At 44.1% G+C, this 121,244-nt stretch overlaps 2 protein-coding genes across 2 annotated transcripts; one reads left to right on the top strand and one right to left on the bottom strand.

Moving 5' to 3' along the window:
• Positions 1-3,953: 3,953 nt before the first annotated feature.
• Positions 3,954-44,759, bottom strand: Fam47e (family with sequence similarity 47 member E). The gene is made up of 8 exons (XM_042678007.1): positions 44,731-44,759; positions 42,428-42,779; positions 39,695-39,834; positions 31,466-31,613; positions 23,638-23,823; positions 17,936-18,091; positions 8,801-8,878; positions 3,954-4,076 (listed from the first exon to the last, which is right to left on the bottom strand). Exons 1-8 carry the CDS (start codon positions 44,757-44,759, stop codon positions 3,954-3,956), a joined length of 1,212 nt encoding a protein of 403 aa, XP_042533941.1.
• Positions 44,760-61,743: 16,984 nt separating this feature from the next.
• On the top strand, positions 61,744-120,035 carry Scarb2 (scavenger receptor class B member 2). Its single transcript, XM_042678249.1, has 12 exons — positions 61,744-61,921; positions 86,722-86,879; positions 100,098-100,245; positions 101,713-101,901; positions 104,641-104,732; positions 105,811-105,930; positions 106,961-107,130; positions 110,139-110,257; positions 112,429-112,502; positions 113,313-113,364; positions 116,164-116,322; positions 118,271-120,035. The coding sequence occupies exons 1-12, from the start codon at positions 61,805-61,807 to the stop codon at positions 118,307-118,309; spliced, it is 1,437 nt and encodes a 478-aa protein (XP_042534183.1). The 5' UTR covers positions 61,744-61,804; the 3' UTR covers positions 118,310-120,035.
• Positions 120,036-121,244: the final 1,209 nt, after the last annotated feature.

The raw sequence follows: 121,244 nt of genomic DNA, 5'->3' as shown, positions 1-121,244 counted from the left end.
GAGACACTGAGTTTAAGCTTTACACCTGACAAAAACAAACCATTGACAAAATCTCAAGAATTTAAAGAGCTGGTTTCTTAAACAACCATGACTAAAATTTAAATTATGGACACTTCCAGCTACATGAGTGATATTTAGGACAAAAGCAGTCATTCAGACATCAGCACTTGCTAGTTAACAATTTGTTCAATACAGTCATTCTCCCTGCCTGTGTTTTTTTATGTCCATCATGTCTGGGTGTCAGAAACACCACACAGCAGAGAGCTCCAGATTCTAGAAGGCAGCTTTACACTTGACATTAGCCAAAAGGCTGCAAAGTGATAAGGTGGCCAGATTTAGACATGCTGGTTCAGCTCCTTAGTCCTCTGAGAGGCTGCCAGGGTTAGAGCGACATGTGGGAGAAGGCTTTCCGCCTAGCCAGGAAGCTCTGTCCTCTGCCTAGTGCAGCCAATGTGCCTGAAGCACCAGTGCCAGATAGGGCTGCTGGATGAGTCTTTAAAAGAAAAGAGAGACACACAGAAAGAATTCTAATGTGGGCCCTCAGAGGTTTGCAGCTGAACTATAAACCCTTGTGACTCCTTTTGGAAAACAGATCTTGGCTTTTGCTAGGAAGTAGCAAGTACAGCAGCCTGATTGTGAGACAGTGGACAGCCATGTGACCGGTCTCCAGTATTAAAAGGGGTTATCTGATCCTCCAAGCTCTAAAGCCAGCTAACATTTAGTGTGCGTGCACTGTGCCAGGTTCTGCTGTCCATACTTGTAACATTTCCTCTAATCCTTACCACATTGCTAGGAGATTGAGATCATCCTGATTTTAAACGAGGAGACTTAAGCCAATGGCTCACGTCTGTAATCTTACTTAGGAGGCTGAGATCAGAAGATCATGGTTTTGAAGCTAGCCTGGGCAGGAAAGACCCTAAGACTCTTATACTCAATTAGCCACCGAAAAGCTGTTCTAACTGTGGCTCAAGTGGTAGAGTGCCAGACTTGAGCAAAAAAGCTAAGGGATAGCATTCAGATCCTGACTTCAAGCCCCAGCACTGGCAATAAATAAATTATGTGTGTGTGTGTGTGTGTGTGTGTGTGTGCGCGTGTGCGTGCGCGCGCACGCAAAGAAACCAATGTTGCAGCCAAACTAATGAAATAGTGGGTTGACAGACACTATGGGTTCAGCACTCCAGCTCCCCTAATTGTCTGACCTCATTTTTTTTTAAATTTTTTTTTGGGTCCGGTCATGGGGCCTGAATTCTGGGCCTGGGCGCTGTCCCTCAGCTCTTCAGCTCAAGGCTAGCGCTCTACCACTTGAGCCACAGCGCCACTTCCGGCTTTTTTCTTTTTGCTTACGTGGTGCTGAGGAATCGAACCCAGGGCCTCATGCATACCACTGAGCCTGACCTCATTTACAGCTCCAACTGGGAAAGAGTATTTGGGTCTGCAATCAACTCGACTGAAATGTATACGCTGGTTTTTTTTTCTTCTCCTGTTAAAAAAAATGCATAGCATTTGCATTGTAAATAATATAGACGTGACTCACATAGTACAGGAGCATTTGTGTGGGCTTATGTTCTAATACTATCCCATTTTACATAAAGGCTTTGAGCTCTACCACTTGAGTCACAGCTCTCCTGCTGGCTTTTTAGTGGTTAATTAGAGAGAAGAGTCTTGTGGACTTTCTTGCTTGGGCTGGCTTCAAACTGTGATCCTCAGGTCTCAGCCTCCTGAGTAGCTAGGATTACAGGCATGAACCACCAGTGCCTCGCTGTGAGCTCTGGTCGTCAGTAAAAAACTCAGGGACAGCTCAATCCCAGTACAGGAAGGGGAAGAGGAGAAAATGAAGGAGAGGGAGTGGGGGTGGAGAGAAAAGAAAAGAAAAGAAAAGGCAAAAAACAACAAGAACATGGAGTGGAAAGTGGATGAGGAAATTAAATACAGCCACAACAGCCTTTTGACCAGATATGGAAATGAATATATATTTGTATGCTTTCTTTTTCTTTTTCTTTGTGTGGGGGATGTGACTATACTGGGGCTTGAACTTTTTGTTGGTTTATTGGATAAGCATTTTATGGACTTTCCTGTTTGGGCTGCCTTAGAACCATGAAGAGGCATGAGCCACCAGCTCCCAGCAGTGTGCATGCTTTCCTGCTGTTTCATATCTAGCATATTTCTCCAAAAGTTTCTTCTTTTCCTATCACTTTTCCAGTCACCAGTGTGTTCCTGATAAGCAGATTTATAATGTACTTAGTTCATGGTAAAATTGTTCAGATGGGATCATAACAGGCCTGGAGGATGAAAGGCCACATCACCCAGTAATTTTGTATTTGGAGGTTGATGTAGTAATGAAAAAGATCCTCTATTTGTTTGTCTTGTTTTTTCCCTCCTGGGGATGAAAGCTAGGGCTTTACCCCTGCTAGGCACAAGTTCACTCACTTAGCTTCCAGACTATGCTTTTGTAATGGGGAAAAAAGGGGTGGAGGTAGAATAGTACTGCATATAGGTAGAGAGACAGAGACAGAATTTGTTGTTGTTAGTTGTGGGTCTTGAACTCAGAGCCTGGGTGCTGTCCCTGAGCTCTTTTGCTCAAGATTAGTGCTCTACCACTTTGAGCCACAGTGCCACTCTGGTTTTCTGATGGATAATTGGAGATAAGAGTCTTACAGACTTTCCTGCCTAGGCTGACTTTGAACCCCGATCCTCAGATCTGAGTAGCTGGGATTCCAGGCACGAGCCACCAACACCCTGCTAGCACTGCATATTTAAGGGCTAATCATCGAGACTCCATCTTGAGTGGGCTATTTGGACTCCCTAAGCTGTTATTAGGTAGCGTCCTTCCCATCAGCATGAGGAAAGCCCAGGCCGCTCTCGCCTCACAGACACTAGACCCAGGTGACACCAAACTCTTCAGCTGAGATTGTGAGGCACTTTGGGCAGAATTCATACGGGGACGGGTGGCAATGATGCTGATGGTGATCTCATACAGAGTCCAGTGCTGATGGTGACCTCTGTGTTGATGTCCAGGGTACCAGCTCAGTTCTGTTCTAGGTAAGGCCAACGCAAAATCTGGCTTTCTGGAACAGCAATATCCTCTCAATATATTCCTCTTTTGCCTAAAGTATCCAGAGCATATTTCTTAGAAAAGGATCTAGAAGAATTTATTCCAACTAGTAGAGTTATGGCTGCTTGCTGATTCTAGTGGAATTACTGGTATTTTCCATATCCTTTTTGTTTGTCTATATTTTCTAGTTTTCCTAACATCATCATTAATATTTTTAATAAAAATAAGTGTTTTGTGTGTGTGCCAGTCCTGGGGCTTGAACTCTGGGCCTGGGTGCTATCCTTGAGCTTTGTTTGCTCAAAGTTAGCACTCTATCACTTGAGCCATAACTCCACTTTCAGCTTTTTGGTGGTTAATTGAAGATAAGAGTTTCACAGATTTTCCTGTCCAGGCTGGCTTTGAACCACAATCCTTAGATCTCAGCCTTTTGAGTAGCTAGGCTTACAAGCATGAGCCATCAGTTCCTAGCATAAAAAAGTGATTTTTTAAGAAATATCCATTTTCATTGAATTTTCTGAGTTTATAACCTTATATTTTAGGTACTAGTGTATTATCAAGACTATCATGCTTAACTCAACATGAAATAAATATTTTAAAGAAAGGGAAAGAGGTACTCACTCAAAACCAGGGAAAATTAATACCCTGCTAGAATTCAAGTGAGTAATTCTGTTTTATTTTTATTTTATTTACTTTTACAACCAACTAATATACTTCCATAATAGTCACCACAATATAACAATGTAGAAAGACTATATCCAAATACTGACTTCCTAGTTGGTAGAAAGCCACTGAGGAACGTTTATAGGTAATAGGTCTAACATTTATGGAGGTGTCGCAGTCAGCTTTACATCCTTAGTAGGACACGCACGGTAAGTTCTATGTAATGTTTGAAACGTGAGAGTCAATAATCAATAACACATGCCTCATCATCTGCCCAACATTCTTCTATGCGCAAAGTGAGTTTAGGAGGAGTCTTATCGAGTTCAGATTTGCCTTGCTTTCCAACGTATATCTTCTCAAGGAACTAAAAAAAAAAAAAAGACCCTTCATTAGACTGCCACACAAAAATTGTATAAAAGCCATCTCGTAACCACTACCCAAATTGAAAATCTCACACTCTGATATATAATTGTACACTAGAGAAATTGAATCCTAGTGTAAGCTTAAAAAAGATTAATTAGGCCAGGCGCTGGTGGCTCACGCCTGTAATCCTAGCTACTCAGGAGGCTGAGATCTGAGGATCGCGGTTCAAAGCCAGCCGGGGCAAGAGAGACCGTGAGACTCCTATCTCCAATAAACCACCAGAAAACCGGAAGTGGCGCTGTAGCTCAAGTGGTAGAGCGCTCGCCTTGAGCTGAAGAGCTGAGGGACAGCGCCCAGGCCCAGAGTTCAAGCCCTACGGCCAACCAAAAAAAAAAGATTTATTAGACTTTGCCAGAGAACCATGCAGATATTCAGGTTCAGAGAACAAAGAAAGGTTTATTGCTGGGAAAGGGGGCTGGCAAGACTCCTTCTCACAAGGGAGAAGTGAGAAGAAGAGCCAGCTATTGTCTGGGGTGACCTATATAACCTAGAAGGTCTAAGAGGGGCTAGAGGGGCTAGGAGGCAGAAACTCTGGTGTGGATGTGCAGGCCAGGGGCTTCATCATGGTGGACTAGGATTTATGGCTTCGGTCCAAACAGTAGATAAGGGTCCTGCAGCTGCCCCGACCTGAAGGTCACTCTAAGGGGCTCTTGTTGCCTTATATGGTGGTAGCTGCCCCAGAGAAATGCCATCCCAAGGTAAAGGGGGGTTTGAGGCTGATTATTTACTGCCTTTACTACATGGCCTAGTGCTGCCTAGGAAGGGAGCATGCTTAGCTGTGGCGAAGGAATGGACTAAGCTATGGGAAGGGAGCTCATTTGCTAACACCTGGTAAATTTGCTTATGAGAGATATTGGTCCTTAGACAACATCTGTATTGTACATCTCTACTGTCGCAAACCACCATGGATCTGAAATCTGCTGCGGACCCACAGCCTGCCTCAACGGAGGGAAAAAGTAGTGACCCAGACTGGACTGTAGAGTTGAGGCTTAGGAGCCAGGAGACCTGGAACCTTTCTTTTGTAGCTTTTTTTTTTTTTCCAGGGCTGAGGACCGAACCCAGTGCCTTGCGCTTGCCGGGTGGGCGCCCTTCCTCTGGGCTAAACCCCCAGCCGGACCTGTAACCAACCTTTCAATGGCTTCAGATCCCAAGGTTCTGTTCACCAAGGTTTCTCTCGGTTTCCTATAGGGAACCACATGCTGAATGTAAGGTTTAAACTTCTACTGGAGACAATATTTTGTATACGAGTGCTGGAAGATCTCCTTATCTTGGGAATGAGAGCTAAACAGTAAACAGCTAACAAGTTGCTTAAGCCTTAGTCTCCCCCCAGGCTCCCAGGCAGTTTAGGATAGAATTAGCCCACACCCAGGATAAAACTGAATTTTTTTTTTTTTTTTTGGTCCAGTCGTGGGGCCTGAACTCTGGCCCTGGGCACTGTCCCTCAGCTCTTCAGCTCAAGACTAGTGCTCTACCACTTCAGTCACAGCGCCACTTCTGGCTTTTTTTTTCTTTTTGCTTATGTGGTGCTGAGGAATCGAACCCAGGGCCTCATGCATGTAAGGCAAGTGCTCTACCACTGAGCCACCTTCCCAGCCCTAAAACTGAATTCTTGTTAAGCCAGGATGGATTGACTTTTCCAGGGAACTCTCAGCATTCTGAGAGTCTGTTGGGAAAAGGCCTTCCAAACTCCCACTCCTTTCCAGTCTCACAGCTTGGCTTATCAGGCTCTCACACTCTACTGTAAAACATGGGGTGTTCTGCAGCATCAGAAATCTTCTGATTGGATCCATACTGGTCCTGTGCCCACGTCCAGCCCAGCCCAGCCCAGCCCAGCCTAGCCCCAACTTTAGGCTGCTGATCTCTTCTGTTATTAAAGGCCTGGAATCCATCTGGATAGCAAAAGGAATGAAGTTGTGAGGAAAGTATACATTTTGGGTAAGAGAAAATGAATGATCACATAAATTTAAATAATGCCAGTGTATATAGTTTGCGATGTGTACATATATACATGTATCTCACTGACTGTAACACTTTTTCTGTGTGTGTGTGTGTGTGTGTGTGTGTGTCCCAATACCAGAGCTTGAACTCAGAGCCTCATGCTCTCTCTCAGCTTTCTTGCTCATGACTGGTATTCTATCACTTCAGCCCTGAGACCATTTTAAGTTCTGCTGCCCTGGGCTATGCAGGCCTTGTGCAGATGCCTCTCTACCTCTTGGCTAAGTTTCACTGGGTACCTGCATTACCTAGGTAACTGGCACACCTGGAAACAGTCACCTCCCCTCCTCCAAGGTCACATCCTGGGCCATCCCAGGTCACACCTCCCATCAGACCAGAGGAGGGTCCCAGGCCCTGAAGTCACATCTGGATCCATTGTGGCTACACATTTCCTCTACCTGGCCACACCTCTTCCTGTCCCTGGCCTAAATAAGTCCTGGCCCAGGGATGGGTCGCCCCTTCTACCACATCCTTCTCCACATGTGAGGTGAGGCAGCAGTTCAGTAATACTCCTCTTCCTTCCTAAATGTGAGTGGTGTTCTCTTCATCAGCTACCTAATTAAACCTATTTAATTTATCCTTCAACCATCACTTTGCTAGTTAGTTGGAGATAGGATCTTATCAATAAAATAGAGGTGATAGGAAGTATGAATTAAGGGATAAAATATTGTAGGATTGAGTGACTTGTGTTCATGGAGGGCTCAGCTGTAGGCAGGGGCATCATCTGTGTGTGTTAATACAGCTGAAGAGGACACTTAGTGTTCACCAAGCTGCTTCTGCCCCAAATCAATCTACGTGCTCATCAACAGAATGAGTTAAACCAAGGGGTGGGGTGGGGAGAAATGCACTGGAAATGTTAAGGTAGAAATATGAAACATAATAAGAACAAATAAGTCTGGCCAGCACCATATTGGCCATATGGTATATGGTTAGGGTCTGGCATCTTGTCTTCATGGTGAGGGAAGGGGAAGTCCTACTTCCCAGGTGACAGGCATATCTAAATCCCTGGGAGCAGGGGCAAGCATCTGGCTGATAGGTTAGTAAATCTGTCAGTGCCTGGGACTGGGAGTTTCCTGTGACCCTGCCCCCTGACCTGACCCTGTTTAGGCACAGAACAGCTCAGATGCCAAGGCACAATGCCCCGTGTCTCCATATTCCTGTCCTTTCCCCTGGTTGTGCTGTGGTCACCATGGACCTCTCCATTGGAGCTGATTGATTTGTTGGTATTGTTTGTGTTCCTTCTTCTCTGGCCTGTTTCCTAACTATAAGTATATTTGTGGGATGAAGACCTTTGTAATAATTGGCTACCGACAGACTGCTAGCACGCCAATAAAGACTCCTCTCAAAATGTGGCTTCTTCATTTTGTCACTTTACAACAATACCACATAATTATATATTTATATAGTGTGTCTCAAACTATCTGGACAATTATGTAATAACAAAATTGTATTTGCTGGGCACCAGTGGTTCACGCCTCCGATTCTAGCTACGTGGGTGGCTGAGAACACGAGGATTATGGTTTGAGACTAGCCTGGACAAAAATGTTTACAGGACCTTTTTCTTCAGGATGGGGGCTCGCCTGCTGATGGATCCACTCTGCCAACTCCCACTCTGATCTTCCCAGTGAGAAGCAGGGCATTATGGGATTGAGGAAGGCCGAGGCCTTCCCTTTAGAAGTGAAAGAAGTAGAAAACAGAAGACAGAATGGAAGACAGGCTGAAAGGCAGAAGATACTGGCAAATCCCAGCAGTGAAACTTTTCCCTAGTTTGTTCCCACTTGAGCTCATGCTTATAGTCATAAAATTGCATTTCCCACATATTTTCTCCTGACCCAAGCTACAGCAATGTGCCCCGAGAGTGAAGGCAACATGAAGACTTTGGGAGAGTTCAAAATGGTTAAGTAGAGGTCGGGATTCGCAAGGTAAATGCCTCCAATGTGGATTTCTTTCACTTTGGTCCCACGGACACCCAATCCAAGGAAAGTGAGTCAAATAGCGACTGGAAGACAACACCTCTGACAACAGTGGAAACCAACAGGCAGAATAAAAAGGATAGCCATCCTGAATGAGAAACCACATTTGTAGAATATTTGCAATCCTTATCTGGGAAAAGCATGATCTTTCCTCCATGGTAGCGAGTCTGGGTGGATGCCAATGAGCTAGGCGCTCTGATATTGCCAGGTACTAACCCCTTATCAGCACCTGAGAGTTGGGAAGCTTCCCTCCCCCCCAGCAGCGCTTCACAAAAGGTTTTATTTACTATAAGGTCTGCACGGGGACACCTCCCTACCTCTTGGCTAAGTTTCCACCCAGTATCTGTTACCTAGGTAACTGGCAGACCTAGAAGCAGTCACCTTTGCCTCCTGCTAGGTCACATCCTGGGCCAACTCTGGACATATCTGACCATAGGAGCATCTCAGACCCTGAGGTCACATCCAGATCCAGTGTGGCCATACCTTTCCCCCACCTGGCCACACCTCTTCCGGTCCCTGGCCTAGATTAGTCCTGGCCCAGGAGTGGGTCGCCCCTTTCCTTTTCAGCCATGCTTCTCCACCGTGCATGGCGAGGGCAGCAGTTCGATAAATAAATTTCTCCTGCCTGAATAGCATGTGGTATTCTCTTCATTGGCTACCTAATGAAACCTACTTATTTAATATACCTTACACTTACCCTGGGCATCCTGTAGCCTCTGCTTAGGATGAAATTCTTAAAGGCAATGCTTGCATGAAGTTGTGCCAGTAACTCTTCCTAAAAGAGGTTAAAGAACATTTATAAAGTATTTCATTTTAAATCACTTCCTTGGTCAGGCACACTGATACATACCCATAATTCCAGCACTTGGGAGGGTAAAACAGGAGGATCATCTGTTCTGGGTCTGACTGAGCAACAGTAAAACCCTGTATCACTAAGAAGGGTGTGGAATGAAAGGGAGGGGAAGAGAGTGGGGGAAGGGGGTGCTAAGGGGGAAGGAAGCAGAAATACAGGGAGGAGAAAAGGAAGGAAGGAGGGAGAGAAAGAAAGGGAGGGAGGAAGATGAAAGGAAACAAAAGGAGAGAGAAAGAGAAAATGTGCTGTGACTGCAGTAAACATGTCTCCTTTAGACTGGACCCATGGATGCTCTTCTTCTCCCCTCCTATTTGAGGCTGAAGCAAACTTAATTATTGTAAGAGGGAAGGGTCTCCTAGACTGTTAAAGTCCTGGACTATGTGAGAAAACGAAGCCAGGAAATTGACCCTTTACTAAAAACAAAGAGAGGCCATAAAGGGAGACCTTAAAATGTATTTCATTCACACGTACTTCGGCCCTATCTCATATCCTGCCTAATTAGAATGGCGCCTGCCATGAGACACGTGCACCCCACCCCACGCACCCCACCCCGGGATTGCCTCCTGCTTCAAGGGCGTAGACGCCTCGGTGTGCACATTGTGTATCTACCTGTAGCTATCTTTGTAATAAGTCTCCCGTAGCTATCTTTGTAACAAACCCCAGCTTCAAGGATGCAGGGCACATGTCATGTTTCTGGAATGTACAACTCCCACTTGCTTAGCAGTTTGTGTCTTTATAAATTAAATCCCATTGCTGGTTCAGGGTCACAGTTACAGCTCCAGAGTCTGTGCTATGTCCCTGGCTGGTCAGTTTGCTGCACCCTAATAAAGCTCTCTGCTCTCAACTTTGCTCTCTCTGGTGGATTCTTTCTGCCCCCCCCCCACCCCTGTTACAATTATTTTGTCTCTCTTCATGCTTCAGCCTCTCTGCTCTTAGCCATATTCTCCTACTTTCTCTTACTCAGATCTCTAGTCTGTTTTCTCCCCTGTCCAGTGCTATTTGGGTTGGGTTGGCTTTTGTTTCAGCAGGGTTGGGTGTTTTGGTTCCTTATGAAAAACATTGTAATGTTCCCAGAAGGTAAATTTCCAGGCTTTCCTTTCCTTTTATGGAACTCTTCCACCTCCCAAGATTATCTGCTCCTACTGTTTTAATCTAAGTATGGTCTTCTCTCATTAGGACATTTCCCTGCCAGCCGCTGGGACACTGATGGCTCACATCTGTAATCCTAGCTACTCAGGAGGCTGAGATCTGAGCAGAGTGGTTTAAAGCCAACCTGGGCAGAAAAGTCTATGAGACTCTAATCTCCACTTAAGCACCATAAAAGCTAAAAGTGAAGCTGTGGTTCAAGTGGTAGAGCACTAGCCTTGAACAAAAATACAGGGACAGCACCTAGGCCCTGAGTTCAAGCCCTAGAACTGGAACAACAACAAAAAAAAAGTTGTGCCACATGCCTCTTAATGGGCTGGGCCGAGACTGGGAGCAAGCCAGTAACAAAGACCAGACCATGAGGGGCTGGGAGAGCGCTTGCCTTGCATGCCTGAGGCCCTGGGTTTGATTCCCAGCACCACATAAGCAAAAAGAAAAAAGCTGGAAGTGGCGCTGTGGCTCAAGTGGTAGAGCGCTAGCCTTGAGCTGAAGAGCTGAGGGACAGCGCCCAGGCCCAGAGTTCAGGCCCCACGACCGGATCCCCCCCCAAAAAAAGACCAGACCATGAAATTGGGGTTTAGGGTAGCAGAGGACCTGTAGCCTTCCAACAATTTCAGATCCCAAGGTTCCATTTTCCAAAGTTTTTATTGGTTTTCCACAGGGAATCATGTGCAGAATGTAAGGTAAAAACTTCTACTGGAGCTGGGCGCCGGTGGCTCACACCTGTAATCCTACCTACTCAGGAGGCTGAGATCTGAGGATCGCGGTGCAAAGCCAGCCTGGGCACGAAAGTCCATGAAACTCTTATCTCCAACAAAACATTCAAAATAAACCAGAAGTGGCGCTGTGGCTCAAGTGGTAGAGCGCTAGCCTTGAGCTGAAGAGCTGAGGGACAGCGCCCAGGCCCAGAGTCCAAGCTCCAGGACCAACAAAAACAAAACAAACAAGCAAACAAAAAAACTTCTACTGGAGACAATATTTTGTTTGCAAGTGCTAGAAGATCTCCTTATCTTGAGAATGAGAGGTAAACAGTAAACAGCTTACCAAGTACAGAAACTTTAGTCTCCTCCCAGGCTCCCAGGCAGTTTAGGATAGAATTAGCCCACACCCAGGATAAAACTGAATTCTTGTTAAGCCAGGATGGATTGACTTTTCCAGGGAACTCTCAGCATTCTGAGAGTCTGTTGGGAAAAGGCCTTCCAAACTCCCACTCCTTTCCAGTCTCACAGCTTGGCTTATCAGGCTCTCACACTCTACTGTACAACATGGGGTGTTCTGCAGCATCAGAAATCTTCTGATTGGGGGGCTGGGAAGGTGGCTCAGTGGTAGAGCGCTTGCCTTGAATGCCTGAGGCCCTGGGTTCAATTCCTCAGCACCACATAAGCAAAAAGAAAAAAGCTGGAAGTGGCGCTGTGGCTCAAGTGGTAGAGCGCTAGCCTTGAGCTGAAGAGCTGAGGGACAGCGCCCAGACCCAGAGTTCAGGCCCCACGACCGGACCCCAAAAAAAAAAAAAAAAAATCTTCTGATTGGATCCATACTGGTCCTGTGCCCAAGTCCAGCCCAGCCCAGCCCAGCCTAGCCCCAACTTTAGGCTGCTGATCTCTTCTGTTATTAAAGGCCTGGAATCCATCTGGATAGCAAAAGGAATGAAGCTGTGAGCAAAGTATACATTTTGGGTAAGAGAAAATGAATGATCACATAAATTTAAGTAATGCCAGTGTATATAGTTTGTGATGTGTACATATATGCATGTATCTCACTGACTGTAACAATTTGTGTATGTGTGTGTGTGTGTGTGTGTGTGTGTGTTTGTTTGTCCCAGTACCACTCAGGGCCTCATGCTCTTTCCTCTCTCTCAGCTTTCTTGCTCATGACTGGTATTCTATCACTTCAACCCTGAGACCATTTTAAGTTCTGCTGCCCTGGGCTATGCAGGCCCTGTGCAGATGCCTCTCTACCTCTTGGCTAAGTTTCCACCTGGTCCCTGCATTACCTAGGTAACTGGCACACCTGGAAGCAGTCACCTCCCCTCCTCCAAGGTCACATCCTGGGCCGTCCCTGGTCACGCCTCCCAAGAGAGTATAGGAGAAGACCGTCCAAACTGCCAATCCTGTCCGGTCTCACAGCTTGGCTTTTGGGGCTCTCACAGAGTACAGCTGAGAGTTTGAGAGGAAAGGGTTCACAGCATGATTACCTGAGGATGCCCAGGCCTATCTCCCTTCCCACTGCACAGAAACTGGCATGCGTATCTTTCTACCATCCACTATTTCTATAGCTCCCAGCAACACCCAGAAGCTCCATCTCCTTACTGGCCCTAACCTCGTTTGAGTTTCAGCCAAGTTTGTTTCCTCTGTCTCCAGGCTATAAATCTGCGAGAGACACTGCTCACAAGGGCTGCTCTACTGAACTATAAGGTCTAGATGATGAGACAGGAACATTTCAAAACAGGATAGCCCTAGATAGCCTGACTGTAAGGAAACTAGGTCCTGAGGGTATTAGAATAAAGAAAGGGTAGCCGGAAGTCGGCGGTTCACGCCTGTAATCCTAGCTACTCAGGAGGCTGAGATCTGTGAATCTTGGTTCAAAGCCAGCCTGGGCAGGAAAGTCTGTGAGACTCTCCAATAAACCACCAAAAAACTGGAAGTGGCGCTGTGGTTGAAGTGGAAAGAGTGCTAGCCTTGAGCTGAAGAGCTGAGGGACAGCGTTCAACCCCCGTGACCACCAAAAAAAAAAAAAAAAAAGGACAGAACCTACTCTATAGACCAATGGACATTTTCTTTTTTGGGATAGATCAAGGAGCCTGCACGCTGTCCCTGAGTTCTTTTGCTCAAGGCTAGGGTTCTAGCACTTTGAGCCACAGTTCCACTTGCAGTTTTTTGGTGGTTTATTGGTGATAAGAGTCTCATGAACTTTCCTGCCCAGGCTGACACCAACAGACTTTCATGTCAGCTAAAAGCCCCAGGGATGCCAGACAATGATGGCTCTCTTACAGCTGAGGTCTCTTCTTCTCAGGCAGAGTCTAGCCAGGCTAGGCAGGTATCTGGAGTAGTTTATCACAGGAAGGGGAAGGGGGCAGGATGGAAACAGGGGAAGGGGACCTTTGTGCAGAGACTGAATCTTCAGTCATAGGGAAGCGTCTGTTTTTAGCAAACCTGCCAACAAATGGTAGCTGTAAGGTCTGCTGGGGCCATGCAGGCCCTGGCCTTCCCACCTCCTGCATAAGTCTCTGCCCAGTACCTGCATCACCTAGGTAACTGGCACACCTGGAAGTAGTTACCTCCCCCTCCTCCCTTTCCTCCCCCCCCCCCCCCATATTCCCCATCAGACTGAGGGAGGGTCTCAGGCCCTGAGGTCACCCAACCACACCTTCCTCCCTCCACCTTCTCCCTGCCCCTTCCCTACTTAAACCCAGGACAGACATCCGCTTCCTGTTTTGGGTCTGTGCCCCTCCACCAAGCAGTTTGGTAATAATAAAACTTCTTTTCCTGCTTGAATACTGCAAGGTCTGAGGCAAGGGCAGCTTCATGGCTATCAGAGGGAAAGGTGAATGTTTTCAGTTTCAGTCATTTCCCAGCATTTACTATGGCACAAGTGCCCCAAGCAAGACTCACTGGAGAGTTCATATTCCAGACAATCCTGCCAGTGTAGCTAAGACAGCATCACTTTGATGATGATGAACTTGGGAGTCACCTGTCCTCACTGTTGTCTAGAGTTACATGGTGAAAGAAAACAGCAGTGTTCTCCTATTGTGCCTGGTTGTGATCGTCCATAGGGATCCTTCTCTGCTGCTGTATTGATTGCTGTGTTTTCCTGGTCTCCATCTGTCACTATCTCTGTTTCTGTAGCATGGCTCCTCCATAGAAACAACTAGAGCCAGTTATGATCTCCAAAGGATGTCGCCTCTTCTATGAGCCTCCCCTGGATCATCCAGAACCCTGGATCCCAACTGTTCCCATAGACTGAGAGCAAGCCTCAAACCTAGGTCTAGGAGACAAACCAACAGGAAGTAGTCATTCCCTGAAAGATTTTAGTCTTGGGCCCTTAAAGGGGGCAAGTTAGGTAACAATTAGCCAAGAATGATGGAAAAATACAAAGGAAAGCTAAAATGGAGGATGGGATCACAAGGCCTCTGAGAGAAAACATTATAATTAAACTTTCCTTTGTGTGTGGCTCACTAAGATCATGGAATGTGTAAGATGAAGCTTTAGTGTTCCATTCACCTAAAGATTAATGATTTGCCTCATTTTAGGCTAAAATCAGTGAGAAAATAGTTATGAAACAACAGATCTTTCTTTTTCTTTTCTTTTTTCTTTTCCTTTCTTCTTTTGCCAGTCCTGGGGCTTGAACTCAGGGCCTGGGCACTGTCCCTGAGTTTCTTTTGCTCAAGGCTAGCACTCTCCCACTTGAGCCACAGCGCCATTTCTGGCTTTCTCTGTTTATGTGGTAGTGAGGAATGGAACCCAGGGTTTCATGCATGCTAGACAAGCACTCTACCACTAAGCCACCTTCCCAGCCACAACAGATCTTTAACTTACCTGACCAAGCCAGGAAACCATGGCCTAAGGGTCTAAGGTAAGTCAGTAAGTACCCCATCCCCCTTCTTGGAACAGTGATTCTGCCCCCTGGACTGGTCCTTAATGTTCCAAACCCTTTACACTTCAATGAAAACTGGTGTAAAGTAAAAATCATCCTCATACTCACCCTAGAGATGACTCACTTTCTGCTCATTGAAACTTTGTTTCCTAATAAACTTCCCTATCACTTTCCAAAGCAAACCTTTCCTTCCCATTTTTGAATGTACATTCAAGTAATGTTCACAATTTGATAGATATAGAGGCCTTCAAAAATGACCCAAAAGGACAGACTTTTTTGTTGTTGTTATTGGTCGTGGAGCTTGAACTCTGGGCCTGAACACTGTCCCTCAGCTCTTCAGCTCAAGGCGAGCACTCTACTACTTGAGCCATAGCACCACTTCTGGCTTTCTAGTGGTTTACTGGAGGTAAGAGTCTCATGGACTTTCCTGCCCAGGCTGGCTTTGAACCGTGATCTTCAGGTCTCAGTCTCCTGAGTAGCTAGGATTACAGGCATGAGCCACCAGTGGCCAGCTAGGATAGACTTTTTAAAAAGAGAATGTCTACACAGCTTAAAGCAAAAGTTGGTAATGATCTTTTTTTCTTAAAACATTTCATTCAGGAAGCAGAGGCAAGGCCCAAGTGGTAGAGCATCAGCTTTGAGCAAAAAAGCTGAGGGATAACTTCTAGGCCCTGAATTCAAGTTCCAGTCCTGATACAAAAATTAATTCATCTCTCAGTACTGACACACAAAAAATTAATTCATCTTGAAAAATTTGTTACTCTGTGTGTGTGTGTGTGTGTGTGTGTGTGTGTGTGTGCGCGCGTGCGCGCGCGCTGGTCATGGGGCTTGAACTTAGGGCCTGGACACTTTCCCTGAGCTTCTTTTGCTCAAGGTTAGCACTCTGCCACTTGAGCCACAACTCCACTTTTGTGAGGTTCTTTTCGGATAGTTTATTGGAGATAAGGGTCTTAAGAACTTTTCTGCTCGGACTGGCTTCGAACCACTATCCTCAGATCTTAACATCTTGAGTAGCTAAAGTTTGTTACTTTTAAAAGCAAAACTAGAAGCTGATATCTCACAACTGTAATACTAGTTGTTTGGGAGGCAAAGATCTGAGGATTGCAGTTCAAAGCAAGCCTGGGGAAGAAAGTTTGTAATGGGCTGGGAAGGTGGCTCAGTGGTAGAGTGCTTGCCTTGCATGCATGAGGCCCTGGGTTCGATTCCCCAGCACTACATAAGCAAAAAAAGAAAAAAGCCAGAAGTGGCGCTGTGGCTCAAGTGGTAGAGCACTAGCCTTCAGCTGAAGACCTGAGGGACAGTGCCCAGGCCCAGAGTTCAGGCCCCACAACTGGACCCCAAAAAAAAAAAAAGAAAGAAAGAAAAAGAAAGTTTGTAAGACCCTTGTCTCCAGTTAGGCACCAAAAAAGCTGGAAATAGAGCTGTGGCTCAAAATGGTAGAGCACTAGCCTTGAACAAAGAAAGCTCAGGAATATCACCCTGAGTTTGAGCCCCAGGATTGTCACCACAAAAAAACCACACACACACACACACACACACACACACACACACACATAGTGCAACTAGTATAATTTTATGTGATTTTATGTTACATATTAAATTTCCATAAACTTAGGCAGTTCTAAGAACCATACATTGAACAATTATGCTAAACATGATTTTATATTATTTTGAAATTTACAGAAGTATGTGGAGCCGGGCGCTGGTGGCTCACGCCTGTAATCCTAGCTACTCAGGAGGCTGAGATCTGAGGATCACGGTTCAAAGCCAGCCCGGGCAGGAGAGACCGTGAGACTCCTATCTCCAATAAACCACCAGAAAACCGGAAGTGGCGCTGTAGCTCAAGTGGTAGAGTGCTCGCCTTGAGCTGAAGAGCTGAGGGACAGCGCCCAGGCCCAGAGTTCAAGCCCCACAACCGACAAAAAAAAAAAAAAAAAAGAAGTATGTGGAACTCACAGATTTGTGTCACATAGAAAATAAGAATTTATGTCTTGCATTGGAAAAGCTAAAAATGACCCCCATCACTGTCTTGGCTTCCCAATATAAAGAAGAAAATGGGGACTGATTACAGATTACTTGCATACCTTTTCAAGGTGTTTTAGTATCTGTCATCTGAGAGACGTTTTTCTGTCTATTGAATCAAAGTAGAGGCTCCCCAATGATCTGAGTGCTAAGAATGTGTTGCATGACATTTCCACGTTTCCAGAGCTAGGTGACTATCATGTTTTCATAAAGTATGGGGACACAGAGATGAGCATGTAGAGAGCCTATCTAAAGGAGAATCAAAGCAGATCTTTGTGTGTGTTGCTGCAACCTCAGTGTCTAACCTTTGTCCTTTTCCTCTCAGACAGATCCTGTGATTTTGCTGAATGGTATAGAAGAAATTTCCCAAATTGGGCGCCAGTGGCTCACGCCTATAATCCTAGCTACTCAGGAGGCTGAGATCTGAGGATCATAGTTCGAAACCAGCTGGGGCAAAAGCCTATGAGACTCTTATCTCCCATTAACCACAAATACCCAGAAGTGGTGCTGTGGTGCTATGCTAGCCTTTGAGCAAAAAAAGCTGAGAGGTAGCACCCAAGCCCTGAGTTCAAGCCTGTGGCACAGTTCAAGTACTGGCACAGTACTCCCACAGGAGAGGGAGAGAGGAGGAAGGAGAAAGGAGAGGGAGACAGAGGGAGGGAAAAGGAGCGAGAGGAAGGGAGAGAAAGGGGAAAGAAAAGAGAGGAAGGGAGAGAAAAGGGGAAGGAGGGGGAGAAGAAGGGAAAAGAAGAGGAAGAGGAAAAGGGGAGGGAGAAGAGGAGAAAGGGAGGAGGAGGGAAGGAGACAGAGAAGGAAGAAAGGAGAAAAAAAAACCCAGTTGAAACTCTGAATTCTTTGATATTTGTCTCTTGCTGATAGAAAATAGGATTCCCATTAATTACCCCCACAATAAGCGGGTAATTATGACATCCTATCTAAGCACTGAGCTGATCCTACCAGCTCACCTGCCCTTGGAGCAAGTATCTATGGGATGGTAAAGTACCATGAGTGGCAATCTCATCTTTAGAGACACGGAGTTCACCAGAAAGCCAGATTTCAAGTCCTGCTAATTACTCCTCCCCCACAATGTCACTGGCCTATCATGTTTCTGAGTTCGAGGTGCAGTCTGTAAGACTTGGGGAGCCCCTATTACCTCAGAGGTAATGTATAGGATACAGAGGTCAGTCTAGATGATCAGATCCCAGCATACATACACACCTGCTGCTCAAGGTCCCTTCTCAGCCGCTCATCTTGTGCCTTACAGTAGACCTTGGGGTCCAGCAAGGGTTCATCAGCTCTTAGCTTTTTCCACAAGTTGGTGTGCAGGTACCAGGCTCCATAGCGCATCTTCACCCACTTTGCTTTAGGAGATTTCTGCAGAAAGCAACAAAATCCCAGGGTCCGTAGTTATGTTGTTGTTGATGGTATTGTTTTAATGTTTATGATGTTTTGTTGTTGATGTTGATGTTTTTCTTGATTGGTTATTTCAGTAAAAATCTAAGGTCCAGCTTATAAAAATGGTTATTATGATTTTTAGTCCCTGCTAAAGAATGTCATAAAGTTTCCACAGGCTTTGGTTTTGCAAAAAGACACATAAAAATATACATAATTATGAAAATAATACAATGGTCAAGAATATGGTTTTTGGCTTTAAACAGACCTAGGTTCAAATCCAGGCTTCCTCCCCATAGCAGGGGCCAGTCCGTGGGTGAGATGCTGAAACGCTTCATGAGAGAGTACCTCCCACACAGCATCAAAGATTACAGGGGAGGGGCTGGGAAGGTGGCTCAGTGGTAGAGTGCTTACTTCACATGCATGAGGCCTCAGCACCACACAAGCTGAAAAAGCTGGAAGTGGCGCTGTGGCTCAAGTGGTAGAGTGCTAGCCTTGAGCTGAAGAGCTGAGGGATAGCGCCCAGGCCCAGAGTTCAGGCCCCACGACCGGACCAAAAAAAAAAAAATTACAGGGGAGGTTATAGTAAAACAGCCATAAATCAGCTACATATCTCAGCCAATCAAAATATTGACTTATTCTAGGCCCAGTACTATGCTCTGCCTTACAAGTACACTATTTCCTTTTTTTTTTTTTTTTTTGTCAGTCATGGGGCTTGAACTCAGAGCTTGGGCACTGTCCCTGAGCTCCTTTGCTCAAGGCTGGTGCTTTGTCACTTTGAGCCATAGCTCCACTTCCAGTTCCTAGTGGTTAATTGGAGATGAGTCTCATGGACTTTCCAGGGCTGACTTCAACCTACAATCCTCAGATCTCAGCCTCCTGAGTAGCTAGGATTACAGGCGTGAGCCACTAGCACCTGCTAATACACAAATTTCAATGCATCCATTTGTGTCTATAATGAGAAGAGAGACGAGGAGGAGGAACTCTTAGACACCCTCAATAGCACACCCAGACTGTAAAGGGAGCCTCTTGTTGGTCCTTAGCCTGATGCTGTGGCTCCAGCACCCACAGGTTGTCTCTTCACAAAGGGGACTTAACTCTTGGGGGAAGCCACAGTTCTCCTGGTCTCCTCTCTCTCACATTTAAACTATGGAGTCATGATTGTAGGGGATGTTCAGGAGTTCCATCAGATATGTCTATTCAAAACACAGAGAAGGCCATGGAGCACAGAGCTGTGCTGCACACAGTGTTGCAAGCGCACAACGCCTTGCTGTGCCTGCGCACACGCCACACTCCCTAGTGCTTTGCAGTGGCTGCTGCTTCCGCTGAGAAGTGCTTCCTCAAGAGACACACATTCACCTATTTCATGTCCTTTGCACTTTCCTTTTCCTTCTGTCCTGTGTGTGTGTGTGTGTGTGTGTGTGTGTGTGTGTGAGTGTGCCAGTACTATGGCTTGAACTTAAGGACTGGGGGCCTCCCTCTTAGCTTTCTCACTCATGGCTGGCTCTCTGTGACACATCCACTCCCAGCATTTTGGTGGTTAATTGGAGAGAAGAGTCTCATACTTTTCTGCCTGGGCAGGCTTCGCAATCCTCAGATGTCAGCCTCCAGGTAGCTAGGATTAAAGGCATGAGTCCCAGTGCCCAGTTTCTGGTCTCAATTTTTTCTTTTTTCCTTTCTTTTCTTTTCTTTCCTTCCTTCCCTCCTCTCTCTCTCCCCCACCCCCCAACCCTCCTGCCTAGATTCTGTCCCTGGACTTCTTTTGCTCAAGGCTAGTGTTCTACCACTTGAGCCACAGCTCCATTTCTGACTGATAGTTTACTGAAGATAACAGTCTCACAGTTCTGCCTGGACTGCCTTCAAACTGTTGTCCTCAGTTCTCAGCCTCCTAAGTAGCTAGGATGATAGGCATGAGCCACCCGTGACCTGCGTGCCTCACTCTTCTTTCTCTTTCTTTCCTTTCTTTCTTTCTTTTTTCTTTCTTGCTTTCTCTCTTTCTTTCTTTCTCTCTGTCTCTCTTTCCTTTCTTTCTTTCTCTCTTTCCTTTCTTTCTCTCTTTCTTTCTTTCTTTCTCTCTTTTTCTCTTTCTTTCTTTTTGTCGGTCATGAGCCTGAACTCTGGGCCTGGGCGCTGTCCCTCAGCTCTTCAGCACAAGGCTAGCGCTCTACCACTTGAGCCACAGCGCCACTTCCAGCTTTTTCTGCTTATGTGGTGCTGAGGAATCGAACCCAGGGCCTCATGCTTACAAGGCAAGCGCTCTACCACTGAGCCACCTTCCCAGCCTTTGCCTCACTTTTCTTTCTTCTTTCTTTCCTTTCTTTTTCTTTCTCTTTCTTCTTTCTTTCTTTCTTTCTCCCTTCCTTCCTTCCTCCCTTCCATGCTTTCCTTCCTTCTTTTTCTTTCTCTTTTCCTTTTTCTTTCTGTCTTTGCTTCCTTTCTTCCTTCTTTCCTTCCTTCCTTCTTTCTTTCTTTCCTTTCTTTCTTTCTTGCCAGTCCTGGGGCTTGAACTCAGGTTCTGGGCACTATCCCTGAACTTAATTTGCTCAAGGCTAGCACTCTACCACTTGAGCCACAGTCAGCTTTTTTTTCCTGTTTATGTGGTATTGAGGAATTGAACCCAGGCCTTCATGCATGCTAGGCAAGGGCTCTACCACTAAGCCACATCCCAGCCTTTGCCTCACTTTTCTTTTTATTTACTTATGTACTTACGTACGTATGTGCGCATGTATGTATGTATGTATGTATGCATGCATGCATGCATGCATGCATGTATATTTATGCATTGTTGGTCCTGAGGCTTGAACTCTGGGCCTGAGTCCTGTCCATCAGCTCTTCAGCTCAAGGAAAGAGCTCTACTACTTGAGCCACACAGTACCACTTCCAGTTTTCTGGTTGTTTATTAGAGATAGGAGTCTCACAGACTTTCCTGCCCAGCCTGGCTTTGAACCCTGATCCTCAAATCTCAGCCTCTTCAGGAGCTAAGATTGATTACAGGCATGAGCCACCTGTGCCTGGCAGCCTCACTTTTCCTGAATGATGTTTATCACCAATAATCTACTATATATCTTCTGAATCTTTGCCTGCATCTCCTCTCATCCTGTAAAATACAAGCTTTGAAGGTTGTCCTCTGTTATATCTCTCAGGATCTAGATAAAATAGTTTTTCAATAAATATTTGTTAAATTAAAATCAGGCTTTTTAACTTTGGCACTATTGATATTCAGGATTAGGGGGAAATGGCTCACCTATGCCTGGTAAGACATTTAGTAGGATTCCTGGCATCTATCCAAAACACATCAGCAGTACCCCAAGTTGTGACCATCAAAAATGCCACTACCACATATTGTCAGATGTCTTAAGAGGAGGGAAAAGGGCAAAATATCCCTTGTCTGAGAACCACTGAATTAAAGGAAGGAGAGAAGAAAAGAAAAGAGAGAAGGAGTGAAAGGAGGGGAGAAAACCAGTATTGGTATTAGTGCTACACTGAAGAACTGGGTTCTGGAACATGTACTGTTGCTGGCTAACTGCTGAGCTATCAAGATTCAGCATAAAAGATTTCTTCTCCAAAGTCTTTATTGGACCTGCTCATGTCTGATACCCTAGCTACACAGGAAGCTGAGATCTTAGGATCCCAGGCAGAAAAGTCCATAAGACTCTTATCTCCAATTAATCACCAAAGAGCTGGAAGTGGAGCTGTGGTTCAAGTGAGAGAGTGTCAGCCTTGATCAAAAAGGCTAAGGGACAGTGCCTAGGTCCTGGGTTCAAGCTTCAGTACTCTCTCTCACACACACACACACACCACACACACACACACACAGATTTTTTTTTCTAAGGAAGATAAAGTCTTTATTAGAATGGCCCCATCTCATGCCTGGTGGAATTGCCACCATTAGTCATTTTCCTATTGACCCCAGAAGCTGTCTCCTAGCTTTGTGTGTGCTAGTATAATCCCCACCTTTAGTCCTCAGCTCCACCTAGACCTGAGCTCCTCCCTGCCCTAGAGTTCCTGCAATACAGCTGGCCCCTCCCTCTCTCCACCCAGACCCACCTGCGCATGCACCCACCTCACTACCTGACCCAGAACCACCTGCCACTTGAATAGGGACACGTGCTCCCTCTCCCAGCAGACATGGCCCCTCTAATAAACCTTAGAATGATCTTTCTCCTGTGCCTGCCTGCCTCCATGTGGTCTCCTGGGATGGTCGTGAAGGATCATTACTGTGTGGTTTGCGCCCAGCACTTTGGACACATGGATGCTCACCAATGTTTGGTGGGGGAATGGATATACAGAGCAAAGAGAAATATGCTAAGCTAGAGCAAAGAGTGCATTAGAATTTAGAACAAATTAATGTCAATAAGGGAACCTGGGGAAAAAAATCTCTGTGTGGAGAGATTAGCATATGCTCTATGTCTGAAAGCATACTGGACATCACTTGGGAAGATGGCAACTTCAGACAGGACTCACTCAACACAGCTAAGATAGCAGGAAAGCTGGCCTTTAAAGAATAAGCAAAGGGGCTGGGAAGGTGGCTCAGTGGTAGAGCGCTTGCCTTGCATGCATGAGGCCCTGGGTTCGATTCCTCAGCACCACATAAGCAAAAAGAAAAAAGCCAGAAGTGGAGCTGTGGCTCAAGTGGTAGAGCGCTAGCCTTGAGCTGAAGAGCTGAGGGATAGCGCCCAGGCCCAGAGTTCAGGCCCTACAACTGGACCCCACTCTCAAAAAAAAAAGAATAAGCAAAAAGCAGAGGACCACAGTTCTGAGAATTCTACATAAAGGAGAAAAATTAAGATGGGAATTTCTATTTCTACATGAGGGACTGAATTGACCCTCTCACCTAAAACATCTGAAAAAGGAAAGAAGAAAACCAATAAGGAAAAAAAAAAAACCAATGTTTTTCAAGATCCTGGATGTCAGGGAACAAAAGCTGATGATCCCTCAGGGACCAGCAACAAACAAGGTAAGTGCCATAATTGCAGCCAGCTCACTGCCTGGCAAGAGATTCCAGATCACACACAGCAAGGAAGACTGGCAAGAGCCCAGGGGATTCTCTGAACTGAGGATTCCAGGGAGACCAAGCCACCTAAAGTTTACAGCACATACTAATAGAAAAAAGAGAGTTACCTGCACAGAGAGCACACGCTTGTAGTACCTCTAAGACAGTGACATCTGGGCTGTGAACAGAATTGCCTCCATTTTCAGTCACTTAGAAAACATATCACAATCACATCCTCCTTTGCTCAGAGGGCTGCTGAGTGTGTGCCCCTGTGTGTGTGTGTGTGTGTGGGTGGGTGTGGGTGTGTGTCTGCGTGCATGCGCGCGCGCACACACACACACACACACACAGAGCTTAGAGAAGATGGCAGAAGAAGCTAGAAACACCTGGAGGGCTCTGTGGATGGTGAGTTGCTGGCATTCAATGCTGCTGGGGTTGGCACAGGAGCAGGAGCAGAATTCAGGGATATTTAGGGCTTTAAAGCATCTGAATTAATTAGCTTAGATTTTCTCAATAGGCTCCCTTCTGCAGTCACCTGGGGTTTCTGGAATTTCCTCTTCTGATCTGGTTTCTGGAAGAATCCTGTGTCCTGCAGGTTCTTGTACTTCTTTGGCTCCAGAGGAACCTGGTTTAGCCTGGTCGTGTGGAGCACATCGCAGCTCTGTTTGCTCTTAAGTTCAAATTGTTGCAGGATGAACTCTTCATGGATGTCCGGAATTCCCTGGAAGAGCCACAGTACCTGCACTGAGTACAAATGGATTCCTCTGTCATGGCGTGGGGGGGGGGGGGGCAGCGCGAGGTGGGGGCAGCATGTACTGCAGGTAAGTACTTGGAGCCCAGGTGCAGGTGACTCATGCCTGTGATCCTAGCTACTCAGGAAGCTGAGATTTAAGACTCATGGTTCAAGGCCAGCCCAGGCAAGAAAGTCCATAATGCTCTTCTCTCCAATTAAGCACCAAAAAAAGCTGGAAATGGAGCTGTGGTTCAAGTAGTAGAGTGCTAGCCTTGAGCTAAGAGACATCACTGAGGCCCTCAGTTCAAGCCTCCAGGACTGGCACAAAACTAACCAAACATAAAGGAAGTACTTGGAGAGTGGAGGGCATTGTCAGTACCTCAACAGACAGTTCAGAGCAGGAAAGTAAAGCCTACTTAATCAGAAGCAAACACTTTCTCCTCTCTTTTTATTAATCATGAAGTTTCATTATGACATTCCTACACATGCATATAATGTACTTTGCTCACAGTCACACCTTCTAATATCCTTTCCTTTATTTCCTTCCTTCTTTTCCTTCCTTCCCTTCTTCCTTCCCCTCCTTCCTTCTCTTCTTTTTCTTTCCTTTCTTTCTTTCTTTCCTTTCTTTCTTTCTTTTTTCAGTACTAGAGCTTGAACTCACAGTCTCACACATGCTAAGCAGGTGTTCTACCACTTGAGCCATGTCTCCCCTTCTGACTTTTTTGGATCAGTTGTAGGACTTGAACTCAAGGCCTGGGCATTGTCCCTGAGCTACCACTTTGAGCCAAAGTGCCACTTCTGGTTTTCTGGTGGTTAATTGGATATAAGAATCTTACTGGGCTGGCTTCAAATTGCAATCTCAGATTTCAGCTTCCTGATTAGCTAGGATTATGGGTCTTTTTATATCTGTGACTAAGGGCACCACTGGTGCCCAGCATGGTTTTCTCATTGTAATGAGGAAAAACTTTGTGGTCTTGTGCTGGTAATCTGAATTACTAAAATGATGCATGCAATGGAAATAACTAGGTTGTTTAACTAATTACTATCTGTTAAGAAATATTTACCAGCCGGGCGCCGGTGGCTCACGTGGTGGCTCACGCCTGTAATCCTGGCTACTCAGGAGGCTGAGATCTGAGGATCACGGTTCAAAGCCATCCCGGGAAGGAAAGACCATGAGACTCTTATCTCCAATAAACCACTAGAACCTCCCCCACAGTATAACCCCTGCTTTCACTATATTTGATGTCGGGGAGGGGACATTTGATGATGGAGGGGAAGGGGAAAAACAAATCGTTTAAATAGGGATACAGGTGGACTCATTGCAACAATGAGATGTACAAGTCGTTGTCGTTATGTCGAAAATGAACTTTACAACTTTGGTGCGGGGGTGGGGGGGGGTGTTAGCCAGGAGGATTGGGGGGGGGCGGGGGGAGGATGGGAAGGGATGGGAAGGGGAAACAAAGGAGGAGGCTACAATGCTTGATAAGAAATGTACTCATGGCTGGGAAGGTGGCTCAGTGGTACAGTGCTTGCTTTGCATGCATGAGGCCCTGGGTTCGATTCCTCAGCACCACATAAACAGAAAAAGCTGGAAGTGGCGCTTGTGGCTCCAGTGGGAGAGCACTAGCCTTGAGCTGAAGAGCTGAGGGGCAGCACCCAGACTGAGTTCAGGCCCCATGACTGGCAAAAAAAAAAAAGAAAGAAATGTACTCATTATCTTGCCCATGTAATTGTAACCCCTCTGTACAGTATTTTCACAATAAAAAAATAAAATTAAAAAAAAAAAAAACACTAGAAAACCGGAAGTGGCACTGTGGCTCAAGGGGTAGAGTGCTAGCCTTGAGCTGAAAAGCTGAAGGACAGCGCCCAGGCCCAGAGTTCAGGACCCACGACCGACAGGAAAAAAAAAAATTACCATGACTCTCTAATTCTGTTATCGTAGCAGAGTGGGTCCCTCATTGGAGCATTTGTGGTCAGGCCCCAAGATGCTGGCTCTTACAAGTACTTCTTTGTCAAACCTGGTTAGCTTTACAAACTTTTTCAAAATATAATTTTATTGTTATTATGGTGGTATTGTACAGAGGGCTGCCATTTTGTAAGTTAGGTAGTGAGGACATTTCTTTTTTGGGGAGAGGGGACAATGTCACCCCTTCCTTTACTTTCCCCCAGCTTTCTAAACTGTATGGACTTTAGGTGAGCCCTGCTTTTAGGAGCTATTTCTGTTCATCTCTCTGTTGGCTAAATTTGCACAAAAAGAGTCTTACTGGCACCCACTGCCACCTGCCACCCTCCTCCAACGTGAGATCAGACCAGTTGGGACATCACATCTCCGCAGTCTGGAGAGACCTACTGGGACAAAGCTTATCCTAGTAACAAGGGACCACACAAGTAGCTGGGAAAAAAACTCTTTCATACAGGAGGGGATGTTGCCAAATTCCAAGGAGTCACTAATGATTGCCCTTCTTTCACTCTTTCTCTCTTTCTTTCTTTCTTTTCTTTTTGTTCTTTCTTTTTTTCTTTTCTTTCTTTCTTTCTACAGCTATTTGATTTTAATAAAAATGTGAAAAAATAAAAAATGGACAAATACATGAAAATAAACATTTCTCTACAAAGATAGACTAAAGGCATTAACAATGGCTAACATTGTCGATCTTCAGTGAAAAGTAAATCAAACCCACAGATGGATGAGAGCTTCCCAGATCTCTATGATCCACATTTGAAAAGCATTTCAGAGTACCTCATGAATAAAGGCTATTTTGTTGTTGCTTGTGGCAGGCAGAGTTCACACAACCTTTCCGGCTCAGCAGCTAGCAGCGACCACTAGGGTTGCATCCCTGTAGCAGGCAACGCCTGTTTAGCACTGTAGCTCAGTATCAGACAATGCCTGCCAGGGATGCAACATCACTGCCAGGGCTGCTGAGCTTCCAGGGCTGAGTCTGCTCAGGTTCTTGTCTGAGGAATTTCAACAAATGAAGTTTGGGACAATGAAGGATAGGTGTGAAGAACTTTATTCAGCAGAGCAGTGTTTAGCTCAACGTCTGCTGCCGCCACTGTTGCTCTGCCTGTCCATCACGGTGTTTGTTCATCAAGTCTTCATCCTTTTTTCTTCATGTGCTCTCTCTGTACCTGTGTCTTTTGTCTTTCAGCCTCTGTCTGACCCAGCAGCTCTAAGTTTAAGAATTCTTAAACTCTGGGTTGTGATCTGATTGGTTAATCAGGTCCCACCTGCAATTCCTCTCTAGGATCATGGGAAGGCTATGGACACTAGGAGGAGCAAGAGAGAGCAGAGGCAAGATGTTCTGAACCCCCCCCCCCCACCTCTGTCATTATCATGGTCTATAATGTTTGTGAATTCTATGAGCTTTGACAATACAACTATTTCTATATCATGGGGTGATATGTACATTTCTTTCCTTTTACCTAGTGTAAGCTCTTCCCTCTTTCCTTCTCATTCCCTCCCTTGAGTTGCTTAGTTCGTTTCCATCAATGTCCAGTGCAGCTGATGGGCCCCTCAGTTGTATATTTCCTCGTTTCCCTTTCTAAAATCGCTAAAGTCTAGATGCTGAGAGGAGATAAACCCAAAGTGTGGTGATGCCTGATGCCAAGGTCTGTTTACCCTCCATCTGGATAGAAACATACACTCACATTCCTTCCTTCCTTCCTTTCTTCCTTCCTTGCTTCCTTCTTTCCCTCCCTCCCTCCCTCCCTCTTTCCTTCCTCCCTTCTTCTTTCCTTCTTTTCTTTTTCTTTTCTATATATTTTTTCCAGTCCTGGGGCTTGAACTCAGGGCCTGGGCACTGTCCCTGAGCTGCTTGTGCTCAAGGCTAGCACTCTACCACTTAAGCCACAGTGCCACTTTTGGCTTTTTCTGTGTATGTGGTACTGAGGAATGGAATCCAGGGCTTCATGCATGCTAGCAAGCATTCTACTGCTAAGCCACATTTCTAGCCCACCCTGTCTTTCTTTTGTTTTCTTTCTTCTTTCTTTCTCTTTCTTTCTTTCTTTCTTTCTTCCTTCCTTCCTTCCTTCCTTCCTTTCTCTTTTATTTTTCTTTCTTTCCTTTCTTTCATGTTTGTGTCAGTCCTGGGGCTTGAAGTCAGGGCCTGGGCACTATACCTGATTTTTTTTTATTTCTTTCTTTTAAAAAAAATTATTTTATTGTTAAGATGCTGTACAGAGGGGTTACAGTTACAGGAGTAAGGGAATGAGTACATTTCTTGTTGAGCATTGTTACCCCTCTCCCTTATTGTTTTCTCCCTATCCCTTCCCTCCCCTATACCTGATATTTTTGTTAAAAGATAACACTCTACCACTTGAGCCACACCTCAATTTCCAACTTTTTTAAAAAAGTAGTTTATTGGAGATAAGAGTCTCATAGACTTTCCTGCCTAAGCTCACTTCTAGCTACAATCTTCAGATCTCAGGCTCCTGAGTACTTACGATTACAGGCATGCGCCACTGGTACCTAGCCTGTTTCCTATAGATTCTATAGATTTCTATAAATGCAGAGAAGCACAAATTCCCCACCTCCTTATTGGTACTTACATTGCTAATGTTTTCACCAAGTTTGTTTCCTTAGCCTAAAATAAATGAATCTGTATATGGTAATGAAAATGACTTTCTCCAACAAAAGTCCCAGGACCCCTAGATAAATGCTCTGGAGAATATCCTGACTAATTGTCACATTTGAAGCCCCAAGCTATCAAGAAGTAGCCAGAACTACTTTGCCAGGGAAAACTGGTTAGGCAAGATTAGGAGGAGGTCACAGGGAGGTTGGAGGCTCCATGATATTATAAAAATCCTAAAAGTGGAACTGTGACTCAAAGTGGTAGAGCACTACCTTTGAGTGAGAGAGCTCAGGGACAGCACCCAGCCTCTTGAGTTCAAGCCCCATGACAAAAAAAATGTAGGGACAAAGGGTAAGCCAGTGCAGCAGTGATACTTACTAGACACTATATTTTTTCTTTTTTTTCTTTTTTTTGAGGGGGGGTCTGGTCATGGTGCCTGAACTCTGGGCCTGGGCGCTGTCCCTCAGCTCTTCAGCTCAAGGCTAGCGCTCTACCACTTGAGCCACAGCGCCACTTCTGGCTTTTTTCTTTTTGCTTATGTGGTGCTGAGGAATGGAACCCAGGGTCTCAGGCATGCAAGGCAAGTGCTCTACCACTGAGCCACCTTCCCAGCCCCTAGACACTATGTTGAAAATGAACTATTCAACTTGTGGGTGGGGACAGGAGGGGAAAACTGGGAGAGAGCAAGGGAAGGGTGATATTGTTCAAAAAAAATTCTGTCTTATGGAACTGTAATTCCTCTGTATATCATCTTCATAGTAACAATATACATAAATAAATAATAAAAAGAAGGCTGGGCACTGGTGGCACCTATAATCTCAGGAGGCTGAGATCTGAGGATCGAGGTTCAAAGCCAGCTGGGGCAAGAAAGTCTGTGACACTCTTATCTCCAATTAACCACTACAAAACCGGAAGTGGTGCTGTGGCTCAAGTGGTAGAGTGCTTGTGTTGAGCTGAAGAGCTGAAGGACAGGACCCAGCCCCAGAGTTCAAGCCCCACGACCAACAATAAATAAATAAATTAATTAATAATCAAAAGGAAATAAACAAGAATGTCAAGACTTATATTTCAGATAAATCAATCTTAAAGAACAGGTTTAAAGGTATCATGACTAGCCTGGTGGCCCTTAGCAAAGAGTTAGTCCACCAGCAAGGGGAGGACAGATCATCTAATATGTCAAAGCTTTCACAAAATCCCTAGACCAAGGAGCTCAGCTGGGCTGTCTTTGTGAGAATTCTGCGTTTATTCCTCTGTCAATAAAACTCAGCTCTTTTGGCTCAGTTAAAACAACAATAATAACAACAACATTGCATGACATCACAGTCAAATGGCCATGTCCAGGACTGCTCTCCGTGATACCTCTAAAGGTATTTTCCAGACTCCCGTAGACATGGCAATGTCCATGAGCCCCATTGAAGGAGGCTATCTTTGTCAGCCATGTGTTGTACGTGAGTGACACATAACCCTCCCCACTTCCTTTGCCAGCCGAAGTTGGTGGGGGTAGAGACGGACACACTAAGAGCATCCAATCTATAGTCTAACTGTCCCCTGTGATATGGCTGAATACTGACAGAATCTCACTCTTTCCACTTAGGGTGAGGAGGAGGGGAGGAAAAGGAGGAGAAGATAGGGGAAGGGAAGGAAAGAAGGAAGGAGAGGGCTGGGGGAAAGAATTGGAAGGCAGGAAGATTTTACTGACTAGGTTTTATGACATTTCTCAGGAAAAGACCTTGAGAGATTGGTCAACAAGAGCTAGGGACAGTCCTTAAAAATATTTCAACACCTGTATCCACCCCTGTGCCTGAGTCTCCTAATACTTCTGGGTAACTCCATTTTGTCCTTTAAACCAGTGTGAACTCTATTGGTGTCTAAAGTGCAGTCTATTGACTAAAACTGATACACCAATGTGAGGTATACATAAATGTCAGAAGTTCTTTTTTGGGGGGGGTGGGGAGGTCTGATCGTGGGCCTGAACTCTGGGCCTGGGCGCTGTCCCTCAGCTCGTCAGCTCAAAGCTAGTACTCTACCACTTGAGCCACAGTGCCACTTCTGGCTTTTTTTTTCCTGCTTATGTGGTGCTAAGGAATCGAACCCAGGGCCTCATGCATGCAAGGCTAGCTCTCTACCACTGAGCCTCCTTCCCAGCCCCTGTCAGAAGTTCTTAAATCAAGAAACAGCATGAGGAACCTAAACATCTAGGAGATTCAGAAACAGGAAAAAGTAACCAAATGGTTTCTTAGAAGTGAGCCGAAGGTGCGGCTAAAGTGGCAGAGCACTGGCAGCTGAGCAAGCTGAGCAAGCTTGAGGCCCTGAGTTCAAACTCTGGTACCAGCAAAAATAGATAGATAATAGATATCTAGGTAGGTAGACAGATAGACAGACAGACAGATAGACAGATAGACAGACAGACAGACAGATAGATAGATAGACAGATAGATAGATAGACAGATAGATAGATAGATAGATAGATAATCCGTTTGAAAAAAGGGCAAGGAAAAGATTGGACAACTAAACCAAAAGCATAGCTGCCTAGGTATTTATAGCTAAGTAAACTGATAAACATGAATTGGAGTAGGAAAAAGTAACATAGTAGTAACATAGAAAATTATACTATAAAGGGATGGAGGTGTGGCTCAAGTGGTAAATCACCATTTTTGGCAAGTACAAGGTCCTGAGTTCAAACCCCACTACAGGAAGAAAGAAAGAAAGAAAGAGAGAGAGAGAGGGAGGGAGGAAGGGAGGAAGGAAGGGAGCGAGGGAGGGAGGGAGGGAAAGAAGGAAGGAGGAAAGGAAGGAAGGAGGAAAGAAAGAAAGAAAGAAAGAAAATTAAAATATGAAGCAACCATGTTATAAGATACAATCAAATATTCAAACTAGCTTCAAGCTTGCAAACTTTCCAGAAATTTCATCCACTAGAAACATTTCTATTATAAGTGATGGAAGCAACTAATTCTTTCATGACTCTGATGATTCAACTGATTTTATTCATGCACTGTTGTTTTTTTTTAACCACTTTTGAGCTTGACTTTCAATAGCAGGTAGATGTACTGCTAGTAACTTACCAAAGTTGTAGTCCAGTTGCAGAAGTCTCTGACGCCTCTGAGGACGTTTTTGTGAACACGAGGACCGTCTTCATGGACCAAATCCATTTCATGTGGCTTTTCTTTATAAAGCCACTGTCCTGGAAGCAACACGGGAGCCTTGTTGGAACTAAAAGTGATGACAGTACAAAGTTACAATATGAAACACAATGAACTGAGGTAGATTCCAATCCATACCCTGGAAAAAGGAGATCTTAAAGCAAATATTTCTAGCAGTCTCTTACAAACCTTTACAAACTGTATTTTAATTTTTCAAAGATTATATTCTGGTTTGGGTACATTGACACTTATCTCTAAATCCAGTACTTTGGAGGCAGAAAATAGGAGGCTTGAAGGTTAAAGCCAGTCCAGGCCAAAGGTTAGCAAAACCCTATCTTAACAAACAAGTCAGGCATGGCAGTCCTCTAATCTCAGCTTCCTCTGCAGCTAGGATTATAAGTGTGAGCCACTTGCACTTGCTGGTTTTAGAATTTTTTTCCCTCTGGACTATAGCAAAAGGTTCCTCATTACTCTTTCTTTATATTTCCTCTGTCTCCACTTCCCAGTCTATTTTCTCCAGTGAGCACAAATTCATTACACGTCACTATATTTAGCTTCCTCAAATAATGGCTTTTTAAAAAACTTAGAGCCAGGCATCAAAGTCTCATGTCTGTATTTTTAGCTACTCAGGAGGCTGAGATCTGAGGATCACAGTTCAAAGCCAGTCTAGGCAGGACAGTGTATTAGACTCTTACCTCCTCTAAACTACCAAATAGCCAGAAGTGGAGCTGTGGCTCAAGTGGTAGAGCACTACCTTTGAGTACAAGAATCTCAAGGACAGTACCCAGGCCCTGAGTTCAAGACCTATAACTGGCACACACAGACACACACAGACACATAGACACACACACACACACACACACACACACACACCTTAGATCAATTTGTCTGCCAGTATACTCATAAAATTTACCATTTCTTTTTTTTATTTGATAAATGCTATTTTATAGATTTAGAGGAAAATATACCATTTCTAAATTCTGAAGCCAGCACAATGGCTCACAACTGTAGTCCAGTATACTTGGAGAGAGGATACTGGGGTTTTTAGTCAGAATAAGGAAGCAATGGGAAAAATTTGAGCACAAGAATGGCACTATTTAAGTATTTTAGCAAATGACAAGTAGACTTAAAAGAGGAGAGCCAGGGTGGAGGCCATAATCAGTTAGTAAGCTACTAGAATAATCCAGGCAGAAGATGCTGGTATCTTGGAATGGACTACTAGTAGTAGAGAGGTTAGACCTTAGGCTACAAACACAAAATCATTACAATCTGTGGTCAGATTGTTCTAAGACCAACTGAAAGAATGGAGTTGCTATTTACTGAGCAAGGAAAGACAGAACGAGAAATAGATTTCAGGAAGAAATCAAAGTTCCATTTAGGGTTAGGCATGATGGCTAGTGTCTGTAATCCCAGCTAAACTCAGAGGTGGCAATCAAGAGGATCACAGTTCAAGACATCCTAAATAAAGTTTTGCAAAACTTCAATTCAACCAAGTAAAAGTTGAACATCAGCCGGGCGCTGGTGGCTCACACCTGTAATCCTAGCTACTCAGGAGGCTGAGATCTGAGGATCGCGGTTCAAAGCCAGCCCGGGCAGGAGAGACCGTGAGACTCCTATCTCCAATAAAACCACCAGAAAACCGGAAGTGGCGCTGTAGCTCAAGTGGTAGAGCGCCTCGCTTTGAGCTGAAGAGCTGAGGGACAGCGCCCAGGCCCAGAGTTCAGGCCCTACGACCGGGCCCCCCCCCCAAAAAAAAAAAAAAGAAAGAAAGAGTGAGGTTGGAAGGACTGACACTTTTAAAAGGGATTTTATCCTAAGGTAAGGAGAGACTATGTGATGGAGAAGAGAGGTATTACCTCATGCTGTAGTAGGCCCATAATGGCTGCCAGAGAGATCAAGCGCTAATCCTTGGAACTCTAAGTGTTCCTTTATTTGGAAAGAGTCTTTGCAGGTATGATTTAGTTAAAGCTTTTGAGATGGGGAGATTACCTTGGATTATTTAAGTGGGCCTTCAATGAGGTTCTAAGTGTCCTCATAGGAAAGAGGCAGAGGAAGACCACAAAGATGGGGAAAGCAATATGAAGACAGAGCAGACAGTGACATAAAGTTGCTGGGCCTGATGACTGGAGTGCTGTGGCTACAAGCCAAGGAATGTGAGCAGCCATCAGGAGCTGGAGGAGGTGAGTAATTAATTCTCCCCTAGATATTCTGAAGGAAAGATGGCTCTGCCAACTCTGATTTCAGCTCAGTGATACTGAGTTCAGCCTTCTGACTTCCAGAGCTGAGACATAATAAAATTTTAAGCCAGCACGTTTGTGTTGTTTGTACAGCAATCAAAGGAGACTAATACAGAAAAAACTTACCATTACAAAGCATCACCACAGAAACAACCAAGATTCAGAACATAATAAGGGTATATTTCTCAAACCTTTATGCTCATAAGTTTGAGAATCTGGAAGAAATGGAAGAATTTCTAGCAAATTTTTTTTTTTTTTGGGTCCGGTCGTGGGGCCTGAACTCTGGGCCTGGGCGCTGTCCCTCAGCTCTTCAGCTCAAGGCTAGCGCTCTACCACTTGAGCCAGAGTGCCACTTCCGGCTTTTTTCTTTTTTTTTGCTTATGTGGTACTGAGGAATCGAACCCAGGGCCTCGAGCATGCAAGGCAAGCGCTCTACCACTGAGCCACCTTCCCAGCCCCAAGCAAATATTGACATTCCCAAACTAAACCAAGATGCTTTAAATCAACTTAACAGACCCATATCAAGCATCGAAATAGAAGCAGCAATAAGAGCCCTCCCATCCAGGACTGGATGGATTTACAGCTTAATTCTTCAAGACCTTCAAAGCAGAACTCACACCAATACTCCTCCAACTTTTCAATGAAATTGAAAGTGAAAGTTACTACCAAACTCTTTCTATGAAGCCATCATAACCCTCATCCCAAAACCAGGCAGGGACTCATCAAAGAAAGAGAACTATAGACCCATTTCTTTGATGAACATCAATTCAAAACTTCTGAATAAAATTCTGGCCTATTGACTTCAACAATTCAACAAAAAAAATCATACACTATGATCAAACAGGATTCATTTGAGGGATGCAAAGCTGGTTCAATATATGCAAATCAATTAATATTATTCATCACATCAACAGGAGCAAGGATAAGAACCACATGGTTATCTCAATAGATGCATAAAAAGCATCTGACAAGATCTAACACCACTTTATGATGAAAACTCTGGAAAAATTAGGAATCCATGGAACATTCCTCAATATAATAAAGGCTGTATATGACAAACCTACAGCCAGCATTATACTTAGTGGCAAAAAGCTAAAGCCATTTCTTCTCAATTCAGAAACAAGACAAGGTTGTCCACTCTCTCCACTTCTCTTCAATCTAGTATTAGAATGCCTAGCTACAGCAATAAGTCAAGATGCAGACATAATGGGGATCCAAATAGGGAAAGATGAAGTAAAACTCCCCGTCTTTGCAGATGACATGATCTTGTATTTAAAGAACCACATGGACTCCACTCCCAAGTTACTCGAGCTGATTTGAAACTTTGGCAAAGTAGCAGGGTATAAAATTATCCCTCAAAAACCAATGGCTCTTCTGTGCCAACAAGGAGAAGAGTGCTGCTGAAATCAGGAAAGCAACTCCTTTTGTAATAGCCCCAGACACAAAAAAAGATATAGGAGATAACTAAAGAAGTGAAAGACCTCTATGACCAAAAAAAAAAAAAAAAAAAAATTATTTTATTTTTATTTTTTGGCCAGTCGTGAGGCCTGAACTCTGGGCCTGGGCGCTGTCCCTCAGCTCTTCAGCTCAAGGCTAATGCTCTACCACTTGAACCACAGCACCATTTCCAACTTTTCCTATGTGGTACTGAGGAATCAAATCCAGGGTCTCATGCATGCAAGGCAAGCGCTCTACTTAGCCACTTAGCCACCTTCCCAGCCCCTATGACGAAAAGTTTAGAAGCCTGAAAAAGGAAACTAAAGCAAAACTAAGGAAGTAGAAAAACCTCCCAGACTCCTGGATTGGGAGGAGCAACATTGTGAAAATGGCAATACTGCCAAAGGCTACCTGAAAATTCAATGTGATACCTATCAATATCCCAACCTCATTCGTCAATGAAATAGAAGAAGCAATCTAAAAAATTCATATGGAACAATAAAAGACCCTGAGTAGCAAAAACAATCTTTAACAGAAAGAACAGTGCTGGAGGAATATCAATACCAAATTTCAAACTCTACTACAAAGCCATAGTAATCAAAACAGCTTAGTATTGGCACAAGAACAGACCTGAAGACCAATGGAATAGGACTGAAGACCCAGAAATGAACCTACAGATCTATAGCCACCTAATCTTCAACTAGGAAGCTGAAAAATAGAATAGAAGAAAGACAGCCTCTTCAATAAATGGTGCTGGCAAAATTGGTTAAACACTGTAGAAAAGTAAAGCTAGATCCTTGGAAAAAAATTATACTGAGTGAAGTAAGCCAGACCCAAAGAAACATGGGTCCCATGGTTTCCCTTATTTGCAATAACTAGTATATGTCTAAGGAGAATCTTACCGGACAGGTAGAAAAGGTCAAAAGCTATGCACATAGGGCTGGGAAGGTGGCTCAGTGGTAGAGTGCTTGCCTTGCATGTATGAGGCCCTGGGTTCAATTCCTCAGTACCACATAAGCAGAAGGAAAAAAAAAGCCGGAAGTGGTGCTGTGGCTCAAGTGTTAGAGCACTAGCCTTGAGCTGAAGAGCTGAAGGACAGTAGCCAGGCCCAGAGTTCAAAAAAAAAGGTCTTACAGAGGGCTGGGAAGGTGGCTCAGTGGTAGAGTGCTTGCCTTGCATGCCTGAGGCCCTGGGTTCGATTCCTCAGCACCACATAAGCAAAAAAAGAAAAAAAAAGCTGGAAGTGGCAGCATGGCTCAAGTGGTAGAGCGCTAGCCTTGAGCTGAAGAGCTGAGGGACAGCGCCCAGGCCCAAAGTTCAGGCCCCCATGACCAGACCCAAAAAAAAAAAGCTATGCACATATGGCCATACAAGATGGTGCGAAGGGAAATGAACCCGAAGATAGAAACACAAGAGATTTTTATCTTTGTTGCTGTTTTTAATGGACTTATAATGTACTGTGTGATTTTTTTTTTCATTTGTTCTTCCCCCATGGTATAACCACCACTGTTTTCACTGATTTGATTCCGGTGTCCTGCATCTTGTATATACATTTTCCTAATTTGGGGAAGGGAAATAAGAAAATGTTCAAACAAGGATACAGGCTGACTCATTGTAACAATGAGATGTACAAGACACTATGTTCAAAACGAACTCTACAACTTCAGGGGTTGGAGGGTGGGGAAAAGAAAGGAGGAGTTGGGGAGGGGAGGAAAGGGATGGCTGGGGAAAAACAAAGGAGGAGGTAACAATGTTCAAGAGGAAATGTACTCATTACCTTACCCATGTAACTATAACCCCTCTGTACAGTATCTTTACAATAAAAATATAATAAAAAAACCTTACCATTACATAAGTACACATTTATGTTGTGACATAATTCATTAATATATGAATACTCTCCTCTTTTAACAGATAACCCATTCATTTGTAACTTCTTGCCTTGGAGATTTTTGTAGGCTTAACCAAAGAAACTGCCAAAGGTTAAAGGAGGATCACATATACATACACATATATAAATGTATTAATATATTACATATTATATATGTATATGTAGGTATTTATTAACCACAGATCTCTACATTAAACATTCCTCTCTCTTCCTCACCTAGGTTGGAGGCAACTTGAAAAAAAAGAATGAACACAAAGCCAAAGTGTCCCTTTTTTTTTCCTGGTCCTGGAACTTGAGCTCAGGGTCTGGGCTCTGTCCCTGAGCCTCTCTGTGCTCAAGGCTAGCACTCTACCACAGCAACATTTCCAGATTTTTCTGAGTAGTTTATTGGAGATAAGAGTCTCATGGACTCTCCTGCCCGGGCTGGCTTTGAACTGTAATCCTCAGATCTCAACCTCCTGAGAAGCTAAGATTACAGGTCTGAGCCACCGACACCCAGCCAAAATGTCACTTTTGTCACTAGCAACAGCTATGTTGTAGAGTTGGCTGTAGGTTCAAGACAATTGTTACCTAAAACCCCAACACTATGAACTCTCCTATCCCTCCCCTACAGACTGGACTGCGGCAGATACCCCCTAAAGCGGAGGAATAGAGGAACTCATGCTTTACCTAGCCTCTTGCCTTCAATGCAAAACTAAAACTGAAATGAGCAGCTGTTCTCCCCAAGTTTACCAGGAAGCACACTGAAAGGGCAGGAATGTCACTACAAAAGAGTTCTGTCTCCTTAGTTCTCACCAAGCACATATAATTTAATCGTGTGTGTGTGTGTGTGTGTGTGTGTGTGTGCTGATACTGAGGCTTGAACTCAGGTCCTCTCGCTCTCACTTGGCCTTTTTGCTCAAGGGTAGCATTCTACCACTTGAACCACAACTCCACTTCTGGCTTCTTGGTGGTTAATTGTATATAAATTGTCCTGCCTGGACTGGTTTCAAACAACAGTCCTCAGATCTCCAACCTCCTAAATAGCTACAGTTAGAGGTATGAGCACTGGTGCCTGGTAAGCATGTGTAATTTATTTATTTACTTAATTTTTTTGGGGGGGGTCCAGTCGTGGGGCCTGAACTCTGGGCCTGGGTACTGTCCCTCAGCTCTTCAGTTCAAGGCTAGCGCTCTACCACTTGAGCCACAGCACCACTTCCAGCTTTTTTTCTTTTTGCTTGTGTGGTGCTGAGGAATCGAACCCAGGGCCTCAGGTATGCAAGGCAAGCACTCTACCACTGAGCCACCTTCCCAGACCCAGCATGTGTAATTTAATAGAGTGGATTTTCTTTTAGTTCACCTCCATGTAGACAGATCATGTGACTCATAAAGCTCTGCAGAGCCCTTCCCAAAAAGCTGACCTGAGTCCTGCTCCTATCAACTTTCATTCAGGGTACTACAGTTAAGCTACTTTCTAGCTCTCCCCATTCTGCAACACCCCAAAAGTTAACTCTATTTATACCCGGCATTTATACTATTTAAATAATATGTGAATTTGAAAACAAGACTGTGCTATAAAACAGAGATGCTTCTACTAAGCACAGGGCTTTGGAAATATCCAGAGAAGGGGACTTTATTGGTGTGCTTTATGCAAGAAAGGTGAACAGAAGCTCCAAGCAGTAGACCCTCAAGGCTTCCAATTAAAAACTAGCAAGTGAGCCAGGTACTGGTGACTCACTCCTATAATCCTAGCTACTCAGAAGGCTGAGACCTGGCCATGTAGAGATTCAAAGCCAGGGCTGGCAGAGAAGTCCAACAGACTCCATCTCCAAAATAACCAGAAAAAAAAAAAAAAAAAACTGGAGATGTAGTTCAAGTGGTGGAGTACCAGCCAGGAAAGCAGAAGATCCTGACTTCAAACCCTAGTTCCAGAAAAAGGAAAAAACTTCCAAGTACGTATGCTTTAGGATAAATAAAATTAAATATTTCAATTATATATGTGTCATTTTCTGTATTTCCTTGTATTTTAATTTTTTTGTGATTATCCAACCAACTACTGCCAACCAACCACTATTGAATAAATGGGTTTCTCCCATAAATTATTCAAGACATATTCTATACCAATTTAAGAGATCTTCTGCAGTTCCTTTCCTGCCTAACCAGATTCAAATGAGCACCTATATTGCTCTGTTCCGAGATAAATAGAATCCATTTAACAAATAAGTAACATTCAGAACAAACCCCTACTTTTCTTTTTTTTTTTCTTTAATATTATTCTGAAGATGAGGAGAAGGAAATTCTATAATGCTCCTACATAATAGCCAGGAGCAAGGCATTAAGAACACTCACAGGCTGGGCACTGGTGGCTCACGCCTGTAATCCTAGCTACTCAGGAGGCTGAGATCTGAGGATCCCGGTTCAAAGCCAGCCCGGGCAGGAAAGTCCGTGATACTCTTATCTCCAATAAACCACTAGAAAACCGGAAGTGGCACTGTGGCTCAAGCAGTAGAGTGCTCGCCTTGAGCTGAAGAGCTGAGGCACGGCACCCAAGCCCAGAGTTCAAGCCCCACGACCGACCAAAAAAAAAAAAAAAAAAAGAACACTCACAGTGCTGGGTCCATTTGGGTAGAAGGTTTTAAAAAGAGTTTTGTGGGTTCCTCCATCCTTTCCCTGGCATCCTGACAATAAGCCCAGGTTTCCTGCAGCTTCCTCTCAGGATCAAGCACTTCCAGCACCTTTAATAAGAGCTGCAAACAGAAAACAGCTTTACCAAGAGGAAAAAACTTGGGCTGGAAAAAGACACCGGGCTAAAGCAACACAGACCCACTTGCTGCTTTGTTTCCCTCGCCGTTCGTCAATGTCATTCACCAACTTCCATGCCTCACCTGTGCTGGGTTTTGGGAGAAGCTCTGCCCCACTGAACATGAGGTGTCCTGGCTTTGTGCAGAGTTCCTCTAGACAAGTATATATGTAGACAGGCCTACCTGGTCCCCACCCCACTGGGTGAAATGTATCTCTTAGACATCTATGGATTCTGACAGTCCACCATCTACCCCTCCTCCTGGGAAGAACATTTCTCCCTCTACCCTCTGGTCTCATTTGACCAAACCTCATCCAGAGGCAGGCCAGACCTCACACCCACTGCATGGCTTAGGAATATCTGGGATCATATCAGATCCATGGAAATTAGGCTATGGACTTTCCAGCAAGAGAAGAAAAAAAAAAAAAAAAAAAGAGGTGCTCCTTTTCTGCTAGGGTTGCTAAGTGAATAGCACTTACTATATGTCAATACCATAAAAAAAAAAAAGGCCCAGGGCTGGGAAGGTGGCTCAGTGGTAGAGTGCTTGCCATGCATGCATGAGGCCCTGGGTTCAATTCCTCAGCACCACCTAGCAGAAAAAGCCAGAAGTGGTGCTGTGGCTCAAGTGGTAGAGCGCTAGCCTTGATCTGAAGAGCTGAGGGACAGCGCCCAGACTTCAGGCCACAACTGGGGAAAAAAAAAAAAAAAAAAAAGCCCTAAACCAGGTGCTGGTGGATCATACCTGTGGACTGAGAGCTGAGAATTATATTCAGAGTTAGCCTGGGCAAACAAATCTGAGATATTCTTATCTCTAATTAAACAGCAAAAAGGGAAGGTGTGGCTCAAGGGTTAGAGTACCAGCCTTGAGTGACAAAGCTCTGTGAGAACAAAAGGCCCTGGGTTCAAACTCTAGCAGTAGCGCGGGCACGCGCGCGCGCACACACACATACACACACCACACCACACCACACACACACACCATACACACCACACACACACCACACACACACACACCACACATACATACCACACACACACCACACACCACACACACACATACACACATCACACACGCACCACACACACACACCACACACCATACACGCACATCACACACCACATACACACACACACCACACACACCACATGCACACACCACATGCACACACCACGCACACACCACGCACACACCACACACATCACACACACACCGCACACACACATACACACACCACACACACACACCATACACACACACACACACACACCATACACACACACCACACCACACACACACAGAGGTCCTGCTTCAAAAGAAAATCAGCAGCACTCCTGCTTTGAGAAGTCAGGCATGGAAATGAAAGCCATAGCTCCATGCATGTCCCTGCTCTCTGCCATATCATGGCCATGGCCTATAGGAGATGTGAAGGAAAGAAAGCCCCAGATTTCTGGCAACTGGTCAGCAATCCAGCCATCTTTTCTATAAGCTTGTCTGCCACCGATCACGTCATTCATTCATTCAAAACCATTTATAGCTGAATTCAATTACCTGAATTCAAGAAGCATACTTGTCTGTCCCATCATGTACCAAATGCTTTCTCAGGCCTCAAACAGTCCTGGGGTTAGGTGCTCATAGAGCCCCCCTCCTTCCTAGAGTTTTTGCCCCAGTGGGGAGGGGGCAGAGGTGACAAGGGCCCTGATGTGAAGTGGAAGATGGTAAAGGCAGAGGAGCAGGTAGAAGGCCAGTGGTACTGCACACAGGCTTCTGCAAGGAGGACACATTTGAGCAAAGCTGACGCAAGAGAAGACAGCACCAAGCACAAATGGGCTGCTGAAGTGGAGCTGGGCTGCTAATTCCCTGCTCTATCCCTCCTGCCCTTTTCCTGAACTCTAATGCAACCTGAGCTTTGTTCAAAGCGTCAGTGCTCAACTACAAAATGCAATTTCAGACTTGTTGGCTGCCGGTGGAGGTCAAATGTATGAGCTGTTGTCAGAGAAAGCCAAAATGTGTTCATTGAAAGAGAGTGCTGGCACCTACCCTGTCACTTTTGTCCCTATCCCCGCAGAATGCCATAAGGACAAGAGACATACACTAAGGACTACGGAGCTGAGCATCAGAAGCCCAGGACATTGTGACATGCCAGAACTAGCCTTGACAATTGGGTAGATTTTTCCACGTGACTTCCAGGTTCCCCTCGGCTCTGTCTCTCAGCTAGTGAGTGTTCAAAGACACCTCCTCACCCGCGGCTGATGTCAGTTTCCTGCTCTGAAAGGAGCACTGTGAAGCACACTGAGGAGCTCCTGAACTTTTGCCAATTCAATGGCTTCACTGGAAGCAAATGGAGCAACTGAATGTAGCTGCCTGTGTTTCCTGGGGCCAGAGAAAGCAAGGCAGCCCTACATCCCTGTGACAGCCCCCTCCCTAGGGCCATCCCTCCACCTCATAAACACGCCTTTCTCCCAAGTGTTTCCTGGACATCCAGAGAAAATGATGTTCAGAGCCCAGTGCAGCGCCCCCTTCAGGCCAAAGGGAGGATTACCTCTGCAGGCAGAGCTTCCTCCAGGTGTGGGTAGAGAGCCAGGGGATGTGTGGCTTGGTGGCTTTCCCTGTTCTCTATGAGTGTCTTCTGCGACTGAGGGGCCAGTGCCACCTTGGAGTACAGGGCTGCTTTGGTGGGCCACTCATATTGCCTTTTCTTGGGGGTTGGTTTGGGGGTTCGGTGATGAATCCAGGGCAGAAAGCCTTCCCTGGGGCCCTGAGTGGTGGTCAGACCTCGGTGTGGTGGACAAACTTTCTTGAAGTCCTCCAGCCCCTCGCTCAGAAACACCCAGCGCTGGCTGTTCAGCCTGTTGTGCCATGTGAAACACTTGGAAGGCAGGTGCTCTTTCTTCCTAGAAGACAACATAGCAGTCACATTGGGGGGGTGGGTACATGGATCACAGGAGGTGAAAGGTAGCAAAATAGTAGTCTAGGGGACTATCAGGGTAAATTTGTCACTTGGTCCTCATGGTGTTTTATTAAAAATTATAATAGCTCACATAAATGAAGAACTTCCTTTATAACTGCTCTAAGTGTTTGACATGAAGGACATATCTACATAAGCAGGTCAGACCAGGCAAGAAAGTTAGAAGCTTCTTATCTCCAGTCAACCAGAAAAAAAAGCCAGAAGTGGAGCCGTGGCTCCAGTGGTAGATCATTAGCCTTGAAGGAAAAAAAGCTAAGGAACAGCTGTCAGGCCCCAAGTTCAAATCCCAGTACCAGAACCAAGAAGGGATGGAGTTTTGACAAGTATTAAATATTCTATTTAAGTTTTACCTATGAAGAAGGTACTAGTAGTATTGTTTCTGTTTATAGCTTAAAAAATTGAAGCACAAAAAAGTTCAAAAATAAAATAAACAGGGGCTGGGAAGGTGGCTCAGTGGTAGAGCGCTTGCCTTGCATGCCTGAGGCCCTGGGTTCGATTCCTTAGCACCACATAAGCAGAAAAAGCTGGAAGTGGTGCTGTGGCTCAAGTGGTAGGGCACTGGCCTTGAGCTGAAGAGCTGAGGGACAGCGCCCAGGCCCAGAGTTCAGGTCCCACGACCAGCAAATAAATAAATAAATAAAACATCATCAAAGATTTCCTAATAAGAAGCAGTAGAGCTGAGATTGTAAACCAGGGAGTAATGAACTAGAGAAGGGAGCTTACTGCTAGGCCCAGCTAGCCTCAGACACAATCTTTAAGATCTTAGTTTCCCAAGTAGCTAGGATTACAGTCTTGAGCTACAGCATCCAGCACTAAACATAAAGGTTTTAAATAAGGGGCAAAAGAACTCCTAAAGATTTACTTTTCCACTTGAACCACAGCTCTACTTCTAGCTTTTTGTTGGTTTATTGGCGTTGGGTCTCACAGACTTTCTTTCTAGGCTGGCTTCTGAGATCATCACATCTCAGCCTCAAGAGTAGCTAGGATCATAGATATGAGCCAACAGCTCCCCACTCCTAAAGAGTTCTTAATTGCTAACATAAATATAGTGCATACTGTGTATTGTTGACAGGCTTACAAGGCTGTGTCTTTCAGGCCTCAAAATGACTATAAATCTGATTCATTCTATCCGCCCCATTTCACAGTTAAGGAGATCAGAAGGGACAACTAAATTGTCTCAGGTCAGCAAGCAAGCCAAGAAACCTGGCCTTTGCCGCAGGCCTTCCTGAATCTAGACTTCAGCAGCTCCGGATTCTTCAGCATCTCAGCCACTCCTTTGAACTGTCTCCAAGTAAGCCATCATGCCATCAGCAAAACGAGATAGCGCCTTGTTCCTGCCTGGTGTCTGTGACACCAACCCTTCAAAGTGGCAGCCAGCATTCCCAGGACCTCAGGCCCCCACCCCACCCCCCCCACCCCCACACACCACCATCACCACCACCATCACCACCACCATCACCAAGGGCTCTGCTTGGCCAGAGCCACCAGCTGAAAGGCCAAAACTTCCCGGTGCTCACAGATGCCTTACACTGGACAGAGAATTCACGAAGCCCATTGGTGTCTGAGGCCAACCCGGAGAAAGGTAGGCTGGAGGCAGGAGAGCTGAGGCCTAGGCTGGGGCAACCTCCACATCAGACTGGACTCAGTTTCTCTTCTGGACTGGGGGAGTACTCTTTGGTGAGTTGGGGATAACTCTGCCAGGAGGACGGTGAAGCATTGGCTATCACACTTCATTATCTCCGCACAGGCGCAGAGGGCGGGGAAGAAAGAGTCCTAGGCAGCCAACAAGCCCCATCCCAGCCCTGCAAGCCCGGGATCCCGGCGCCCCCGCGCGGCACCTGCGGGATGCGCCCGGGTCGCGCGCGTGCCGCGCTCACCTGGGCCTGTAGTTGATGTCCTCAGGCATCGCGGGCCTCTTCCCGGGCTGGATCAGCCGCCACCCGAGACTCGCCGCCTTGGTGCCCTCGGCTGCACCACCGCTGCCAGGCCGAGGCTGGCGGTTTCTGCGCCGCCTCTCATGTCGCTAGGAGACCGCTCAAGCGGGTGCTGCCCTGACCTGCCCAGTCCGCCCTGCAGCAAGCCGGGCGCCGCCTGCCTTCTGTGACCTAAGGGAATGGGGGGGAGCACTTGGCAGGGCCGGGAGAAAGCCCCGGTCCACCTGGATTTTACTCTGCATCTTCTACACGATCATATTGACCATAAGCTGCACCAGGTCTTCTTGATTCAATTTTAAAAAAAAATTACTGAAAGGGGGGTGCTGGTGGCTCACGCCTGTAATCCTAGGGTCTCAGGAGGCTGAGATCTGAGAATCGTGTTTGGAGGTCAGCCCCAGCAGACAAATCTGAAAATTGACTAGCAAGAACCGGAAGCGGAGGTGTGGCTCAAGTGTTAGACGGCCAGCCTTGAGCTAATCAAGAGCAGGGCACCCTGAGTTCAAGCCCCAGTTCTATCACAAGTTACTTACATAAAATTAGTGAATAAAAAGAAAGGAAAATGGGCAACTGGAGTCCCAGAAAAAGGGATGAGAGAAGAAAGGGAAGGAAAGGATTGGATTATTTCTAGCACAAAGATGTTTTCTGGGAGGCCAAGGGACTCCCTTAGTCTCTGCTGCATGTCTGGTCTCTAGTCACCAGCCTATTTCCCTGTCCCCTAGGGTTATTTATCTCTTTTTGTCTCAACCCTCTTCCAGCAGTGACATCACTGAACACTAGGCAGCTGCTGGCAATACCAATGGCATGAAGATGTGTTTGATTTGGTTATGTCCTTGGGAATCTGTACCACAACAGATGCTATAGGTTCATTTTACTTGTCCCTTGGGAATCTGCTCCTTGCTTATCCCATCAGTACTTTTACCTGCCTAATACTTGATGAGCCTCCTACCAAGCTCAGACCCCTGCCTACCACTGGCAGCTATGCTAAAGATAAAAGTGGAAGCCGGGCGCTGGTGACTCATGCCTGTAATCCTAGCTACTCAGGAGGCCGAGATCTGAGGATCACAGTTCAAAGCCAGCCCAGGCAGGAAAGTCCGTGAGATTCTTTTTTTTTTTTTGTCGGTCGTGGGGCTTGAACTCTGGGCCTGGGCGCTGTCCCTCAGCTCTTCAGCTCAAGGCGAGCGCTCTACCACTTGAGCTACAGCGCCACTTCCAGTTTTCTGGTGGTTTATTGGAGATAGGAGTCTCATGGTCTCTCCTGCCCCGGCTGGCTTTGAACCGCGATCCTCAGATCTCAGCCTCCTGAGTAGCTAGGATTACAGGCGTGAGCCACCAGCGCCTGGCCCGAGAGATTCTTATCTCCAATTAACCACCAGAAAATCAGAAGTGGCGCTGTGGCTCCAGAGGTAGAGTATTCCCTTAAGCTAAAGAGCACAGGGACAGCGCCCAAGCCCAGAGTACACACACACACACACACACACACACACACAATCCAACACTCCATGACTCTAGTCGATAACGGCATTAATTCCGACTCTCAGGCTCTTCCTTTTGGATTCCTTATTAAAATACTAAAGGCTGAATATTTTATAAAGAAGTTTCTTTGGCTCACAATGTTGGGGGACTGAAGAGTCCAAGGTCCTAATGGTAGACAGCACCTGGAGAGCATACGTGAGAGGGAGAGCAGCCACAGCAAGCCAGCAAGACTGAGCGCTCTGGCTCAGGTTTGCTCTTTATGACAACACTCTCAGGAGAACTAATCAGGAGAGCCTCTGAGCTCCAGGTGGGTTGGTACAAGCCCTCAACGTGGACTCCAGGTTGGCCAGGCCTGCTCTAGGCCATAAGAGGTTGTCCACCTGTTTCCAGGGCAAGGAGGAAGAAGAGAAAGGAAAATACAGACTTCTCAAATCACAAGAAGAAGAGGTGGGGCCTGGAAATCAATATCTCACTGTGGGCTGGATGCACAAGATGAGAACACGGTGGATTCTTGTTCTCCAGTAGTATCAAAATAATACCATTAGTCCTGGTATTTTTAGAGTATTTTTTGTCTTTTTAAATTTTTATTTTTATTCCTGTTCTTAAAGAGTTTATTTAGCAAAGACAAAGTAAGAGCTACTCCGAAGAATGACCTGAAAACCAGCTGTCTTCCTTGGGGTCCTGGGCTGTTGCTTTATGTTGCCCCTCTTTCTCCTCTCTGCTTTCTTTCTTCCCTTCAGGCAATCTGTCAGATTATGATTGAGAGGTTTGAAGCAGGCTGGACCTTCTCCAGTGCAGTGGCCACATGATGATAGGCTAGCCTGGGCTCAGGATTGGTTTGTGTGAAACAGGCCAGTCCCTCTCCTGAGTGGTGGTCCAAGAAAGAGACACAGCAGGACCTAAGGCCCTTCCCCTTGTGGTAGCTTGGAGCAGGGCTATCCTGGATTGGGGCAAGACCCAAGACACTCCCCTGGGCGGTGGCCACTGGTGGGGGAGGGGCAAGCTGCCTAACTGGTTTGCTGATGTCCTTTAGGCTCCTGGGTTGGGGGGGGGGGGGGGGGGGAGGGAAGGAAGGGAAGGTGTGCTCATTTTTTATAGCTTGGCCAAATTTCAGCTGTTCTTTTTTTTTTATTATTTATGAGTACAATGCATCATAATCTTTATTATTATTTCATTTAGTCGATGTACAAATGGATTTTAATTCCACAGCTTAGGTTATGGGTATAATGTAACATTGTTAAATGTCACCCCTTTCATCATTCTTCTCAGCTCTTTCCCAACCCACCCCCCCACATTGCCTCAACTTATCTAGTTCCATTTCACACACACATTCACATTGACTACCATGACTGCATCCGCCCATCCTTCCTCTCTTCCTTGTTCCAACCCCCTTCCCTTGACATCACCCTTCCACCCTTGTCATGCTACTCAGTTGTTCAAAGGAGTTACACATTGGAACCCTCTCTTGAATATACTACACCTTAGTTCACACTTTTGTACAGAGTTCTGTTTTCCTTGGAAACAGCTATTGTCCCCAAACCCATGAAAGTGTGTGGGCAGGGCCAACGCTTCACTAGTATGTTTTCCTAGGTGGTCAGATTGCTACCCAAGATGGAAGTCCTGTGGTTTTGTTGTTGTTGTTGTTTTGCCAGATCTTTCCATTTTCTTTTCTTTCATTTATTTAGTATGTGTGTGTGTGTGTAAGTGCCAATCCTGAGGCTTGAATTCAGGGCCCATGTTGTCTCTGAGCTTCGTTTTTGCATTATCATTGGAGCCACAGCTCCACTTCTGGATTTGGGGGGGGCGGTGGGGAGGGGTGGGATTACCAGAGTTAAGAGTCACAGCTTTCTTGCCCAAGCTGGCCTTGAACCTTAATCTTCACATCTTATAGATACTGTGCAGGGGGGTTACAGCTACATGAGTAAGGTAATGCGTGCATTTCTTATACAGTATTGTTACCTCCTTGTTTTTCCCCTACCATCCCTTCCCTTCCCACCTCCCCAACTCCCCCCACCCAAGTTGTAAAGTTCATTTTCAACGTAGTGTCTTGTACATCTCATTGTTACCATGGGTCAACCTCTATCGTTATTTCAGCGTTTTGTTATTTACCTTCCCCTCCCCAAATTCTCGCATCTTGTTCAGTCATTGTCTACTGCACTCCAAGGGGAATGGCATCTGTCACCTGCCCAGGTGTGCTCCAGGGTCATCAGGAGCATTGTCTTTTTTAGAACTTTCCTCAACTTCACAGACCCTTCAGGAAGAGAAGCCATGTTTTTGTTGTTGTTGTTGTTTTTTGGTTTTTGGTCGGTCGTGGGGCTTGAACTCTGGGCCTGGGCGCTGTCCCTGCGCTCTTCAGCTCAAGGCTAGTGCTCCACCACTTGAGCCACAGTGTCACTTCCGGTTTTCTAGTGGTTTATTGGAGATAAAAGTCTCACGGACTTTCCTGCCCGGGCTGGCTTTGAACCCCGATCCTCAGATCTCAGCGTCCTGAGTAGCTAGGATGAGAAGCCATGTTTTATCCACAGGCTCTGTTTCTTTCCATCTCCCTAGTTTTTCCCTTTATGCCTCCCCCCGCCAGGCTCATTAGGTTTAGTCTGGAGCAAGCCTCTAACCATGATTCTCCTTTCTACTAGCTTTAGCATTGCTGGGGTCACCGGCATGCCACCAATCCCAGCTTTGTTCCTGGGACTGGCCTTGAGCCTCTGTCTTCCAGAGTATCTGGGATTGCAAGTGTGAGCCTTGGTACCCAGTCTGTGTCTCCTTGATTGCACTTTTTTTTTACCTTAAGTTAGCTGGAGCAGAAAGATAAGGTGAGAATAGGAATAAGGAAATGCCGTGAGGGACAAGATTCCATTCCCCAAAACCATAATTGGTCACACCCTAGGCCAATGGTCAAATAGTAGCTTTTAAGTCTTCAAGGACTTTCAAGGATCTCATTCCCTAGATCAGGGTCAGGCTTAGGCCTTGAGGATGATGACATCATCTCTATGTTTGCCTCTGAAAGTCCAAGAGGATCCAATGTGCAGGTACTTTCTCAAAAACACAGGCAAAAGACTCCTCATACTCAGCCTGCCACTGTGCAGTTATCAAGCCATTAAGAGAGAAGCCACCAAGGGGCAGAAGATTCTGATTCTCAATACCAGTAGTATGACCCTATTGGATAATATAACCCCAATCCCCAGCTGCTTGAGGTTTTGGCCTTACCCAAACTGCCCACCACATATCTCAAGGTATAATTCCACTTTGTAATAAGTCATCCTTGCTGTCTTCCTACTCTTTGTAGGGTTTTTGCTATACCTGGAGCAGCATCCTGTTCTTAGATGTACCCAAAGAATAAGGAACATCTAGGACTACGCACCCATCAGTAACAATAATCGCATCATGCTTTAAAGTCTTGGCAATGAATGATGTACAACCAAGCATCCTGAGATGCAATTATCAATATAAAGAAGTTAGGAAGGTATGACAAGTTTATGGGTTCTAAAGCTTCTCATGGTCCGCATGAACCTGTTGTTGGCAATATTTTTGATGTTCTCCCAAGTCCACCTGCTGGCCTTTCCCTGGAATTCCACTCCCACCTCTGAAGCACTGTCAAATTCGCCCTGATGGAGTGGCATAGAACATTCAGCATCATGCTGTGTTAGATGCTATGGAGCAAGCTGAAGACAGGGGCCAGAGAAACAAGGTGTTCACTTGAAGAGTAAATAGAAATCAAGAAACAAAAATAGTTTTGGGGGCTGGGAAGGTGGCTCAGTGGTAGAGCACTTGCCTTGCACGCCTGAGGCCCTGGGTTCGATTCCTCAGCACCACATAAGCAAAAAAGAAAAAAGCCAGAAGTAGCGCTGTGGCTCAAGTGGTAGAGTGCTAGCCTTGAGCTGAATAGCTGAGGGACAGCACCCAGGCCCAGAGTTCAGGCCCCACCACCAGACCCCCCCCCCCAAAAAAAATAATTTTCCCTGATACAATAAAGGAAAGAGACCTAGCTCAGTGCCAATACTGGGGCTTGTACTCTCCATCTGGGCAATGTTCTCTAGCTCTTGTGATCAAAACTAGTGCTCTACCACTTGAACCACACCTCCAATTTTTGCTTTTTTGGTGGTTAATTGGATTTAAGACTCTCACAGACATTCTTGCTTGGGTTTGGTTTCAAACCTTGATCCTCAGATCCCAGCCTTCTGAGTGTTTAGGGTTACAGGTGTGAGCACCAGAACTCGGCTAGAGATGTGGGTTTTCTTTTAACCTTTTCTATAATCTAATACTATCTATCTATAATCTGTCTATAATCCATATTATCTATAACTAATATTATATGGATAGAAAGTGTCACTTCAGAGGCTCATGTGTTTTCGAGGCTTGTCCCCTGTGGTGGTGTTATGGAGAAGTGAGGAGATCCTGGGCTTTCTGATCTGTTGATGAGTTGGGAACCTGGTTGGAAGAAGGCCCTCACTTGGGGGCAGAGGGGTCTTTGAAGCAGATCATCCTGTCCTCAGCCCCTTCCTGTCTCACTCTGCTTCCTGACCACCAGGAGGTAAGCAACTTTGCTCATCTTACACCATGACACTCTGCCTCCCCACTGCCCAGAAACAATGGAGCCAGCCAACCATGATTGAAACCATGAACCAAAACAAGCCTTTCTTTAGTTTTTGTTGTTGTTGTTTTGGTTTTTTGGGTCGTGGGGCCTGAACTCTGGTCCTGGGCACTGTCCCTCAGCTCTTCAGCTTAAGGTTAGTGCTCTACCACTTGAGCCACAGTGCCACTTACGGCTTTTTCTGTTTATGTGGTGCTGAGGAATGGAACCCAGGGTCTCATGCATGCAAGGCAAGCGCCCTACCACTGAGCCACCTTCCCAGCCCTAAGTTGCTTTTTTATTTTCTAAAATATGATTGTATTGTTATGATTAAGATGTACAGAGGGGTTACCATTCATAAGTCAGGTAATGAGAACCACTCTTTTTGACAATGTCATCCCTTCCTTCGCTTTCCTCATTTCCCTCTTCCCTCCCTGCAAAGTTGATTTTTCCATATAGTGTATCCTGAATTGCACGACTGCATTTATTCACCCTTCTTCCCTCCATTTCCCTTTGGCCCTCTTTCCCTCCCCCCACAAAAAATCAAAAGCAACAACAACAAAAATAATGTTTCCATTTCTTGGGTTTTGTTTTGATAATTTTTTTTGGTCGGTTGTGGGGGCTGGACTATGGGCCTGGGTGCTGTCCCTGAGCTCTTCAGCTCAAGGCTAGTACTCTACCACTTGAGCCACAGCACCACTTCTGCCTTTTTCTGCTTATGTGGTGCTGAGGAATCGAACCCAGAGCCTCATGCATGCAAGGCAAGCACTCTACCACTGAGCCACCTTCCCAGCCCTTGGGTTTTGTTTTGTTTCATAGGCCCCATCCTACCATCTGCCCAAATACTCCTTTCCCACTCCTTGGGGCTGACAAGGCCGTCTTGACTGGCAAGCCTTCCCTTTTTACACACCAGCTCTCCTGCCCCCCCTATAGGGAGATACTGAGTCCACTTGGCTTCTATTTCTCAATAACTTCTACTGATACAATGACTCATTTGGGAATAACAGAACTCCTGTGCTGGTTTTTCATCTGATTTCACAATACATAGGAGATCAGAAAGCTCTGACATTTGGTAATAGGCTGGCTTTCCCTTTCTGAGTTGAATGGCAACTTACACACAACCCAAATTCCATTTGCTGCTAAAAGTATCATCAAAAAACTATTTCCACTGAGAACTGGTTTCATGTTAGACCATGGAAATTATGCTTTAAGCCACTGCCCTGACAGCTCATTCCTGGCTCACCATTCTAGTCCTGCATCAAGTCTGGGCAGGCAGAAGTGTTTGCTCTCACAACCCATCACAGTCTGGCCCTCCTGTGTGCCATGTCACCTAGAATGAGCCATTGCCACAACTTGCCCTGAAATGTGGAAACAGATGGTTAACACAGAATATTTTCTTTTTTTAAGTAAATGCTTTAGTTGGGTGCTGGTGGCTCAACACCTGCAATCCTAGCTTCTCCAGGAGGCTGAGATCTGAGGATTGAGATTCAAAACAAATGTAGGCAGGGAAGTCTGTGAGATTATTTCCAATGAATCACCAAGAAAAAGCAAGAAGTGGAGCTGTGGCTCAAGTGGTAAAGCACTAGCCTTAAGCAAAGAAGCTCAGGGAAAGTGATGAGGCCATGAGTTCAAACGCCAGGACCAGCACACACATAAATGCTACAAACAGTAACAACAAAAACCCAAACTATTACAAGTTGAGAATAACCAGTTAGCATGCAGATGCTTCAGACTGGAGAAAATGGTTGTTCTTGATGACTTTACATGTAATAAATTCTCATGACATTTTGATTCCAAGATGAATGTATAAATTTAAATAAAATTTGACTTTTACAAAGTGAAAACATACACATAAGGGGAATTTGAGTAGGCATTAATTTATAGGAGTCAATTCAAGATTGGTGACTCTAGAACTATATTTCTATAAAACCTGAGGTCAACAAAATCTTTAAGAAACAAGCCTGTGCCTACTGTACGTTTGAAGATCAAAGGGGGACATTCCACTCTTGATGATTCCCTGAGGAAAGGGCGCGTAACATTCACCACCCGGTTCAAACTGAGCACGTATGCCAAATAACAGGTTCCTTTGCAAATAAACAAGGCAATACCAACAACAGAAACCACCAGATTGAGTTTCAAAATACGCTGCTTTCCTGGACATCCCTATTTCAAGGCAGCCCTTTTAATCTGAGAACTTTAAGAACGTTTTCTTTGTTTTAATTGGTTTTATCCTTCCATTTGCATTTTTGTAATTGTCACAATGCTACTTCTTGGCAAACTCCCCCCCCCCCCCCAGTTATCCCTCCACCCATCAGGCAAGTGCCCTAATACTGAGTGTACCCCCAACCCTTGTTTTCTTTTTGAGATAGAGTTCACTATTTACCCCAAGCTGGACACAAACTCATGATCCTGTGGTCACAGCCTCCTAGATGCTGGGATTACAAATATTTGCCACCATATATGGCTTTTGCTCTCACTTTGCTCCTCTGCCTCCATCTCCTGTCTCCACCCCACTCCCCAAATAGTCTACCACATTTAATTTATTGGAAGATACCACATGGGCTGGGTTCATAGCTTAGTGGGCAGATACTTGCCTGACATGCATAAGGGCCTGGATTTGATCCTTGGTGCTTAGGGAAGGGGTGGGAAAGACTCTTTGCTTATGATTTCAAGGGGAGAAAATAAAGCAATGGGTTTCTTTCTTCCTGGTTTTTGTGTTTTATAAAAGTCTATATACACCTAGTCATAACGGCACATGTCTGTAATCTCAGGAGGCTCAGGCTGGAGGACTATAATTTAAGCCCAGCCCAGGCTACAGTGTGAAACCAATAACCAAATAACCAAATAGTCTACAACATTACAGGAAGAATAAAAAGAAAAGGAAAGAAAAGAGGATTTGAAGAGGATTCTCATTTTCTCATAACCTCTAACAAAATAAAAAGAAAAACAAACTAAAAAAGACTACTTTTGCTTAGAGTACAAAAGTTCTCATGGGAAGCCATGAGAATTTGTTAATTGGATAAGGCAAAAGGGTATTTTGTGGACAATCTCATAAGATTGTCTCTGCTCTGGCATGGGGTGCGTGTAGTAGAATATAAATGGCAAATAAACTACTCTGGGGAATTCTAATCTGTCTGCATAAAAACTGCTATTTAAACTGGGTTTAGTGACTCATGCCTATAATCCTTACTGCTAGGGAGGATGAAATCAGGATTGCTTCTGAGGATAGCCTGAGGAAAATGTTGAAAGACATCTCAATAGAAAATTCTGGGTGTGGTGGTTCTTGCCTGTTATCTCAGCTATATTGGGAAATGTGCATAGGAGGATTGTAGTCCAGGCTGGCTTGGGGAAAAAAAAGTAAAACTCTATCAACGAGCTACACGGTGGTTCAAGTGGTAGAATGTCTGCTAAGCAAGTGCCAGGCCCTGAGTTCAAACTCTAGTATTGTAAGTATATGGTACCAGGAGGCCAGGCGCCAGTGGCTCACACTGGTAATCCTCGCTACTCAGGGGGCTGAGATCTGAGGATCTTGGTTCAAAGTCAGCCCAAGCAGGAAAGTCTGTGAGACTCCTATTTCCAATAAACCACTCAGAAAACCAGAAGTGGTGCTGTGGCTCAAGTGGTAGAGCTCTAGCCTTGAGCTGAAGAGCTTAGGGACAGCGACCAGGCCCAGAGTTCAAGCTCCATGACCCACTATATATATATATATATATATATATATATGAATTCAAACTATATATATATATATATATATATATATATATATATATATGGTACTAGGGTTTGAATTCAGGGCCTGGCACTTGCTAGGCAGTAACTTACCACTTGAGTTATGCCCCCACTCCAGTCTATTTTTTTTAGTGGATTTCTGCATTGCTCAAGGATGTTTCCTCCATAAACATTTACAAATAACATGTGTCATTCACTAAGGCATGATGATACATTTTATAGATCATCTTCAAATAGTAAGAAGAAAATCCATGATTTTTGAGACATCTTGGAATCAGATTTACAAAAGCCTAAGCAAGAGCTAGGTAATGATGGCTCATACCTATCATTCTAGCCTCTTAGGAGGCTGAGATCTGAGTGAGGATCAGGATTCAGAGCCAGCTCTGGCAGACAGAACTGTGAACTACTTATATCCAATTAACCAGCAAAAAGGCAGAACTGGAGCTGTGCTTCATAAAGCACCAGCTAAGATCTTGAATTCAATCTCAGTACCACAATTACTAAGCAAGGCCAAGTGCCACTTGCATTGGTTATTTAGATATCAAAGGAATAAATTTTAAAATGAGTTGTTTTTTTTTTGTCGGTCGTGGGGCTTGAACTCTGGGCCTGGGGGGCTGTTCCTCAGCTCTTCAGCTCAAGGCGAGCGCTCTACCACTTGAGCTACAGCGCCACTTATAAATTTTAAAATGTATCTCTTGTTATCTGTCTAGTTATCTGCAACAAACCATCCCAAAGTTAGTAGCTTAATCTATAGCATTCTATCACTCATCCTGTAATGTGGACAGAGCTCAGCCAGGATGGCTGTCACCTCTGTCCCCTGGGAATTTGGCTGAGGCTATCATATCTATGAGGGTCTCTCATTCTCCAGGGTCTCCACTATGCAGTCTGTCAAATACACTGGTCTAATCTGTGCTCCTAATGTGGCAGCTGGAGCTCAACAAGGCAAAGGAAAAAGACTGCTAGCCCATCAAGGTCCAACCTTGGAACTGGTGCAGTACCAGAAGCATATCAGCCTCCTTACATTCCACTGGCCAGCGTGGGTCATGAGCACGGCCAAGCTTGAAGGGGAGGAGAGAGATTCTACTTTTCTTTTGCTTTCTTTCTTTCTTTCTTTCTTTCTTTCTTTCTTTCTTTCTTTCTTTCTTTCTTTCTTTCTTTCTTTCTTTCTTTCTTTCTTTCTTTCTTTCTTCCTTCCTTCCTTCCTTTCTTTTTTTATTTTTTGAAGTACTGGAGTCTATCTACATTTAGGAACACATGCTTGCTCAATTTGTTTGCTAGGTTGGCACTCTTATTACTTGAGTCAAGCCTCCAGTATGGCTTTTTGCTGATTATTTGGGAAGTAGGGGAGGTGGTATCATGTATTTTTCTGCCCAGGCTGGCCTCAAACTTCAATTCTCCAGATCTCAGCCTCCAGGTGTCTAGAATTACACACATGAGCCACCAATGCCTGGCTCTTTTTGATGGGACAGGCAGTCTAAGTCTATAAAAGAGTAAGAATCTATAGCAGTAGCAGTTGGAGCCACACAGGGTTATAAAAACTGTGGATGAACTCCAGGAAATGGAAACAAGTGTTTTTTCTTTGTTGTTGTTTTTTTCTTTTCCTTTGTGTCTTGTTTGTTCATTTATCTGTCTTTGGGAAGGTCAGAGGGGGACACAGAATGGAGGGACAAAGAGTGAATAAGGCGACAATGGAACTCACTAGACATAGAACTCGTGGGTGGGGACAGGTGACAGAGCGAGGGAAGGGTGACATTATCCAAAAAGAAATAAACGCTTTGCCTGGCTAAGGTCACTGTAACCCCTCTGTATATTGCCTATATAATAATAATTTAACAATTAAAAACAAAAAATCCCCAAAGAGTCCTTTTTGCTTTCCCTGTCTTAGAATACATGAAGAAAGTTTTTTGAGTCTTGCATGGAATTTCAACAATCATTCCTTCCAAATGGTAGTTGATCTTCTTTTCTGATTGTCTGTATAGAGAGTTCATTGGGAAAATTCTTCATTGTCTCCCTGCCCAGGAATCTTCCTATCCATAAAATATAGGAGTGGTGACCCTTTACCATAATGCTTGACCCTCTGGGGTGTGTCAGGGGGTATTAGTCTATGCACTTGCCAGGCATGGCCACACCTGAAGTAGGAGGAGTCTCACCTGCAGAGTAAGATGACTGTCTGGTAATTAAAGTAAGAGTGCCAATTAGTGGTAGAGACCACATGACTTATAAATCAGAAGTGAGGCAGCAGTCACAAGGGGCATGAGAAGCTGAGATCAGAACTGGTGGTCATTGAGTCCCTCAAAGTAGCTGTCAAGGGGTAGAAACCAATACAGAACTAGACAGAAACACAACTGGTCAAATGCTCAAAAGTTGTATCAGCCTTTATAACATAGAAATTAGTGTGTGCCCTCACACTATGATTTGGGGGATAGGCATTCTCTTTGTAAATCTGTTTTTCTGTTTTCTGTAATTAGGACATGTTTGTTGTTGCTGTTCGGTTGTGGTTTTGGGACATTTTAAAATGCTGGTCTGATCCACTGTGCTAAGAGGAAGAAAGAGGTTTTTGTTCATCCAGGGCTAGAGATTTAAAGGGGAAGCAGTTTTCCAATTGCCTGACCTAGTAGAAACAGTGAAAAGCTTCAATAGGGAGATAAACTGAGGACAAACAAACCCCAAAACCTTGTTCATATACTCTGAGATTCGTTATTGATTTTGTCTCTGTCTCTTCATTCCCACAATCCATTTCTACCCTGATGGCCCCACAAGAGGCAAAAAGAGACCTCCAAAAACAATGGAAGCCAGGTGCCAGACATGAGGGAGAGACCTCTAAAAACAATGGCCAGCTCCCGGCTTCCATATAGCCATTGTTTTTAGAGCTCTCTTTCCATGCTTATAATCCTAGCTACTCAGAAGGCTAAGATCTGAGGAGCAAGGTTCAAAGCCAGCCTGGGCAGAAAGGTCCATGATATTCTTCATATTATTTTTGTTGTTGTTGTTGTTGTTGGGGCCTGGGTGCTGTCCCTCAGCTCTTCAGCTCAAGACTTGTGCTCTACCACTTGACAGTGCCACTTCCAGTTTTCTGAGTGGTTTATTGGAGATCAGAGTCTCATAGACTTTCCTGTCTGGGCTGGCTTTAAACCACGATCCTCAGATATCAGCCTCCGGAGTAGCTAGGATTACAGGCATGAGCCACTAGTGCCCAGCAATGAGATTCTTATATCCAATTAATCACCCCAAAGCCAGAAGTGGAGGTGTGGCTCAAGTGGTAGAGTGAAAAAGGCAAGGGACAGTACTCAGGCCCTACTACTAGCACTGAAAGAGAGAGACAGTGAGACAGAGATGGAGAACAATGGTAGGCAATTGGAGATAAGATAGGATGCACTGAGATCAGTGGTCTGGGCTGCAAAGGCTATGGAGCTATGGTCTTTGTACTCCAGATTGGAGCCAGTAAACAGAGAATCTGCACTTAGTCCTCACCAGGGTATGGGTAGGTGTTCAATGTGAGCATAATTCTGTGGGTGCTATGTATTAAGTCAAGTTGCCATGTCTTTTTTTCTAGTCCATGAAGTATCCCAACTTCCGGGGGACTATTCCAACTTCCTGGGGCCAGTGGGACTGGAACTGATGATTGACTAAGGGAGTCACCAACACTCAGTCAATGGGGCTAGGAATCTTTATTAGCCACAGCAACTGCTCTCCACCGTATGGAGGCCATGAAGAGCAGCAGCCAAGCTCTCTTATGGCAGGGTTTTAAAGGAGCAAGCAGGTCACACACATCCAGCAGGTTTACAGAAGCAAAACTAGCCATTACTGATCACAAATAACAATTACAATTTCAATAAACAAAGCAATGAGTCATCAAGGCAAAAGTTATATTTCCAGACTACACCTTTGTGGAGCCAATAAGGTTTTAGTTCACATTTAACAAAACACATTCCAAACTTCTTACTTATCACATCCAAAATTAAACTACCTTCCACATTTCCTGGCTCTTTCTGAGTTTCATTGCCATTTGCCACACTTAACACCCTAATTTACTGAGTCTCTGCCTCTGAGAATTTCCTTTCATCATTAACCTAGAGTTCCTTTCTACAAAGAGGTTCTGCCTTAAATGTTTCGCCCTATTTCTGCTAGCCACAATGAGTTTCCCCTTTTCTTATTTTTCTTGGTTCTAACAGTCCAGGATATATGCCCAGTTGCAGCAAACCCCAATCAATGCCTGGAAAGGAAGCAAGTGAGCTTGGGAGATAGGGCTAACCAAACTAAGGCACAAGGCAGAGCAAATGGGAGCTAATGCCGAAGACTGTGAGTGTGGAAGGAAAAGCTGCTGACTAGGGACTGGGGCCTCCACCTTGGCACAGCTGGATCCCCCCAGCCCTCACCAGGTTCTAACTGCATGCCAGGCTGGTTCCCTGGGGTCACCCCCAAAGTCCCAGCCTTATCCCTTCCTGTTCTCTAGAATCCAGTAACATACACCAGGACTTGCTGGCTCAAAACAACAGTCCTCTATTTTGCAATTTGGAGCAGAGCTAGGCTGGGACCCTCTCGTGATTGGGATGGGACAGCTGGGAGCTGGAGGAGGTCTTTTCTCTCCCAGCAGGCTGAGAGCATGCCACTGGGGTTTCTCTTATGCTCTCTCTAGCATGGAAGTCTCAGGGCAGCTCAACTTACTGGGGGGTGGGGATACCAAGAGTAAGAATTTTCAGAGGCCCAGGCAGCAGTTGTAAGGCCCTTATGACCTGGCTTCGGAGTTCCTGGATGTGGTCATTTCTGCCATTTCTCTGTTTAATAAGCCTAATCCAAATTCAAGAGAAGGTATGCATACTCCCCCCAAACAGGGCTCCTAAAGAATCCCTAGCATTTTCAACCCATCACGCTCTTTAACCAGGTCCTCAGCAAACCCTTCTCTTTTTTTTTTTCTTACTGTTTGTTCGTCATGGGGCTTGAACTCTGGGCCTGGGCACTGTCCTTCAGCTCTTCAGCTCAAGGCCAACACTCTACCACTTGAGCCACAGCGCCACTTCCAGCTTTTTCTACTTACGTGGTGCTGAGGAATCAAACCTAGGGCCTCATGCCTGCAAGGCAAGAATTCTACCACTGAGCCATCTTCCTAGCCCCATGCAAACCCTCCTGATCCTTCCAGATTCTCAATCTGAGAACGTGGGCCCTACATCCACATCCAGATCAGATCTGCCACTCAACAACTGGTTTACTCATAGTAGGTTACTTAACCCTTTAGAGTCCAGTTGCTTTGCATGTAAGATGATGATAATGGTGTTCCACAATCCTCAAGTGATTCATTCTAGAACTCTCTCCTGCCTCTGGACACTCATCAAACTCCAGATGCTCAAATCCTTGAGGGAAAAACTGTCTGATGTTTATATAGAAATTACACACACCTTCTCATAGTCTTTAAACCCTCTCTAATGAATTAAAATACTATAATGTAAACAGCAGTCGCTTATATTGTATTCTTTAGGGAATAGAGACAAGAAAAGGATCTGTACAGGTTCAGCACAAGAAACAACCAGACTAAATCTAACTACATGACTATATGGTAGACATCAGCAACAATGTAGCTTTTCTGCTCTTGTTTTCTGTCCCTGGCTGATTGAATCTGTAAGGGTAAGGACTGAGGTCCTAAAAAACCAAAAGCCTGGAGCCAGTGGCTCACCCCTATACTCCTAGCTGCTCAGGAAGCTGAGATCTGAGGATAGGGCTCTGAAGCCACCCTGGGCAGAAGAGTCTCCATAGGACTCTTATCTCCAATTAACCATTCAAATACCGGAAGTGGTGCTGTGGGTCAAGTGGCAGAGAGCTAGCCTTGAGCACAAAGAGGCTCAGGGACAGCGCCGAGGCCCTGAATTCAAGCATGAAGGCCCCAAAGCCCTGGCCTCAGCTGCTGAGCTCTGCTGAAACCTACCCTTTGGTATTTCTCCCCAGATGGGTGCAGAGGCTAGCTTCCAAAGGCTGCTCCATCAGCTCATGACCACGCACAGCTGTAATCAAGGCAGGTCTGTTTCTGGCCTGTTCGGGCCTAGCTGAACTGGTTAGACCTGCACTGCTTCCTTCCAGCAGACCTCTCTTCTTTATCTCTTTCCTTCAAAAGAAGCCTTCACACCTCTATCCCTCTTCCTTGCCGGCTTCCCTGGTAAATCTCCTACAATCTTTAATCCTAGAGCTGCTGTGGATGTTAAATGTGTGTGTGTGTGTGTGTGTGTGTGTGTGTGTGATGAACCAGCAAAAGCCTGGCCTAGAACTAACCCTCCTTCACTCAACTAACATTTAAGTCACCTGCTGGTACCTGGCAGGACTTAAGTGAGCAAGGCGGATGATACCCAGCATGTCAAGCCACTTTAAGCCTCTTTCTGATTCCCTTCGACAGGACAGGAAGAGCCTCTCACATCCCACCTGAGGCCCCGTCCACCCACACCTGCACACCTGAGCCCGCGCCAGTGCCACCTACACCACTGCGCTTGCGCTCCCAAGTGTCCCTTGCTTTCTCCTACTTTGGGTGAAATGCCACCCGCTGTCCCTCTCACACACCTCCATTCCTTCACGAGCTCCTACATATCCCGCAATACCCAGTTCAATCCTGGGGCCCAAGCAGACAGCGCATTCCTTGCAAGGGCACTTGTCATTCTAATTGTGTGACCGTGTCTGGGAGCGCTCCAGGGGCTTCTCCAGAGCCAGGGAACCGTCACCCCCATCCGAAATCTCCAAAGCTCGTCTCCAAGTAGGCCCTCGACCCTAGGATGTCAGGAGCCTCCATCCGGCCCGGCCGGAGTCACCGGGCGGGGGCCTGCGGGGACCGTCGCGCGGGCCGAATGGCGACCGCGCTGCGGGACACATGACTGCGGCCTCCGCCCTGCCCCGCCCGCCTCCCCGCGCAGTCGCCAGCCGTCCCTTCCCGGGCGAGGCAGGCCCCGAGCGTCACCGCTCCGCGCGTCCTCCGCCCTCCCGAGCGCCCCGGCCGGCCGAGCAAACCGAAAGCGCGCGCCGGTCCCTCGCCCTCCGCCCCGATCGCCGCCGCGGGGAGAGCCGCGCGCTCCGCCGGCCGCCGCCCCGGCCCCGCGCCGGCCCCGCCCCGGGAGGCCGCGCACCCAGCCGGCCGCGGGCACCCCCGGGTCCCGGGTCCTCCGACCGCTGCGGCGGCGGCGGCGGCGGCCTGGGCGGTGGCTCCTCCCCTCCTGGCAGCTGGAACGCGCAGGGCGGCGCGGCGAGGCTCGGCCTGGCCGGTGAGCCGCGCGCAGGATGGGCAGATGTTGCTTCTACACGGTGGGGACGCTGTCCCTGCTTCTGCTGGTGACCAGCGTCACGCTGCTCGTGGCTCGGGTCTTCCAGAAGGCCGTGGATCAGACGATCGGGAAGGTGAGTCGGGTCAGGCTGTGTGTGCACGCGCGCGCGTGTGTTTCCAGGTCCTTCCCCCCCTCTCCCCCCCAGGATCTGATGCCTGGAAGACCCGTACCCGGGCTAGCCCTGCAGCCTGGACCCCCCCTGTGTGAGGTCTCTGTGCTGGTCTTCCTGAGCTGGGAGCTGAGGGTTGAGGGATGGGGAGGTACGGAGGCAAATGTGTTCACTTAAAAAGAGGTGGACTTTAAAAAAAAAAAAAAAAGAGGGGGAGGCTTTCTCGTATGTTCTGTCCTTTGCATTTCTCTCCACCGGCTCTGCACACCCCAATCTCTTGAGTACCTACTGTTTGTGTCCCACTTGAAGGGGTGATAAGGCCAAATGAAAAGCATCGCAGGAGGGGCGGGGTACGTGGCCTGCCCCCATGACCTTTGAAGTGCTGTGGTGCTGGGGTTGAGCAGGGACTGTGCACCTACCCTGTGCCTGCGTTCGTGGGCTGGGCAGGACACTTGGCAGGCAGGCCAAGGCCTGCAGACTGGCAGTCTGTGCTTCGTCTTTGTATCTTGTAAGGCCAGCCCCTGTTGCCATGTCTGGCCATTATTCTTGTTCTCTCTTAGACAACCATCCCTTTGAAGGCACAGGGGCATTTAGATGCTTCTGGACTGCATAGCTAGCCGTGTCAGAAGTTCCCTGTTCTCACACTTTCTAGTCATTTCTGCTCTCCTTTCACCCGCATCCACGGAGCTTGGTAAAAACAGGAACAGGAGAGAGTTACTGGAATCACCCTTTCCTTTAATTAAAAAAAAAAAAAAATAAGGCTGGAGATTAGCCAGTCATTTATTTATTTTTCTTTTGTAATACTGGGGGTTTGAAGTCAGGACCTGTACTATACTATAAATACCTAGGCTGACACAGCGATCATGACCAGCTTATTGATTGAGATGGGGGCGTCTCCTTCATTTTTCACCTAGGTTGGCTTCAAACTAATCCTCCTAATCACTACCTCCTGCGTAGCCAGGATCATAGATGTGACCAGCTGCTCTCAGCTTGAAGCAACCTTTCTTGTTAGTGCCCACAACCTGATGCACAATGTCTCTTAATGATTGCTGCACCTGCCGTCAGCCAGATACAAAGCCTGGGCCTGGTCCCATTAGACTTACTGCTCCCTTTTTTGTAAAGTTGCCTTCTTCCAGGAGGCAATATCTATCTATCTCTCTATCTATCTGTCTATCTATATCCATATAGATAGATATACAGACATATATATGTATATATATATATATATATATATATATATATATATACAGATATGTAGATAGATATACACAGAGAGATTCTCTCAACAGAGGTTTCCAGAAGTAATCAGTTACTTGTGATCTGTCAATTGGAGGAGGAGAAAAAAACCTTTAGTATCACAACAAAGCATCATTTAATTTTTACTAACTTTTCATTGCCAAGGGAATACAAGGCCTACATGCTCAGCAAAGACCTTGTTCCTCTGAGCATCCATATTCATTCTCACAGCTAAATCTCCATGGGAGATTTATTTGAGGACATAAACTCTTGCTGTGGGTGCTGGAGTTATGCTGTGTCACATCAGTATGTGAATTGTTTTGTGTAGCTTTGTTTCAGGGGAGACCTATGGAATGGGGACCCTCATGTAGCCATAGTGGCACCCTTTCTCCAAGTTTCTCTGGGGAAAAGGTGTCTGTAAGGCATCTGAGTTGGTGTTGGCCTTTCTAAGTGGCTTTTTTCCAGGAGGAGTAGTGTCTATCTCACTGATACGTTACAGTACAGAAGTACTGTGCAATGGGGTTTCTGATATGAAGGCTGTGACAGAGCTAAGTTTGAGTGGACAGATTTGAGAATGTTATAGGTCCCACATTACCATTCTGCTCTTTGCTGCCCTGCCATGTCAGCTGGGTGATCATGGCTGGTCATTTAACTTCCTTGATTCATGTTTCCCTATCTGTAGACTGAAATAATAATAAGTAATGTAAAGAGAAAGGTTGTAAGAATTAGTCAAGCAAGTGGGTGAGTATAATTAAGGCTTAAGAAATGATAGCAATTTTATTAGAAGGCACACAACAAAAACATACATGAGATTATAATTCAGACACTATGGATAGGTTTTTATCTTTGTTTTTGTCTGGGGTTTTGCCTAGACTAGAGCAAACTCATGACCCTGCTGTCTGTGAGCCTTGCATGGACTACAGGTGCACTACACCATGCATGGCTTTCTTATGTTTAGATCTTTAAGCTGCCATTTTCTTGTGTGTATGGGGGAGTAGGAGAACTAGGGCTTGAACTCGGGGCATTGTTGTGCTCTTGCTTAGCATTTACTCTTGCTTAGCATCAAGACTGGCACTCTGCCACTTGAGCCATAGATCTACTTCTGGCCTTGGGGTGGTTAATTGGAGATATTAGTCTCTTGAGTTTGTATGCTCAAGGTGTCTTAAAACCATGGTTCTCAGATTTCAGCCTCCTGAGTAGCTTGGGTTATAGGTATGAGTCACTGGAACCTAAATGATCTTACCATTTTCAAGTGTTGATTTAGGACAAGTTACTGAACATCTCATAGCCTCAATTTCATAATTCAAAAATGAGAAGGAGTGAGCTGGGAAGGTGGCTCAGTGGTAGAGTGCTTGCCTTGCACGCAGGAGGCCCTGGGTTTGATTCCTCAGCACCACATAAGCAGAAAAAACCAGAAGTGGCACTGTGACTCAAGTGGTAGAGCACTAGCCTTGAGCTGAAGAGCTGAGGGACAGCGCCCAGGCCCAGAGTTCAGGCCCCACAACCGGACCCCCCCCCCAAAAAAAAGACTAGCCATGTCAACGAGTTCTCTGGCCAGTCGTGGGGCCTGAACTCTGGGCCTAGGCACTGTCCCTCAGCTCTTCAGCTCAAGGATAGGACTCTACCACTTGAGCCATCTTCCCAGCCCTGTCAAAGAGTTCTTAAGACCCTCATCTCAGTCACTGAAAAGTTGGGCACAGTAGCACTTGTCCCAGCTATAAAGAAAGTATAAATAGGAGGATTGGCTTCCAGTGCTGGTGGCCCATATCTGTAATCCTAGCTACTCAAGACGCTGAGATCTGAGGATCACCATAAGAACAGCCCAGGCAGGAAAGTCCATGAAACTCTAATCTCCAGTTAACCACCCCCAACTGGAAGTGGCACTGTGACTCAAAGTGGTAGAGTGCTAGCTTTGAATAAAAAAGCTCAGGGATAGTGCTCAGGCCCTGAGTTTAAGCCCCACAAACTGTCAATGAAGGTGGAGGAGGAAAAGGAGGAGGAGGAGGAGGAAGAGGAAGAGGAGGAAGTAGGAGAAGAGAAAGTTATTCAGGATAGCCCAGGGATAAGATCCTATTTGGAAAATAACTACTAAAGCAAAAGGAGGCAAGGGTGAGCTCAATTGGTAGAATGCCTGCCCAGAACGCTCAAGACCTGGGCTCAAATTCCAGAAAGACCAAAAAATAAAAGAGGAGCAGGAAAGGGATGAAATTCAAATGTGTAGGGTTAGCTACTTGTTCGAAGTTTAGTAAAATAATTGTATGAAGAATTTATTTCAAGTGATTATTGTCCTTAAGTCCCTCTTCCGTGACTAAGGTGATGGAAGGAAGACTTTTGTTTTGGCTAGTGAAAATGGTAGAAAGGAAGAGCTATTATTAGAATCTAATGTCCAAGGTGCTCAGTGCTTAAAGGAACCAAAATTTAGATGACCAAAAACTAATAGAAAGGAATCAGAGCTAGTCCTGAAGAAGATGGAGAGGCTAGCTTCTCAAAGCTCTGTCTTAGAGTGATGCAGCTGGACAAGGCCTTTTATGAGCGGGAAAGGAGACAGAGAGAGGCAGCAGACTGGTTAAAGTCTTTTTTAGTGAGGACATGTCTTCTGCAGAACTTCAAGTGGAACTTGACCTTGACCTTGTGTGGCTGGTTAATAAGGAAGAATGTTACAAATGTCATATAAGTTCTACCAATCTAAGAATGGTCTAGCTGTTATCTTAACCATCTAAGTGGGGCTTTTCAGCCAACGGGTTGCAGGATGGGTAGAAGGGAAGGAAGGATCAGAGGACAATCTCGAAGGAGCCTCTGTTCTAGAAACCAGATATTCTTTTTTTTTTTAGTCAGTTGTGGAGTTTGAACTCTGGGCCTGGGAGCTGTCCCTCAGCTCTTCAGCCTAAGGCTTAGTGATCTACCACTTGAGCCACAGCACCACTTCTGGCTTTTAGTGCTTATGTGGTGCTAAGGAATCGAACCCAGGGCCTCATGCATGCAAGGCAAGCACTCTACCACTGAGCCACCTTCCCAGCCTGAAACCAGATATTCTGTTCTCATGGGAACTGTCTTGAATTGGGCAAGCCCTGAAATTATTGCTGCTTCCATGTTCTCCTTTGCAAAAGCAGTATAGACAGTCCTTCCTCTTTAGCCCATATCTACTTCCTGGGGGATATGAGTGCATTAGCAAGGCCTTCTTTGTCAGGCACTTGCACCTTTCTGAGGACAGAGCTTTGCAGAAGCCTAAAAGACTATTCTGCTGGAAAGCAAATGGCTTTAGCATCTCTCTCAGTCCTATGACTAAGCTGTTGTCTCTCTTTTTAATTTTATTCTCTGTGAAACTGGGATCCAACCCTGAGTTTTACATATATAGGCAAGCTGTCTACTGCTGAGCTAGAGCTTCAGTTAACTCCTCAGCTAAGGAGTTCTCAAGGATTCCTCATACAGTGATCTCATCTCCTGAGTTGCCTCCCATGACACAAGATTTTCTGAATTGGAAAAAGCCTTTGGAGAGTAAGCTATTATTTAACCTTTTTTTGTGTGCCTATCCTGGGGCTTGAACTCAAGGCCTAGCTCAGTCTCTGAGCTTTTAGGCTCAAGGTTAGCATCCTACCATTTGAACTACAGCTCCATTTCTGGCTTTTTGGTGCTCAACTGGAGATGAGAGTCTCATGGATCTTTAATACTTAGCCTGGCTTTTAACCTCGATCCTCAGATCTCAGCTTCCTGAGTAGTTAGGATTATAGGAGTGAGCCACTGGTACCTGCCTGGCTGTCCTTATTTTACTTTCAGGGAGGCTTATCTAAAGCCCAAGAAGACGGGTAGAGTTGGGAAACTTGAGGCCCTAACACGGAACACTTTTCACACACAAGGATACTATGTGCCCCATCTGCCTGGGATTATCCTGCTGGCCTTATGTATACTTGTTCTGGCACAAATATTAGCTATCATACCCTTTGGTTTGGACAGAATTTTTTCACTGCTATTGGGGCTTGAACTCAGAGCTTGGGCACTGTTCCTTAGCTTATTTGCTCAAGGCTGGTGCTCTATCACTTAAGTCACAGCTCCACTTCTGGCTTTTGGTGGTTACTTGGAGATAAGAGTCTTCCAGACTTTCCTACCATGACTGGCTTCAAACCAGCATCCTCATATCCCAGTCTCCTGAATAGGTAAGATTTTGGGGCTATGCCACTGGTCTGTTGGACAATAAATTTTATGGCTACCTTCCACCCCCATCCACAAACTACAAGCTGGTTGAAGTAATATAGGATTCCCCTTATTTATTTTTCTTTCCTTCTTTCTTCTTCCTCCTCTTCCACTTCCTCCTCTCCCTCCTCCCCCTCCTCCTCTACTTCCTCCTCTTCCTCCTCCACTTTGAGTGTCAGTTCCACTTTTGGTTTATTCTGGTGGTTAATTGGAGATACGAATTTCATAGGCTCTCCTACCCAGGCTGTCTTTGACCACAGTCCTCAAATCTCAGCCTCCTGGCTAGGTAGGATTACAGGTATGAGCTACCAGTGCCTGGCATTCCTTGTTTCTTTTTGTGAAGCTGAAAGGGGAAACTTAGACATGGAATAGAAAAGCCCGGCGTAGTTAGGCCTCCCTGAGAGTACAACAGAAACTTCAGAGTCAGCAAAGAGTAGGCTGATCTCTGTCTGCCACTCTTTCCTTTTGCTGTCTCAGCAGTCAGCTTCCTTTAGTTATTCATCCTGTCCTGGCTGTTTACTCACCCTGGCTTCCCAAGCCCACTTCTGCATGGCCTTCTGGCTCCTGAGCCTCATCTCTTAGCTTCTATCTTCTGAGTTCCTTCTCTCTCTCTCTCTCTCTCTCTCTCTCTCTCTCTCTTGCCAGTATTGGGGCTTGAACTCAGGGCCTGAGCACTGCTCCTTACCTTTTTCACTAAAGGCTGGTGTTCTACCACTTGAGCTATAGGTCCACTTCTAACTTTTTGCTGGTTAAATGGAGATAAAAGTCTCATAGACTTTCCTGTCCCCGCTGGCTTGGAACCGCAATCCTCATATCTCAGCCTCCTGAGTAGCTAGGATTATAGGCATGAACTACCAGCACGCAGCTTTCCAAGTTCTTTTTTTGGGGGGTGGGGGGCTCGGTCATGGGCCTGAACTCAGGGCCTGGGCGCTGTCCCTCAGCTCTTCAGCTCAAGGCTAGCGCTCTACCACTTGAGCCACAGCTCCACTTCTGGCTTTTTTTTCTGCCTATGTGGTGCTGAGGAATCGAACCCAGGGCCTCGTGCATGCAAGGCAAGCGCTCTACCACTGAGCCACCTTCCCAGCCCCCTTTCCAAGTTCTTAACAGAGTAACACAATGGATTGGCTGAGCACAGGTAAAAATCAGGGAGCAGCATGCTTTCTTTCCTTTCGAGATTCTTTGACTTTTATACAGAATTATCCAGCTCCACCCTGGCTCTCAGAAACTTGATCTTATGATAGCAGAATTGTATTCTTTTTCCTTCAGCTTCTTACTAATCCATGTTGATCATGATTGCGCTCATTATGCACATTGTTACAACAGTGGAATAGACATGTAGTTCACACAGTTGTCACTAGATGCTAGGAGAAGCCATTAAGGGGATGTAGAAAATTCCAGACCATGCCAAGACCTGCTAAGTCAGAATCATTTGGATGGGGATCAGATTAAGGAGCTAACCATAAAATCCATTGCTGAGTTGGACAATGCTTATTTTAGCTCATGTCTTCAGGTTCATTGAGGTGGGATTCCAGTTGAGGACAGAAAAGGAATAATTCATATTAATCTTCAATTTACATTGAGGGAAAATTAGTTTTAGAAGGGGGAGAGGAAAGTTCCTACATGCCAAAATCATTTTGCTTTCTGGTCTAGTAAAGTCCAGGATTTCATTCTGCCAGGCCCCTGCAAGGGCCCATCTGTTCTGCCAGACATTTGCTTGTTTCACAGAGAAGAACCAGAATGGAGAAATCTGCTCATTAATGAAAACATAGGATGTTGGCCAAGGAGGTGGACATTCATGACCTACGTCTTCAAGATAGGTACTATGTCATATATAACATACTAAAGGTGGGACTTATAATCAAAACGAGCAAATAGTCAACAGCCAAGGAAAAAGAAAAGCTCTTTTAGGTATTTGCTTTCTATTTCTAGAAGCACTTTTTGATCTATGTGTTGGAAGTCATTGGTTTATTTAGGCAGTATTTACAGAGTATGGACCTTCTGTGAAGCAGAGGGCTAGGGGCTTTGTATCTATGAAGACACAAAAATCACAATTCTTGCCCTTGTAGATTTTATAATCTAATTTAAACCCTTGGCCTCTGGCTGCTTCACACTCTTGGAAACTATTGAAGACTCCAAAGAATTTATAATTTGGTGGATTATATCTCTTAATATTTATAATATCAACATTAAAACTATAAGCATTTTGGGAAATTATTTTGGTGATACTTAGGATTAAACCCATACTAGGCAAGTGTGTTATTACTGGAGCCATGCCCCCAGCCCAGGAGAAAATTTTAGAACACAAGAATATACCAGCACATTCTCTATCAACCAGCAGAGCAAGGAATGTGTTACATGCCAGGCCTCTGGAAAGATCTACACTATACTCACCTAGGGAAGGAGAATTTAAAAAGGCAAATGATGTGTTAGCATCTGGGTTGATTCTCTCTATCTTGGCAATGGTAAACAATGCTGCAATTAACATGTTTGTGCTGGTAGCTGTAGTATAGCCTTGTTTGTGTTCTTTAGGATAAATCCCAGAAGTAGAATTTCTGGATCGTAGAGACACTCTATGTTTATTTTTTTGAGGAACCTCCATACTGCTTTCCAGAGTGACTGAACAAATTTACATTCCCACCAACAGTTTAATAGTGTTCCCTTTTGGCCACATCCCCACCAGCATCTGTTATTGTTGGTTTTCTTGATAATAGACATTCTAATTAGGGTGAGATGGAATCTTAATGATGTTTAGGTTTGCACTCCTTTTTTTTGGGGGGGGGGTCCAGTCGTGAGGCCTGAACTCTGGGCTTGGGTGCTGTCCCTCAGCTCTTCAGCTCAAGACTAGCGCTCTACCACTTGAGCCACAGCACCACTTCCGGCTTTTTTCTTTTTGCTTATGTGGTGCTGAGGAATCAAACCCAGGGCCTCAGGGATGCAAGGCAAGCGCTCTACCACTGAGCCAACTTCCCAGCCCAAGATTTGCACTTCTTTATGGCCACAAATGTTGAACATTTCTTCTTGTGTCTATTGGCCATTCTTCTTTTGAGAAGTCTCTTTAAGTCCATTTATTGGTTGGGTTGTTGTTTCTTTGAGGGTTTGTTCATATAAAATGATGTTTCTCAAAATGAACTCTGGGCAATGGAAACGAGAAGATTTTTTGTTATTTTGCTTTTGTTTTATTTTCTCCTTTGTCTCTGTTTTTTTATTCCTGTATCTTTTGTCTTCTATGTAAGTTTATCTGTTTGGGGGTGGGTAAGGAGGAGCACAGAAATGGTGGGCAAAGGATGAACAAATGCAGCATCGATACTCACTAGACACTTTGTTGAGAATGAACTACACAACTTGTGGGGGAGAGGAGTTGGGAGGGAAAAGCTGGGAGAAAATGAGGAAAGAAGTGATACTGTTTAAAAAGAAATATACTCATTAACTGACTTCTGTAACTGTAACACCTCTGTACATTACCTTTGCAATAAAAATGAAATAAATTAATTCATCCTTGAATGCTCTGAGAAGGTTTTTGGAATCCTAGCAGTTGCACAGATCACATTCTTCCAGTTTTAATTTAATATGCTGCTTTTTTTTTAGAACATTAAAATTACGTGATAACCCTACTTAATATTTCTAGAAGACCAATTTGGAAACTATATTATCGATTTGGAACCCACCAGGATTCTGTTTAGTGTATCATTTATTTATTGTGTCCTTTTAGTGTGCTCATGAATCCACTGTTAGAGATGAGAGTTTGGGCCATCTATGACTGAGGTCCTGAAAATTGCTCATCTCTCTCTCTCTCTCTCTCTCTCTCTCTCTCTCTCTCTCTCTTCTCTGTACAGCATCATCAGTACAACTGACTTACTCCCTGATTCCATGGTAGCTGCAGCTCTGCAGTGATTTAATCCATATGCCATCATTTGGTATTTATGTCCTTTTGGAATGAAGAGGTTCTGTCATATTTAGTTTGTATCATCTTCTTATTCTGCCAGATGCAAAGCCTTATAGAAGATAGTCAGGTTCTGGAAGTATAGCTCAGTGATAGGGTACTTGTCTACTGTGCACAAGGTCCTGGGTTTGATTCCTGGCATTACACACACAAGCACACACACACACACACAAGCACACACACATACTACTACTTTTTTTTTTTTTTTAAGATGGTCAATAAACATCCTTGGATGAATGGAAGGATGGATGGATGAAAACGGTCTTTGGGAATGCTTCTGCTTGTTGTTAACTGTATTGCTCATACTCCATTTTGCAGTGCTGTCCTCTAAATTTCCCTGTGGCATGAGTCCACGCAGAGTAGGGGCTGACCTCACTGTCAAAGTTCATTTGAATTACTGTCACAAAATACTATTGACTGAGTAGCTTGGAAAGAACAAATTGTGTTACTCATAGTTCTGGAGTCTGAGAGGTTAGGGCACTGACAGATTTGGAACCTAGGGAAGACCTACTTCTGCATGGACAATAGTTTTCTCTACCTAACTTTTATGTGGTGAAATTGGTGAACAAGCTCTCTGAATCTTTTACAGGGTGCCAATGCCATCCACAAGGGCTCTTCTCTTCCAAACTGATCACTTCTCAAAGGCCCTACTCTGAATAACATCATCCCGGGCTTGAGAATTTCAACATTGAATTTGGAGGGGACATGATTCAAACAATTATGCCCTCATCTTTCATTCCCCTTTGACTCCTAAGGCCCTGCGAAGATGCCTTGCTCGTGCTTGCTCTGTTGTCCTTCTTAGAGTAGAGAAATATCTCTCTGTATACAGACTTCTTTATGAAAATCAGAAAGATGAAGCACAGCTTGAGAGGTCATGGCAGAAGTAAGCGCATCCATATTCTGCATAGCAGTGAATACAGCTGTGAGGGTTTGACATACAAGGAGCCCAACAGCTCCTTCACCTTTGCCATCTAGCTCTTCCAGCACCGAGGTTACACCTTGTCCAGAGAAAGTGAGAACAGAGTGTAGTGTCACAGTAATGTCCTCACTCATCACAATCCTATTTAAGAATTTTATTTTTCTACTTGACAAGTAAAAATCACATATACTTATGGAGTATAGCGTGACATGTTTATATATGAACACATTATATTGTCGTTAAATCAAGATATTTAACATCAGGATTACCTCATATGTTTATTTTTGTGTGTGTGATGAGAACACTCAAAATCTACTTTGCTATGGCAAGTAATGCATTCATATAAATGTTGTGGTGTATGATGAATCTCTTGAACTTACTCCTCCTGTGTAACTGAATTCCATGGATTTTAGCAACACCTCCTCAAACCTATATCCTGATAAATCTCTTCTTTTCCTTCTTCCTTGCTTCCTTTCCTCCCTCCCTCCCTCTTCCTTCCTTCCTTCATTCCTTTCTTTCTTTTTTTTGGTCGGTTGTGGGGCCTGAACTCTGGGCCTGGGTCCTGCCCCTCAGCTTTTCAGCTCAAGGCTAGCGCTCTACCACTTGAGCCACAGCACCACTTCCAGTTTTCTGGTGGTTAATTGGAGATAAGAGTCTCACAGACTTTCCTGTCCTCAGATCTCAGCCTCCTAAGTAGCTAGGATTACAGACATGAGCCACCGGTCCCCGGCTTTTCTTTTTTTTTTTTTTTTTTGGTCGGTCGTGGGCCTGAACTCTGGGACTGGGTGCTGTCCCTCAGCTCTTCAGCTCAAGGCTAGCGCTCTACCACTTGAGCCACAGTGCCACTTTTTCTGCTTATGTGGTGCTTCATGCATGCAAGGTAAGCACTCTACCACTGATTCACCTTCCCAGCCTGATACTCTGGTTATTTTGTAATTATAACTTGTTACTTGGTTGTAACATCTTATCTCTGAGAACATTAATATGCTTGAAGCTCTCATTACCCTACCCTATGCTTTTCTTCATTTTTGTTTTTCATATAGTCTTATTACAGACTGTTGTTTGTTTATATTTAAGAGTAAGAGCCAGGCACTGGTGGCTCATGCCTATAACCCTAGCTACTCAGGAGGCTGAGATCTCAGGATTGCAATTCAAAGCCATCTCCTGGCAGGAAAGTCCATGAGACTCTGGAAAAAACTTTCAATATTGTTTCAGGATGATTTGTTTGAGCCAAGAATTAAGTGTGGGAAGAGAGCTGGGGAATTTTAGCACTCTTTTATATTCTAATATATATACACTAATATATATAAGAATATGGATCCCTCATGGATCTCTGGGAAGATCGTCTGGCCAAGAAACCTAGAGAATAAGCTTCTCACTTCTTGCTAATGTTTGGAGATGCAGTCCATATGTGGATCTGAATGTTTAAGCATGTTCCTTTTAAAGAAAAATGTATATTTTCTTTGAAACTATGTTACTATGAAGAGATTAGAAACTGAAGGATGGTTAACCATAGATGTCAGCCAAGACTGAACATGTCTGGTTCTGGTAGCACCAATGCCTTTAGTTATTTGTGTGTGTGTATATGTGCGTGTGTGTGTATATACGCCACTCTAGCACTTATACTCAGATCCTGGACACTGTTCCTGAACTTTTTTGTTCAAGGCCAGTGCTCTACCATTTGAACCACAGCTCCATTTCCAGCTCTTTTTTTTTTTTTTTTGTCATGGGGCTTGCACTCTGAGTCTGGGTGCTATCCTTGAGCTCTTCAGCTTAAGGTGAATGTCTACCACTTAAGTCACAGTCCAGTTTGCTGTTGGTTAATTGGCGATAAGAGTCTCACTGACTTTCCTGCCCAGACTGGCTTTGAACCATGTTCCTCAGATCTCAGCCTCCCAAGAATCTAGGATTACAAGTGTGAGTCACTGGTGCCCAGCCACTTTCAGCTTTTTGGTGATTAGTGAGATAACAGTCTCTTGTACTTTCCTGACTGGGCTGTCTGTCTTGATTAGAATTGTAATCCTCAGATCTCAGGCTCCTGAATAGCTAGGATTACAGGCGTGAACCAGCATCCAGGTACCACTTTCATTTCTCTCCAAGACCCTGGTTTCTTTTTTTTGGTCGGTTGTGGGGCTTGAACTCTGGGCCTGGGAGCTGTCCCTCAGCTCTTCAGCTCAAGGTGAGCGCTCTACCACTTGAGCTAAGCGCCACTTCCGGTTTTCTGGTGGTTTATTGGAGATAAGAGTCTCATGGTCTCTCCTGCCCAGGCTGGCTTTGAACCGCGATCCTCAGATCTCAGCCTCCTGAGTAGCTAAGATTACAGGCATGAGCCACCGTGCCTGACACCTGGCTTTTCTTTCTTGTCTTTTCCTTCCTTCCTTCCTTCCTTTCCTGCCTTCCTTTCCTTCCTTCCTTTCCTTCCTTCCTTCCTTCCTTCCTTCCTTCCTTCCTTCCTTCCTTCCTTCCTTCCTTCCTTCCTTCCTTTCCTGCCTTCCTTCCTTCCTTCCTTCCTTTCCTGCCTTCCTTTCCTGCCTTCCTTTCCTTCCTTCCTTCCTTCCTTCCTTCCTTCCTTCCTTCCTTCCTTCCTTCCTTCCTTCCCTCCCTCCCTCCCTTCCTCCCTCCCTCCCTCCCTCCTTTCTTTCTTTCCTTCTTTCTTTCTCTCATACTGGGGCTTGAATTCAGGGCCTCCCTCTTTTGCTTGGCTTTCTCACTCAAGGCGCTAGTACTCTACAACTTGAACCATGGCCCCACATCTGGCTTTTTGCTGGTTAATTGGAGATAAGAATCTCATGGACTTTCCTGATTGGCTCGGATCCCAGCCTCCAGTAGTTAGGATGATAGGCATGAGTCATCAATGTCCAAGAAAGTATATTTTCTTTTAACCCTGAATTGCTGATAGCTAAGAGTAATGAGGGGAAGAGGAGTCATAGGTATAAATAGGTAGGTGAGGGCACATCATGAGGTTCAACCTTAAGAGATGCAATCATAACCAAACAGGCTGTAGGATAAGAGACTCTGAATGGGCTACTCAGAGAACTTGGTCATTGTTCCTATAGTTACAATCTTTATTTCTTCATGTCTCAAATCCTATTTCCTCAGTTACTACCCACTCTTCACCATGCATGTTTTCTCAGTTCTTATATTTTAGTTTCCTTTGTATAGTTGCTTTTTTCTCTTATTTATTTATTGTGCTGGTACTGAGATTTGAACTTAGGGCCTGGGAATTGTCCTTAATTATTTTCCTCCATGTTACCCTCTACCACGTGAGCCACAGCTCCTCATCCAGCTTTTTATTAGTTAATAAAAGATAAGAATCTCATGGATATTCCTGCCTGGGCTTGCTTGGAACCCCAATCCTCAGATCTAAGCCTCCTGAGTAGCTCAGATTATAGGTAGAACCACTGGCACCTGACTTTTTCCTCCTATAGGCTGCGAGTTTTCAACTTTGGCTGTACATTTGCAATCATCTAGAACCTTAAATATATATATATATATATATATATATATATATATATATATATATATATATACTATTAGTGGTTGTGTTGTTGTAGGAAGGTTTTAGAATGACTATTATTCCAGGAGGTCCTGTATGTGATTTCTCCAGAGAAATAGCTCATCAGTGAACTAGCATTTGGACATGAACTGTTAGATCTCATTAGCTAAAATTATGACAGTTCTAAGGAAGCAAGATGAGTTAATAAGAATAGTGATGAAAATATAGTGAATGAAAAAGTGATGAAAATAGAAAAAAAATAAATAAAATTGTGAAACCAGACTGCACAGGGTGGTACGTGCCTGTAATGCCAGAATTTGGAGGCTGAGGCAGGGTTGTAAGTTTGATACCAGCCTGGGCTACATAGTGAGCTTCTGCGCATCTCACTCTAAAAAGAAGTGAATACATTTTTTTTCTAAATTAAAATAAGGTCAGAGAATGAGGATAGGTTGTTGATTGCATCTTGTATTTTTTTGGTGCAACAGAGAATACACGTAAGTAGTGAGAGTTTCTTAAATCCAACAATCTGAACTGTTTTTTTTTTAATGTTTTGTTTTTTTTTTAAAAACAAAGTAGGGCTGGGAATGTGGCTTAGTGGTAGAGTTCTTGCCTGACATGAAGCCGGGTTCAATTACCCAGGACCACATAAACAGAAAAGGCCAGAATGTGGCTCAGGTGGTAGAGTTCTATGCTTGAGCAAAAGCTCAGGGACAGTGCCCAGGCCCTGAATTCAAGCCCCAGAATTGGCCAAAAATAAAAAAAGCAGACCAACTGGTATTTTGTGTTTTTGTGTGTGTGTGTGTGTGTTAGCCAATCTGGTAAGACCTAGTGAGAACCATGAACACTATTTGGCTAGGTTCTCAAAGTTGGTCTGCACTATCCCTGGGTGAAGGTTGACTATGTAGTTGGCTACATGAATGCTGAAGTTGTGTTTATTAAGTAGCTTTCTGTTGACCTTGAAGAGCAGCCAGCAGTGCCCTTGAGTCCTGACTTTCCCTAAAAGTGTTGCTACCTCCCATCAAGCCTCATGCAAATCCCTACATGTTTATTTTTATCATTTGGAAGAGGCTCAGGCCAGGACAGCTGGTTCAAGGATGCTCACAGTTCCCTTCCCGAAAGGTCACTGTTGGGCTGTGTTGGAGGTAATGTGACTTGTCATGTCAGTGCTCAGCAGCCAGCCCCAGTCAGTCCTGTCTCTTCACTGCCAGCGACTTGGACCCTGTGCTCAGCTCAGTCAGCTGTGGTCTGGACTGCTTCTTCCTAATTGATCGGCTCTCTCTCTTCTCAGATTTGGATTGACACCCTCTCATTTTGTGCATGCTAGATAGACATTTTGAACTGTAAATAAATGGAATCACATAGGCAATAAAAAGATTTATGCCATTTGGAGATTTTATTAATTTTTGCTTTAGAACAGTTTCATTTCATACATGATGAAAAAACCTGTTTCTAATGGTGTAAGATGCCCTTTTGCTCTTCAACTACCAAAATTTTCAAAAATCTTTGAGAGACTGTGAGATTTGGCCAAAGTTGTTAATAACGTCCTTTCTGGAAGCAACTTGGCAACATTTAAAGATTCATGAGTTCCTAAAAATTCATGAGTTCCTATTGACCCAATAATTCTAATCCTAAAAATCCATTCGAAGAAACTAATCAATGACTTGGACAGAGATCTGAAGAATATTTACTACAGTATAACACATGGCCTATAGTCAGAGAATGATTAAATAAATTGATTTATCAGTGTAGAGTGGATAAATATGCAGACATTAAAATAGTATTCTTATATAGATACTTTATAACCACTTGAATCTATATTTAAATGTTTATAAATATAAATATTTTATAAATACATGTGTATTTATTTTATTTTATTTTTTATTTTTTGTGTTAGTGCTAGAGCTTGAACTCAGGACCTAGGCACTATCCGTTAGATTTTTCACTCAAGGCTAGTACTCTACCACATGTGCTACAACTCTACTCCCAGCCCTTTGATGGTAAATTGGTGACAAGAATCTCATGGACTTTCCTGCCCAGGCTAGCTTTGAACCATAATCTTCATATCTCAGCTTCCTAAGTAGCTAGTATTATAAGCGCGAGCCACCATAAAATGATATTAAAAAATACTTTTATAAAGAGGATAATCACTTATAAAGGAAAATCACTTACCAAAAAAACCCCTCCATGATATGAATTGATGAACCATATCTGGATGTGGTGACACACGTCTATGATCCCAGCACTTTCGGGGTGAGGTAGGAGGATGTCTAGTTTCAGGCCAGCCTGAGCTACATATAGCAAAATCCTATATCAAAACAGGACAAAACCAAACTAAAACTAAACTAAACAAAATACACATCATATGACCTCACTTTTATTCAAATTTACATATCTCAGGATAGTTGAAAGACCAGAGGGAAATAAATTCACATATAATTGATTACAAATAATTAAGGTTTTTGTTTTCCTTTTCCGTTCTTTATTGGCTGAAATTAAGAAACCACCATCCAGGGCTGGGAAGTTGGCTCAGTGGTAGAGCGCTTGCCTTGTATGCCTGAGGCCCTGGGTTCGATTCCTCAGCACCACGTAAGCAAAAAGAAAAAAGCCGGAAGTGGCGCTGTGGCTCAAGTGGTAGAGCGCTAGCCTTGAGCTGAAGAGCTGAGGGACAGCGCCCAGGCCCAGAGTTCAGGCCCCACGACCGGACCCCAAAAAAAAAAAAAAAAAAAGAAACCACCATCCAAAATGGACTTGAGACCTTATGCTGATGCTATTCTGTGTAAGTCAGCAATTTCAACTGATTGCCAGGTTTTGTCTGGTGGCCACTCCCCCCCCTCCCCCCCCTCCGGCAGACCCCTCAGTAAGAGGATCAGTTGTTTGTTCTCAAGCCATGGCTTTAGGTTCAGGCTGGCACAGGGGACACAGGCTTCTTGTGTCTAGAGGAATGAATGACTTCCTGTGCCAGACATTCTCCAGGCTGGAGATTAAAGTTATTATTTGTTAGTCCTTCCTTTTGTCTGTCCTTCCTTTGTAGGGCAAGCTCCTGAGTGCCCAGAGTACCTGTAGGTTTAAATCAAAATAAGTCTCTTTTGTGACTTGTTAAAGTGCTTTCTCTGGTTATCTTAGTGCGTGGATGGGTGGGGGCTTGGAGACATAGGTTTAGATCCTCTCAGTTCTTCATGTGTGTGTGCTCTCCTTTCCTTTCCTCAAGAGCTAAGCATGACTTCATGGAAATTCCAGAGTCTAAGCATGTTTTCTTCATAGTTTTATAGTTCCTCTGACCAAGATAGCTAGAAAAAATAGAAGATATCTAGTTAAACAGCAAGTCATACTTTTAGTGAGAGTATGTTTCCTACAATATTCCTAGTCAATTTCAGCAGCTAGGTCCGGCCCTGTTACTTGTATTCTTCGCTGACACACTTAGTTTGTAATTACTAGAACATAAGTCGTGGAAGCACCCATTCCAGAAGACCACAGGGACTTAGTCACTACAGGAAAAGGAGTTTATTGCCAGCCAATGCTGACAAGGCCACCTCCTCTAGGGAGAGGGTGAAATGGTGCCTATCCTTCATTCAGGGTCAAATTTAAGGTCCGGGGCTAGGGGTGGGAAGTGCAGGAAGTCCTCTGCCTGCATTCACAACTGAACGCTAGAAAGGACACATAGCCTGTGGCACAGGATCTTCTGATTGTACCAGTTACAGTGAGGCAGCATTCCCTGATGCAGCTGAGGGCTAGTGCTAAAACACGGCTCTGGGTAGTGAAGTGGGAGGAATGGCCAGGGCTGAATGCCAGCTGCAGTTAGGCCTGGCCAGATCAACTGGTTTTGCGGGAGAGGCTGAGGACCTGACCTAGAAGGCATCCTAACAAATTGCAGACTCCATATGATGGGCTACACAAACATGGCCTTTGTAGCATTCCAACTGGACATGGATTTGGTCTGCCCTGATTTCATGTACTAGTTTTGTGGCTCAGCAGGGAAGTCTACACCATTTCTTTAGCTGCAAATGGGACTTCTTTTCTTTTTTCTTTCCTTTCTGATTCGAGGACTGATAAAAACCTGAAAAAATAGGAATTCTTGTTTTGCAGGTCCTGTGTTGAAGCTCAGAGACAGTGTGCCTAATGCCCCGAGTGAGCAGCACACACAGCAAATTGAAGCTGCCAGTGGTGGTTGCCTTCTGAGTGGAAAGACAGGAGGAAACAAACAAACAAACAAACAAAGATGCCACTGCTCTAGGAATGCTGGCAGCTGTATTTACAACTTCCTTTTGTTTTCTCATTTCTCCTCTCCCTCTGTGCTTTAACACACACACACACACCACACACACACACACACACACACACACACACACACACACACACACACACACACACACACCAGCTTAGGGTCTATTGTGGGATTTATAGAGGGTTTCTTGACAAACATCCTTCCATGTGCAGTAGAGAGAGGAAAAGGGACCCATTCAAAGTATAGAAAAAGCCAGCACTGTGAGGGAGAGATTTTAGTACAATAAAGAGAGTTGGGAGAATTGGTTGAGATGATATTGACTTAGCAAAGATGCAGCCAGGGCAGAAAGCTGGGGTGAGAACCTGGCAATCAAGGAAGGATTGTTTTTTTTTTTTTTTGAGTCCGGTCGTGGGGCCTGAACTCTGGGCCTGGGCACTGTCCCTCAGCTCTTCAGCTCAAGGCTAGCGCTCTACCACTTGAGCCACAGCGCCACTTCCGGCTTTTTGCTTATGTGGTGCTGAGGAATCGAACCCAGGGCCTCAGGCATGCAAGGCAAGCGCTCTACCACTGAGCCACCTTCCCAGCCCGGAAGGATTGTTTTGATTTATGGATTTATGGATTGATTGACTGGGGGCAGCTGGTACTAGGACTTGAATTCAGGGCCTGGACACTGTCCCTGAGCTTTTTCACTCAAAGTTAGTGCTCTACTATTTGAGCCACAGCTCCACGTCTGCCTTTTTTTTTTTTTTTTTTTTTGCTGGTGAATTGGACATGAGCCTCTTGCCTCATTGACTTTCTTGCCCATGCTGGCTTCAAACCAGAATCCTTAGATCTCAGCCTCCTAACTAGTAAAGAGGATTATAGATGTGAATGGTTTGTTGTTGTTGTTGTTCATTTGTTTGTTTGTTATTGTTAATGGTAGTGTTTTCCTTTGCATTCTTCATTGCAAGTCTACCGAGTGTTTCTTTCTCCTCAAAGTTGGAGATACTAATTCAAGTCAGACTATTTATAGATGCCTGAACTGCTAGATTATACTCCTGGAAATGGTTTTGCCCTACTTCTTTCTGGAAACTTTCCCACTTATCTTTGGGTTTTTGGTTGTCTAAGAGCTAGATGCAAACCATGCATGATGTAACCTGAATGATGAGCCTTCAGTCCAACTCACACTTGTTGATTTTCTTGGGGTTCACCACTCGGATTGATCTGTAACAACTAAATGAGATCTCTCCCCCAAATTCTGAGCCTATTATGATACTTGTCAGGAGACAGCCCCTCATGGGACTGAGTGGGCCTGAGGGTGAGGCTTTCTGATCACCTCTCTCTCTCTCTCTCTCTCCATCTCCCTCCATCTCTCTCGTACCCTACTTGCCCCACACCCTGATCTCTCCAGCCTAATTAATGACTCCTAGTAAAAGAAACTTTTACCTGACACTTGAGACTCTTAGAAAAACCATCATGAGAGCTTTCTTTCACCTGTACCTGTCCCTCTCCCCTAGCAATAGTCCTTCCAAGTCACCTTTCCTTATCCACTAGATTTGGTTTGTCTTGGATAATCCTTCCCACTGTGCCACACTACTTGTATTGAGTTCACACAGGAAAGATGTTTTCAGTTCTATGGGCTTACATGAGATCTATCTCATTTAAGTGGACTGGCTACGATGAGGTAGGGATGGAATGAGTTGGTACCGGGTAGGTCTCATAGGACAGACCTCAATGGCTCTGTAATAGTATGCCAATACTGGGGTTTGAACTCAGGGCCTCATGCTCTCCCTTGGCTTTTTTTTTCTCTCTCTCAGATCTTGAGAGTTGAATCATACTCTGAAGATAAGAGTCACGTGAGCTTTCCTGTCTGGGGTGAACGATGATTTGTCAAATCTCTGAGGAACTAGAATCATAGGTGTGAGCCACTGGCACCCAATAAATAAAATACTTGTATAAGCAGAAAAAATTAATAACTATTCCTTTTTCTTTCTAAGAATAAAGATTAATTCGGAGATTATATAACATGTTGCTGGGCTGGGGACATGGCTTAGTGGTAGAGCACTTGCTAACATGTTCAAGGCCCTGGGTTCCATCCCTAACATAGAAAAAAAAAACCTGATGAAAGTTGTTGATAGACCCTAAGGGAATGAGAAGAAATGGAAATGAAACCACAGAATACAACAGGGCCTCTCCCCTTGCAGGTGAGAGTTTGAGGATCTATTGTTGAAGTCAGTTCTTTTCCAGGCCCCCAGAAGCATCCACCCCCAACCTGCACTCTTGGCTTTGCTGTATTTCTTTTCCTGACATCATCAGGACAGTGATGTAGCAATCTGAATACCCCAATGTATTCCACACATCACAGTGTGTAGAAAATTTTAGAGTATGAAAGGACTGGAGAACTTATTTATTTGTAAAAGAAAATCATCTAAGAATAATGAACCCCAAGAGAATCAGCAAATGGAAATGAACCTGGTTAATCTCCTGAGTTAAGCTTTCCTGCTTTGACTGAGTATATTTCTCTGGCTTTCAGGCTAGATGTAAATATTTAGTAGATCTGACTGCTTAACTAAACAAAGAAATGAGGACACAAATGACAATAATAACAACAGCCTTCAAGAGCCACAGCTAGGGCAGGCTGGACTACATGTGTGCTTTTCCCACGCTCTGCCCTACCCTTACCCCATGATCTTTTTCTGCCTGGTCAAAGGAATTTGATCAAGCTTGACTTCTCTTCTCCCATCTACAAGCAAAGGTGGAAGTGAGTATGTAAGTGTTCTAGTCTTACGTTTAGAGGTACATTGTACAAGGCACATTAGGAAGTATTCAAGAATCCTCACCGCCCCCCAAATAAACCTAAAAATTCACTACTCTTTTTTGTTTTTGTTTTTGTAATTAGTGTCTTCTGTATTGAGAGGCCAGCTGTTACCCTAATTTATCACCACACGGAAACACTGTGTTTTTCTTTACATTTACATTTTTTTTGTTTTTGGGTCCCGTTGTGGGGCCTAAACTCTGGGCCTGGGCGCTGTCCCTCAGCTCTTCAGCTCAAGGCTAGAGCTCTACCACTTGAGCCACAGTGCCACTTCCAGCTTTTTTCATTTTGTTTATGTGGTGCTGAGGAATTGAACCCAGAGCCTCAGGCATGCAAGGCAAGCGCTCTACTACTGAGCCATCTTCCCAGCCCTACATTTACATTTTAAGTTGCTTAATTTCTGCTTCATTTTTTTAGCTGTTGCCTGTGCTCATGAGTTTTCTCTGAGAGATCCTGTGTAATTTTTGGTAGGCTTTAAAGGAAGAGAAGAATGTGCAAAGAATTTGTGGAGGGGGATCATTGTTGCTCTGACTTCTGGAAATTTCTGAACAAGAGGAAGAGATCTCTTTTTTAATGAAATCAATTTTAAATATCCATAGGTCTTCAAAAATCTTCTAAAAGGCAAAGTCATTACTATTTATACATTAGATCTCATAATTGCCTTATTTGTTTTAGATAGGTTAAATTCCTATGACTGTCCTTAGGTGCTGTGTATTTGATGTGTGGTAGAAGGACTTTTATAACTGAAATTGTAGAGACATGCAGTAACAGTAAGAAAAAAAAACAAAATAACAAAAAAAGACAACAGAAGAAACATAGGTTTTACTCCAATGTTGTATGCAGAGGTCCAATTGGGAGAGTTCCAGATCTAGCTTTGAGAGAAATAGTAGAGAAAGAGTTCACCCTTCTAGGGTCTCTGAGTACTTCCTGTTTATTTTGAGGGCATTTTTAGTTTCCTTCCTCCTTCTCTCCCTTTCCTTCCCTTCTTTTCCTTCTTTGCTGTCTCTTCACTTGATTTTTCATGTAAAAATTTTTCTCACCATTACTTTTTTGACTCATTCTAAGTAAAACTGGAAAATACAAAATCCCATTATGGAAAAAAAAAACACTGATCTTTACTCTCTGTCTGTTTTTTTTTTATTTTGCTTATGTTCCTCAATAATTTTATTATAAAAATGCAAAATTGGGGGTCTGGGAATGTGGCTCAGTGGTAGAATGCTTGTCTATCATGTATGAAGCCCTGGGTTAGATTCCTCAGTACCAACATAAATAGAAAAAGCCAGAAATGGTACTGTGGCTCAAGTGGTAGAGTGCTAGCCTTAAGCAAAAGAAGCTCAGGGACTGTGCTCAGGCCCTGAGTTCAAGCCCCAGGGCTGGTGAAAAAGAAAAAAGAAAATGCAAAGTTTAGGACTGGGAGTTTGGTATACGTGTGCCTGTCTAACAAGAATGGGAGTAGAAGAGGAAGAGGGCAGCATGTTCAAACCCCAGTATGGAGGGAAGGAGGGAGGAAGAGAAACAGTAAATACAAAAATACACAAAACACAGGTTTTCTCCATTAATTAATTGAAGATGCTTAGAACTCCCAAGTTAGGCAGTGTATTTGTCAGACTTCTGTTGCAATGGTGAGTAACAAACATTCCCAAGTCTCATTGCTTATGCCCACCCAGTACCATCAGTGTCACACTGGTTGGTATGCTATGCAAGCTGGCTTCAGTGTGAACCTAAAATAGCCCCACATTATGGCTGTCAATCCACAACATTTCATGTCTCTCACCATAATGTTCTAGTCAGCCAAGGTCAAGCAAGGACAGAATTTTAGCACAGAAGCAGCTTCTTCATATAACGTCAGTTCACACTCGCTGGCCACCAGGTTTTGAATCAACTCCTGGGGTGCTCTACACACCCCCACTGAAGACCTGGGCTGAAGGATCAGCAGCTTCCTGAGGCATGTTTTTCTCTTGGCAGAGCTGAGAGTTTCCAGGACAGACAATGGTGGCTTCCCATGCTTCCCAAGGCCTCAGCTTTCCAACTGGTACCTTGCCATCCCACCCACACTCTGTTGAATAGATCTTACTTGGCCAGGCCTGAAGTTGGTAGGGAGTGGAGAATTCTGCCACAGAGGAAGAACTGTGATGCAGTTGTTTGCTAGGGAATACGATAATAAATACCACAGACACAGTGGCTTCAGCAATAGAACTGTATTGTCTCCTAGTTCTAGAGGCTGGAAGTCTGTGATCAAGATGTTAGCAATGTTCACTCAAAAGTACAAGAGGCTGTTGTTTTGCACTTAGCATCTTCACTAAGACTCCAAAAAACTAGGCTAGGGCTGGGCACCAATTGCTTATGCCTGTAGTCCTAAGTACTCAAGAAGCTGAGATCTGGGGATCAAAGTTCAAAGCCAGCAAGGGCAGGAACATCCTTGAGACTCTGTAATTAAGCACCAGAAAACCAGGAATGTTGCTGTGGCTCAGAGTGGTAGAGCTCAGGGACAGCACCCAGGCCCTGAGTTGAAGCCCCATGAACAACAACAAAAAAAGCACACAGAGCCCTTGGTAGTGGAGTTAATAGAGATGGGTGTGGCTTCATCTCAAGTGTAAGGAACAGAAACTGGGCAGGCAGGAGTGCATGGTACCTTTCAGAAGAGTCTTAACTCTTCTTTCTTTCTTTCCTTCTTTCTTTCTTTCTTTTTTTCTTTCTTTCTTTCTTTCTTCCTTCCTTCCTTCCTTCCTTCCTTCCTTCCTTCCTTCCTTCCTTCCTTCCTTCCTTCCTTCCTTTCTTTCTTTCTTTCTTTCTTTCTTTCTTTCTTTCTTTCTTTCTTTTTCTGATTGTGGGCTTGAACTCTGGGCCTGGACACTGTCCCTCAGTTCGTCAGCTCAAGGCTAGCACTCTACCACTTGAGCCACAGCACCACTTAGAAGAGCCTTAACGCTAATGGCAGGTGATACCAATAGAACTTTCAAAAATACCAAAGTCCCAAGCTCAAAGAGATGAATGTACATATTTTCTCTCATATGCAGAACTAGATCTAAAATACACGGGGACATGACAAAGTATACAGGACTTGAGGCATTCACACATAGTGAGACCAAACGAGGGTACTCTTAGGAGAGGAACACAAAGGTACAATGCTTATGTGCATCTAATCATACACAATAATATTTATAGAAATGAACTCCAAAAAATGAGAATGAGGGTTTTTCTTTGTTGTTTTTGTTTTCTTTTTGTCTTATTTGTTCATAAATGAACAAGGGAGTGAACAAATAAGGGAGGACACAGAAATGGAGGGACAAAGGGTGAACAGATGCAGCAGTGATACTTACTAGACACTACGTTGAAAATGAACACTATGTTAATAATGGTGGGGATGGGAGGGAAAACCTTGGAGAAAGCATAGGAAGGGATGACATTATCTAAAAAGAAATGTACTCTTTACCTGCATTATATAACTGTAGCCCTTCTGTAAATAACCTTTATAATGGACTGGGAATGTGGCTTAGTGGTAGAGTGCTGGCCTAGCATGCACAAAGCCCTGGGTTTGATTCCTCAGTACCACATAAACAGAAAAAGCTGGAAGTGGTGATGTGGCTCAAGTGGTAGAGTGCTAGCCTTGAGCAAAAGAAGCTCAGGGTCAGTGCCCAGACCCTGAGTTCAAGCCCCAGGACTAGCAAAAAGAAATAGCCTTTATAATAACAATTAAAAAATAAAACCAAAGTCAGGAAGGTCTGGTTTTGCCACACCTATTTCTTACCCATACTCAGTGTATATATAACATCCTGCCTTTAACACAAAGACCTACAGCTTAATAGAACAGAGGGCCCATAGTGTTCAAATATGGCCCTGGTCTCTTGGTTGTCTATGAAATAACTTCAATAAGTGAGCTAGGAGATCAGAGTCGGAAGTGTCCCTCCTATGTTAAGTTCATGCTCAAAGCCTTACCTTTGTGTAAGTTTCCTTTTTTTCCCCCTTTAGAATATGGTGTTGCGGAATGGTACTGAGATCTTTGACTCCTGGGAGAAGCCCCCTGTGCCTGTGTATGCCCAATTCTACTTTTTCAATGTCACCAACCCAGAGGAGATCCTCCAAGGAGAGAAACCTCGGCTAGAAGAGGTGGGGCCATACACATACAGGTGAGCCCTGACCACTTCCTGGCCATGCCGGAACTAGGAAATGACCCACTGTGACCTGACTCAGTCAGCACTGCCCTGCGAGCTTTATGGGGAGTACAGGTCTGCTTCCATTCTGTCTAACACAGTGCTGACATCCTCTGTGGTTTCTCAATAGGGAAGCAGTGGCTTGTGTACTGGGCCGCATCTCATTCTAGTCTGTTGGGAAATGTGGCAGCTTCCCCTGTCCACTGGATGTGGTTATTAAACCATGAAGAGCTACTCTACATCCTGGGCCCTCTTAAGGTCACCTTATGATAGCCTTCAGTGGACCACGTCCTATTTCTCTTCCTATTTAACTAGTTTGAAACAATTTTCTAGAATCCACTATTGGGAGATACTTTTCTGATTTCTAGTCATGCCTTTTCTAAGCCCCACTCTTCCCAGGTATAACAGGTAAAACTAAGTGACGGGATGTGGATATGGGGGTAGGGTGTAAGGAGCTAAGAATCTTTGGCAGGGACTACCAGTTTACATTTCTGGGGAGGTAGAGGAAATGGCATTGATCTATTTTTTTTCTCTTTTGTGCCAATAATGAGGCTTGAACTGAGGGCCTGAGCATTGTCCCTTGCTTTTTTTTGCTCAAGGCTCTCGTACTTGAGCTACACTTCTACTTCCAGCTTTTTGCTGATTAATTGGAGATAAGAGTCTCATAGACTTTCCTACCCTGGTTGTCTTTGAGCCATGATTTTCTCAAATTTCAGCTTCCTGAGTAGCAAGGATTATAGTCATGAGCCACCAGTGCCCAGCAGCATTTTTATTTATTTTTTGTTTGTTTGTTTTTTTGTTGGTCATGGGGCCTGAACTCTGGGCCTGAGCACTGTCCCTCAGCTCTTCAGCTCAAGGCTAGTACTCTACCACTTGAGCCAGAGCACCACTTCCACCTTTTTCTGCTTATGTGGTGCTGAGGAATCCAACTCAAGGCCTCATGCAAGCAAGGCAAACACTCTACCACTGAGCCACCTTCCCAGTCCCCCCAGTAGCATTTTTAAAAGATGAACAGAGGAGATGCTTAAGGATCTATGGTCAAAGTATTTCCCCCTCTCCCTTGCCACCTCCTTCCCTGCACTGATCCCAGAGGTCTCTCTTTTTGCTCAAGGCTGAGGCTCTACCACTTGAGTCATATATCTACTTCCTAATAGTCTCTTCTTGCCGTGTTAAAAAAATATGTCAGCCAAGGAAGTAGACAGTCTGTTCTTTTCATCTTTAGGACTGCTAAGTAGTCAAACTGTCTATAAGTCTGTTGTAATCAATGGCTTCATGATTGGTTGCTGGAAAATTCATTGGTTATGAGTCAATATTATTCTTGGTGCTAGGAATTCAAAGATAACCCTGCCTTGAGCCTGTAATTAGAAAATGCTCCGATTACCAACTACGTAACTCATGATAGTTATTGTTAGAGAAAGAAACTTTTAAGAAAACATGTATGTATGTATGTATGTATGTACACATGTATGTATGTATTATATTTAAAGAAAGGGTCTTACTGTATTGCCCAGGCAGCTTTGAACTCCTGGGATCAAGCAATACTCCTACCCTAGTCTCCCAAGCTGCTGGTCCTACAAATGCTTACCACTTTGACTGGCTGAATCCTCATTTAAAAACAACTTTCTATGCCTCAAGAAAACCTTCTGTAGAAACTCCTTATTCTAGAGCAGTTCTGTACCTGAGGCTTGTTTTAAGGAGATTGCTTATGATAAGACAGAGATCTCTGCTTCTTTGGAGAAATGACAGCTCCCCCACCCAAACTAAAACAGCCTACCACACAGCTTCCTTTCTGGGTCTCTTGGTCTGTGGTCATTATCTTGGTCCCCTGAGAAAATGAGATAAAAGTGTGGTGCCTAAGCAGGGCATGGTGGTACTGTCAAGTGAGGCAGAGAGATTGACCCTAGGAGTTTGAAACCAGCCTGAGCAATAAGACCTTGTCTTTTAAAAAATAAAAGAAAATCTGGGTGTTGTTGGTTCATGAACATAATCCTAGATACTCAGGAAGCTGAGGATCACAATTTAAAGCCAGCTCTAGACAGAATCAGCTCCAGCCTCCCAGCAAAAAGCTAGAAGTAGAAGTAGAGTGCCAGAATTGAGACGGCAGAAAACTAAGTAAGGGCATGAGGCTGTACAACCACACAAGTTCTATAACCAACACATTAAAAATTATTTTAATAATTCTAATCATATCCCAAAGCAAATTCAATATTTGTCTGCTGAAATGTCTCTTGGGTAATTACATGTTCTGTAGATATGGTCCCAATGTAAGTCCTAGATGCTTACCATAGTCTTCCCTGCTCCACATTTATAGGCATCTATAGGAGTTCCTAGATTTGAATATTTTACAGTTTCTTGACCTGGGACCCACTGATCTCCAAGGGGAACACTGGATAAATTTCAGGGTAGTCAGTGAATGAGAAAACTAATGATCTTTTCTCCTTCTTCCTAGCCTCTCAGTCTCCTGTGTAGCTAGTATTATAGGCATGAGCACCAGCACTCACTTGGCTCTTATTTCCTGATTTTAAAAATGTTTATATGAGCAAAGGTCCAGAGATGTCATTGTAGAATGTTCCCAAGCCCATGACACACAGAAGGTTAAGAGCCTCTGAGAGGAATAGTTCCTTGTTGACTGTCTTAGTTTCATCTGCTTGCTGTTTCTGCTTCTGTCCTCATTTCTTTTCCATTCTAATGCCAGAGTGGCTTTCCAAAAGACACGTTTGATATTTCCTTCCTATCTTGCTCAGGCTCACCATGACACCCTATGTGATATCCAAGGCCTTAGAAACTTGGTCTTTTCTATATGTCTAACCTCATTTTATTTTTATTTTATATTTGGCACTTCTGTTAGCTTTCCATCATGATAGCAGATACTGTAGGTAATCAACTTACTGTAGGAATCCCTCACAACCATCCCAGGGGACCACGTGGAGGCAGGCAGGCACAGAAGAAAGATTATTATAAGGTTTATTAGAGGGGCCATGTCTGCTGGGAGAGGGAGCACATGGCATCTGCCCCTATTCAAGGCCCAGGTAGGTCTGGGGGAAGAGAGGGAGTGGCCAGCTGTATGGCTGGATTTCTTAAGTCAGGGAGGAGCTCAGGTCTAGGTGGAGCTGAGGACCAGAACTGGGGATAATGCTATCACCCCAGCTTTGTTGTTTAATAATAACTAGGGTATCAGGCCAATGTGGGGGAAGGTATGGTTTTAGGTTGTTTCTTCTGGAGCTATTTCCTGCTTTAAAGGGGCAAAGTAATCAGGGGTCCTTGATTTGTTGCTCAGCTGGGTGCAGTCCAAGAAACATTTGCTTGACAGTTTGGTTGGTAAAAGTCCTCATCTTTTCCATAACAATAGTTATCTAAAATGCAAGGAACAATTAGTAAAAGGCAAAAATTGCTGCTGGCAGACCCAAGAGAGGAATAAGCCAGGGAGGGATTGATTCCTAGAAGAGTCTATCCTAGACCTGAGATTGCCTTTTCTATCATGGATTGAAGACATGGCATGGTACCTGACTCTCTATATCCTGGAGGGAGGAATTTTTGTAAGTGACGTCTCTAGTTGCCTGTAGTAACAAGATTGCCTTGAATAGTTCTCAGGTGGTGACCTGGGTGGGGGCTGTTACAAAAGAAACTTTTGGAAGGTCAGGCAAAAGGCTGACAAGGTGTCAAGGTCAGCTAACATGAATGACACAGGAGAACACACCCTGGCCATAGGCCAGAAAAGTTCCATTTGGAGCATAAATCCAGTTGTGGCCCATTATAGGGAAGGAGGAATAACTGGACTGGGGGCAGGAAGGGGGTGTCTAGAGTTTTTGGCAACTGGGTAGAGGAGAGCATAGTGGACTGGTTGGGAGTAACCAGTCAGAGGCTACTATAAATACAAATAGCAAGTAACAAAGGCAAGACTGTAACTTTCTGTACAGTTAGAAGGTAAATAGTTATGGACATTAGGTGGGCAAACAACTATTTCTCTTGATCTCCTGGCTCTGATTAATTTTGAAAGGGCAAGTGTAAAGTGACTCTATTTAGAATATTTCCTCTTATTCCTCTCCAGTTTTCTGTTGTCAGGACTGACCTCATCCTGGGGGTCTCAGCATTCATTGCTGGCATAGCTTGTCCCAGTTGGCTTTCACAGGGTATGAACTCAAGGCCTGGCATTGTCCTTGAACACTTCTGCTTGAGGCTAGTGCTCTACCATTTAAGAGTCACAATGACACTTTCAGCTTTCTACTAGTTACTTAGAGGTGAGAGTATCTCAAGCCATGCCTCCAGCCTGGCTCATTGCTGGTTAGTTAAGAGATGGAGTTTTAGAGGGATTTTTTTTGTGCATAGACTGGCTTTGAAGGAGCCTCTATTACTAAAGCCCATTTTTATTTCCAATTAAAGCAACAAGGAGATCAATGGAGACAGAGGTTACCCGTAACTTGTTAACAATTAACTAACAATTACTTGCCAGAGTTTTGTAATGTCAAAATGTGGGGAGATATTTTCAAACTGCAACTACTTAGCATTCTAGGTACTGCCCATTGTCTCTGGGCACCCTGTTTAAAATGGCTTATATACAATATGTAACATTTAACAAATGCACAAACCTTTCCGTGGGCTACAGCAGTGTAACCTGTTTAGCACTCTGGTTTGCAAAAGCATTTTTCTGGCTGGCTGAGGAAAGCTGATCTCTAGTGACCCTAACAATGCCTAAGTTACTTGTGTAGGCCTTTATACAGATCTCAATAGGGACATAATTTCAGGTTTACCAACTTCCTTTCCTTAACAGATGAATTTATGTGGCTGGTACCAGCCCAAAAGTCACTGCCAATTATGACTTTGAGCAGATACAGGGGGTTGGGGATTTAAACTATCCCCACATTTTACAACCTTAGCTTTTACTACCCGCTATTACAGATGACTGGCAAGTTCCTGCTCAGTTATGAAGTAAACAGACATGGGCATTAGAAAGGCATGCTTATGAACTACCTCCCCATGAAAGGGCCAAGCACAAGGTACTCCATGATCTGACACCATCTCTGCCATCCAAGCAGTGGCTTGTAACTGCTTCTGGATGCTCCATCATTGCCAGGGTCCCAGGAGTGTCTTTCTCCAGGCTGGAATAAATTCATCTTTATCATTTTCCTTGGTTGGTCACTGGAATTGACCTCAGGTTTTGAGTGCTGTCCCTCAGCTCTCCAACTCAAAGCTAACATTCTGCCACTTTGAGCCCCAAAGCAACTCCACTTTTCAGCATTCTGCTAGGTGATCAGAGATGACAGTCTCACAGGGACCTTTCCTGCCCAGACTAGCTTTGAACCTCAGTTCTCAGATCAACAAGTCTTACAAAAGGCCACTTTACTTCAATTAAAGCAACAAAGATGGTCATTGGAAATAGTTTTATAATTATAGTCTTACCTGGAACTTATTAAGGGCCAAAGTTATATCTGAGAAACTTGTAAGACTCCTCTGTCCTGGTGCTGCTAGAAACTGTTACAAAAAACTTATAAGGGAAAACTAAAATAGCAATTAAACAATTATCTTAATAGCCCTAATTTATCTTTTTCTACTTTAAAACATACATTTAGAACAATTTGCTTTTTAACTTTTCTTTGTCTAGGAAGCCTGCCATTCCCTACTACTTCCCAAATTTTTGCAAATGGGTGTCATTTTGTTTGTTTGTTTGTTTGTTTGTTTGAGTCCGGTCGTGGGGGCCTGAACTCTGGGCCTGGGCGCTGTCCCTCAGCTCTTCAGCTCAAGGCTAGCGCTCTACCACTTGAGCCACAGTGCCACTTCTAGTTTTTTTCTTTTTGCTTATGTGGTGCTGGGGAATCAAACCTAGGGCCTCATGCATGCAAGGCAAGCACTCTACCACTGAGCCACCTTCCCAGCCTGTGTCATTTTTTAATCCCTTTTCCAAAGTCACTTTAATTTGCATTTAAATGCCCCTTTGAAACACTGGGTAACACCCATTATCTCTTGGCCTGTGGTTTAAAATGGCCTTTTTTTTTTTCTTGCCTGAGCACTCACAGAAATGACATCTCAAATTTGGGGCCAAATTTTGATTGCAAGGAATTTTTTTTTTTTTTTGGGTCCGGTCGTAGGGTCTGAACTCTGGGCCTGGGCGCTGTCCCTCAGCTCTTCAGCTCAAGGCTAGCGCTCTACCACTTGAGCCACAGCGCCACTTCTGGCTGTTTTCTTTTTGCTTATGTGGTGCTGAGGAATCGAACCCAGGGCCTCAGGCATGCAAGGCAAGCGCTTTACCACTGAGCCAACTTCCCAGCCCCCTTTTTTTATTTTTTTATTTGTCAGTCATAGGGCTTGAACTCTGTCCCTAGGCTCTTCAGCGCAAGGTAGTGCTCTACCACTTGAGCCAAAGTGCCTCTTCGAGTTTTCTGGTGGTTTATTGGAGATAAGAGTCTCAGGAACTTTCCTGCCCAGGCTGGATTTGAACCTCAATTTCAGATCTCAGCCTCCTGAGTAGCTAGGATTACCAGTACCCAGCTTGCAAAGAGTTTTAGTTGTGTCCTTCTTCTGGTAAGTGACCTTTGGAACCAAAGAGCTTAATGCCAAGCATCCTTGGCAGTACAGTTTGGTTCATACAAAGGAAGCATGACAGCAAATGCAACCATCATCGCAATTGCTGGGTCCCTTGGCCATGGGAAGCCCCTGAAGAGAGGTTTAGACATTTGGATCCAAGAATTTTCCCTTGGGCTCTGTAGCCCCCCACGAAGGCCTTATAGCCTGAACAGAAATCAGAATCTAAACCTCCGGACTGGTCACTTCCCTGGGAGTAGGAACAACTTACCTGCTATTGGATGCGTAGGAGGTAGAATGCTTGGTCAGGAGAAAGTTACCTTGGTGGTCCTCTGGTGACAGCAATGTAGGACTGTGGGCTAGGTCCTGGGGCAGCTGGTCAGACCCCTCCATCCAAAGTGGAGGAGCAAATCCACTGGGGAACCTATCCAGGGTTTTGTGCACCAAATGTAGGAATTCTTCACGGCCATCCCAGGAGACCACATGGAGGCAGGCAGGCACAGGGAAAAGCAAGAGCTTCAGGGCCCTAAGTTCAAGCCCTAATAGTGGCATGCATATATGCAAACTTAAGCAGGGAAACTCTCTGTTACTGATGACTTAATCATGCTGTTGGTTCAGACTGAACATTCCATGGTTTGATAGTTCCATGGATTCTCTCCCATCCTAGTCAATTGGCCCTTCACCTGCATTCATGGGGGTCTGGGACAGAGGCCAAGAGTCAATATGGGGTAGTCTGGTGAAGAAAAATCTCTAAGGTGTGGGAGCTAAGCTACATGAGGTCACAGGGGGCCACACAACTCACAGCTGACACACTCACCAAACAGTAATATAATGGTGACTTCAAAATTCAAGCATCCTTGGGAAAAGGATGATGGCAGTTGATGGGAAAAGATGATGGCAGTTGCATATGTTGGTAAGAACCAGTCTGACTTAAGGAATGTTTGCATTTTTGCAAAACTGGATTGAACAGACCTTGGGCTGCACTGTTCACACTAATTTTCATAAGTGACATACATGCTTAGAATTTGTATTTGATTTGTGGTAACCCATGACTTCTGTAATCTTTCCAATATTTATTTATTTATTTATTTTATTTATTTTTTTTTGGGTCCCGTCATGGGGCCTGAACTCTGGGCTTGGGCACTGTCCCTCAGCTCTTCAGCTCAAGGCTAACGCTCTACCACTTGAGCCACAGCGCCACTTCCGGCTTTTTGCTTATGTGGTGCTGAGAATCGAACCCAGGGCCTCAGGCATGCAAGGCAAGCGCTCTACCACTGAGCCAACTTCCCAGCCCACCAATATTTATTTTTTGCTTTGTCAAATATCTGTTTTTATTTTTCCTGTTAAGCTGGTGATGATTGGCATTATTATTGGTAGCGGTGGTAAGGGGCTTTGAACTCAGGGATTTCAGCTTACTAGGCAAGTATTCTACCAGTAAGCAACATCCCCAGTCTAGAGATAAAGATTTTATAATAGCATTGTACACATCCATTTTCCAACATCTCAGAGGAATTAGATGCACAGACATTAATTTCCAGTGCTACTTAAGACTACTCTTTTAAGAGCTTGCCACTAGGGGCTCACACCTACAATCCTAGCTACTCAGAATGCTGAGATCTGAGGATCACTGTTAGAAGCCAGCCCACGTAGAAAAGTCTGTAAGACTCTTGTCTAAAATTGACCATGTGCTTGCCTGCCTGATTGAATAGTCCATAGAACATAACCCAACTATCTTCCCTTCTACTTCCCATCCCCTTTCCTCTTCCCCTCTCCTTTCCTTTTCCTTCTTTTCCTTTCTTTCTTTCATTTTTTTAGGGAGGTAGGAATGGGTGGGAACAGTGTTTTGCTGTCCTGTCTAGGCTGGTCTCCAAATCTTGGTTCAAGTGATCATCTTGCTTGAGCCTTCTGAATGGTGTTTGCTATTGTGCCCAGCTCTGTAACCACTTCTTAGCATGTAACCAGGACCACTATTGTGATCAGTAAATGTTAAATGATAGTCTGAGATTCATTGGCATCTAATAAATAAAAGAGCTAAACCAGGTACATTTAAGTGTGTATCCTTGATTAATTTTCTAGACTCAAGATTTGCGTTTAGGGCTAGGAATGTGACTTAGTGGTAGAGTGCTTGCCTAGCATGCATGAAGCCCTTTCAATTCTTCAGTACCACATAAACAGAAAAAGCCAGAAGTGGCGCTGTGGCTCAAGTGGTAGAGTACTAGCCTTGAGCAAAAGAAGCTCAGTGACAGTGCCCAGGCCGAGTTCAAGCCCCAGGACTGGCAAAAAAAAAAAAAAAAAAAGATTTGCCTTTAATAAACTCTTGTCTGTATTTCCAACTGTTTCTTTGGTCTTCTATCTTACTGTAGGGCAATTAATTAATCCCTTCTTACCCTTTACCTTTACCAGTAACCTTCCTGTTTCTGTCCATTATTGATCAGCTGGTAATGAGTACCAGATTGGTTGATATTGTTACCAGCACCCCTTCTGAGTGCTGGGTCTATCCTAGCATTTCCAGAGTGGCAGGAGTGCAGGGGAAGGAACTACTTTGGTTTCCTTGGACTATCATGTATTGAGAGGAAAGCTCCTCACCGTCTCTATGTCATTTTTTGGCCTCTGTGGGTCTTGTTGTCTTGATTTAGTTAGAGCTCTGTAAAGGCCATGAGTTAGTCATGTCTTCCAGTAACAGGCTGGGACTGCAAGTGGCTGAGGGAAGTCATGAGATTAACCTAGAGTGACCTGACTTACTCATCTCACCAAGGGAATTACATCTTTAGTGGTTTGGAAAACCTTGGATTTGACTTTTTGAACTTCATTGAGAAACCAAGTCAAGTTACAGGCTTCACATGATGAGGGTAAGCTGGAAAGAAAACATTTGAAAAGACACCTCTAGAATTATTAAATACAAATAAACATAAATCAAGGAGGCCCTACACCTGGAATTGAAGCTTTTTAGATTCACGACTGAGGGCTTGGGGGAAGAAAACAAAAACAGCCTGGCATGGTTGTTGATTTTTGACATTAGATAACTTGGCAAAGTTGACCTAGACCTATTTTGAGTCCCCTACTTGGCTCTCTGGCCTGGATTTTATGTGTACAAATTGACATTTACCCTTGGTCACTTTTTCTGCTTAGTGGTGGGCAAGGCCAACATAGATGGTAAGTATTTGTGTTATAAGCAGCTTCTCCTATGGAAAGTAGAAATCTCCTCTAAGGAGACCCAAGAGATTTGGGCAAAGCTTTCTTTAAGATACTAGCCTTGTTTGAACAAGGGTTTAGTATTGAAACTTCCTCTTCTCTACCATCTAGTAGATCACTTTGGATTAACTGCTGCAAAGAGTCAGGGACCATGAGGTCAGGTGACCAGGATTTTAAACTTGGTTGATTCCTAAATCTCTATTTTCTTATCTATAAAAAGGCTAGGTTGCCAGGTGTTATTGGCTCATACCTATAATCTTAGCTACTCAGGAGGCTGAGATCCAAGGATTATGGTTTATAGCCAGCCTGGGCAAGAAAGTCTGTGAGACTCTTATCCCCAATTAACCAGCAAAAGCTAGAAGTGGAGTGGAGCTGTGGCTTGAGTGGAAGCGTACCAGTCTTGAGCAAAAAGTTAAGGGACAGCCTCTAGGCCCTGAGTTCAAGCCCCAGTATGCACCCTCCTCTCTCCCCTTTCTCTTTCTCTTTCTCTCTCTCTCTCTCTCTCTTTCTCTCTCTCTCTCTCTCTCTCTCACACACACACACACACACACACACACACACACACACACACAGACTAAGTAACAATTATTTTTTTTGCCAGTCCTGGGGCTTAAACTCAGGGCCTGGGCGCTGTCCCTGAGCTTCTTTTGCTCAAGGCTAGCACTCTACCACTTGAGCCACAGTGCCACTCAGGCCTTTTCTGTTCATGTGGTACTGCGGAATCAAACCCAGAGCTTCATGCATGCTAGGCAAGCACTCTACCACTATGTCACATTCCCAACTCCAAGGTTACAAGTTTTAGATGAGGGGTGACTGCAATCAAGAGAAAGTACCTCTGGCTACTTTGAGTAAGAAGGGAATCCTTCAATCAAAGGTACTGTGAGATCTCAGGCCATCCAAGTCCTCTGAATAGATTGACTGTGCTGGGGTCCCTCAGCACCTGTAGCTGATACTTCTACACAGCTACCCAGTGCCCTGGAGGAAGAAAGATTAGGGTTATCATGGGGGAAAGAAAACTGGACATCAGACAATTTAAAAGTCCAGGGCAACCAGGCGCCAGTGTCTCACACCCTTAATCCTAGCTACTCAGGAGGCTGAGATCCGAGGATCCCGGTGCAAAGCCAGTCTGGGCAGGAAAGGCTGTGAACTCTTATCTCTAATAAACCATTCAGAAAACCAGAAGTGGTGCTGTGGCTCAAGTGGTAGAGCACTAGCCTTGAACTGAAGAGCTGAGGGACAGTGCCCAGGCCCAGAGTTCAAGCCCCATGACTGACTGGAAAAAAAAAAAGTTCAGGACAAACAGCTCTCAACTTCTCACTTCATAGGTATTCGGACAGAACTGTGTCTGATCCATTATATTCCTTTTGAACTGGAAGGATATGTAATCATGTTTTTTCTCATCATGACATACATGTAGCACACATTACTAGTTTCTGTTTAGCAGGTCTGACCCAGAGGGAATGAGACAACTTTTGTATTCTGACACTTTTCCTGCCCGTCTATGTATTCTGTCATGATTACAGACTTTAAGGATTAAAAGAAAACGAAATCATGTAGGCTAGACTCTTTTAAAGTGTCCTGCTCATATTAGATTTTTACTATAGTATAGAGTTTACTACTCTGCACTACAGATTCATCTGTCCATGTGTGTGTGTGTTTATGTGTGTGTGAGCACACGTGCATGTGCATCACTTCTGGGGCTTAAACTCAGCCTGGTCACTGCCCCTGAGCTTTTATGCTCAAGGCTATCACTCTGGTACCTGAGTCACAAATCCATTTCTAGCTTTTTGGTGATTAATTGAAGATAAGAGTCTCACAGACTTTTGCTGCCCAGACTGGTTTCAAACTGTGATACTCCGATTTCAGCCTCCTGAGTAGCTAGGATTACAGGTATGAGCCATCAGCACCTGGTAGGCCTCATTTTTAAAAATGAATTTTCACTTGAATTTAAGTTAGAAATAAAGACATTACTAAATAAGTTAAAAGCCAGACTGAATCTGTGGATTGAAGTGAAAACTATGAAAATGTTTCAGGAGCAAACTATAACTCAGAGAGTTTCTTGGCTTTAATTTCCTGGTTAAGGCACCCCTTGACCTATGGTCTTCCCCTATCATGAAAGAATGGAAAGAAAATAATTGTTTGTTTTTGGTTTTGAGGTTTGTTTTTTTTTTGGCCAAGTCCTGAGTTCAAGTCCTGGGGCTTAAACTCAGGGCCTGAGCACCATCCCTGAGCTTCTTTTTGCTCAAGGTTAGCACTCTACCACTTGAGCCACAGTGCTACTTCCAGCTTTTTCTGTTTACGTGGTGCTGAGGGATGGAACCCAGGGCTTCATGCATGCTAGGAAGGCACTCTACCACTAAGTCACATTCCCAGCCCCTTGTTTTATGAAAATCTTGTCCTAGGCTAGGAATGTGGCTTAGTGGTAGAGTGCTTGGCTAGCATGCATGAAGCCCTGGGTTTCATCCCTCAGTACTATATAAACAGAAAAAGCTGGAAGTGGTGCTTTGGCTCAAGTGGTGAGCACTAGCCTTGAGCACTGAGAGGCTCAAGGACAGAGCCCAGGCCCCCAGTTCAAGCCTCAGGACTGGCAAAGAAAGAAGGAAAGAAGGAAGGAAGGAAGGAAGGAAAAAAGGAAAGAGAGAGAGAGAGAAAGAAAGAAAGAAAGAAAGAGAGGGAGAAAGAAGGAAGGAAGGAAAAGCTTGTTCCTAGGCTTCATTTCCTTCCCGTATTTTAGCTTTAATTTGCAGTCTTCAGTCTCTAAATAATTACTATATTGGAAATGTTATTGAAAAATATACATTGGGGGGCTGGGAAGGTGGCTCAGTGGTAGAGTGCTTGCCTTGCATGCATGAGGCCCTGGGTTCGATTCCTCAGCACCACATAAGCAAAAAGAAAAAAGCCGGAAGTGGCGCTGTGGCTCAAGTGGTAGAGCGCTAGCCTTGAGCTGAAGAACTGAGGGACAGCGCCCAGGCCCAGAGTTCAGGCCCCACGACCAGACCCAAATATATATATATATATATATATATATACACATTGGAAAGAGGGAAGGGAAAGTGGTTGAGGGTGTGAGATTGATAGGAATATATCATAAGTATGTGTGGAAGTTAACAACAAAATCCCCCTTATATAACTAATGTAAGCTAATAAAAGATATGTATCTATATATACACATATGTAATGTGGATATTACATGTGTATATGTGCATACATATACATTATATACATATAGATACATACACACACACACACACACACACACACACACACACACACACACACACACACACATATATATTTGAGGGCTGGAGATGTGGCTCACGTGGAAGAGCACCAGCCAAGGCAAGCAAGCCTAGCAAGGTAAGGTCCTAAGTTTAAGCTCTACTACAAAAAAAAAAGTGTGAAAATTTTAACTTCAATATTGATGAGAAGGGAAGGTCTTGCTTATTAAAGTGGTGTCAATTTTCAAACAAAATCTTTTTCTTTTAGGGAACTCAGGAACAAGGCAAATGTTCAGTTCAGAGACAATGGAACAACAATATCTGCTGTTAGCAATAAGGCATATGTTTTTGAAAGAAATCAATCTGTTGGAGACCCTAAAGTTGACTTAATTAGAACCATAAATATTCCTGTAATGGTAAGTTGGTATTTTAGTATAATGCTTGTGGCTTTTAGAAGAGGAAAAGATAAGGCTGTCATGGTTTTACCTAACTTAGGAACTATTATATTTGTTCATACACATCTAGATAGACCCGGGTTGTGGTTTAGTGGAACAGAATTTGCATATATGACTCTCTGGGTTGGGTAGCTAAACACTGATAGTGGACTAGGTCCTAGAGAGTACAGATCAGATCCTGTCCTGCCACACTGTCTACTTGTGCAATTTATGAAGGCCTAGCAACCAGTCTGGATCAGCGGGACAGTTACACCACCTTGTGGCTAATGATGCCACTGTATTTGCAAGAGCTTTTCTCTTGTGACAGGACAGTCTGCAAATGACCATACTTAGCTCATATATTCAAAATGTAATATACAAAAAAAAAAAAATAAGTAAATAGTCTTATTCCTCTAAATGCAGCCAGAGAAGAGTTCACTGTCATGTGTGTATGTGTGTGTGTGTGTGTGTGTGTGTGTGTGTGTGTGTGTGTGTGAGAGAGAGAGAGAGAGAGACAGACAGACAGACAGACAGAGAGACAGACAGAGAGAGACAGAGACAGAGAGGTACTGTAGCTTGAACTCAAGAGCCTGCATGCTGTCCCTTAGCTGTTTTTGCTCAAGGCTTAGGCTCTACCACTTGAGCCACAACTCCACTTGCAGATTTTTTGGTAGTTAATTGGAGATGAGAGTCTCATGGAAGTCAGATGCCACTGGGTCACGCCTATAATCCTAGCTACTCAGGAGGCTGAGATTTGAGGTTTGCAGTTCAAAGCCAGCACTGCCAGGAAAGTCCATGAGACTCTTATCTCCAGTAAATGACTCAGAAAAAACCAGAAGTGGTACTGTGGCTCAGGTGGTAGAGCACTATCCTTGAGCACAAAGGCTCAAGAACAGCACCCAGGGCCTGAGTTCAAGCCCCAGGACCAGCAGGAAGGAAGGAAGGAAGGAAGGAAGGAAGGAAGGAAGGAAGGAAGGAAGGAAGGAAGGAAGGAAGGAAGGAAGGAAGGAAGGAGGGAGGGAGGGAGGGAGGGAGGGAAGGAAGGAAGAAAGGAAGGAGGAGGAAAGGAGGGAGGGAGGAAAGAAAGGAAGAAAGGAAAAAGGAAGGAAGGAAAGAAAGAAAAAAAGAAAGAAAGAGAAAAGAAAGGAAGGGAAAGAGAAAGAAAAGAATAGAAAAGAAAAGAAAGGGAAAAGAATAGAAAAGAGAAGAAGAGTCTCATGGACTCTCTAGCCCAGGCTGGCTTCAAACCGCAAATCCTTAGATGTCATTCTCCTGAGTGACTAGAATTGTAGGTGTGGGCCATAGCACCCACACCCTGGCTAATTTTTCAGCTATTCAATGTCAACATTTTTCATCAAAGTTTCTAGCTCCCAGTGCTGAGGGGTAGAAAAAAGTGTGTGTGATACTTTGGAGGAGACAATCATGTGTGAACTTGTCTCTGCTCCTCAGACTGTCATAGAATGGTCCCAGAACCACTTCATCAGAGAGATCATCGAGGCCATGCTGAAAGCCTATGAACAGAAGCTCTTTGTGACTCACACAGTTGATGAATTGCTCTGGGGCTACAAAGATGAGATCCTGTCTCTCATCCATATCTTCAGACCCGATATCTCCCCCTATTTTGGCCTGCTCTTTGGGGTAAGTTGAGTTTTTTTTTCCCCCCAAGCTTCTTTATTCCTCTGACAGTGGGGAAAAGGACTGACACCCATGTCAGATTTCATCTTAATTCTGGATTAAGGGAAAATCACAATCAGAAAATGTCTACAGATCTAAATATGTAAAGTACATGAGAAATAAGAAAGTAGAAAACATAGTAGTAAAATGGATAGTTGGAAAGTAGGTAATAGCAAAAATGTTAGCTTCAGGAAGAAAGTGTTACATACGTTAGCAGCTGGGCTCCAGGATTGTGAGGAGTTTGTGTCTCTTTAAATGTATACTTTTTAAACTGAGTGCCAATAGCCTCATCTTTGTAATCTCAATACTGGAGGCTAAGGCCTAAACATCGCAATTCAAAGCCAGCCTGAATAGGAAAATTCATAAGACTTTAATCTCTAATTAACCAGCAAAAAGCCATAAGTGGAGGTATGGCTCAAGTGGTAGAATACTAGCCTTGAGTGGAACAAAAGACGAAAATTGTAGTTATTTGGAGGCTCCATCTGTCTATTCTCAATGTAAATCCCATAATGTCTCATTCCTTGTGGCAAAAGGAAATCATTCTGAACCTAACCCCAAGGGTTAGGTTAACAACTTAATAGTTATTCAAACAAAATGATAAGCAAGTTTTGAAAATTGTCTCTGTGACCTAGCTACTCAGGACACTGAGATCTGAGGATTATAATTTGAAGCCAGCCTGGGGAGGAGAGTCCATGAGACTCTTACCTCCAATTAACCACCAAAAAGCCAGAAATAGAAGTAGAGCTGTGGCTCAAGTGGTAGCATCCCATCTTTGAGCACAAAAAGGCTAAGGGACAATGCCCAGGTTTTCAGTGTAAGTCCCAGTGTTGGGGCGCGCGCGCGCGCGCGCGCGCGCGCGCACACACACACACACACACACACAATTACCTCTTTAGAGTGGAGGTCCTTTCTCAACTTTAAATTTGAGAATGGAAATTGTCTATCCCCACACTGACCCTAGATATCAAGGCTGAAAATGACACCTATTATTTTCTTGAATATGTCATCCTTAGCAGATTGTTCCTGATACCGTCTCGCAGAGAGTGCTCAGCCCGCACAGGTGAGACCATTCTCCCCAGGAACATCAGGGAACACCCATCACTTTTCATTGGGAAGCATCCACCCACAATTGATTTCTTAGGGGTTTTGGAATTCCTTTTTTAAAAAAAACTTTGATTTGTTTCCACTCATTTTGGACTGTCTATCAAGGTCTTTGCCCAATCCAAGCCACTCTTCTGAAAGTCATGTAACATTACATTAAATTTCCAATTCCCAAAGCAATCATGCTGTTTCTCTCTTTTAGGTACTGACAACACCCTGTGAGACAATTTTTCTCCCCTAACTCTATAAAAAATATAAGCTTGGCTTTGTCTCATCAACAAGTTGTACCGGTGATATTCAGGGAGCCAAGCTTAACTAAGATTAGAATAACTAAAAAGAAAATACTAAAAAATCCTCAATAATACTTTATTTTTAGAATAAAGCTTATGAAAATTCTAATACTACTTTGTTTCTTATTCCTGCAAATAAGACAGTTAGGAACACAGGCCTTCCTTTTGGTTTATTTATCTGGATTGGTAGAAAATGTTTGGTAACTGTAGTTGTTAAGTTAAAAAATATTGCAGCAAAAAAAAAGAAAGAGTGGAGGTCCTAAAAGAAAAAAAAAAAAAAACCTTTCCACTTCTAAATCTTGCACTCTGGTAAAGCAGTTCAATACATATTCCCAACAAGTTTCATAGGAATACAGCTTCCACTGAGCCAGAGAAAGCACAGATCTTTTGAGAAGTTGCTACTAGGTCTCCCTTCTACTTTCTAGGATGATGTCAGGAGCCCCTCCTTCAGAGAGGTACAAAGGTTTCTTCAAGTTCACTTGATCTCACTGGCTTCAGTCTACCTGCCAGCACGTTCATGGTACCTCTGTTTTTCTCAGATACCATTTAATTGCGTAGCTTACTTCTCTGCTTTTGTATCATTGAATTCATCAAAGTTATAACCACCTGGGATTACGGGGTTGTGAGAATTTCATGAGATAATTCATGCAAAAAAAATTGAAGCCAATATCAGGAATACTATAAATAATAATTAAGGGTGTAGAACTTGTTCGGTTTCCCAGAGATCACAGCTTAGGCAGAATTTCTATGTTGCAGTCTTGTGGAGGATTACTTGCCTTTTTGTTTGTTTGTTTTTTTGGGTCCGGTCATGGGGCCTGAACTCTGGGCCTGGGCGCTGTCCCTCAGCTCTTCAGCTCAAGGCTAGCGCTCTACCACTTGAGCCACAGTGCCACTTCCGGCTTTTTTCTTTTTGCTTATGTGGTGCTGAGGAATCGAACCCAGGGCCTCAGGCATGCAAGGCAAGCACTCTACCACTGAGCCACCTTCCCAGCCCCTTACTTGCCTTTTTTATTTGTCTGTGCTTGTTTTGTTTTGTGCCAGTATCAAGGCTTGAATTCAAGGTAGCATACTCCAGTTTTTTTTTGCTTATGACTGGCATTCTCCTACTTGAGTCATGCCACCAGTCTGGCATATTGTTGATTAATTGAAGATTAATCAGGACTTCAAACTTCTATCCTCAGATCTCAGCCTCCTGAGTAGCTAGGATTACAGGTATAAGCTACTTCTATCACAACATCTAGACTAGTATTTGACCAAACAAGTGGACATAACACTGTCATTACTGTAAATGAGCATATTCACTTATTTTCAGAAAAATGGGACAAATGATGGAGACTATGTTTTTCTAACTGGAGAAGACAATTACCTTAACTTTACAAAAATCGTGGAGTGGAATGGAAAAAGGTAAGTCTAATAACTTGTTGATATAATTGTGTTCACTTAAACTGAACCTACACTGTTGGAAACTGAGTTTTAAGGCTGAGGGTATAGTTTAATGGTAGGACAGATTTGGTATCTGGAAGGGCTCAGTTCCCCACAGCTATCTCTCTTTCCAATGTAGCTTTACATGGTGGAAGAACCAACTGGTGCACTGGTGTTTCTCTTATAAGAGCACTAATCTCCTTCATCAGGGCTCTGTTCTCATGACCTATTCTGAAAGCCCGTCTTCTGTTACCATCACCTCTCAATGTATAAATCTGGAGGGAACATAAGGCCTTTGAACTTGAGATCCTTCTACCTCAGCCTCCTGAGTGCTGGAATTATAGGCATGCACCAAAACGCCCAACTACATGTAACCACTTTTTAAAAACTCCTTACATGCTTTGGGGGCTGGGAATGTAGCTTGTCTAGCATGCATGAAGCCCTGGGTTTGATTCCTAGCACTGTGGCTCAAGTGGTAGAGTGCTAGCCTTGAGCAAAAGAAGCTCAGGGACAGTGCCCAGGCCCTGAGTTCAAGCCCCAGGACTGACCCCCTCCCCCCAAAAAAGACAAAAACAAAACATGCTTTCACTGCTGTGCTTTTAGTGAGGATGATGTCATTTCTGTATTGACCTTTCTTATGATCCTAGAGAAATTCTCCGTTATTTTTGGAAGAAATCTGTTCAGAGGGTAGGGGAGTTAATGGTCTATCATAAATATTAAAGAGCTGGATATGTCTATCCAGACTCCATTTGCTTCTGTCCTGCATTATCAGTGCTAAACTGGATTGTGCTTTAAGTCGATCAATATTTCTAAATCTGAATGTCATACACACTTTTTTAGAGGAAAGAAATGAGTTATGGAGCCATTATCTTGATCAAAATTGACTTGGGGTCAGGACCTACTTTTTCTCCTGTTTTCTCATTCCTAAGTACTCCTGTGAGTGTGAGTGACTAAGATTCTGTGGATAACCAGCTGCAGTTATATCTGGGGAAGTTCTGGTCATCTCAGAGGATCTAAAATCCAGTTTGGTTGTCTTTCCTTGGGTGCTTATCAAATGCAGGTCACTTGACTGGTGGACAACAGACATATGCAATATGATTAATGGAACAGATGGCGATTCTTTTCACCCATTGATAACCAAGGAGGAGGTCCTGTATGTCTTCTCTTCGGACTTATGCAGGTAGGAACTTTAATAATCATTATCATTAAAAAAATTCTCTTTGATTGCAGGATCACCCCAAGTGTGAGGGATATCTATAGATGTACTTATTTATGTATGTTCATGTATATTTATGAATTTTTATGTGCTCTTGGCACATTGAGAGACAGTATCACATGGTGGGTACAACACAGATTCCAGAGCCTGGCTATGCTTGCTTGAATCTAAGTTGCACTGTTCACAGCTGTATAACCTTGGGCAAATTATTTAATCACTGTTTTTCATTTTTCTCCTTTGTAAAATAAGGATACAAGTAGAAACGTTCTATGTGAGGGGGTTCTTATGATGACATAGGAGTTACTCTTTAAAAAAAACTTTTTTTTTGATCAGCCATGCTTGAATTCAGGGCGTGGGTGCTGTCCCTGAGATCTTTTGCTCAAGCCTAGCGCTCCACCATTTTGAGCCACATTGCCACTTCTGGTTTTCTGGTGGTTAATTGTAAATAAGAGTCTCATGGGGACTTTTCAGCTTGGGCTGGCTTTGAACCATGAACTCAAGCTTTCTACCTTCTGAGTAGCTAGAATCACAGTCATGAGACACCAGTGCCTGCCACCATAATCATTTTTTTGTTACAATTTATCTCCTACTTCGGGACTGGGAAGGTGGCTCAGTGGTAGAGCGCTTGCCTTGCATGCCTGAGGCCCTGGGTTCGATTCCTCAGCACCATATAAGCAAAAAGAAAAAAGCTGGAAGTGGCGCTGTGGCTCAAGTGGTAGAGTGCTAGCCTTGAGCTGAAGAGCTGAGGGACAGCGCCCAGGCCCAGAGTTTGGCCCCACGACCAGACCAAAAAAACAAACAAACAAACAAACAAAAAAATTTATCTCCTACTTTATTCCACAGGAAGCTGGCAGAGTTCCTCTCAGTCACTCTTTTGTGTCATTTTCCAGAAGCTTCCATGTTGTAACTGAGCTCCACTGCTAATTTACCATTCTGGCAGATGTTGCATGTTAAGTACATCCCACACTGACTTCTTATCCTTCCATCCTGACAGGTCGGTGCATGTAACATTCAGTGACTTTAAGAGCATTCATGGACTGCCTGCCTTTCACTATACAGTGCCTGCTGAAGTCCTATCCAATACCTCTGACAATGCTGGCTTCTGCCCACCCAGTGGCAATTGCCTGGGCTCAGGAGTGTTGAATGCCAGCATCTGTAAGAATGGTAAGATCTCCCAGAGGGGCCAGGGTTGTGGGTGTCTAGAATGTAGACACGGGGTACAACAGAAAATACAGGGACAGTCATGGGGCTTGAACTCTGGGCCTGGGTGTTGTCCCTGAGCTCTTCAGCTCAAGGCAAGCACTCTACCAGTTGAACCACAGTGCCACTTCCAGTTTTCTGGTGGTTAATTGGAGATAAGAGTCTCATGGACTTTCCTGCCTGGGATGGCTTCAAACGACAATCCTCAGATCTCAGCCTCTTGAGTAGCTAGGATTACAGGCATGAGCCACTGGTGCCCTGCTCTGACCTTTTTAAGAGTGATATTTTGGGGACTGGGAAGGTGGCTCAGTGGTAGAGCGCTTGCCTTGCATGCCTGAGGCCCTGGGTTCGATTCCTCAGCACCACATAAGCAAAAAGAAAAAAACCGGAAGTGGCACTGTGGCTCAAGTGGTAGAGCGCTAGCCTTGAGCTGAAGAGCTGAGGGACAGCGCCCAGGCCCAGAGTTCAGGCCCCATGACCGGACCCAAAAAAAAAAAAAAAAGGAATGATATTTTGGCACATGCTTATCATAATCCTAGCACTCTAGAAGCTTTGGCAGGAAGATCAAGTATTCAAGGCCAGTCTGGGCTAAACAGAGAGACTCTATGTCAAACAGAAACTGTCAACATGGCTGGCTACTAGATGTTTTTAAAATTATCATTTTTTTGTGATTTAAAAAAAATTCATACATGCCATGCTGATACTTTCCTAGGCAGTGGTTTACTTAGAAGTCTTAACTGTATCAATAGCTTATTTTTGGATCATTTCTTTTTTTTTTTTTTGGGTCCATGGGGCCTGAACTCTGGGCCTGGGCGCTGTCCCTCAGCTCTTCAGCTCAAGGCTAGTGCTCTACCACTTGAGCCCCAGCGCCACTTCTGGCTTTTTAATTTTTGCTTATGTGGTGCTGAGGAATCGAACCCAGAGCCTCATGCATGCAAGGCAAGCGCTCTACCACTGAGCCACCTTCCCAGCCCATTTTTGGAACATTTCCTGTCTGTTGCTGTCCTAATTGCTTTATATATTTGTATGTGGTTCACTTATGTAAAGAATTCACAGGTTTCATGTTCCAAATACTGCTAAAAGAGAAATTACACAACTTGGTTTTCAGACCACACATTTCTTTCTCTTTTGCTAGTTCTGGGGCTTCATCTTAGAGCCACATGCCCCCATGCTCAGCTTTCTGGCTGGTGCTCTACTACTGGAGCCATGCCTCCAGTCTGTCTTTTTTCTGTTTAATTGTTGATGGTGTCTCAGAGACTTTTCTGCCCAGGTTGACTTTGAATCATAATCCTTCTGATAGCATTCTCCTGAGTAGCTATGATTACAGGTGTGAGGCACCAGTGCCTGACACCTAGCATCTCTTAATGTCTGAGCCTCTGCTTCTTTTCATGAATGAAGCAGAATTATCTGTGGGACCCTGGCAAAGGCGGGTTCCTTCTATTAAAAATGAGTTTTAAGTCAGATGCTACGGAATTGCTTATAATGGCACAAATACATAGCCAATTGATCTCTCTTTTATAACTGTGGAAAATGGTTTAGAGAAAGAGAAGTGCTTTTTATAAAAGTTCATCTCTGCATCGATCCTTGCTAGATTTGGTGATCTTCTCATAGTCATCCTGCTTTTTTTTTTAATACTATAATTTCTCTTCAAAGTTCCTCTGGGAGCTGGGCACTAGTAGGCTGAGATCTGAGAACTGAGGTTTGAAGCCAGCCCTGGCAGACAAATCCAAAACACTCTTACCTCCAATTACCCAGTAAAAACCCAGAGATCGGGATGGGCCTCAAGTGATAGACTGACAGCCTTGAGTCATAAAAAAGCCAAGTGAGAGTGTGAGGCCCACAGTTCTGGGAAATTTTTCCTCTTTCTAACCCTTTCTCTTGAATAAAGCTAACTTTTTCTCTTTAGTCGACTTGGCTTCTAAATCTCCTTTTGGGATAATTCTCGTGTGAGGCACATGCCCAAGCAGAAAATCAGACCCTATCACAAAATATATCCTAGCAAGTGTGAGTTTAAACCTCAATAGCCCTCAAAAGAAGAGTTCCCTAGCTAGTGCTTAGACATTTGGTAACCTTTTTGCAATAGAACACAATATCCCTACCTAGAGAATGGGCATCTGCCCCTGATCCTGATCTCTCCCTTTCCCTTACTGGGTGAACAGACCTGCTGTTGTGGCCCTGTTCCCTCACCCATGTCAAGACATAAATGTAGATACCTTTTTCCTACTATGTTGCCATAATCCATAGAAAGATTCTCAGCACTCAAGCCTCTGGCTGCCATGCTTTTCCTCTTCCTTTTGTGGATCTCCAGATTTAGACTGAGAAGTTATCCACCCCAGGTTTATCTTCAATTGTTTTCAGTTCTCCAGGGAAATGTTTTTAGGTAATGGTTTGAGTGTCCTGGATCAGGCAGATTGGGGATTGAGTCCTTGTTAATACTGGCCATATTGGCTAAAGAGGTTCCTTCCACACATCAGTTTTCACATCCATAAAATAGAAGTGGTTGTAAGTTTTTAGAAGATTGTGTGAGAGTGAGAGATAGTATATTCAAATCACTCAGAAGAGTGTCTGGCTCCCATTAAGCCCTCAGCAGCGATTTGACTCATGCCTGTAATCCTGGCTACTCAGGAGACTGAGATCTAAGGATCATGCAACATAAGATGAATAATTCTAGTTTCATAGAGCTGTTGAAAGCATTCATTAATACATGCAAAACACTTATGCTTTATAGATTCAGTAAATGTTTGTTGAAGATGAAATAATTTAGCCAAGACTTGAGTGTATCTAATAAAATGTAGGCATAAGAGATGGCAGGAAATGATATATAAATCTTGAACTGGGATGTATAGAAAGGTAGTTTGGCCATTTTTTAACATGGCTTTTTATCCTTTAGGAACTACATTTGTTGTTAGGAATTTTATATTCCTCTTAAAGTTTTATTCAGCATCCTTCTTGTCTGTCTCCTCAACACACAGGTGCTCCCATTATCATGTCTTTTCCACACTTCTACCAAGCAGAGGAGAAGTTCACTTCGGCCATACATGGCATGAATCCAAATAAGGAAGACCATGAGACATTTGTGGACATTAACCCTGTGAGTGCACCTTCCTCCTGGGGAGAGAGCAGAGGGTTTCACTCTGAGCATTTTTTTTTTTTTTTGTCAGTTGTGGGGCTTGAACTCTGGGCTCGGGTACTGTCCCTGTGCTCTTCAGCTGAGCATTCTTAAGAAACATGCAATCTTGCTGTGTGCTGGTGGCTTAGGTCTGTAATCCTAGCTATTCAGGAGGCTGAGATCTGAGGATCATCACAGTTTCAAGCCAGCCTGGGAGAGGAAAGTTCATGAGATTCCTATTTCTAATTAACCACCAAAAAACCAAAGTAGCTCAAAGTGAGACATCATTAGCCTTGAGCAGAAAAAGCTCAGGGACAGTTCCTAGGCCCTGAGTTCAAGCCCCACAACTGATGAAAGAAAGAAAGAAAGAAAGAAAGAAAGAAAGAAAGAAAGAAAGAAAGAAAGAAAGAAAGAAAGAAAGAAAGAAAGAAAGAAAGAAAGAAAGAAGGAAAGAGAAAGAAAGAGAGAGGGGGGGAGGGAGGGAGAGAGGGAGGGAGGGAGGAAGGAAGGAAGGAAGGAAGGAAGGAAGGAAGGAAGGAAGGAAGGAAGGAAGGAAGGGAAAGGAAGGGAGGGAGGGAGGGAGGGAGGGAGGGAGGGAGGGAGGGAGGAAGGGAGGAATTATTCTTTACCCTGATGCATTCAAGTGGAGAAAAATGAGTCCAGTGTTCCTTGAGATGTGGTCTCATAGCCAATAATTAGAAGGCCAGACTGCAGAAATATGCAGAAATATGAAGACACTTATTCCATCTATCTGGCTGGCTGGCTGGCTGGCTGGCTGGCTGGCTATCTGTCTGTCTGTCTGTCTGTCTATCTGTCTGTCTGTCTGTCTGCCTACCTACCTACCGACCTAACAACCTATTTATTTATCTACCTACCTACCTATCAACCTATTTGTTTATTTATTGTTAGTCCAGTCCTGGAGCTTGATCTCAGGACCTGATCTCTTACCTTTTTCACACAAGGCTGACACCATACCACTTGAGCCACAGCTCTACTTCCAGATTTTTGCTGGTAAATTTAACATAAGGGTCATATAGACTTTCTTGCCCAGGCTGGATTCAAACTGTGACCTTCAGAGCTCAGTCTCCTAAGTAGCTAGGGTTACAGGTGTGTGTACCAGCACCTCGTCTGAACAAACCTGCTTTGAGCTATACACTGGGTATATAGCTCAGTAGGAAAGCACTTGCTTAGCACGGAAAAGGCCCTGAGTTCCAGTTCTAACACTTAGGACTAAAAAATGTTCCTCTGCCTACTTGTTGCCAGTAGTCCACATTTAAATATGCATATTCATTTCAGCCACTTTTGCAAACCTCTTTCTTACAAGTACTTTTGAGGGTTAATTATGCAATAAGATTACAAAGCACCAGATAGCCTATACTCATAGGCTCTCATTGTACAATGTAAGAATCTGTCACTGTGGAAGCTAAACAACGTCAGATAACTTTATTCTTGGCCCTTTGAATACTGTGGAGCAAATAAAAGTATTCTTTCAGCACTTTATGGACTATGCTCAACTTTATGGACTATGCTCATTGGGTCTGTGCCCAAGGAAACAGTGAATGACATCACTGAGACTGCCTTCCTTCACTCTCAGCCATTGGTCAGACAATTCCCTTTCATCACTCAAACTAGGAGTGGTGGCTGTGGCCCAGGGATCAGCATTTTCCCATACTTCAATGCAAAGATGAGGGCTACATGGGGAAGGCAGTTGCTATAGCCACTCCCTCTGGATGGACATCCTAGACTTGAACATCTTTCTCTGGTAGGGACCACCATCTTCCTCTGAGTTCTGGCTATCTGCCAGTGTATCCAGATCTACCTGGGGACCTGTGGGCTGGAGTCCTCTGGGGATTTCAATTCAAAGTGTCAGCCATCTGAGAGGCTAGTCAGAAATACCTACTTCCCAGACCCACTGAATTGAATCTACATTTGAGCAGATTTTCCAAGGATTCACATCGGCATTATAAAGCCTTGGTCTGTCTACACAGTACTTGCTATATTCTGGGATTGATTTTCCATGGTCCCAATCTGTCCTGCTAGCCCTACTCATGGCCACCCTGATCCACAGAATACACAGAAGTGATGCTCTATTAAAAAACTTATATTTGTGGTTTAACAAATCCTGATATTTTCTCTTCCCTTCTGATTTGCAGTTGACTGGAATTATTCTCAAGGCTGCCAAGAAGCTCCAAATCAACATTTATGTCAAAAAAATTGATGACTTTATGTAAGTTTGGCTTGTTTGGCATGAGTCTTGCCCCATTGACTTTTTGGTAGGGTCGCTGTGTGTGAGGGGAGACAGTTCATTTCTTCCCACTGCTCACCTCCACTCTCAGGTGTACAAGATCAGCATGGCCAAGGAATTGGCTCTTGGAATTTACTTCATCAGACACTTGCTATGGTGCTGTTATGGATGAGGCATTGTTCTAAGCATTTTTGAAGCACACAGTTGTATTGTCCACATGTACAGATGAGGAAACTGAGGCATAGAGGGTTTAAGTAATTTGTTGGAAATCATATAGCTGGGAAGAATTGTAGGGTACAGGGGCTACTTTTTAACCCATGCCCTGGAGATGATCTCTTACCCATCTTGACCCCAGTTTCCATCCCCTTCTCTCTCCATTCCCTTTTCCCCTACCTGGGGGCCAGCCCTAGCTCTTTTCTGGATGTTTAGTAGAGTCTCTTGAATCCAGCTTTCCCTCCAACAGACCAGCTACAAGCCACTTCTTCATTAGAATTCCTAAGTATAACCAACCTTCTGTCCTAACTTTTCAGTGGGAATTTTGTGGAAGAAAGAAAATACTTACAGTATTGAATGAAAAATCAGAATGTAAAAATACATATACACTGGGCTTGCTTGCTGATACACTGTAGGGTAACTTCCAATTGATGTGTTTACAAAGATAACTCAGAAGACTAGAGTCAATTTTAGATAATTGAATGGAATAAGTGTACTGCTATTTACATATAAATGTCTTTCCAAGCGAGCCTGCCATGTCAGGGATCTATAAAATAACATCATTCTCTGTCTTCATAGTGAAACTGGAGACATTAGAACCATGGTTTTCCCAGTGATGTATATCAGTGAGGTAAGTCCTGAGAGGCAGGGGTTGGGAATATCTTGATTGACCAAGCTTAGAGGACTTCCGTTTGCTATCATAACTAAGTGTAATTGAAAGAAATGACAAAGTCATTTAAAAAATGACAAAGTGATTAAAAAAAAAGCCCATTGGCTATATCCAAAAAACTTCTCTTCAATGCTATATGAAATTGTTTGTGCTTAGGGGCACAAAGTTGGAGAAATGACAGAAATTAATTTCATTTCCAAGAACATTAGTTGGGGACTGGGCTTGGTGGTATGTGTTTGTAATCCCAGCTGCTTAAGAAGCAGGGATAGGAGGGTCTCTATTTGATGCCAGCACAGGCAAAATCACAAGACCCTATCTGAAAAAAAATAATCTAAAAGCAAAAGAACTGGGGGGTGTGGTTCAAGTGGTAGACATCCTGAGTTCAACTCCCAGACTCTGTAGAAACAGGAGAAATTGCCAGCACTTAGGCATCCAGTTAAGCTTTCTTTGTCTCCTTTGAAGCCCTGTCATCTTAAGACCCCTATAACTGATTTTTTTCTAAATCATATATAAGATTTATTGTAGTTTTATCTCCTTAATTTCCCCCATAGTTTTGATGGAGGGAAAATGAACTTTTTCCCTCTTTTAATAAATTCTCAATTGGTAGACTTCTATTATTAACAGCATGTTTTAACATTCTTATTTTGCTCTAAAAATACTTATGTTAGAAAATTTAGTATCATATAGCAAGAAAAGGAAATACTAAAATCGCTATGTATCAAGTCTAATCAACTTACTGTTTGTAATTTTATTTATTTTTACTTTTTTATTCTTTTGCTCATAGCAAGGCTTGGGCTCATGAGCCTGGAGTTCACTTGGATTGCTTGCTTATGACTGACATTCTACCAATTAACTATGCCTGCAACCTGGCTTATTACTACTCATTGTGGTAATAGAGGTTCATAACCTTTTCTGCTCTGGGAAAGCTTTGAACCTGGATCCTCTTTACAAGTGTGAAATTCCCAACCCCTGGCTCAGTTCAATAAAAACAAAGCCAGAATTGTTTCTCATGATTGTTATGGAGTTAAGCTCTTCCGATGCCTCATCCATGATGCGGAGTAATGAGTAGCTCTGCGCTCAAAATGAAAAGTATTATTCTAGTACATTCCTTGGCTAGGAATATACTTGGCTAATATATTCTAGTATATTTTCTTGGCTATTTTGGACAGCCCCATAACTGACTCAAACACTTGATTGAGGCATCTGGTCCTGATGATTCTACATAGAACCAAGAGAGATGATAAAGTACACATACATTTTGGGGGTGTTTCCCTCATTCATTTAATCAACCAGTATTAATCACAAACCTATTGGATACTATGCCCAGTGTGGACATAACTGAAATGTCTTATCTCCAAGCATCTCACAATCACTGGGAACAAAAGGTAAACAGACAGTTAAGGTACTGGGTGCAACCACAGAGGTGAAGGTTCTAGAAAGTGTGGTAGAAACTTTCATCAGCCTCAAAGTGGTCAGGGATTACTTCAGGAAGGAAGTAATCCTGAGTTAGATCTTGAAAGAATTGTCTTATACAAAAACCAATACTGCAGCATTTCTGAATACTCCCCTCCTCTTTTCTAACCTCTGTTAGAAAAGTAAATGGTCTGGACACCAGTGGTTCATGCCTGTAATACTAGCTACTTGGGAGGCTGAGATCTGAGGATCATGATTTGAAGCTAGCCTAGGTAGTAAAGTCCATGAGACTTATCTCTAAGCACCAAAATGCCAAAAGTGGGAAGTATGGTGCAAGTAGTAGAGCACCAGGCTTATACAGGAGGTAGGAGGAGGGTGGAAACCAAGAGTAGGAGGCCCTGAGTTCAAGATCCAGTACTGTAACAAAGACAAGGAGAAGGAAAGGGAAAAGGAGAGAGAAAAAAGAGAGAGAAAAGATACTCATACATAAATTCCCACTCTGGGTACTCTACTTTTTAAGTTGATTTCAAGTATAGCTGGATTACTGACAAGAAGATTTAACCAAATTGTGTTTGATGATATGAAAGATAGTAAAAAAAAACCCAAAAAACAAAAACAACCCAGAAACTAAAATTGTTGGGTCTTCATCTGTCCCACGAAAGACGGACGGGTCCAAGGAAAGGTAAGTGCAGCGCTCACCCCGTTCCCCAGCCTCCCTCAGTCCGGGAGACAATCAGACACAGCGGGGAGCCAAATCAAGCATGGAAGAAAACTCATTTATTAACAGAGAGCAGCCCTTTTTAAATCCAAAAGAGCGGGTAGCATGGCAGGGGAGGACAAGGAACCAATCACTGTCAAGGTCACACCCTATCATGCACCTAAGCTTCCAGGAACATAAGGCAAATTGGGCTCTGCCCACTCTACTCTCTCTCAGCGCCATCTTGGCTGGCCATGTGCTCTACAGTAAATCGGGCTCTGCCCACTCACCTCCCTCTCAGTGCCATCTTTGCTGCCCATGTACTCTGCAGATTCCCCCTTTTTTTTTGTTTTAATGGCAGGCCCACCTCCCAGTTAGTTATCCTTTTCCCTTCTCTGTAAAGATTGTTTTAACAGGATTACATTGATAAGGATAGCATTGGCTACGCAGGGGGTTCGAGGCAAGTGTGGGGGTCGAGATTCGCCAGACTAGGATAGGGAGGGCCCTTGTGCATGATCCAAGAGCCCGTCCCAGTTACCTCACATCCCCACCTAGCACAGTAATAAACATCAGCCCCACCACATAAAATAAAGAAAAAGATAACCCAAATGAGTAGTCATGAAGAGTATTCTATTTTCTTGACCTTTCAGAGTGTTCTCATTGATGAAGAGAATGCGAGGCAACTAAAGTCTATGATTAACACTGCTATGATTGTCACCAACATCCCCTACATTGTTATGGCACTGGGTGTGTTCTTTGGTTTGATCTTCACCTGGCTGGCGTGTAGAGGACAGGGATCCATGGATGAGGTGAGTCCTGGCTGAAGGAATTTTTCCCTTTACTGAATAGCATGACTGAGAAGGTCTTTAGCTGTGCTCATTGAAAGGCTATCACCCGAGGGCTTATGGTATGTTGTGGTGATTTCATGCTTCCATGACTGTTGGACCAAATGGTAAGCAAGGTGGCAGTGTCAAAGAAGGGTATTTCAAGGAAGGTAGGGAGACAGAATAATGCCTTCTGGTAGTTTGAGTTCTCTTGGTGAGGATGGAATCATGGGCATATCCTAATAGAGGTAGCTTTACAGCTTTGAAAACTACAACCTGAGTGAATAGGAAGAAAATGCAATATATAGCATGAAGAATAACATGTAACATTATAACATTATTATTTTTTTTTGGTCAGGTTGTGGGGCCTGAACTCTGGTCCTGGGCACTGTCCCTCAGCTCTTCAGCTCTAGGCTAGCGCTCTACCACTTGAGCCACAGCGCCACTTCCGGCTTTTTTCTTTTTGCTTATGTGGTGCTGAGGAATCGAACCCAGGGCCTCAGGCTTGCAAGGCAAGCACTCTACCACTGAGCCACCTTCCCAGTCCACATTATAACATTATATAGGTGGACAATACGTGCATGACACTAGCTTACATCACACTGACTTCCACATTCTAACAGTAATTCATTGCTAGTCACTGTAGCCTGAATTAGCCATGCGGCAAATTCTTTTGGACATTTCTATCTCTGGATCTTTCATTCTGAATCTGTGCTGTCTCTGATTTTCCTAAGTACAAATTAAACTTCTTAGAAATGTTCATTACTGTCTTAACCAGCCTGGGGGTTAGGCTGATGGCTGAGAACAAAATGCGGATACTGACCCAAAAAACTTTTTTTTTACTTCCTGACCTGCTGACATTACAGAATGACTAGTGCCACACAACAGAGTCTCACTGACCCACATCTCCCACAATAGAGGAAGAGGGCAGTCCTATCTGCAACCATCCAAGGCCAAAACCGCCCCTACTCATCCTACAAGAAGAGTTAATGATGCATAGTTTCCAGGACTTAATGACACATAGTCCAGTATTCCAGGAACATAGACCCTTCCATGTGCATAGACCTTAATGAAAGCTTGAGGTTTCAGGACCCTCAGTGTAGCCCTCTTTCTTGAGCTGGCCTGCTATCCCACCTGGAAAGTACTTTGGCTTTGCTTTCACATTGCTTCACATTAATAAATCTGCTCATGCTAAGTCTCCCCTATGCCTGTCTTTGATTGAATCCTTTTCCCATGAGATCAAGGCCTTCTGGCAGTGCCCCAGACCTGGCAGCACTACAAGGAGCTATCTTAATACATTAAACAAGCATTAATGGGCACCTCTGACACACTGCTCCCTGCTAGGTTTCCAACCAGGAGGGAGACAGATCGCATAGGATCTAATACACCTTTCAGTCCAGTGGCATCCAGTGGCGGTGGTCAGAGAAAACTCCCAAGCAGTTAAGCCTGAATCTTAAAGAGCAAGAAGATGCATGCTGCCAGGTACTGGTGCCTCATACCTATAATACTAGCTACTCAGGAGGCTGAGATCTGAGGATCAGTTGGAAGCTAGCTCTGGCAGCAATGTCTGTGAAAATTTTATCTCCAGTTAGGTAACAAAAACAAAACAAAACAACAACAACAACAAAAAACAAACTGGACATGTGACTCAAGTGGTAGAATACCAGCCTTGAGCAGGAAAAAACTAAGCAATAGCAGGAAGCCCTGAATTCAAGCTCCAGAGCAAACATACAGACATAACAAATAAACAAACAAATTAAAGATAAGAAGCAGGCCCAAAGGAGAGAGATGAGTGGGGTCAACTACCTTCCTGTCAGTCTCTCCTCCTTCTCATTTTCCCTCACCTCTTCCCCCTGCCCCAACTTTTCCTATCTGAAGATAAATTTCTACCATGAATACCTAACCTTCTCTGGATTTTCTTTCCATGTCTCAGGGAACCGCAGATGAAAGAGCACCCCTCATACGAACCTAACGGAAGAAACTTAAGCATCATCTAAGCATGATGTGGGCTCTCCTGATGTGGACCCTCCCAGGGAAATCCCAGCGTCCTCAGTCTGTTGGGAGGAGGGTGAAGATTCAGCAAATGACAAGAGCATCCTGAGCAGAGCCTAAAGAGCAGGCTGATAGGCTGGCTAGTGTGCTTCATAAAATCACCTGGTCTCCAAAATTATTTTCATGTGTCTAGCAAGTATTTAATAAATTCTTGTATAGTACCTTTGATGTTGGGTTCTGATAGCTGTAGAATTTTGTGACTACTATTGTAGATATGCCTTCACATCACTTGTTAAAGCTACATGGGATAACCTTATTTGGTATGCTTCTTTCACCTAACTTTGTGAGCAAAACACATGTGTATCTCTTTATGTTGTATTCTTCCATTTCAGTCCCTGAAAAGAAGTCAGAGTTCGGAATGCAGGGTAAAATGTAGCTTTATCCTGTACACTGCTGTAATGATACAATGTCCTCTTTTAAAGCATTATGTATTGCTTTTCAGGCTAATCTTCAGTCTAGAATTCATCCAGGAAAATTAACTAGGTCTTCTGAGTGCTTGTACAATGTGTAGGAATCAAGTGGGGAAGGTTCTGGGATGGGGGTGGGCACCAGTGAGTGGATAAGGATTAACTCCTATGGGTTTCTAAGTAGTGCTTTCATGAGCCAGGCGAGTGAATAAATGTTGTTGGTATTAATGCAGATCTTTTGTGAAGAGAAGAACTAAAATGTTAGTTATGACATCTCTAGACTATTAGCTGTTATTTTTAGTCAGAATTATCTTGCTATAGAAAACCTGCTTTGGGGAGAATGTAATGGATGACTGTTTTACAACCCCCCAGTCACCCTGGCCCAATATGATTCTGTACTGATTACCATATAATATGGGATTATTTGTAAACTTACTATAGGAAATCTATCTGTCAGTAGCCTGAGTTACACACAGACTCATCACTGCCTTGATTAGAGTGACATTTCTTTCTTGCTAACTTTGATATTATTTTGGTAAGTTCTTTCTTCAGAGTTGGTTCTCTCCAATGTTACGTGTTCATGATCACTCACTAAGTAGAGGGAATTGTGCCCTAAACTTTCTGTGACAATCATGGTGCCGAGAAGATTGCAGAGGGTTTAAAATATTGCACAGGACGTTCTTTAAGGATGAAAGTCCCTTGGGACCAGAAGCAGAGTCACTTCTCTTCAGGAGACTTCTTGGCTTCCAGTAAAACCAAAGGCAGACAACGAGCCACTGTTGGGTCACAAAGTTCAGTTCGCAGGTATATTTAAGGGCATTTTCCTTGATTCTCTAAGTTCATCATGTTTAATTGAGATGCTTGTACAGTTTATCTAGCAGAGTGCTTATAGAATTTTCCCAAGAACAGAATCATACTTTGGGTTTCATTTTTGTTGTTTTGTTATTTAAAATTGGAATTTAATGTAAACAAATGAAAAAAATCAGGGATTTCCCTTACATAGCTTCTTATCTATGTTTGGAGGTCATAAATGGCTTTAATTTCCCAATGTAATGCCCCAATTTTCCTATGTATATTATAACATATGTAATGTTTTCCCCTTCTTAAAGGGACAAGTCATTAAACTTTCAACTCTTCTATAAATCAAGATAGAACAGTTACATACCCTGATTCACCAAACTGTGCAAAAACTAAACTGAAAATATTTGGTCTTCAGTAATGCCAAATATCTAGAGTTTTTTTTTTTTTTTTTTGTCGGTCGTGGGGCTTGAACTCTGGGCCTAGGCGCTGTCCCTCAGCTCTTCAGCTCAAGGCGAGTGCTCTACCACTTGAGCTACAGTGCCTCTTCCGGTTTTCTGGTGGTTTATTGGAGATAGGAGTCTCATGGTCTCTCCTGCTCGGGCTGGCTTTGAACCGCAATCCTCAGATCTCAGCCTCCTGAGTAGCTTGGATTACAGGCGTGAGCCACCAGCGCCCGGCTGATCTAGAGTTTTTTTAAAAAGAATTTATCAATATTTAACTAGAGAATTGGCATGCCTTAGTCTGTATGCATCAACTTATCCACACTAATAAACTGATAAACTAATTCATACTCACTGATTCAATCCTATGTTCAGGAGATAATCATCTAGGGGTAGATTTTTAAATGCTGTAAAAAATATCGGTTAGTGATATACACATTTAGACTGATTCTCACCTGGCAAGGAGGCAAAAAACATATTAGGTCCCTATTCACATGATGATCCTTAACAGTGATGACTTAAAGTCACACGATATTTTCTTTTTGAAAATAAACTGTAGTCAAAATTATAGACCGCCTCAGAATGAAGTAATGTACTTCATTTATTTGGGGAAAACTCTCAAGAGTTTTGTAAAATTCTGACAGCATTGTTTCCATCACAGAATGGCAGGCAGGAAAATGGGAGTTGAGCACAGGACAGGACATGGGCCTTGCTACTTTTTATCTCCATGCTTTCCTACTGGACTTCATTTTCTCATGTTCTAGAAAGATCAAGTAGAACTAGCACTATATGACTAACCCCTATTTGGGTTTTTACTTAAGGGAGGCTAATTTTTAACTTAAATTGTTGAGATAATGAATTCTGAAAAAAAAAAAAAAAGAAAAAGAAAGAAAACAGTGACCCTTACAGTTAGCCCTTGGTGAATAGAGAAAATTGCTTGTGCCTGTCTTTCAGAATGCTTTAGCAGCTGGGATCGTTGGTTCATTTCATGTGATTCTTAATCTATTCTATTCCTAAACTTCATGCAATGAAATGTTTTACTAATAAAAAAAAAGTTTATATAAAATTGCACTGGGAAATCATGTCACTGGAAATGTGATTGTCTATAAATTTTTATTTGAAAATGCCCCTGACCCATAGGACCCTGAATTCTACCCCTCAGAACACCTCTGGTTTCTGATCGGCTCTGAAGGACAGTTTACAGGCA

This window comes from Dipodomys spectabilis, unplaced genomic scaffold (genome assembly GCF_019054845.1).
Source record: "Dipodomys spectabilis isolate Male_0828 unplaced genomic scaffold, ASM1905484v1 ptg000043l, whole genome shotgun sequence".
NCBI lineage: Eukaryota > Metazoa > Chordata > Mammalia > Rodentia > Heteromyidae > Dipodomys > Dipodomys spectabilis.
Note: the sequence above shows the minus strand (reverse complement) of the source record. Positions and strands in the feature narration are given on the sequence as shown.

What these genes read in the sequence shown, in the direction of transcription:
- Fam47e (XM_042678007.1), bottom strand. Translation starts at nt 44,759, where the DNA reads ATGCCTGAGGACATCAACTACAGGCCCAG. An exon ending in AGGAAGCTCTGCCTGCAGAG is followed by an intron (nt 39,835 to 42,427) that starts GTAATCCTCCCT and finishes TTCTGTTTGCAG; the next exon opens with CTCTTATTAAAGGTGCTGGA. An exon ending in ACCCAAATGGACCCAGCACT is followed by an intron (nt 31,614 to 39,694) that starts GTGAGTGTTCTT and finishes CATCACTTTTAG; the next exon opens with TTCCAACAAGGCTCCCGTGT.
- Scarb2 (XM_042678249.1), top strand. Translation starts at nt 61,805, where the DNA reads ATGGGCAGATGTTGCTTCTACACGGTGGGGACGCTGTCCCTGCTTCTG. An exon ending in ATTTTGGCCTGCTCTTTGGG is followed by an intron (nt 101,902 to 104,640) that starts GTAAGTTGAGTT and finishes ACTTATTTTCAG; the next exon opens with AAAAATGGGACAAATGATGG. An exon ending in TTCTCTTCGGACTTATGCAG is followed by an intron (nt 105,931 to 106,960) that starts GTAGGAACTTTA and finishes CCATCCTGACAG; the next exon opens with GTCGGTGCATGTAACATTCA.